This window comes from Dama dama, chromosome 23 (genome assembly GCF_033118175.1).
Source record: "Dama dama isolate Ldn47 chromosome 23, ASM3311817v1, whole genome shotgun sequence".
Classification (NCBI taxonomy): domain Eukaryota; kingdom Metazoa; phylum Chordata; class Mammalia; order Artiodactyla; family Cervidae; genus Dama; species Dama dama.
This window is the reverse complement of record NC_083703.1, coordinates 24,500,573-24,644,751: the sequence shown is the minus strand read 5'-3', so window position 1 is coordinate 24,644,751 and position 144,179 is coordinate 24,500,573. Positions and strand designations below refer to the sequence as shown.

Below are 144,179 nucleotides of genomic sequence, written 5' to 3'. Positions count from 1 at the left end.
TAAGACTCTACACTCCTAGTGTAGAAGGCCCAGGTTCGATCCCTGGTCAGGGAACTAAATCACATGTGCTGCAAGTAATAGTTCCCATGCTGCAACTAAAGATCTCAGATTCCACAACTAAGACCCAGTGCAGCCAAATAAGTAAATACAGGCATATTTTTAAAAATAATAATAAATAAATAAAGCATTACTGAATCTATACCACATTGTAGTCACAGCTTCCTTTGAGTCCCTGTGAGGTATCTTACATTGAAATGAATGTCCAAATATGTATTTGCTTCCCTAGGCCCATAGTGTCAGGGAGCACTTTTGATATCAGTGTACTGGGGACTTTCAGAAGTTTTATATTATAATTTCACTCTATGCAAGGAGTTTTTTGATTTCCTGTGTTTTATTTTGTTAGCAAACTGATGAGTTAGGAATTATCAGCTACTGGCCTTCGGAAATTGGCTTATTTACTGCTCCATAATAAAGTGGCAGTCAGTTTTGTTCTATGGAAGCAGATGACGTAAAAGCAGTTTCAAGGTAGATGAAATTCACATGCTTCTCATTAAATGATTCCTATAAAAGTGCTAGCAAGTAGGCTTCTTCCTAAATAGAAAACTATTATCTTACAGAACATTTTTCTAGTAATACATTAAGCATGATGATATTTGTACATGATAAATATTACAAGAGTTCAGAATTTAGTTCACTTCTTATGAAGAAACAATATCAGAGTAAACCCATGATTTTTTTAAAAGACTTCTTTTAGTAGAGAAGTTTCAAAGAATTCACTGCACAGTTTTTTTGGTTTTTTTTTTTTTTTTTTTTGGTAAATTGTACTGATATATTACCTACATACAGAAAAGTGGACCAATCATAAGTGCACAGCCTGATGAATTTTCACCAAGTGTATAAACCTGTGTAATGAGTAACTTTATCGAGAAGCAGAATGTGACCAGCACCACAGAACCCTGCCCCCCGTGCCCACTACCCTTCCCCACACACCACATAACTATGATCCTGATTTATAAGGCCACAGACTAATTTATCTTTAGAAAATGTTTTTGTATTTTAATATAAACACCTTACTGTTTTGGAAATGGGATCATAGAATATGGATTCTCTTGCACCTGGTTTTTGTCTAACATGAGAGATTCACACATACAGTCGCACGTAATTGTAGTTTGTTCCTGTCATGGCTGTGTGGTATCCCCTTTTATAAGTACGCCACGATTTACTCAGCCATTCTACCAGAGATTGACACTTTGTTTCCAGTTTGAGGCTACTGTGAGTAGTGCTGCCATGAGGATTCTAGTATTTGTATATACCCTTCTATTGGGCTACACAACTAGGAACTGAGTTGTTGGGCCTTAGAGTAGAGAGTATATGTGTGTTTAGCTTTACTAGATACTTTCTGTTTTCCAAAGTGGTTGTACTAGTCTACACTCCCACCAGCAGAGTATGATCATTCCAGTTGTCCCACATCCTCACCAATCCTTGATATTATATGTGTGTGTGTGTGTGTGTACATGTTCAGTCATTCAGTCACGTCCAACTTGCATTTGCAACTCTTTGGACTGTAGTCTGCCAGGCTCCTTTGTCCGTGGGATTTTTCAGGCAAGAACACTGGAGTGGGTGGCCATTTCCCCCTCCAGGGAATCTTCCCAACCCAGAGATTGAACCCACATCTCCTGTGTCTCCTGCACTGCAGGCAGATTCTTTACTCTCTGAGCCATTGGGGAAGCCCATATACCTTTTTCATTTTAGCCATTCTCCCATTGGATGTTTTTTGAAAAAAATAAAGAACCTTTTGAAATATGATATTGAGGAAAGCTAAGTGTGCCATCATACCAGGCCAGGTCTGTCCATCTGCAGAAGGGGTGAGAAAGGGGCTGCAGAGCATGACAGCAGACCCTGTCCCCACACATTCCATGGTGAAGGGAAAAAGAGAAGACAATGAAGCTGGCCCTAATTCTCACCTAGCATGCTCTGATCCCTGGAACAATCCACAGATACTTGCTGAACATCTCCCAGATTGGAGTCTCATCAGAATCCCAGAACCTGCCCTCAAAAAGCCCATGGTAACCTTGATGCTTTGGAAGCATGACTCTGGGCACAGCAAACAGGTCAGGGAGGAACTGAGGTAGGAAGTCCAGACACAGACAAGCAGGTGCTAGAAACAGTGAGGCAAATTTTCTAATAGCCTCATCTATTCAGTTTGCTCCTTTCTAGAAAATGAGTCTCCTTTCTTTGAAAATGAAGACTCCACCTTAGTTTACTTTTGAGATTTGTACTCTGAATGTTAAATACGGAGTTTCAGCTTAAGAGCTCCTAGGGGGTCTTGGACCAGGCCCCCATTTCTGGGTCTGTCAGTCACCTTCATAGTTTTCTCTACATCTTTCTAGGGCACAGCTCCCCAGGAACTTTGAAAGTGAAAGTGAAAGTCGCTCAGTCGTGTCTGACTCTTTGCGACCCCACGGACTTTACAGTCCATGGAATTCTCTAGGCCAGAATACTGGAGTGGGTAGCCTTTCCCTCCTCCAGGGGATCTTCTCAACCTAGGGATTGAACCCAGGTCTCTGGGAACTCTAAATGCTTACAGACTTTTGCCACAAGAGCTCGTTAAACACAGATTCACTTTCATGACACTGCTGGCCATCCTGCATCACACCTCTGAGAACAGTGCTTGGCTCTGGAGTTCAAAACTTCTAGCTGCAAAATCACAACTCCCTGAACCTTAGTTCCTTCATTTGGTTCTGTAAGGATTACATGAGATAACTTGTGTAAAATGTTTAGTATGGCCCCCGCTAGATAATGGCAAGCAACAAATGGTAGATAATATTATTAGCTACTATTTAACATCTCACTTGCTGTATTTATCCAGAGAGAGATAGAAAAAAAGAGACAGAGATTTATTGTAACTAACTGGCTCACGCAATTATAGAGGTTAAAATGTCTGAAGGTGTGCAGTCTGTAAGCTGGATGACCAGGAGAGACCATGGTATAGTTTCAGACTGATTCCAAGTCCAAAGACAGAAGACCAATGTCCCAACTCAAAGACAAGCAAAGAGAGAGAAAGTTCTCTCCACTCCCTCCACCTTTGTGTTTTTTTCAGCCTTCAGTGGAGGATGAGGCCCCCTCATACTGGAAGGGCCATCTATTTACTCAGTCTACTAATTCAAATGCCAATCCCATCCAGAAACACCCTCACAGACATACCCAGAATAATCTTTAACCAAATATCTGGGCACCCCATGGCCAATGAAGTTGACACATAAACTTAATCATCACACTTGTCAAAGCACGCGTCAGTTTGAGTCAAGTGTCTCAACGCTGATGAGGCTGCACTGGTACCACAGATAAAGCCACATCAGGGAAATACTTCTTCTTGGCCAAGGCAAGTCAGGCAGATACACCCATGGGCTGAGGATAGGGGTTCAAGGAGTGATCTGTTGTATTTTTATCTCTGAAAATTCTGTCTTCCAGAACCATCAGGTGTATTGACTTGATCCCAGTGTTCTAGGAATTTTCTTCCATAGTTTGTTAATTTCTCTACTTCTTCTGAAGTAAGACTATAGAGTGAAGACCAAACAGCATCAACCTTTCTGGTTGATTTGTCATTTTCCAAATTTGAACCTCAATTTTTCTCAACCTTGATCCTATTCTTTGATATCATTACTTTTCCCACTTCTTCTTTATATAGTTTAAGTCTCTAGATGTATTCTCAAACACTTTTCTTAAGTGGTTATTGTATAATCATGAACTGAAAATGTTAGTTGCTCAGTCATATCTGGCTCTTTGTAACCCCATGGACTACAGCCCATCAGGCTCCTCTATCCAAGGGATTATCTGGGCAGGAATACTGGAGTGGGTAGCCATGCCCTTCTCCAGGGGATCTTTCCAACCCAGGAATTGAACCCAGGTCTCCTGCATTGCAGGCAGATTCTTTACCATTTAAGCCATAGGGAAGCTCTATTGTATAATTCTACATAGTCCCAAGGGTAAGCTTGGAAAATACGAGCCAAGAAGCCCAGATCCTGGCCTAAGGAGGTTACAGCTGGATGTTGACACTTGGATGACTTGCTGAGATTATCTAACAAACATTTATTAATATGGGGATTCCCTGGTGGCTTAGTCAGTAAAGAATCTACCTGCAATGCGAGAGACCTGGGTTCAATTCCTGGGTTGGGAAGATCCCCTGGAGAAGGGCATGGCTACCCACTCCAGTATTCTTGCCCAGAGAATCCCTTGGATAGAGGAGCCTGGTGGATGGACTGCAGTCCATGGGGTCGCAAAGAGTCAGACACGACTGAGCAACTTTCACTTTTGTTTATTAATATTCACTTGGATTAAGGAACCATGAAGGCCCCAAAGACCTGAAAGACTGCTCTTGAGGGGCTCACAACCTTGAGGAGAAAATAATTAAACAGGGCACAAGGGCAGAAGGGTAAAATTAGGGTAACCAACACTTGTCTCCCCCTACTGGTTACAGGCTGTGTGACCTTGGACAAGCCTTTTATCTTCTCTGAGCCTTACTTTCCCGATTTGCAAGGTGGACACAGTAAAACTCTTCTTTATTGCACACTGGGAGGATTAAATGAAACAACATTGGAAAAGCAACCAAGCACGTTAGATGGCGTAGCAGACACCCAGTAAACTTCCCAATCATACAGCAATACTTGCACACACCTTAAAAATCTCAAGCTATGTTTAAAACTGGGGAATATTTTTGATTAATTTAAAAATTGAACTTTCACACATACCATTGACATGTTAACTAAACACACACTTAATGATAATTATTAGTTCCAAGGACCAAGTGTTGGTAATTTTCAGGGTGAGAGTTACAGAGTGGGCAGGAAAATAGCCTACATTCACAGATTACTTTGAGCAAATCTGACCCCAAAAGTCCACGTTCTGATATGTAATATTTAACTTTCATAAGATATTTATCATATAAAAACACTGAAGACAATATTATGGTGAAGATACAGGTAATAGAATGTTCTAAGTAACCAATATTGTGCAAACTAATTCAATGAATTTTTCTTTCTTTCTTTCAAAAACTGCCCATGTGAGTATTACCACACCTTGTTTATTCACACCGATAAGCACTCTTGGAAACTCATAGAACTTTGGACTTTGTGTAAGTGAACAAACTTTAAAATCTACTTATTGCTAATGCTGTTGGTGATTGTGCTTAGAAACTGTTTTTCCAAATTTGCTTTGCACCTGAGAATTGTCTGCAACTGGCAATAAATACTATTAATAAAACAGACTAAAGTTTAGTAGTTGTAGATTCAACTATCAGTTCAGTTGCTCAGTCATGTCTGACTCTTTGCAACCCCATGGACTGCAGCATGCCAGGCCTCCCTGTCCATCACCAACTCCTGGAGCTTGCTCAAATTCATGTTCATCAAGTCAGTGATGCCATCCAACCATCTCATCCTCTGCCATTCCCTTCTCCTCCTGCCTTCAATCTTTCCCAGCATCAAGGTCTTTTCCAATAACTCAGTTCTTTGCATTAGGTGGCGAAAGTAGTGGAGTTTCAGCTTCAGCATCAGTCCTTCCAATGAATATTCAGGACTGATTTCCTTTAGGATGGACTGGTTGGATCTCCTTGCAGTCCAAGGGACACTCAAGAGTCTTCTCCAACACCACAGTTCAAAAGCATCAATTCTTTGGTGCTCAGCTTTCCTTATACTCTAACTCTCACATCCATACATGACTGCTAGAAAAACCATAGCTTTGACTAGACAGACCTTTGTCGGCAAAATGATATCTTTGCTTTTTAATATGCTGTCTAGATTGGTCATAGCTTTTCTTCCAAGGAGCAAGCGCCTTTTAATTTCATGGCTGCAGTCACCATCTGCAGTGAATTTGGAGCCCAAGAAAATAAAGTCTGTCACTGTTTCCATTGTTTCCCCAGCTATTTGTCATGAAGTGATGGGACGAGATGCCACGATCTTCATTTTTTGAATGTTGAGTTTTAAGCCAGCTTTTTCACCCTCCTCTTTCACTTTCATCAAGAGGCTCTTTAGTTCCTCTTTGCTTCTGCTATAAGGATGGTGTCATCTGCATATCTGAGGTTATTGATATTTCTCCCTGCAATCTTGATTCCAGCTTGTGCATCATCCAGTCTGGCATTTCACATGATGTACTCTGCATATAAGTTAAATAAGCAAGATGACAATATATAGCCTTGATGTACTCCTTTCCCAAATTGAAACCACTCCATTGTTCCATGTCCAGTTCTAACTGTTGCTTCTTGACCTGCATACAGATTTCTCAAAGGGCAGGTAAGGTAGTCTGGTATTCCCATCTCTTTAAGAATTTTCCACAGTTTGTTGTGATCCACACAGTCAAAGGCTTTAGTGTAGTCGATGAAGTAGACTTGGGAGGCTCGGTGTGTGGCATAAATCCTCTTGGAGAAGGTTGCCATTAGCCCCACCACAGAGCCACCACGCAGATGACCCACAAACTGGAGAACAGTTATACCAAGGAAGTTCTCTCACTGTTGCAAAAGTTCTAGGGCCCACCACAGATTCCCCAACCTGGGGATCTGGCAAAGGGACTGAGAACCCCCAGGGAACTTGACTTTGAAGACCAGTGGGATTTGATTACAGAACTTCCACAGGACTGGGGAAATAGACTCTTGGAGGGAAAAAACAAAACCTTGTGTGCACCAGGACCCAGGAGAAAGGAGCAGTGACCCCACAAGCGACTGAGCCAGAGTTGACTGTGAGTGTCCAGGAGTCTCTGGCGGAGGCATAGGTTGACAGTGGCCTGCCACTGAATACAACAGTCCTGGGAGCTGCAGCACGCTGGCATAAGTCCTTTTGGCCTTAGGCCAAACTACAGGGAGGAAACACTGCCCCACCCATCAACAGAAAACTGGATTAAAGATTACTGAGCATGGCCTCACCCATCAGAGCAAGACCCAGATTCCCCCACAGCCAGTCCATCCCAGCAGGAAGCTTCCATAAGCCTCTTTTCCTTATCCATCAGAGGGCAGACAGAATGAAAACCACAATCACAGAAAGCTAAACAAACTACATCTAATTCACATGATCACATGTGATCTAACTCAATGAAACTATGAGCCATGCCATGTAGGGCCACCCAAGATAGACGGTCATGGTGGAGAGTTCTGACGAAACATGGCCCACTGGAGAAGGGAATGCAAACCATTTCAGCATTCTTGTCTTGAGAACCCCATGAACGGTATGAAAAGGCAAAAAGATTCAACTATACATATGGAAAAAACAGATGTGTTCCTAAAAATTGACTAAGAAAGTGAATTTTTAAAGGGAATCCTCCTACACAGTTGGTGGGAATGTAAATTGGTACAGCCACTATGGAAAACAGTTTGGAGGTTCCTCAGAAAACTAAAAATAGAATTACCAGATGATCCGGCAATCCTATTCCTGGGCATATATTCAGACAAAACTATAATCAAAAAAGATACATGTACCACTCTGTTCATAGCAGCACTATTCATAATAGCCAAGACAAGGAAACACCCTAAACGTCCATCAACAGGTGCATGGATAAAGAAGATGTGGTACATACGTGATGGAATACTACTCAGTCATAAAAAAGAATGAAATAATGCCACTTGTAGCAACACCTAGAGATTACCTAAGTGAAGAAAGTCAGAAAGAGAGAGACAAACACCATACAATATCACTTGTATGTGGAATCTAAAATACCACACAAATGAACTTATCTACAAAACAGACTCACAGACATTGAGACTTGTGGTTGCTAAGGACGAGGGGATGTGGAAGAGTGATAGACTGGGAGTTTGGGGATTAGTAGATGCAAACCATTATATATAGAATGGATAAACAAGGTCTTGTGTATAGCACAGGGAACTATATTCATTATTCTGTGATAAACCATAATGAAAAAGAATATGAAAAAGAATGTATATACGTATGTACATTATGTACATACATATGTACATACATACACATGTATGTATGTAAATCACTTTGCTGTACAGCATAAATTAACATAACATTGTAAATCAACTATACTTGAATAAAATAAATTTTAGAGAAAAGAAAGTGAATTTCTAAATATAAGCCCCCTATTTCCTAATTGGCTTTACTTATTTTTTTTTAATAAATATGTTCCTTTGGAAAATATTCTAGCACAAACACATAACAAAACATACATGCATACATTAAACAAAATTTTTTTCACATTGAGGTGAGGAGTAATTATTTCAGTTCTGTTGTTTAAAATAGTTACTGTACAGACTTCCCTGGTGGTCCCATGGCTAAGACTCCACACTCCCAATGCAGGCGGCCCATGTTCAATCCCTAGTTAGGGAACTAGGTTCCATATGCTGCAACTAAAAGAACCTGCATGCCACAACAAAGACTGAAGATCCTGCATGCTGCAACCATGACCTGTTTGCAGCCAAACAAATATATTTTTAAAAATAATTATTGTACTGCAAAGTGTAAATGCAAAACATTCAAGCTTTTAAAAAAGACTTTTTGTTGCTTTTAAACACTGCTAACAATTCCAGATATACATAAAAATATCTAGAGGGTGATTCTTTCTGTGCCCAGCTATCACTCAACCTCAACAACCATCAACCCCATGGCCAAACCTACCTCATTTACACTGTCATCCACTTCCTCCCTCCTATATTATTTTGAAGCAAATTCCAGACATATACTTTCACTTATAAATATTTCAGGACTCACCTCTTAAAAATAATGACTACTTTCTTTTCAAAGTAAACATAACATAATTATCACATCTAAAATGATTAACAATAAGGCCTTAAAGTCATCAAATGTCCTATGTTCAAATTTCCAAGGTCTCATACATGTCATAATCTAAAATTTTTTAAAAATCAAGATCCAAGTCAAGTCCAACTTTGCAATTGTTTGATGGGTCTTCTAAGTCTCTTAAATACTGGTCCTCCTCCAACTCTCTTTCTCCCCCTTGCAATTTATTTTCCAAGAAACTAGGATGTTTGTCCTAACGGGTTTCCTCTCTCAGGATTTTGCTGATATTTCCTGGGGTGGCAGGAAAAGAAATTTTCTTCTCTATTTTCTGTAAATTAGTAGTTGGAAGCTTGATCCACATGTGTGATTTTTAAAAAGTTTTCTTTGGCTTTCCTCTTTTATTCATTTAAGTTTTACTGAATATCTACTATGTGTCTGTTACTGATGGTTGCTATGGAAACAAAGATGCCTCAGGAACTTAGATGAGTGAAGAAAATGTATGCAAACAGAATTATAATCAATATGTTCCGTGTTTAAAAAAAATTGTAAAAGCTGCTAAGAGAATGTCAGAAGGAAGCAACTGGCTCGCTCAAGAGAGGCTTCTTAAGGTGGTGACTTTTGAACTAGGTTTTGAAAGATAAGTAGGAGTTTTCCATATGAGAACATAGAGAGAAATGAAGGGAAGGCAATTTCCAATCCAAGATAGCAGCACATCTGAAAGCAGAAAATTATATAAGGAAATAAACACAGCTCAGAGATCTATCTGCTAAGGTAGGACTGCTAACAGCAGAGTTCCTGACCTGGATGAAATACCTTGAACTACCTCTCCCCTATTTCTGCTCCAGGAAAATTAGTCTCTAGAGGAGTCTTTTACAGAATTGGTCATCGCAGCCAAGGAGAGCAGGAGCAGAACATGGAAAAGATTCCAAAAGCAGCAGGAGAGAGAGTTCAGGAGATCTGAGCACTTGTGACAAAGCTTGGGCAGCACCCAGCTGGCCTGTGCCTGGGACCTTTGACGTGCTGAGACTGGCACAATATTTTGCACGTGTATTCAGAGGCAGCCTTTAGTGAGATGGACAGGAAAGTACAGTTTATTCTGGTCCCCTCGGCACATTCCTCTCATCTCCTCTCATCTTGCTCCTATCTGCCCTGGCTCCCAATAAGGGCATAATCTGATTCTGCAATATGAGAAGATGCCTGCAAGAGAAAGAGGACTGGAGGGAAATGTGGGGGAAGGAAAATGAGAGAAGCAGAAAGCTAGGGCAGCCCCCTAGGTACAATGCTCCTGGTTTCTCCCAGGCTGTCCCTCTGAGACTGTGTCAACACCACTCCAATCACTAAACTAACAACATAACCTCCACCCCCGAGTGCTGGACCGTTGTCACTTATTTCTAACATGTCATGATCATTTACTCCTTTGGTCATGCTGGTCCCTCTGCTACGATGCTCCCATCTCTCCCTTCTCCAACTGGCAAACTCCTACTCATCCTTCAAGGCCAGCTCACTGGCCCTCATCCCTGGATGACCTGCCCTCATCACTGTGCTCTCACACCACATGCACACACCTTGGCTCCTACTTCTGCCACTCTGTTATGACCATCTGTTCATGTCCTCTGTTTCTCCTCCGTTTGACTTTTCCAAAATAGAACTGTGTTCCATTCATGTTTAAGCCTTAGGGCCTGGAGTGCTGGCACATAAAGATATTCAGTGAACACTTACAATGTGACTACCTGAAAGGATTAACTAGAGAAGCTTGGTCTGCATCTTTTGTATCACTCCACCTTTCCCCACCCACCACCACCCCCTGGCCCAGTTATAAGAGGGCACTGTAGATGGTGGTCTAAATATAATACCCTATATGGCTATTGTGGCATTGAACCCTGAAACTAAGGCCCCAGCCCAACAACCCTCATTAACTGGACCAGGTGCTAATCCCTAAACAGTGGATTTCAGTTCCCTGCCTCCCAGCCCTCAGAATTCAAATAAGCTAGTCATATCCTGTCATGGAAATCAGAGGGTACTTCGCCCTTTTGATATTACAAAAAAAGCCTGCTCCCCACCCTATGCACAACTCCTGGTTGTTTATTCCATCCCCGGTGCAACCTTTATGTGGCCCCGTGTGTGGGGTCCTCCTCCCCTTGGCTATGAGTGTAGATGACCAATAAACTGCTGTCAATCTCATCTGCCCAGAGTCAGGAGTTGTGTGTCTGGCCATCCCTGTAATTCTAGGGAGAGAATCTCTCTCACCAATGGCATTAAATAGGAGGTGATTAAAACAACCATTGATTCCAGAGGAATAGCGGTGATGGAGGGGAGTGGGAGCCAGGTTGGCAGGCATGTAGAAAACTCAGCAGTCTTGGTTCATCTTCCTCATGAGTTTCCTGTCATGCTGGGTTCCTGAGCTCTTAAGGTAGTACTGAAGATCTGTACACCATTCCCAGTGCTATAGAAAAATTCCTTACCAAAATGTGCATAGTAGTAGTAGTAGTGTTAGCCACTCAGTTTTCCACCTCTGGACTGTAGCCCACCAGGTTCCTCTGTCCATGGGATTCTCCAGGCAAGGATAAAGGAGTTGGTTGCCATGCCCTCCACCAGCGGATCTTCCCGACCCAGGGCCTGAACCCACATCTCTTACGTCTCCTGGGTTGGCAGGCAGGTTCTTTACCACTAGCACTGCTGCTGCTGCTGCTGCTAAGTCGCTTCAGTCGTGTCCGACTCTGTGTGACCCCACAGACGGCAGCCCACCAGGCTCCCCCATCCCTGGGATTCTCCAGGCAAGAACACTAGCACTACCTAGGAAAAAATGTGTGTGGACCTGGGTAAAAGTTTATGAATAACACTACATGTTGGGTAATCCAGATATTTCAAAAGATGGCAGCCATGGAGTGAAAGTATAACTTTTAAAAAGGTCTTTAGCTGGGAATGTCTGTCTGGCTTAGACCAAGCTAAGTTTTGTGAGATTGCAGGGTTAGACTCCAGGAGAGCTCGGGGCTGATTTCCTTGTATCCCATACTGCTCTGCCTTCTTTAACCCAAATTAACCCAAGGGGAATCCATTCAGGAGCAGAGCACTGCCCAGCTGGGGTAATCCAAACAAGAGTAGATTTCTTTGGCTTGAATTATTTCCATAAATGCATCACTTCCCACCGGCATTAGTGTTAGGCCAGTGGAGTTATACTGCAACTGGCCTTCAAGTTTGTGAAAGAACAGGCTCCTCCCAAACAGCAGCTTTGAGACAGAAACCACAAGTTCAAGATGCAAATCAGCATCCCCTCACTTAATAAGATGCTTACTATATAATAATTATTATTATACAAGTAACAGAAAAATGGGGAAATAACAACAACCTAAAACTAAAATGAAGAAAATTCTAAGCTTCAGGAATCTATCAGAGTGATGTTCTCTCTTTAAAAAGGTTTCTTTGCTGAATTACTCATGTTTAGTGCTACGGTAACTAATTTCAAAAGTGACTTAGTGTTAGCAAAAAGCTCAGATACCCTTTGCAGTTCAAGTCTGTAATTCTCTGGGTATTGCTCAAGATCAGCATGGTGTTACTCTCTGATGTATCAGCCACAAATAATTTCAACCCAAAGTGTTCTGTTGTCTCTTGTAGATAATTTTTAAAAGGTTCTTTGGCATCCAGAGGAGTTGGATACATCTGATAAATGTCTGAGACACTTTGGATGAGGTTTGAAATCATTTTTTTCTGAGTAAGGATAGTATATTAAAGGTAGAGACTGAGCTGTATTCATTTTTTCAAATTCCCTACATATGTCCTAACATTTGCATGTTACTATGAGTGGAAATACTATTTTTCACTATTTCAACCTTATCTTACTCTATGGAGCACTTCATGAAAGCTAGCAATAACTCTTATGAGCCTGAAAGGTGGATTTATTAATTTTAGTAAAACCTAAGTGAATAATACTGCTTCTGTAGTTCCACAGCCCTCTTTACTCTTTCCCACCAGCACCCTTGTAGGAAACTCAGAGACAGCACTGTAGACAAAAGCGGCTGTGGCGTAGCTCCTCTTATTTTTTTCCACACAGTGTTCAAATCTATGTATAAATATTGCCCCATTAACCTTTATTTCAGGCACTGACTTAACAGAGGAGTTACAGGAACTTGTCTACAGTCCCTCAGAACTAGAAACAGAGACAGAAATCTGAGCACTGGAGATCCCTGGAAAATTCTAGAATGCAAAGGGACACTGACAGCTCTCATAGTCCATCCTTCACTCCCAGACATGCTTACATCTAAGTGAGTCAGTGAGACCCAGGTTTGAGGCATCCTTTTCCCCAGTCTTCTCAGAGGAAGCCTGTGGTCAGAAGCCTGGATTGCAATCCTGGTTTTATCACTAACAGAGTATCCTTTGGCAGAAAGGATACAGAAAGTTCTTCTTTCTGGGCCTCACTTTCTTTGTCTGTAAAGACACAGGATCAGATGATCTTCAAAGGTTCAGATCTAAGCTTTTATGTACAGCAGATTATTTCTGAAGGTGGTTCCACAGTTCCTCCTACATCCTACTTTTTTTTGGATATACCCCATAGTTATAATAAATGTATACATTTTGACAAATGCTCCCTGTGTATACTGTTGTTCTAGTCACTAAGTCATGTCCGACTCTTTTGTGACCCCATGGACTATAGCCCACCAGGCTCCTCTGTCCATGGAATTCTCCAGGCAGGAATACTAGAGTGGGATGCCATTTTCTTCTCCATGGAATCTTCCTGACCCAGGGATCGAACCCATGTCTCCTGCATTGGCAGGTGGATTCTTTAACACTGAGCCACCTGGGAAGCCCATATACCACCACAATCAAGGTACAGAATATTTCTATTATCCCCCAAAGTTTGCTCATACTTTTTGGCAATGATATGCTTTTTTCCACCCCCAGATGAGTTTACCTTTTCCAGAAATTCACATAAATAGAATCACACATAATATACTCTTTTGTATCTGGCTTCTTTCTAAAAACAGAACCATATCCCCTTTGCAATGTGCCTGTACCATTCTCCCATCAAGAGTGAAATCTAGGGCTTACCTGGGGGTTCAGTGGTAAGGAATCCACCTGCTAATGCAGAAGATATGAGCTCAGTCCTCAGTTTGGGGGGATCCCATATGCTGCAGGGCAAGTAAGCCTGAGGGTAACAACTACTGAGCCTGTGCTCTAGAGCCTACAAGCCACAACTACTGAAGCCTCAATGCCCTAGAGCCTGTGCTCTGCAACAAGAGAAGTCACCGCAACGAGAAGCCCGAGCACTGCAATTAGAGAGCAGCCCCCGCTTTCCATAACTAGAGAAACACTGGAGCAGTGACGAACACCTAGCACAGCCAAAAATAAATAAAATTATTTTTACAAAAAGAGTGAAATCTATTTTCCAATCCTTTGACTCCATGCTGGCCCTTGGACTTGCTTTGATCAGCAGAATACAGGGAAACTGGTGGTACGTAATCCCTTTTACTCCGTGGAAGACAGCCACCATCTAAAAAATGCTAGACAACTGAATGATGTGTGACCACATGGAAAGAGAGCGAGGGAACACTTGGAGGAGAACAAAGGTGCCTCACCCAGCTGACAGCACCAAGGCCCGGAAGTGGATGAGGTCACTCTGGGTCATCCAGCTGAGGCACGACATGGAACAGAGAAGAGGCATCCTTAGTTCGCCCTGCCTGAATTCCTAACCCAAAGAACTGTGAGAAAATAAAACAGTCTCTGTTTAAGCCTCAAAATTTGGAGGTGGCTTGTAACAGCAGTAGTTAACTGAAAAGGTGAGTCTTTTGCCTGTTTTCTTTTAAAGTCCAACGGGATTTCTTTCAGGCCAAGACTATTAGCTAACTATATAAGTGTTTTACCTTAAATCTCTTCTACTCTCTTATTCCCTTTTCTTTCTTTTTTCTTTTTAACTGTTGTATATTTGGCATGCAACATTATATTAGTTTCAAGTGTTAATTGATTCTCTATTTGTATATATTATAGAATGATTATATTCTATAGAATCTATATATTATAGATTCTATATCTATATTCTATATATTGTAGAATGATCACCACAGTAAGTCTAGTTAACATCCATCACCACACAGTTACAGAATTTTTTTCTTTTGATGAGAATGTCTAAGACTTACTCTTTAGCATCTAATAAATACACAATACAGTACTATTAACTATAGTCACCATGCTGTACCTTACATCCCCTGACAAATTATTTTATAACTGGAAGTTTGTACCTTCGATCCCCTTAACCCATTTCTCACAAGCCCCATCCTTCACCTCTCACAACCATCAGTTTGTTCTCTCCATGAGCTTGGTTTTTGTTTGTTTCTTTGTTTTTTAAAAATTCCAAATATAAGTGAAATCATATGGTATTTGTCTTTCTAACTCATTTCACTTAATATATTGCCCTCAAGGTCCATCCATGTTGTGGTCTTACTCCCTTTTCAGATTGTTCTTCCCTAAGGAATCATAAATTGCATCTAACCACACATTAACCCTGTTACTTACAAGGACTTGAAAAATGTAGGGTGTTTTTCTTAGATTTCACTTCTACAGGATTAAAAAAAAGTTCAAATTCTTTCCCTCTTCCCTTCAGATCCAGTGGTCTGTAATTTGAATTATAGTATATTCTACAGAAAAGGAGGCAGAGTTTGGGAGTCAACAGCTCTCACTTCAGACCTAATGAGCTGTATGGTTCTGGGCAAGTTTGAAAGCTTCCTGCACCTGATTTTCTACACAAAAAGTAGAAAATCTCATGTGCTGCTAGGGAAAAGATAAACTGCAAAAACATATGGAAAAGTTATTCAAGAGAAAAAGTACCTTTCATTTCCATAACTCTGACAGGTCTTCTTGCAATCTTATTTGTATGCCCTCCATGGGTCAAGTTCTCTGTCACAGGGTTCAACATGCAAGATACATTCACCCATCACCTGGAAGACAAGATAAACACTATTTCTGCCTTAGAGCTTTTTGTTGGGAGATGTGAGCAATATGTGCGTATTAATATTTTACTTTGCTACTCTCCATAAATATTCTATGGTGGGCTACTATGACCCATTATGGTCAGGGAAAATCTAGTGAAGGGAACATTCTCACAGAAAGGTGAAAGCTGCAGTTTACACGAAGAGATGCATTGGCTTGTGGGATGCTTAACCATAGGGCTTAAGACTTTTAAAAGCCACCTTTAGCAGTAAAAGAATTATGGGAGTCCTATCTCCCTAAACACAAGTCTAAATCAAGAATCAAACTAGCCATAAAATAAAGGTTCAGTTCAGTCACTCAGTCGTGTCCGACTCTTTGCGACGCCATGAACTGCAGCACGCCAGGCCTCCCTGTCTATCACCAACTCCCAGAGCCTACCCAAATTCATGTCCATTGAGTCGGTGATGCCATCCAACCATCTCATCCTCTGTCGTCCCCTTCTCCTCCTGCCCTCAATCTTTCCCAGCATCAGAGTCTTTTCCAATGAGTCAGCTCTTTGAATCAGGTGGCCAAAGTATTGGAGTTTCAGCTTTAACATCAGTCCTTCCAATGAACACCCAGGACTGATCTCCTTTAGGATGGACTGGTTGGATCTCCTTGCAGTCCAAGGGACTCTCAAGAGTCTTCTCCAACACCAACACCACAGTTCAAAAGCATCAATTCTTTGGCGCTCAGCTTCCTTTATAGTCCAACTCTCACATCCATTCATGACTACTGGAAAAACCACAGCCTTGACTAGACAGACCTTTGTTGGCAAAGGTAAGGAAGCTCAAAATGTTTCTGATTTGCACCATGAAAGTTACTGAGAAGCTTTGTTTGAAATATGAATCTTTCTGGGTTCCCCGCCCCCCCACTCACCCCTCTCATTTTTTTCTTGGTGTCCATTTATCCTGGTGTACTAGGACAGTGGTTCCCAAAGTGTAATCCTAAACCAGCAGCAGCACTGTCCTCTGAGAACTTGTCAGAAATGCTAATTCTCTGGCCCCACCCCTAATTTACTGAATCAGAACCTCTGATTGCTAGAACCTAGCAATCTGTGTTTTAACAAGCCCTTTCAGGCAATTCTGAAGCACTGAAGTTTGAGAATCATTACCCTAAACAGATACTTGAGCTGCCCACTGCACTGTTTCTCAAACTACCTTTTGTTAGAATCTCCTGAGAGCTTTACAAAAATATCAATGCTGGAACTCTAAATCCACAGATTCCAAGGTCACTGGTCAGGGGTAGGCCCATGAAATCAGTATTTTTTTAAAAGTCTCCCGGGTGATTCTAATATGCCAACCAGGGTTGAAAATGACTAGCATGTTGGGTAATTCAGCTCTAACCCCTAGGTTTGAGCAATTGGGAGTTGGCATTAGGGCTGGAGGAGGGGAAGTAAGGGAGGACAGAGAGGCTGTCTGCTTCCTCAGTTCAGGCTGAAGGGAATTAGCAGGAATATAGGGATTGTTCAAAAGAATGTGTAAGCAAGTTTGAAACGTAACATGTTTAAATGGGAAAAGGGGAGTACTGTAGTTAAGGCATAATCTTCAGGGAACATTTGGGCCAGTGAGCAATTTTGGACTGAATGAAAGGGAAAAAAACTTAAGAGAAAAATGATGAAAAAGACTAGTTAGTACAACTAAGAAAATTCCTTCTGCTACTGTGTTGTGCACTAGAACTTTGTTGTACATTTCTCTTCCTAATCTCTAAGCCAACATTCAGTTTACTCTTTTTTTAAAAATCGGGAAAAGGAACACCTCTATTTTGAAAATTTTAATATTGGTACAGTGGCACAGCAGTAAAGAATATGCCTGCCAATGCAAGAGGCAGGAGATACAGGAATACAGGTTTGATCCCTGGGTCAGGAAGATCCCCTAGAACAACAACTCACTCCAGTATTCTTGCCCATGGACAGAGGAGCCTAGTGGGCTACAGTCCAAAGAGTCAGACATGACTGAACACACACGCATCCTATTCTCCACATAATATTTTATTGTGTTTTATTGTAAGATTGGTATGGTTAGGCAAAGTCTGGGTGAAGGAAACATTCTCATGGAAGGGTGAAAGCTGACTGAACAGTAATTATCTTCACTTATACAATAGCGAAATGAAGGAAACAGCAAAATCATTTTTTCATTTTTAAACTTGAAAAATTATAGCCATAAAACAAACATTTTAGAAATGGATTCTTTTTGGTTAAAAGCTGTGTTTTTAAAAGGACTTGATTTTTTTAAATGGACTTCATCATGTATTTTTGTATGTTCATATTTTGGATGAAGTGAGGGGCAGAACTAAGAAATGTTTTGAAAAAAGTGGTAAAGTAGATGGTAGATGAAAGGTGAAAATAAGAAAAAAATAGTGAAAAGATGGAAGGGGTCTGGAAGTAGAACAATATAAAATAGGAATTTTTTTTTCACTGCTTTATCTGCAATACCTAGAACAAGGAATATCAATATAGTATACTTGTTGAATGAATGATCTTACATGATACCTCCAGTTCTGCATACCAGGATGAGACAATTACTGGTTGGTTGAGAAATTAATATATGAAATCTTAAACTTATTTTTTGTGAAGGACTTTTCAACCTCTGACAGGTATTATAAACTTTCCTGGCCAAGGTGTGGCCGTTTCCGAACCAAAAGTTTCAAAGAAATGGAGGTTGAGACAAGGGTAATTCTTTAGAGAAGCTGGCTGTTCACTCTCAAAGCACCCCACTTTCACTTCCTTCAAAATTAGTCCATCGTTTATGAATAAGCATCCCCTGGGGCCATTTATGAAAGGGCTTTCAGGTAGCAGAATTTAGCAAACTAATTTTCATGTGAAACAGTCCCTAGATGTGTCTCCAACATGATACATGATACAGAGGGTCCAGCACAGAAAAATATCTGTGTGGCGCATTGGTGTCCGTCTTGTGTTCTCAATGTCCCAAAGACCCTTATCTTGCTCATCAGACAGGCCGCCTAAACCGCCAGATGGAGTTAAGCATGTGTTTGAGGGGGCACATAGGACTACTGAAAAAGGGTTTCAATTTTCTTCAAAGATTTTTAGTGGGTTCACCTCAGAGACTTAATCCCTAGAGTGAAGTGGAGAGCAGCACCCTAGATGTAAAGCTCATTCTTTTCACTATTCTCTTTTGCAAAATGTGGTTATCACTATCTCTTGGCCATTCCTTACCAATCACTGCTCTGAAATGAAAAGAGCGGGTTTGAGATCAACTTTCCCATGTCACACGGCTTTCAGTTTTGTGCTTCTCTCACGATTCCTTTAAAGAATTTGCCATGTGTTTTTCATTCACTGAGTCAGTAAATATTTACGAAGCCCCCAGTACTTCACTAGGCTGTGCTACGCTCCAGGCAACCACAGTGACCAAACAAGCCCCTGCTCACGCAGGGTTAGATCAAGTGGGGGAAGAGAAGTCAAACAATAAATATATAAAATATACAACATCTAGCAGGTGGTAAGAAATGCCACGAAGGGAAACAGGAGATCAGCAATGCTCTCAAAATACACCCTCCTCCCCCCTTCTGTCACCGAGGCCGTAGTGTAACCAAACAACAGACGCCTCCTCGGCGAACTGGAAGCCCCTTTCTGAGGTTTGGCAGCCTCTACCTTCTCTGGTCGGGCAGTTTCTCTGGATATCCACTAAGAAGTCGTAGAATAATGGGATCCCCAAACAACTTTAAACCCCCTCCTCATGCCTGCGTCTCGGGCATCAGCGTGGACTCAGCAAAAGAAATTTCAGGACTGAGTCTGTGTGAGCCTCGCCCACCTCCACGGTTTTCCAATTCAATTCTTTCTGAGGGAGGAAAAGATGTGCTAAGCGTCCGAAGAGAACTCGGCCCCTCAAATTTCAGATTCGCTAAAAGAGATAGAGGGTAGCCCTCTAACGACTCAGACGCCAAGACTCCAATTAGAATGAAAACGTCAGGAGAGGAAAAGCAGATTTTCCCGGGTTTAAATGACACGGAAAACATCGCCAGCGGAGCACACAGAGAGCGGCCCGGTGGCCATTCAGGAAGAGCCGCTTCGCCACAGCTCTTCTCCCGCAGACAAAGGCTCCTCGTCAGTCCCTCCGCAGCCGCGAAGCACCAAGTTCGGCAGAAGAAAAATAGAGCCGCTGCTTCCCGTCAGGCAGCCAGACAATAGCTGCGACCAGGCCGCGCCTAGCCGGAGGGCACAGTACCGGCATCTATGTTTCCACCGGGTCCTTCAAATCAGGGCTCCGCGGACTACCGTAGAGAGGCAGCCGCGGAGGAGGTGAAAACGACTTGGCACCACTCTTCTCGCTAGTTCCTCTGCAGCGGCTACGCCGCCGCAGCCAATTGCACGCTCCCCTCACCGCCGACTGGGGTCCTCGGGCCCCGCGGGAAGTAGCGCCGACCGCGCGGAGGGAAACGGCGCGCGGTGAAACGCCCGGTAACGTGACGCATCCGCGGAAACGCGGCTCCTCCGCGCCCTGGCGCACTGCCCGTCCGCGGCCCCGCCCCTACTCATGGCCAGAGCAGGCAGCCGCGGAGGCGGCGGCCCGGGTGTGGTAGGATGGCGTACCCTCCATGGCTCCAGCCTTGCGGGCGGCCCGGCAAGGCCTCCGTCCCGGGGCGTTTGTCTGACCCGCGGCTGTACACGACCAGACCCACTGTTCCCCTCTCCAGCCGCAGGTGCCGCAGATCGGGCTCCCGACCTGGGCGAGCGTGATAATCAGACTAGCCGGTGTCGGCCCCGCGCCCCCTCCCCAAGCTCCCCAGCCGGGCGCTCCTAGCCTCGGGTCACTCTGCTGTAAAGAAGGGTAGTTGTGAGGGTTCCAAACGGGCGAATGCAGGTAAAGTGCCCGACGTTTAGCACACAGAGGAAGTTCTCCAAAACAGCGAAGCGTAAAAATGCACCCAGTTAACAATACGGGAAGCAACAAGGATGGATTAAAAAAAAAAAAATTGCTTGGTACAGGTGGGCGTAGAGGGTAAACCCAAAAGACCTTAGTCTGTCCGATTGCGTTTATCTGAAATTCTAGAAGAAGCAAAACTGGCGAGGAAAGCCGTTGCCTGGGGAGGGATGAAAGAGGCGAGAGGATGGGAGGCAGGGGAGCAGAAGGGAACTTTGGGGGCGATGGCACGATTCCACGCCTTGATAGGACTGGGTGTTACAGGACGTGTGCAGTTGCCAAAATCCAAGGCTTTGTAGTCTTCAAATGGGTGGATTTTTTTATATTCAAATTGGGCTTCCCTAGTAGCTCAACTGGTAAAGAATCCACCTGCGATTCAGGAGACCCCGGTTCGATTTGGGGTCGGGAAGATGCCCTGGAAGAAGGATAGGCTACCAACTCCAGTATTCTTGGGCTTCCCTAGTGGCTCAGATGGTAAAGAATCCGATTCAAATTACACCTCAAAAAATCTTGGCAGGGGAAGAGTTAAAGCAGTGAGTAAGCGTAGTGAGGAACAGGAGACAGTTTGATGGGAAATAATTACATTTACACAATCCTAGAGCTAACTGTGCGATCTCTGAATGGAGTGGCTCCTCCCCTGCTAAGAATCATGACCACCAGCACTAGGAATAGCTCAGGTCCCAGAAGGATGCGCTGTGCCAGACCCAGCTTGTGCACCTCCCCGGTTTGCTCAGTTGCACCCCCTCTCTCATCTTAGCCTCTAGCTCAGTGCAGAGGGGCCCAGGCTCCTCCCACTAGTCCCAGACTCGGGTGGAAAACACAGAGGTTCAGCCTATTCTTGTCTCTGGCAATGGCCTGGAGGGTCAGGGACACACCCAGAAAAGAGGGCCGAGAGCAAGAAATAAGGACCTCTCCTTTTTGCTCCGTAGGCAGCAGGTCCCAGTGTGGCTGTCTAGAAGCTGTCCTTGGGAAATGACTGAGCAGTCCACCTGTACTTTCTCCTCAAGTTGTTTTCAGCTTAGTGAAACATTGCTTTGCATTGCCTTTCCCCTCACCCTTGCTGCCCTGGGGTCGTACCTCCTAATAAAATCTTAGCACTTAAACTTGGCTTGAGGCTCTGCTTTCTAGATAATCCTTTAGCATCCTTTGGGCTTTCAGTCTGTACTTTACTGAAATTTTCACAACCAACATTAGGATTATTTTTGGCTCTGACGCACTCTTCTGTTAGCCCTGAACTGCTTCTTTACAAGGCAATCAGTTGAAACCAATACTAAATACATAAATTTATGCATACTTGCTTCTGTGTTAGTAGAGATTAAAATTTTTTTCCCCCACTTACTAGTTCCTAGTGGTGTTTTCTCTCAAGAGTAAATTCCTAGAGCACAGGCACTTGTATGTTTTAAACATTTGGAAGCTTAAAAAACTTGAGATGCAAATAAGTGCAAAACGAAAAAACTGCTTTTCAATCATGATCATAAAGCTGTCAGTTGGGAAGGGTGGTCTAATTATATGTTTTTCAGTTCATTCATAAAACTATGTTCTATCTTTCCTAAAACCTAATTATTAGGGAAGGATATATGTTAAACCCATTTACAGCAACGTCTTCTGGTCCAGAATGCTGTGCAAGACAGTTTTTTTCTTTGCACTACTTTAAATATGGAAGATTTGAGTAAGTTTGTATTTTTAATGATAACAGCCACTGGCTTTGTGGCCTCCTGTTAACTGTAGGTTTGTCGGCCCTTTCTCTTCCCTCCCACTTGGCTTGCTAATCATCTGTAACTTGAGCAACAGTAATTTGAGATGAGACTGGCCAGGGTCATATGTTAAATGGGACATTTCCACTTTCTTGACCACAAAATCCTCCCTTTCCTGGCCACTTAAACACTATTACATAATTCTACAAACTTGTGGATCTGATGATGATCTACATACGTTGGCAAAGGTCACACCTGCAAATCTACCTTTCTATCAGCAAATTTTTTTTTTTACTAAAGACATTTTTATTGTGTATAATCTGGTGTTTGATAGCATGTAAAAATTATTTTTAAAAACATGTTCTCTCTTATCTGCATCATTGATTTTTGCAGGGAAAACTTTGTCATCCTATCAAATGAACAGTTTTTCATCTTTGCCTTTGAAAAATGTTTTATCTAGGGTTAATTTCAATCACAAGCAATCATGAAGCCAGGCTGTGTTCAAATTGTATTTAAATACATTTTCACATAAAGAAAAAGCATTTTAAAATATCTTGACTTATAGACATGTGATATTAGAGGACAACCCATTAAGCAAATATGAGACTTTCTCTTTAACTCCTAGACCTTGATTCTTTCCAAATATATGAAGGTAGAAAACATTTTAGGAAATGTATAGGTTTTATAGATCTTGGCCCTCTCAGAATAGGTCACTTTAAGCTTGCTGCAATTGTCACTAAACATTTTTAGAATTCTTTAGCGTTCTATAAGAAACTGAGTCACATTCTTTTAAATGACATCATCAGGAATAGCAAATCTTTCTCTTTTGAAAGTATATTAATTTTTAGAAATACCCCACAGTCATTTGAAATCAGACCAAGTTTAGGAACATTGATTAGCAGTAGAACAATGAATGTGAAAGAATACAAATAAGTGAAGTAATACTTTTTTAAAAATTAAACTCTGAGAAAAGAATCAAGGAAAGATTGAAGTAGAAATCAATGAATGAGAAAATAAGCCACAATTATTGATCAATTCCAAAAGTAAATCTTTGGAAAAAATAGGAAGAAAGTAGAGAAATATCTGGCAACTCTAATTAAAAAAAGAAAATATAAATAAAATTATAAAGAGGAAAGGAGACAATAGATACAGAGAAGTTTGAGGTTTTTTTAAAAAAATTATCTGAGAATGCTATGTATATAGTTAGCTATATTCCAATACTTTTTTTTTTTCAAGGAAAAATATATGTCACCCAAATTTTATCAATAAGTTAGAAAAACTAAGTAGATAAAAACCAGAGAAGAAGTCAGAAAAGGCTCATCTTAGAGATTTTATAAGCAAATTCTTGCAAATTTTGAAAGACATATAATTCCCTTTCTGACTATATAAATATATAAAAATATAATTCACTTTATGAAGCAAATATAACTATAAAACCTATCAAGAGTACAAAAAGAATAGTCAAAGATATAAACTCACATAAGAAATCAAATGCCATAATTCCCCCCAGAAATATCAGCAAGTTATTTTCAATGAAACAAGTAATTTTTAATAAGATCAGGAAGATTTTATCTGAGAAATGCCATAATATTTTAATAATAGAAAAATATTTGAAATAACAAATCATACATTTAGGCCATATAAGACAAAACCTTATCTCAATAGATGATAAAAATCTAACACCTACACCTCATTAAAACAGCTAAATTTTTAAAAATCTCTTAGTAAATATTAAACCAATAGCCAACATCATATCTTTAATAAGGCTTTATAAAAATAATGGGGCTTCTCAGGTGGCTCAGTGGTAAAGAATCCGCCTGCCAATGCAGGAGACGCAGGTTCAATCCCTGGGTTTGGAAGATCCCCTGGAGAAGGAATGGCAACCAACTCCAGTATTCTTGCCTGGAATATTTCATGGACAGAGGAACCTGGCAGACTGTTCCATGGGGTAGCAAAAGAGTCAGGCACAACTTAGTGACTAAACAACATAAAAATAATAATGCTAATGGTAGGACAGTCACAGTCAAACTGTAAGGAAGAGGAGAAACTGTATAGTAATTCCTCAACCTCCCACCATCATTCCTTGTTCTCCTTCTCAGACATAACCTCCATTAACTCTTTCTTACATATCTTTCCAGAATTTTCCCACGCACATAAAAGCATATGACTAAGACTTCCCTGCTGGTCCAGTGGTTAAGCCTCCGAGCTTTCAATACAGGGGAAGCGAGTTTAAGTTAGGGAACCAAGATCCCACATGCTGCACAGGATAGCCAAAAAAAAATTTTTTTAAGTATGTGACTACTGCCTTTTGAAAAGGGAATCATACTATACAGATTATTCAGCACTTGGTTTTTTCATTGTATACGGTATCTTGGACATCCTCCCATATCAGCACATAGATGTACAACATTTTTTTGTAGTTTATTATTTGAATATACATGAATTATAGAACAGTTTACATATATGAATGTGCTATTATTTTTCATTCACCTATTGAGAAATATCTTCTAGTTTTCTGCGATGCTATACAGTCACATTAGCATCCTTGCCTATCTTTGCCTATTGGTACTGGTATACTAGGATTAATGCCTAGCAATGTAATTGCTGGATCCATTTCTGAATAGATATTTCCAAATTAGCATCTAAAAAGTCTGGATTAATTTATAATCTTAAATGTTTGCCAAAATACTGATAATTGTTGAAGCTAGGTAATGGGCAATGAGAGTTCTTTTTACTATTCAATCTTGTTTTGGGTGTATTTTTAAATTTCCATATCCAGTGATATGACAGGAGAGGCATTCTCATTAAAATCAGGTATAAAGATGCTCACTATCAACTCTATCCTTTAAAATTATGCTGAAATAATTCTGACAAGAAACAGAAATAACAGGTAAAATATTGAAGGCAGAAGAAAATTTACCTTTATTTGCAGATGTTTTGCCTAGAAAACTCAAGAGACATGATTAAAAAGCTATTTAAAATGATTATTAAAAACCAGTAACCTTTCCAGATCCAGTAATAACCTGTTGGGAAATATATATTTTTAAAAGATTCTATTAACATATAAATAATATTGGCAACACCTGGAAGGGATTGATGCAAAGAAAGAAAGAAAAAAACATGAAAGCAAAAGGTTTAAATAGATTGAGAAATCTCACATGCTTCTAGATAAATGTATCCATTCCTTTATTTGTGACTTTAACCAAATTCCAGTAAGATTATTTTTTAATGAAAAAAAATTGCTGTTTGTAAGAAAAAACAGAATCACAGCCAGAATACTTTTGAAAAGAAATAATAATAATAGGAGATTCACTGTACCAGATGTTAATGCAAATTATAAAGCCAAAGCAATTAGTGATTTTGAATGACAGAGAAAAGCTTGACAAATAGATGAATGTTTCAGAAAAAGTCCTGAAAGAAAATTTAGTATGTCCATAAATGAAGCATCACCAATAAGGACACAGATTATTCAAAACTGGCCAATAATTTAGTCCATTAGATGCTCACTTCATACAATTTACTGAAATACATCCTAAGTGGATTAAAGAGGCAAACATGAAATATTAAAAGAAAATATAAATGAGTCCCTTAAATAAGGAATTTTGAGTGGGAAAAAATGCAAAATAATGGAAGATACATAGATGTATCTGCATAAACATTTAGAACATCTGTATGTCAAAAATGAGAAGGACATTTTTGGATGAGATGGTTAGATAGTATCGCTGACTAAATGGACATGAATTTGAGCAAACTCCGGGAGACAGTGGAGGACAGAGGAGCCTGGTGTGCTGCAGCCTGTGGGGTCCATGGGGTCACAGAGAGTCAGGCATGACTTAGTGACTGAACAACATGTCAAAAATAACAATAAATAAAAAGTTGAGAAGTAGAAAGATATTTGTCATAAATATAAAATGATAGAGTTTGTATTTGCACCACGGTTCTTAAAAGCCTTTTCAAAGAAGAAATCCCAACACCTTTGGGACAAAAACAGCATCCTTGTATTATGGGTTATGTCTTATAAATTCAGAGGAAACCACTTTGAAGAAGAGAGTTCATTTGGAAGAATCATTTGTCCCATTTTTAGAATGCAAGGTTTTGCTTTTGATATGTTCTGATTTGTTTCCACCTTACTTCGTATGTACAAAGTGATGATATTTGGATTACATGATTTTTTTTTGCAGTTTCTTTTTCAAAAGCAAACCCTAGAATACTGTGCTTCCCTGTCTCCTCCTAAGGGGTTCACTTGACTTCTCTCATTGCAAACCTAGGGGCAGATACTCTTACTATCTCCATTTTCCAGGTTAGGAAAGATGTATCTCTATGGCTTTAAGTACATAAAGGCAGCAAACTGAAGTATCAACATAAACATGTCATCAGAGGAGAAGCTACGCCTAGTGAACACAATTTAGAGAAAGAGAGGCCTGTCAATCCACAAAGGTGTGTGCTCAGCCAGGATTCTTACATCCTGCCCCATCTTTAGCTCCCAGACCACACCCAAGGGATACAGCCCAGCTTTCGGCAGTGCCTGAATGAGGACAGGTCCCAGAGGCCCCACTGAAGAGGGAAGGCTGGGAGGAAGTTCACAGATGTCTGCACTTGCTAACACCTGCTGGGGGCTCAAAACATTGCTAACACCTGCTGGGGGCTCAACATGGACTGTTTTGAGCATGTACTCACTTCATAATACGCATGAATTGTCTCATGTAACCATCAGTAAACAACCCCAGGACTTACGTACTTTTATGATTTCCATTTTCCACTTAGGAAACTTAGGCACAGAAAAGGTAAGCAGCTTGCTAAAGCTCACACAGCAAGGGAGTGGTTGAAACTGTATCTCAGTCAGGCAGGTGGGGCAGCCCAAGCCCCTTGGCCACAAGTAACCATGTATAAAGCCCTTGTATTCACAGGAGCACATCTGACTCTCACAACATGGTAAGAAGGTCAGGAAAGATTCTCCCTGATTTACACTAAGGAAGTGGGAAGCCAGAAATGGGTTACTGGAGTTAAGTCACCTTTTCCTTTTTTTTTTTTTTAAATGATCTGAAAAAAGCTGACAGCAGAGCATGGATGGACATGTGATAAGGAATGACTGGAGGGGAAACAAGACTTACAAAGCTTGGATAAGAGAAAGAAGTGCCCTGAACTTTAAACAGATGAAACACAAGCTGCATGGAGGGCAAGGGAGCTAGGGGACAGGTAAGGGGAGGTTACCCTGAGCACTGGAAGAATGAAAATTGTTCTAGCTCAGGAGCCATCAGGACTGTAGTGATGCTGGACGATCAACGGTCAAAGAAATCACGCCCACAAGCATTCTCATCATGTTGAACTCGTTTACCTTCCTGAAACACTAGCTCCTGGTCCATGTCACTATTTGTCCAAGAATCCTGTTATTAATTTATGTCTCTGTTTATTTACCTGGGCTTTGTTAGTTTAGACAGCAAGGCTAGGAGTTATGTCCAAACAACCAACAAGAAGCTCCAGGCAGAATATGATTTTCACATAGTTTTAAAATACAATCATGGTGATAATGTTTATACAAGTACTTTCAGAATTTGCTCTCATAGAGCTAAAATTGTATTAATTAACCTCTGAACCTGTTGCTTATTTTTCAATCACCTTAAAAATTCCCCAGTGTCGTGAATACAAGGGAACTTCACGAGACACCCATGTTCTGATAAACTTATATCTACAAAAATGATCCATGTTAAATGCACTGGAATTCTATTTTAAAGTAGGAAAATAAATAATTATTTTGCTGTATGACTGCTGCCCACTCATGTATCTGATTTTGTTCAAGTCTCAAATGATAAGTATCAGAAAATATATATTCTATACTCATTTCAAAATTTTCCTAAAATCAATGTGCATCATCAACTGCAAAGAGAATTCCTTTACCTCTGTAAATTACAGCATTGACCTCAAGTTGTATGTACTGTTATATCAGTGTTGTAAGATTTATCATAAGAATATTGCCTAAGTATAAACATTTTCATCAATAAAGTTCTATCTAAATCCTCTCTCAAAAGTGAGTAAATTTCATGTAGTAAGTCCTTCCTAGCTTCCCTTTTCTGCTCCAAACCCACATTCTTTCCTTCTATAATTCTTGGCTATCAAAATCCTTCAGTGACCTGTAGCCACCAAACAGGTTTCCAGGATTTGATCTCAAATAGTTTTAAAAAAAAAGGGGGGGGGGATTGTGCAGACTGAAATATTTGGCTATGCCTCAGGGGAAAAAAATAAAAAGCACTCTTAATCCATGGCTCGACAACACTGTTCTGATTTTTCTTTTTTTTTTTTTTCCTGGTGCTGGCATGAATGAAATATAGGATGATTCATCCAATGAGAATTTAAATGCTGATAGAAAACTGGACATAAATTCCAGGTGAGTTGAAGGAGAAAGAGATCAGGGACTTGTGGGGAAAATGCAAGCTGAGAATGAAAGGAGAGATTCTATGAATACAGAAAAACAAACATAGCCAGGTTTGAACTCTAATATTTAAAGCCTGCTAAAGGCCAGTGACAGATGACACCAGGATGAGAGAAGAGCGGAGGGTGAGAAGTTTCTAGGCTGACTGTTAAATAGATGTAGCTCGCTGATGAGTGTGCCCATGTGGGATTTTACTCAGACATCTGTTTAGTGAAGTGTATACTAAATAGTGATCAAATACAGAGATCAAATTATGTGGGGAGGAGAGTGGAGATGACATTCACGACTCAGAAAGGAGAGCTATCGGCTAGGAGAAAATCAATCCCGGCTTTACGTATCACCAACAGAGAAGCAATTATTTTAGATGTGGAGCTAGTTAGCATCATAGGTCATGAATTTAATTAAATAACCTTCAGAAAACAGAACAAACCACAGTATTTAACTGTCAGTAAGACATGCTGCAAATTAATGGTCCAAATTCCTCCTCTTCTCTCCTTACAGTTGTCAGTGACAAAACAAGGTAAAAGAAACTAATAGTTGATGTGACAACATGGATGGACTTGGAGAGAATTATGCTACATGAACTAAGTCAGACAAAGACAAATACTGCATGATCTCACTTGTATCTGGAATATAAAAAATATAGAAATGAATATAATAAAACAGAAACAGACACAGATACAGTGGTTACCAGTGGGAAGAGGGAAAAGGGGAAGGGCAAATTAGGGGTAGGGAATTAAGAGGCACAAATTACTATGTATAAAAGGATACATTAAACAGCACAGGGAATATAGCCAGTAATTTATAGTAACTTTAAATGGAGTATAATCTATAGAATTATTGAATCACTGTGTTGTACACCTGAAGCTATTATAACATTACAAACAAACTATACAATTAAAAAAAATAATTAAAGCCAGTTTGATCCTAAAAAAAAGTCCAAAAGCCTTAACCAATGGGTAAATGCAATAGTTACAATTAAGACGGTCATTTGATCCTTTTAAACTCTGAAATAGAAAAGCTACAAATCTGTTTTTTCTACACAGTGAATTTTGTAGCAAAATAAAACAGTATACACAAACCTCACCACTTGCTAGCACCTAACTTAATCAAAGTTAGATGACTGGAAAACACAACAAATCTTTCATGCTTTCAAGGTCAGTTTCTAAATTTGACATCTTAGACTCGAGTTGGCCTTACCCAGGAATTTAAGGTCAGGGTTTATGAATTTAAGGAAAGGGTTGGAGATCTGAAAACACAACAGAAAAATCCTTCATTCTTTCAAGGTTAGTTTCTAAACTTGACATCTTGAATTGGAGATGGCCTTACTCAGAAATTTAAGGTCAGGGTTTATGTTAAGCAGGACCTCAAATCAAGTTTAGAAACAAGAAAATCTTTAATCCTGTATTTAAGGGGATAGTTTGAGAGGAAAGGTTAGAAAAACAGATCAACCTCCTGTTGTAAATATGAGGTTGTCATTTGTTTTACATACTGCATGAAACGTGCCTGTTTGGTGGTCAGTGTCTTCTATCTATTTTACTCCCCGTGTCTGGGCAAATGTGTTTATATTAGAAAACTCCGTGAGGGCAGGAAATTTAGCTTTTCTTTATCATAAATCATCTGGTATAAACTCTACTTATCTAAGAGTGTGGGGCCTGGTGTGCCCAATTGCTGGCCAAAAAGTATATTCATTGACTGTCAAGATTGTCCCTAAATCACATATTGGTTTGTACAGAATGGAATAGTTGACAAAATTGTTTTATGCATCAACGCAAGCTATTGTCATAAGCATCTTATGAGTCAGCTGAACAAGTATTATCAGTCTTACTAACTGACAGACATGACTAGAACCCAAATGTTAATCTCCTTTCAGGCATCACTGATACCTATGCACCTATTTCTGCAACAGGTGACTAAATGAATAAAGTTCAATCAATAGTAAGATTCACCCAATCTGTTCCCGAAGTCCTAAAAATAAATTGCTGTTAATCTAAGTTAAATGAGATATCCTAATGACAGTCGAATTTCAAATAAACTTCAGGGGCCAGGGAGGGGAAATAGTAAGACAGGGTTTGCTCAGGCCAGTGGATTGGAATTGACCAAATTCAAACCAGGGGTGAAAATAACAAAGAATAGAGGACAAATGCTATTTTTCCTCTAGTATAAATAGAAAAAAAAATTTTTTTTAATCTCTTAATAGACTTTTCAAAGAATAAAGAAAGCTTCATTTTGCTTTAAGCCAAGAAACATTTCATAGCATACATTTTCCAAATTGCATATGATTACCTTGAAACACCCATTCAAACTCTATTAAATGTTTTATTTTCCTTAGTTTAAAACTATTTGGTAAGTATGAAATGATGTAAGAAGTGAAATTTCTCAAACAAAAAATATAATAGCAAGAAATACATAATGAGAAATTCACCATTCCCATCCCCCCATAACATTTGCCAGACTGATACAAGGCAAAAAGAAATGGGATTATCTTGGGTTTGATAAAATTTTAAAAGATACAACAAAGCTATATATTATTAGAAAATGATGACAGAGATTAGTCTAGAAAATATAAAAAATAAATGGATGGGTTTCTTTTGAGAGGGGGGAAGAAAGGAGTCCAATAGGAAACCTGAAGGCTAACCTGATTGGAAACTATGTCCAAGGGGCTCTCTGGTTATCATTTACTTCCTCTTCAGGCCTCCTGGGTAGATCACTGTCAGGAATGTCCCTTTAAAAAAAAAAAAAAAAAAAACACACATGCCAACTAACCAAGACTCCTGAATCATGTATTCCCCAAGGTTAGTAACACCACATAGGAAAAATAAAAAGGACAATACTAATGCTTTTTTTATTTAAAATTTTATAACAACTCCCTCTTAGCTTCCTTTCAGCTCCATTTGTGAAAATGCATGTAAAGTCTGAGTATCTTTTTCACAATTTTCCTTAAATCCCTGAAAATGTGACTTTTGAAACTTGGAAATGTGAAACTAGGACAAGGGAACACTGAGGACCCATTTTACTTGCTTGCTTCAATAGCAGGCCTAGACTAAGAAGAAACCTTTCAATGAAAATGAGAGGGATTAAAAAAAAAAAAAAGAAAATGAGAGGGATGTCTGCAATAGTACAATGCTTAATATTGACTTCTACACTATCCAGCCCCAGGAAAGGTAAGGAACAGTTCAGGGAAGAGTAAGATGAGAGGTAGAAAACTTAGGAGGAAGAGGAAACTTCCTAAATTCTTAGGAAAACCTGCCAGGTTACCCGTAGAGTTCATGTGTTCAGATAATGCATTTGTGTAACCAGCGTCAGCTTCTTTCAAATGCCTTGACTTTGTCCCTGTGTCCTCTTGCAACTACTTCCCTTGGGTATCCTTAGACTTCCCAAGGCCAGCCTTCCTTGCCTGTGCCTATGAGGAACTGACAAATTAATTAAGAGCTTCTGAACACTATCTTCCGTCTATATCTAGTTAGAAGTGTGAGCATGTGTGATCTTTAATGGAACAATAACAAATTTGTGAAGACCCTTTATTGTCTTTTTTAAATTTGCCTTTCCATCAGATCCTATGCAAAGGATCATGACTAGTTCCTTCATACATTCAAACCACTAGATTTTAAAGTGTTATATAAATTTAGAAAATATTACCCAAAAGTATTTCACAATGACTAAATTAGTATGTATTTAGTTCAAATACTTAGAAAGAACTTTAATAAATATCATTCACAAATACTCTGCTGTCAATTCGAGCATAAAAATGTAACTTTGCTCAGTTAGTAAGTGGTTGATAGCTGTCCACTCTCTGCAGAAGTGTTTCTGAATATCCAGGGGAATAATACCTGAAAAAGAAAATTTTCTATTAGATCTTTGTGAAAAGATTTGGCACAGTACGCACAAAAGATTCAATGTAAGATATTTATCTGAAATAATTCTTTGAATGAAATCTCTAATACACCAACCAATTATACTGCAGGAATGCTTTCTGTATGAGGTTAGAAACAATCAAGGAAGAGAACACCAGCTCACAAGACTGTACCAGAAACACAGCAAAATATTTAAGGAGTATCAATGCAATGGCAAAGAAAGGGTATTTTCAAAGGAGCCAAAGTATTGGAGCTTCAGCATCAGTCCTTCCAATGAATATTCAGATTGATTTCCTTAAGACTGACTGGTTTCATCTCCTTGCAATCCAAGGGACTCTCAAAAGTCTTCGCTAATACCACAGTTCAAAAGCATCAATTCTTCAGTGCTCAGTTTTCTTTATGGTCCAACCCTCACATCCATACATGACTACTGGGAAAACCATAGCTTTGACTAGACAGACCTTTGTTCACAAAGTGATGTCTCTGCTTTTTAATATGCTGTATAGGTTGGTCATAGTTTTTCTTTCAAGGAGCAAATGTCTTTTAATTTCATGGCTGCAGTCACCATCTGCAGTGATTTTGGAGCCCAAGAAAATAAAGTCTGTCACTGTTTCCATTGTTTCCCCAGCTATTTGCCATGAAGTGATGGGACCAGATGCCATGATCTTCATTTTTTGAATGTTGAGTTTTAAGCCAGCTTTTTCATTCTCCTCTTTCACTTTCTTCAAAGGCTCTTTAGTTCCTCTTCACTTTCTGCTCTAAGGGTGCTGTCATCTGCATATCTGAGATTATTGATATTTCTCCCAGCAGTCTTGATTCCAGCTTGTGCTTCATCCAGCCTGGCATTTCACATGATGTACTCTGCATGTAAGTTAATAAGCAGGGTGACAATGTACACCCTTGATGTACTCCTTTCCCAATTTGGAATCAGTCCGTTGTTCTATGTCTGGTTCTAACTGTTGCTTCTTGACCTGCACACAGATTTCTCAGGAGGCACATGGATCACAGTCTTGTCTAACTCAATGAAACTATAAGCCATGCCGTGTAGGGTCACCCAAGATAGATGGGTCGTGGTGGAGAGTTCTGACAAAACATGGTCTACTAGAGAAGGGAATGGCAAAGCACTTCACTATTCTTGTCTTGAGAACCCCATGAATAGTATGAAAAAGCAAAAAGATATGACACTGAAAAAGATGAACTCCCCAGGTCAGTAGGTACCCAATATGCTACTGGAGAAGAGTGGTGAAATAACTCCAGAAAGAAGAGACGGGGCCAAAGCGAAAACAACATCCAGTTGTGGATGTGACTGGTGGTGGAAGTAAAGTTCAATGCTGTAAGAAACAATACTGCATCAGAACTGGAAAGTTAGGTCCATGAATCAAGGTAAATTGAAAAGTGGTCAAACAGGAGATGGCTGTTTTAGGAAACAATGAACTAAAATGGACCAGAATGGGTGAATTTAATTCAGATGACCCTTATGTCTACTACTGCGGGCAAGAAACCCTTAAATGAAATGGAGTAGCCCTCATAGTCAACAAAAGAGTCCAAAATGCAGTACTTGGGTGCAATCTCCAAAATGACAGAATGATCTCTGTTCCTTTCCAAAGCAAACCATTCAATATAACAGTACTACAAGTCTATGCTCCAACCACTAATGCCAAGAAGCTGAAGTTGAACAATTCTATGATGACCTACAAGACCTTCTAGAACTAACACCAAAAAAGATGTCCTTTTCATCACAGGAAACTGGAAGACAAAAGTAATAGGTCAAGAAATACTTGGAGTAACAGGCAAGTTTGGCCTTGGAGTACAAAATGAAGCAGGGTAAAGGCTAATGGAGTTTTGCCAAGAGAACATGCTGGTCATACGAAACACCCTCTTCCAACAACACAAGAGATGACTCTACCCATGAATAACACAAGATGGTCAATACCAAAATCAGACTGATTATATTCTTTGCAGCCAAAGATGAAGAAGCTCTATACAGTCAGCAAAAACAAGACCAGGAGCTGACTGTGGCTCAGATCATAAACTCCTTACTGCCAAATTCAGACTTAAATTGAAGAAAGTAGGGAAAACCACTAGACCCTTCAGGTATGACCTAAATCAAATCCCTTATGACTATACAGTGGAAGTGACAAATAGATTCAAGGGATTAGATCTGATAGACAGAGTGCCTGAAGAACTATGTACAGAGGTTTGTGACACTGTACAGGAGGTGGTGATCAAAAGCATCCCCAAGAAAAAGAAATGCAAAAAGACAAAATGGTTGTCTGAGGAGGGCTTACAAATAGCTGAGAAAAGAAGAGAAGCTAAAGGCAAAGGAGAAAAGGAAAGACATAACCATCTGAATGCAGAGTTCCAAAGAATAGCAAGGAGAGATAAAAAAGCCTTCCTCAGTGATCAATGCAAAGAAATAGAGGAAAACAACAGAATGGGAAAGACTAGAGATCTCTTCAAAAAAACTAGAGATACCAAGGGAACATTTCATGCAAAGGTGGGCTAAATAAAGGACAGAAACAGTATGGACCTAATAGAAGCAGAAGATAATTAAGAAGAGGTGACAAGAATACACAGAAGAACTATATAAAAAAGATCTTAATGACCCAGATAATCACGATGGTGTGATCACTCACCTGGAGCCAGACATCCTGGAATGTGAAATCAAGTGAGGGCCTTAAGAAGCATCACTACAAACAAAGCTAGTGGAGGTGATGGAATTCCAGTTGAGCTATTTCAAATCCTAAAAGATGACATTGTGAAAGTGCTGCACTCAGTATGCCAGCAAATTTGGAAAACTCAGCAGTGGCCACAGGACTGGAAAAGGTCAGTTTTCATTCCAATCCCAAAGAAAAGCAATGTCAAAGAATGTTCAAACTACCGCACAACTGCACTCATCTCACATGCCAGCAAAGTAATGCTCAAAATTCTCCAAGCTAGACTTCAACGGTACATGAATCGAGAACTTCCAGATGTTCAAGCTGGATTTAGAAAAGGCAGAGGGACCAGAGATCAAATTGCCAGCATCTGTTGGATCATTGAAAAAGAGAATTCCAGAAAAACATCTACTTCTGCTTTATTGACTATGCCAAAGTCTTTGACTGTGTGGATCACAATAAATATATGATACAATAAATGGATTAAAAAAACTAGCAAGTGTAATTTAAAATTTTCTAAAACACTTGGAATAATTAAAACTCCTAAGGTGTTTTCTCCAGATAAAACCTAACATTCAAGACTTACTTTATCCTTTGTTAATTATCTTTATCTCTCCTCAGGTGCTTGACTTAAAAACTCATAACTTATATTACATTAGTTTCTTCCACAATTTGTCAAGTTACTGTGGATAAAAGAGCTGTGTTTTCTCAATAGTGTGCTTACAAGCAGTCACAGATAAACATGTGCATACATGCATACATAAAGAGATACATTAAAGAATATTTCTGCACCAAAGGCTTGTGTGATTGCTCACTCAGCTGTGTCTGACTCTTTGCAACCCCATGGACTGTAGCCTGCCAGGCTCCTCTGTCCATGGGATTATCTCAGCAAGAATATGGGATTGGGCTGCCATTTCCTTCTCCATGGGATCTTCCCAACCCAGGAATTGAACCCACATCTCTTGTATTTCCTGCATTGGCAGGTAGACTCTTTATCCAAGTGTATCCTAGCCACTTGGGAAGTCCCAAAAGGCCTCCTACCCTTGAGAAAAATTGCCCTTAGACAGTGAGTCTCTTCAAAGTATTCCTAGACCAAGGAAGTTACAGCTGTCTCTCCATTAGTTAGTCACAAATTTTAAAGCAGGCCCCACCTTCCTAGGTCTTATAAATGCATTAGACACAAGGTAAATACTTTTTATAGAAATGGTAAAGAGTGAGTAGATTTAGAAAAACCAAAACTTTAAAAATCATGCTGTTTCACATGGTAGCCACTAGCTACAGGTGGCTCTCGAGCCCTAGAAATATGACTGAGGAACTGACTTTTATATTAAATTTTAATTGAAAATATTAATATCTACAAGCAATAAATGCTGGAGAGGGTGTGGAGAAAAGGGAACCCTCTTACACTGTTGGTGGGAATGCAAACTAGCACAGCCACTATGGAGAGCAGTGTGGAGATTTCTTAAAAAACTGGAAATAGAACTGCCATATGACCCAGCAATACCACTCTTGGGCATACACACTGAGGAAACCAGATCTGAAAGAGACATGTGCACCCCAATGTTCATCGCAGCACTATTTATAATAGCCAGGACATGGAAGCAACCTAGATGCCCATCAGCAGACGAATGGATAAGGAAGCTGTGGTACATATACACCATGGAATATTACTTGGCCATTAAAAAGAATTCATTTGAATCAGTTCTAATGAGATGGATGAAACTGGCGCCCATTATACAGAGTGAAGTAGGCCAGAAAGATAAAGATCATTACAGCATACTAACACATATATATGGAATTTAGAAAGATGGTAATGATAACCCTATATGCAAAACAGAAAAAGAGACACAGATGTACAGAACAGACTTTTGGACCCTGTGGGAGAAGGCGAGGGTGGGATGTTTCGAGAGAACAGCATGTATATTATCTATGGTGAAACAGACCACCGCCCCAGGTGGGATGCATGAGACAGGTGCTCGGGCCTGGTGCACTGGGAGGACCCAGGGGAATCGGGTGGTGGGGGAGGTGGGAGGGGGGATCGGGATGGGGAATACGTGTAACTCCATGGCTGATTCATGTCAATGTATGACAAAACCCACTGCAATGTTGCGAAGTAATTAGCCTCCAACTAATAAAAATAATTGAAAAAAAAAGAAAATATTAATAACTGTATTTAACTCAGTTATTGGAAAAAATTTAAGTGTGTTTGGAACAACTTGCATATCTACTTTTTCAACTGTAAACTTTATGTAATCTAAATATAGAGCATGTATTTCCAATGAAATTTAATATCTAAATTGAGATGTATTGGAAATGACAAAATGCCCACCAGATTTCCAGAACTTAGTATAAAAAATGTTAAATAGCTCATTAATAATTTTTATATTGATTACTAAATGCTGAAGATTGTGTGGAGAAAATGGAATACTCCTACACTGTTGGTGGGAATGTAATTGGTACAGTCACTATGGAAAACTGTATAGAGGTTCCCTAAAAAACTAAAAATAGAACTACCTTGTGACCTAGGGATCCCACTCCTGGGTATATACCCTGAGAATACCATAATTCAAAAGACACATGCATCCCAGTGTTCACTGCAGCACTATTTACAACAGCCAGGACATGGAAGCAACCTAGATGTCCATCAACAGATGAATGGATAAAGAAGATGTGGTACCCATAAATAATGGAATATTACTCAGCCATAAAAAGGAATGAAATTGGGTCATCTGTCATCATGTGATGAACCTAGAGTCTGTCATATGGAGTGAAGTAAGTCAGAGAGAAAAAAACAAATATTAACACATATATATGGAATCTAGAAAAATGGTACTGATGACCCTATTTGCAGGGCAGGAATGGAGATGCAGACTTAGAGAACAGGCTTGTGGACACCGTGGGAGAAGACAAGGGTGGGATGAATGGAGAGCGTAGCGCTGACTCCTGTATGTAAAACAGATAGTCAGTGGGAAGTTGTTATACAGTACGGGGAGCTCAACTCGGGGCTTTGTTATGACCTGGAGGGGTGAGGGGGGGGCTCAGAAGGAGGGACTACATGTATACATACAGCTGATTCACTTTGTTGTATAGCAAAACTAACACAGTATTGTAAAGCAATTATATGCCAATTGTAAAATTAAATTAAAAAAATTATCTTGAAGACAGCTTCCTGCTACATTACTATGAAGAATCTGCATTTCATAAAGATCATTTTTCTCAGATACAGATAGTAACTTTCTTTTTGCCATTCAACATCTCTGTCTATTCTTTTACTGATGCAGTTGATTTACAATGTTGTGCCAAGCTCTGCTATACAGCCAAGTGACTCAGTTATACACATATAGACATTCTTCTTTTTATATTCTTTTCCATTATGGTTTATCAAAGGATATTGAATATACTTCCCTACCCTATACAGTAGGACCTTGTTGTTTAAACATCCTATATAATAGTTTATGTCTGCTAATTCCACCTCCCAGTCTTTCCTCACTCTTGGCAACCCAAGTCTGTACTCTATGTATGTGAGTCTATTCCTGATTTATAGATAGATTCATTTGTGACATATTTTAGATTCCACAAATAGTGATATCATATAGTATTTGTCTTTCTGAATTATTTCACTTATTATGATAATCTCTAGCTGCATCCATGTTGCTGCAAATGGCAATATTTCAATCTGTTTTATGGCTGAGTAGAAAAACATCTACTTCTGCTTTATTGGCTATGCCAAAGCCTTTCACTGTGTGGATCACAACAAACTGTGGAAAATTCTTCAACAGATGGGAATACCAGACCAGCTTACTTGCCTCCTGAGAAATCTGTATGTAGGTCAAGAAGCAACAGTTAGAACCAGACATAGAAGAACGGACTGGTTCAAATTGGGAAAGGAGTACGTCAAGGCTGTACATTGTCACCTTGCTTATTTAATTTACATGCAGAATACATCATGTGAAATGCCAGGCTGGATGAAGCACAAGCTGGAATCAAGACTGCTGGGAGAAATATCAATAATCTCAGATATGCAGATGACAGCACCCTTAGAGCAGAAAGTGAAGAGGAACTAAATAGCCTCTTGATGAAAGTGAAAGAGGAGAGTGAAAAAGCTGGCTTAAAACTCAACATTCAAAAAATGAAGATCATGGCAACCGGTCCCATCACTTCATGGCAAATAGCTGGGGAAACAATGGAAACAGTGGTAGACTTTATATTCTTGGGCTCCAAAATCACTGCAGATGGTGACTGCAGCCATGAAATTAAAAGACATTTGCTCCTTGAAAGAAAAGCTATGACCAACTTATACAGCATATTAAAAAGCAGAGACATCACTTTGTGAACAAAGGTCTGTCTAGTCAAAGCTATGGTTTTCCCAGTAGTCATGTACGGATGTGAGGGTTGGACCATAAAGAAAACTGAGCGCTGAAGAATTGATGCTTTTGAACTGTGGTGCTGGAGAAGACACTTGAGAGTCCCTTGGACTGCAAGGAGATAAAACCAGTCAATCCTAAGGAAATCAATCCTGAATATTCACTGGAAGGACTGATGTTGAAGTTGAAACTCCAATACTTTGGCCAACTGATGCAAAGAACTGACTCATTGGAAAAGACCCTGATGCTGGGAAAGATTGAAGGAAGGAGGAGAAGGGGACGACAGAGAATGGTTGGATGGCATCACCAACTCGACGGACATGAGTTTGAGCAAGCTCTGGAAATTGGTGATGGACAGGGAGGCCTGGCATCCTGCAGTCCATGGGGTCGCAAGGAGTAGGACATGACTGAGCGACTGAACTGAACAGAGTATTCCATCAACATTTCCTTTCTATCTGTAATAGCAGTAATTTGTAATAATAGTCTCATTAATATGAATGTGAGCTTAAGGCAGAGAAACAATATGCAGGGAACTATGAAAATCAAACACTTTCTATTAACAGTTGATAATTTACTTTGAACTCTGTATTTGGGTACTCTTTAGTAAAGCATACATTAAATTAGTACAGAAAATGTCTCAAATGACATTTCAGTTTCATTTGGAAAAGTATGTGTCAATCAGAGCATCATTTAATTTGAAGGAAAAGAGACCGAGGGAGAAGCAGGAGTATATGTTGGTCTTCTGTGCTATTTCAAAGTCCACATTTTCGCACGGTGGATATAAAAATCTCAATTTGAGAATAGAAAAACAGAATAACACTGACCTTCCCAAAGTCCATTTTTCCTACCTTACTATTTCTTCTGGGTAACAGTTGTTAATGCTGTTGATATATTCTTGAAGGAGAGATCCAGGTTCTGCTTTTATCTCTTGCACCTTTTTAAGTCCACCACTTGTTACAAAAAGTCGTCGAGCTTTGCTATCATGTGGCAGCACCTTGAAAAGTGAAGCACATAAAAGTGTCAGCTTTTCTTTTCCAAGGTGGATTTTTACTCTTGAAAAGCAATAATATATGAGGAAATGAAAAAGGGAATTTATGTCTAATATACCTGGAACATAATGAGCCTAAATTTGCAAATGATTCTAAGAAAAATGCAGCCTTTTGGGAAATGTATCAACTTGGTATGCTGTGGAGATGCAATAAAGGCAATGAACAGAAGCAAAGGTAACAGAGATCCAACCATATAGGTATGATATAAAACAGTGGCCGTCCTTCACTTACAGCCATTCAAGTTCTCTCCAAAGTTAAAGGCAAACTCCTTAACAAGGCGCAGAGGGTCTTCTGTGACTCAGGTCCTAAATAACTCTCCGAGGTCCTTCCATATCAACCTCTACACTAAATTTTGTTTCAATAACCTCAAAGGGTGCGTCTGAACCATTTTTTGCTTTGCCTATGCTGCTTCCTCTTCTCCGAAATCCCTTCTGCTCTCCACACACTTCTCCCATTACTTGGGAGTAACTTCCTTTAAGAAACTTTCTCTGGGACACCCCTACTCTCTTTCCCAGGCTGAGCTGGGTACATTTCTTCTCTCAAAGCATTCTGTTAGACCCCTTTCAGTGCACTTGCCACATAATAGTTTAACTATTAGGGACTTCCCTGGTGGTCCAGGGGTTATTAAGACTCCGCACTTCCACTGCAGAGGGCACAGCGTTCCATCCCTGACCAGGAAACTAAGATCCCAGAAGCTATTAAAAAATAAAATTTTTTAAAGTTTATCATGAAGTCTAGCACACTGAAGTGTTTTCTGATTGTTTCATCCAGTCCCCCAGCTCAATTATAAAGTTCCTTGAAAAAGAACTTGGTCTTACTATTTTTCGTCTATCCCTTAATGCTTAACGTGTAGGCATTTAACAAAACTAAAACTACAAAGGGATCTTGCTATTAGAATGATAATACACATCAACTAGACAATAAAAGATGACACTAAGTGTGCATGTTTCTAAAAAGTGGAAATGCCTATAGGCTTTAAATATTTTGTTTGGCCTGGAGAGTTTTTATTACCTCCTATCTTTTAAATTAATATCTTTTTATCTTCTGCCTTGCTTTCCTCTCTCTTTTCTAGTGCTCTGGATCCTTAGATTAAGAAAAGGTAAAATTCTACCTGAAGCATATATTCCTAAAGGCACATAAGAGTATGTGGTATTGTGTTTATTTTCTCTTAGCTAACTTCCACAAATCCACTGACTTACTTTAAAAGTGACTTATTTTGAACTCAGTTCAGGCTAGTGTTCATTTTCACATTAAGTTCAATAAAACTAGAATATCTCACTCCTGGTAGCCTGAAAGATTAGAGTATGAAATGAAACTTTCAGAAATAATGTCAGCTACACACAAGAGATGATGACAGTCTATAGATGATCCACTTGTCCCCTTACACTTTCCTTCCTCTTAGCTGATCAAATTAGCTGGTTGCTTTCTTACTTAGCATCCAGAAAACAAAGGTTGATTATTTTTTCTTTTTTAATTCTTTTTTTTTTTTAATGTATTCATTTGACTGCACCAGGGCTTAGTTGCAACACGTGGGATCTTCGATATGTCATACGGGATCTAATTCCCCAACCACGGATTAAACCTGGGCCCCCTGCACTGGGAGCAGAGTCTTAGCCACTGGACCACCAGGGAAGTCCCCTTATTATTTTCTTAGAAGGAGGAAGACAGAGCACAGGTGTTTAACACGCAGAGCTGTATCCTGAGGGGGCTTCAGCAATGTAAAACCTCCTGCCATCCAGTGACTATGGTGCTTAAGGGGTAGCAAGGTGTTGGAGATCACAGAAATGCGTCAAAGACAGTATGATCTTTCAGAGGAATACCTAAAACTAGATCTACTCAGCTGTAGGGCCTAGCTTAAACATTTTAACAACATACAGTTTTTGTTTATTATTTGTAGAAATATAGTACACAACAGTAGTACCTCCTTTATATAGCCTTATAACTGACGCTTCAAGTGAATTTGGCCCCCATTCATTTTTATTAGTTTTTTAAAGTCAGCCTTTAGCACTTTTATGTTTTATTTCTCAAAAACAACTTTTTGGGGGTTTGTGGGGGTTTTTTGTTTTTGTTTTTTTTTTGAGTGCCTGGGATTAGGCTAAACTCTATACATATAACAACTCATTAATCTTTACAATGACCCTATAAAATAGGTTCTCTTATTAGCCCCCATCTATGGGTAATTATACTAAGGTTTAGAGAGGTCAAGACATCGTTAAAGGTATTGCTGCTAGTAGAAACCCAGGCAACCCAGCTCCAGAGCCTGAGCTCACAGCCACACTGAGATACTAATTTCAAAGACCCTATTTTCTTAAATCCAGCCTGAACACAACCTGACCACCTCTTGATGACTTAGGCCCCCTCCTGGCCATGCACAGCGGTGGGAACACACACACTCTCTCGGCCTCAGCCGTCAGTAGCCAGTTCCTCTGGCCGAACCCCTTCCAGTGGCTTGACCTTTCCACCTTACTATCTTGAGTCTGCAGTGAGCTAAGAAACATGACAGCCATGCTGGTTAAAGAGTGGTCACCAAATAAGCCAATACATTCCAAATGTTTGTCTGGAAGCATCTCTGGTAAGTGCATAGATTTCGCAAAAAATACTGTGGGGATCTTTGCAGTTGTTCCCAGCTGAGTGAGACTAACAGACACCAGGAAAACTACCAAAGGGTTATGAGGTTTTCACATGTTGACTCTCTTACTCTCCAAGAACAGAAAAAAGACAGTACAGAGGCTGTGAGGAAGCATGATGAAGAAGGAAGTGTGAATTATTTATGTGCGAATTTTATTAACATGTGAATTTCATTAACCTATATTACCCTCCCTGACAATATGATCAGTAAAATCAAACAGTAAAACCCTGCCCCAATCTTACAGAAGAAAACATTGACCCAACAGAAAAATGCAAGTTAGTACCTTGTTTTAATTCTCTTTCCCCACTTCCAGGCTAAAAGAGCATGTCTTACCTTACTGAACTGTCCAACCACGTGCTTCAGAATATTGGGAGGAGCATCATACAGAAATGGTTCAAGAGCTGGTAAATAGGTGCATTTTTGTAAGATATTCTTTATGGCTTTTTTACTCTATTGAAATACAAAGCAAAATACATACCAAAGTAAGTAGTCAATGAAAGCTTGACAAAAAGTCATGTCTTGTGTTCTGGAGTTTGAAAATGAAATGAAGAGCTTTATGATGAACTTAACAGCTGTTGGTGACAAAGTCTACTAATGTGCTAGTGGAGATCACATTCACTGTACCAGACAGCCATACCCCAATCCTAACAGTTCCAAGTTGGTGACAGACTGTCAAGTTATTAATCAAGAACTCTAATGACAGTAGGAATCCACTGAACTTTACTATCCTTCATCAAGAAATATACTTGACTTTTGACCATAAACTTCTACATCAGGATGTATATCGTTAATAATAATCAGTTGTATTATCCAGCATGAAACAAATATTAGTATATTAGTTAAGATTTTTGTTTATTTGTCAATATCTGGGCTTAAGATTATTTAACAACACTATTGAGATATAATTTACATACCATAAATTCACTCATTTTAAGTGCATGGTTCAATGAATTTTTAGTAAATTTACAGAGTTGTGCAACCATCACCACAATCTAATTTTAGAACTTTTCTTCATCATCCCCAAAACCCCATGCCCATTTATAGTTATTCCATATTCCCTCCTCTACTTACCCCTACCAACCCCAGACAATTACTAATCCTCTTCCTGTCTCTATATTTTGCTCTTCTGGACCATCCATATAAATGAAATCATAATATGTTAACTTTTGGATCTGGCCTCATTTGCTAAGCATAATGTTTCTGAGGTTCATCCACAATATGGCACATATCAGTGCTTCACTCCTTTCATTGTCAAACAGTATTCCATTACAGGGATTTATCACATTTTGTTTATCCATTCACCAGTTGATGGGCATTTGGGTTAATTCCACTTTGGGCTAATGTGAACAATGCTGCTATGAAGATTCACATGCAAATATTTTCACTTGGGAAAATACTGAAGAGTAGAGTTATTGAGTGATAATGGTAAATTTATGTTTAATATTTTGAGAAACTACCAAACTATTTTTCAACATGACTGCAACATTTTATATTCTCACCAGTAGGGTGTAAGAAGGTTCAATTCTCCATAAGATGATCAACACTTGATATTTTCTGTCTTATTAATTACAGCCATTCTTGTAAGTGTGAAGTAATATCTCATTATGGTTTTGATTCGTGTTTCACTAGTGACTAATGATGTTGAATATCTTTCTATGTGCTGACTGGTCATTTGTCAGTGAAATGTCTATTCATTTTTGCCCATTGTTTAGTGAGGTTATGTATCTTCTTATTGAGTTGTAAGAGCTCTTTATATATTTTGAATACAAGTCCTTGCTTGAATATATGATTTGTTAGTAATTTTTCAGTCTGTGGCTTGTCTTTTCATTTTTTCAGTAATGTCTTCTGAGGCATACAAGTTTTTCATTTTGATGACATCCAATTTATCAGTGTTTTCTTTTATTACTTGTGCTTTAAGTGTCATTTCTAAGAAATCAGTGCCTATTCCATGGCTAAAAAGACTTACTCCTATGTTTTCTTCTAAGAGTTTTCTAATCTTAATTCTTACATCTAGATCTATCAGTATTATCCATTTTTAGTTAATTCTAGTGTACAGTATGAGATAAGGATCCAAATTAATATTTTTGTCTGAAGATATAATAACTGTCCTAGTACCATTTGCTGAAAAACTATCTTTTAATATTAAATTGCCTTGGCACCTTTGTGAAAAATCAGTTGATGATAAAAGGGTCCATTTCAGACTTTTATCCGATTACTACATTGATATATACATATATAGTCTTTCTGTAAGCATCTTGCTTGTGTAGCTTCATAGGAAGTTTTGAAATTGGACAGTGTAAGTCTTTCTTTTTCAAGATTGTTTTGGCAAGTTCAAGTCCTTTGCATTTCTATATGAATCTCAGGATCAGCTTCTCAAGTTTTTTGAGGAAAAAAGACAACTGGGATTTTGACAGGGATTGTATTGAACATGTAGATCATTTTTAACAATATTGAATTGCCATTTTAACAATATCAAACCTTCTGATTTGTGAACATGGAATGTCTCTTCATTTATTCAGATCTTCTTTAATTTTTTTCAGCAATGTTTTATAGTTTTCAGTGTACAAGTCTTATACTTCTTTTGTTAAATTTATCCCTAAATATTTTATTCTTTTGATGCTATTATAAATGAAACTATTTTCTTAATTTCATATTTGAGTTACTCACTACTAGAATATGGAAACACAGTTGGTTTTTACATATTCACCTTCTACCGAGTGATTTTGTTGAACTCTTATTAGTTCTAGTATTTGTGAATGTGTTTGTGTGTATTCCTTAGGATTTTCTACATACAAGATCATGTTATATGTTGGGTTTAAAATGTCCAAGCCTTTAGAAAATATGACTTGTATTTGGTGACTTATTGCCGTGAGTGAAATAAAATTGTTTCTATGATTTTATTCTGTGAATTGTACAGAAATTACGTGGGGTCAACAAATCCTTTACCTAGGTTAGAAAATCAAGAAATGTGTTACTTCAAAATAATGAATAAGAAAATATGAATTTTGCTAAATGTCACAGCATTTAGTAGTTAGTGTTTATCTTTAGACATATATAATATTACATGACAATGCTAGGGAAGGAATCATGGACTATCTATGTAGGGCAACTTGGGTTTGAGCCTGGTTTTCCTATAAACTAGCACAGCATCTACAATTCTAATTCATTAATTTTTCTGTCATTTCTAAAAACTGACTCTAGCCACACTGATCAAAGCTCTTGTAGAAACCACAATAAGTGATTAGCAATACTACCCTTTTTTCCTATTAACAACACACATAAGAATAGTAATTAGCAAAACAAAATTGTCAATTGTAGACAAACACTTGATGCCACTTTGTTTTTCACAGAAAATGAAAGGAGTAACAAAAAATTATTCATTGTTGCTTTCATTGTTGAAAATGAATGATCTTTCCTGAAAACTGTTTAAAATGAAAAATGCTTCTTTATTCAAAAGTTAATTTTATTCTGAAAGTATTCTGACCAAAGAGCTATAGTTATTTAAATGAGGGGGTTACACAGGAGTAAATCTTCATGACTCTGTGCTAGGAAAAGTCTTCTCACATATAGCTCCAAAAGCACAGGAGCAAAAAAAAAAGATAAACTGAATCTCATTAAAATTTTTTAAAGACTTGTTGTAAACAATACCATCAATAAAACGATAAGACAACCCACAGAATAGGAAAAAAGATTTGTAAGTCATACATTTGATAAAGGCTTGTTTCCAGAAGATGTAAAGAATCCTTAGATTTTCAATAATAAAAACATAAACAGCCCAATTTAAAAATGGGCCAAAGGTCTGATTAGACATTTCTCCAAAGAAGATATACAAATGGCCAATAAGCACAAGAAAAAAAATTTCAGCATCTTTAGCCATCAGGGAAATGCAAATCAAAACCACAATGAGATATGAATTCACACCCACTAAGATGGCTACAATTAAAAACAAAGACAGTAACGAGTGATGGCAATGATGTTGAAAATTAGAACCTTCATACATTGCTGGTGGGAATCAAAATGGTACAACTACATTGGAAAACAGCTTGGCAGTTCCTCAAAATGTTAAAAAAGAGTTATCATATGACCTTGCAAGTCCGTTCCCCGGTATATACCCAAGAGAAATGAAAACAAACATCGACACAAAAACTTGTACAGTAATGTTCACAGTGGCATTGTTCATAATGGTCAAGGAGCAGAAACAACTCAAGGTCCAAGCAGTGAATAGAAAAGCAAAATGGGGTATATCAATACGATGGAAAATTATTTGGTAATTAAAAGGAACAAAATATTGATATATGCTACAACGTGGATGAACCCTGAGACTTATGCTTAGTGTAAGAAGCCAAGCACAAAAGGCCACATATATTGTATGGTTCTGTTTAAATGAAATGCCCAGAAGAGGCAAATCCTCAAAGACAGATAGTAAAATAATGGTTGCCTGGGGCTAGACAGGGAGGACATGGAGTGACAGCTAATGGGAAAATAAAATGTTCTAAAATTAGACTATGGTGATGGTAGCACCTGTTTAGAATCTTCACTAAACCATTGAATTATATAGTTTAAAATGGGTAAATTATATGGAATACAAGTTATATCTCAATAAAGATGCTAAAAACAAAGGGGAACAAGCAAGACAATAAGAATGTAATATTTAAATAATTATGTTAGAAATAGTCATAACTATTTGAATAGTTTTATAACCATTCAAATGCCAAACTAATTCCATCTAATACCTCTGAATCTAAACAAATGAAAATGCAACTGCCTGAATATTTTCAAAATATATGTAGGTAAGATGATTATATAAAAAGATAGGGTTTTTTTTTTTTTCAGTTTTCATAAGGCATTTGGAATTACATAGGTACAGGCAGATAGTAAGACCATGTGAAAATGTGCAAGAAATTCCAAGGGGCTGCTCCTGGGCTCTCCTGGCTCAGAACCAATTAGAGAATGCTTACAGAAGCTTACAGGTCTTGGGGACAAAAGTAACTTCAACATGGCCTTGTAATTTGAAAGCTGCTACAGAATAACAAATGAGAAACACCATTAGACAGTTCCTAAAGTTCTTGGATACTTTTCCCTTTTGAGATAGTGTCAAATCAAAGGATTTGGGCTTTTACTCTAAGGCCTTTAAAACAACTGATAGACTCCAAGAGACCTTGGAGAAGGAAAAAAAAAAGGAATGATTAAGTACCTACAATAAGAAAATATTTGGATGGATTTAAAGCCTTGGAAAGACTGATGACAGGATAATGATTGATAAATCACTTTTAATTTAATACCCACTGTATTTCCTGAAAGTAAATATTGTATCACACAAAGGTAGAAGGAACCATCTATTAGTAAACCTTAATGTTTTAACAATAACCACCTTTGTTAAACTAATACACAATAAAAATTATCTGACTTCGAAAAGTAATCAACCGTTTTTACTCTGATGATATTTATACAATATAGCATCATAACATTCATTAAAAATCAAGTTATATAAACTTGGTAGCATGTAAATAGTATATAGTGCTCCCTAAGAGACTATTTGCAAGGGTTTCTCAAACTATAATTGCTATCTACTCTGCTATTAATTATTCATGCTGTAGCTGATGTGTTCTTTTATTTCCCTGGATCACTAGAGGTAAGGGTGGGGAGGACAAGAAGTGAGGAGGAGGGAGAAGGAAAGAGGAGGAAGTAGGGGAGGGGGACGGAGGAAGAAAGACAATGATGATGGTGGGTTAAAGAAATTTGAGGCAAAAAGAGAATGACAGACGTAGGTTAAAATTACACTTACGTAAATCATCTGTATTTAAACAACTCAAAACTGGAAATGCAGTTGTGGTTTCTCACCAGAAAGTCAAAGAATCACAGAATTGTTACACAGGAAAAGACCTTAGCACATTATCAATTTTACCATCTACCATGCTTTGCCAAGGAATAGACTCAACATTGGAGACAAGTATTTGAAATCTATTAAATCATTGCTTTGATCTAGAAAAGTCTTATAAAAATGGAAAAAGTGTTAATCTTAGAAATCAACTTCCCTCAATGAGTCTGTAGAGAAAAAAAACATGTAAACAATCAAATCAATATAAATTCACTTTTATAAAATTTATAAATCAAATAAATGACTCACTCGATAGCTTTCAGAGTCCCTCAAACTGTGCAGTTCAAATAGATTTCCTGTCCCATTATACTATCTAAAGTTGTTGTAAAATGTGTTTTCCTATTTGTTACTTTATTGTTTTCCTTCAAATTTAAGAGTAATTTAACTTACTGTTCATTTTATTTTGAATTATTGTCTTTTCTATGTATTTCCCTCAACCCAAGTTAATTCTGAGAGCTGCTTCCAAGAAGTTACACCTTTTCCTAATAGGGAGTATGCTGGGAAACATTTTTCTTTCTTTGAAATTCTAAAATTATTTTTAAAACCCATCCTACTTTATATTCATGTTTAATGAACCGTTTTAGTAGTCAGTAACATTTTTTTCAGATATCCTCATTTTTTTTAATACAAGATTTTAAAATGTTTAATTTGGGAAATCGTATGGTCATTTTCCTTTCAAGGAACAAATATAAGACATAATTAAAAGGTTTCAGACTTGGAGTTAGGAGAGGTCACTCGTCACTCATGCTTCAGGAATGCCTTTGGAGACGCATTCCTTTTAAATTTTTTTAGGCTCAATTTTTAATTTAAAATGGACTAAAGTTCTCTCTGGCCAATTTCACCTCCAAAGTCCTATTATTCAATTCCTATTCCATAAGAAAAGTCAATAGAAATGTAGATGGAAACAATCAGACATTTGTTTTACAAACAACTTTGTACCCATAGAGAACTTCCTTTAGAGTTTATCATTGATTTTGAGAGACAAGGGTAATTCGTTTTCAAAGAGTCACCCCAATTCTTCTGATAAACTTATATCTTGACTCAGAAAAATGATATTGTTGGACTTCCCTGGTGGTCCAGTCAGTGATTAAGAAACGGCCCTGCAATGCAGGAGACACAGGTTCCATCCCTGGTCCAGAAAGATAACATACATCTTGGAACAACTAAGCCCATGTACCACAACTAGTGAGCCCATCAGTTGCAAATGCTGAAGCCCAAGTGCCTAGAGCCCACGCACCGCAATTAGAGTAGCCTCCGCTCGCAGAAACTAAAGAAAGTCTGAGAGCAGCAGCAAGGACCAGCACAGACAAAAATCAATCAATCAGCCTTACAAAAAAAAAATACTACTGTCCACAATAAAAGTTAAAACATTTTAAATTACATATTATGAGTTAAAAATCTAACAAATCGTCATTAAAACAATGAAGAATTAAGCACTTACTTTCACTTGAAGATCCTCAGAACTTTCGGTTGACATGTACAAAGAGAGCAGGACAGGCAGAGTGTTTGTGACAGCGACGGCCCGTGCGTGCTCAGGAGTGTGTCTCCCAATGTGTCCCAAGGCCCAGGCGGCGGCAGCCTTAATGTGGTCTTCTGGTTCTTCTGACAAGCAGAGTGACAACTGGGGTACACCCTGCAGTGTGGGATCAAAAGAGCAAGAGTTACGAATCCAGAGCAGGATTAAAGGTCTTCCATGTCTCTCAGACATTAGAAGCAATCATTTCGGTCTTGATCCTTTTTTTCCTTTAAACAGTTCAATAAATGAGCACTTCACAGGGGCCGTCATTTTTCAAGTCAATAAAACGACTAGAACTAATTTACCTTAATTATCTGTAACAATCCAACTAAACTAAATATCTCTACTAGCGTTTGCTCCCCAAACAGAGGCATTTAACCAAAGAACAGATGCCACAGGCTAGTATTTAGGCCAAGCCAGATACCACTGTGACAAATTAAAAATGCATAGGAGTTTAAAACCATTTGCTTCCCTTCTAAACTAAAATAGTTAACTTAGAATCTTTTTAAAAATTGACTTTTCACCAAGAGATCCAAAAGCAAAACACCTACTACAGACCCAAAATCAAATGAATAATATGAGCAAGAATCCTATTTAAGTAAATTTTAGGTGAAATATATTCACTAAAATCTTTCCTGAAATAGTAAATTTCCATTACTTTTGGTCAACATTTACACAATAGTTTTGCCCAATTTAATCTGACTGAATGTCAAGTAGGGATGAGTACTTTTACTACACAGATGGCATGTGCTTTTATTTTGTACTTCAAACTTCAATTGTAGCTAAATAAAACAAAATTAACTAAAGGGCCTCAAATGCATCACAGCTTATATACCCAAAGAAGAGTCAAATAACCAAAGCAAATTATAATTCATTCTGTATGGGCATAACTCTAACTTGAGACTACACTAAATTATCTAATACTGACACTAAATTATCACCTTAAATTCAGTACCACAAAAGCCACTATCATATGGTCATCCTCCCACAAGCAAAGGCCAAATGATCATATATAATTTTTTTTCCTTCACCTTTAAATTTTTTTTTAAAATTTTTTGGCCACACCACTCAGCACGTGGGATCTTAGTCCCCCAACTAGGGATCAAATCCAAGTCCCCATGCATTGGAAGCAAAGAGTGTTAAACACTGGAGCATCATGGAAGTCCCTAAATTTGGCTTTTAAAACCAATTTCCAGAAGAGATCTGCCATATTACTTCTTTGACTTCTTTCTTACAACTAAAAATGTATGTCAGCCCATACAAAAAAAAAAAAAAGGTCAGAATCTTTTCTATCTTCAGAATGAGGCAACTTTCCAGAAAGTCCATACATCCGAGACATACCAAGAATGAAGAAGCAGGAGGAAAAGAAGACAGTCCCCAAAATGCTGACTTACTAGCCATGACTGTTATGAACAGCAAATGAGGCAAGAAGCGTGAAAGTGCTTTGAACGTTAGAAAGTATTATTTAGACAGGAGGTATTGTCAATCCTGACAGTACTACACAGAACCAGAAAGAATGACGCAGTGCTGTGTGATCGGCCTCAAACTGCTGCTGCCCCCACCTTGATCTTCAATTAAATGAAAGACAACCAGGTGTGAGAGGCCAGCAGCCCCAGACCAAAGAGAGGGAGCACCTCCTGGACAGTCTGGGGAAGAAACACAGGAAGCAAAAGCAATCGCGGCTTCTTTCCTTGTCCCTCCTATGTGTGGACTTTCTGACAATCCACACAAGAACCGAGAATCAAGAATTCCAATAATATCCCCACCGTGACCCTTCAGAAAGCAAGCAGCATTACTGCCCTAGTCACTATCAGAGTCTTTGGTAATAGAAGAACAAAAGGAAAGGCTCAGGATAAAAAGGGAGTGAAGTAAAGTATTATCAAGGAATAGGTAGAAAATAAAGATCTGAGGCTCCTTTTTATTCTGAGGATTAGCAAAGGATAAAAAAAAATCCACACTTCTGTTTAACATAGAGCAGTGGGTTTTCAAGACTGATAAGAAACCTGCACCCTAGAGGGTTACCAGAGACACTGGGAGCACACAGCCTTTGAAGCATGCTTCAGGAGATCAATATTTACTCATTCAACAAATATTTTTTGAGCACCTACTACGAGCCAGGGTTACTCAATCTGGTAGGTTAATACCAAGTTGTAAACTGAGATAAGGCCAAATCCCTTGAGCAAGTAAACAGAAACACTGCTATCCGACATGTGCCCATGCACTCTGAATTGCCCACATCTAAGAAGAGAAATTAGCTCCTGGAAGCTAAAGGAGAGACAGCCATCCGTACAAGATGATACAAATGACCACTGGGTATGTTAGTTGTCTTTAATCAAAGTATGCTTTACATATTTGTAAAGCCAATCTTTCAAGATACAAAATACACATTTACTTAGATACAGATAATACTAACACTCAGAGGTGCTGACATTTTATTAATATTAAACACTGAGTAAAACTTCAAACTTCCTGCCAAGTCAACCTTATTTTAAACATTGCTCTGGCAAACTTACTAGTAAGCCTGGAAAAAAAGCTGGTAATTCTTTGTCTCTGATCAGTTATATTGTACACTCTGTGGGAGAGTATTAATCTGTGGTCTGTCTTAGAGGATCTCGCTGCAAGAATCAGGGGAAAAGGAAGCAAGGGCAAACCTTGGAAATGATGACCGCCATTGCCAGGTTCTCAGAATGAGCTGCCACATAGCCGAGCAGCATGATGCCTGGAAGCCTTATGTTCCCTTTGCAGGACCCGATGCAGTCGATCACGGCAGCAACTCCCCCAGCGTTCACTATCAGCTGAGAAAGCTAAGAGAAAAGAGGGAGAGTTACATCATCATGGCCCTAAAGTATGAGATGATCTTTATTATTATTTTTTAAATATTTTATAGAGGATATTTTGGTTTTATTATTAGCAGTATTAGTTGACTGTGCTGGGTCTTCACCGCAGCAAGCAGGCCCCACAGCATGTGGGATCTCAGTTTCCCCACCAGGGACCGAACCCATGTCCCCTGTATTGCAAGACGGATTCTCAATCACTGGACCACGAGGGAAGTCCAGTGTAAGATGACCTTTAAATATTATGTTAGCATTGCCAAATTGTAAAATTTCAGACCTAAAAAATGGTGGTTCAGTGGTAAAGAATGCACCTGCCAAGGCAGAGGACTCAGGTTCGATCCCTGGGTCAGGAAAATCCCCTGGAAAAGGAAATGGCAACCCACTCCAGTATTTTTGCCTGGGAAATCCCATGGACAGAGGATCCTGGCAGGCTACAGTCCATGGGGTCGCAAAAGAGTTGGACACAACTTAGGGACTGAACAACAAAATCTGAAATATCATTCATTTCAAAATATCATTCAAAAGTATTATATTTATCAAAGAAATAGACAAGGGTAACAATCCTGCTATTTCTAATTACAGAATATGTTCACTGTGAGCCTCTCTGCTGTTCAATTTTTCTTACATGACTTTCATCTTTATCGTAATAGATGTCAAAGTTCCTCACATAAACACTAAACCTAGGGCTAGTTCATAACTAGCTAACTGCTGAAACCGCTCCCCCTCCACACCCAGCACAATGCGTGAGTATGAAGCAGATTAATCACTCAATACTGAAAGATGAGGTCAAACTTGAAATATTCTAGCCTCATTATCCGTCCTTTGCTAGCAATGGTCACTAGCTGTTGGCACTCCAATCTTGAAAACTCTCAACCAGATAAAGATGTTGGGTGAAATAAAGAATAAATACTGAAGAGTTTGGTGAAATGAAAGTGATTCATGAAAATACGCACAGAAAAAGACACAACTTCAGAATCTACCCAAGTTCGCTTCGTCTCTATTCTTTTCCCACCTACGAACCCAGAGCAGGAACCACTGTGTATGAGCGGCTGAGCAGGGAGTTGGTGATCTCTCCCAATCTGGAGGGGCGCTCTCTCTCACTACACCCAGATGACCTAGAGTGACAGGACAACAAAGGTCCACAGTCCCGACAACTTAGAAATGGAAAGCAGAAAATGATTAATGACTAAAAACTGAGATTTCAGACTCAAACTCCATTGCTACAACCCAGAGGTTCTCAAGTGGGGGCACTTTTGTCCCCTTGGAGACAGTTGGTAATACCTGGGGACATTTCTGATTGTCACAACTTAGGGGAGGGGTCCCATGAGTATCTAGTGGGCAGAGGCCAGAGATGCTGCTGAACATTCACCCTACAGTATAGACAGCCCCCCACAACAAGGATCATCTCGTCCAAAACGTCAACTGTGCTAAGGGTGAGAAACTCTCAGAACATGTGACACCACCCAGGGCCCTGTCAACAACCGATGTTCTGCTTAATAACTAAAACTAACGGCGTGTGGTTGCATTTTGAAGCTGACTTCTTTTCCCCGTGTTTTACCTCGGGCGTATGTTTTGCAATCTCTCTGATTAAAGTACAAGCGTTTTTCTTCACGTATTCATCTTTGTCCTTCAGACAGGTAAGTACAACTGGAAAAATCTCTGCTTCGACCACCATTTCTGCCAGATCCACAGAATGTTTCGCAATCTGACTGAGAGCTGAAAGGACCTGACGCTATTCAACAAAAAACAAATGCAAATGTTACACAGAGTCCACTGTGGAGTTCAGATGTAATTTAAACAGCTTTGTACACATTCAAATTTCTTTGTAAAGAGCAAGAAATAATCACAAATCCAACATAAACTAAGAGTCTTGAAGTATTCACCTTCTACTCTTATACCTAAATACTCAATTTCTTAAATTTCCTAATTTCCAAGTTGAACATCTTAGTTCACACGATTGACTATTTAAATATTTACTTATTGAGGCTGGTCAAAGAATATGCCCTTTGGATGAATATTATTTCTTAATTATGTACTACTTAAATCATTAGTTTATGATAAGTACAATAATGTAATACAGACATGATCAAGCAGAACTTTGGGCATGTTGCTGTTATCGTTTTAGAGAATTTTACATTGTCTAATTAACACTGACAATCTTAAAATCTTATAAAACATAACTATTATAATATAGAGGTATAATTGGTGACTATTAACTGAAAATTAAATTTTAGAAAGCTCAAAAGAAGACTAATATGGCCATTTTCATAGAAAATGTAAATATAATAGTGGGCTAGAAAACCTTTAGGTCCCTTCTAACCCTGAGGTTTAATCGTGACATGATTCCTTACTTTAATTATTAATTCTGATGTTACTTCTAGTTTTCAGCATTGCACGTACTTTTCCCCAGTCACATCGTGATTGTCTAATCCTTACAGCATAGTTTCCACATACGAAAGGACCCAAATACATAATATACTCAGACCTGTTTTGCATGATAATTTACTAATTATCTAAAAATGTATACTATCCATCTGCACACGTTTCCATTTTCTTAGATTATCGGAATCTTGGTTCGTTTGTTTCTCAACTTTATTTTTAAAATACCTTCAGTTTAGCATCAGGGTTCAGGATCATCTGGGCTAAGTGAGCAATCACTCCTGCATCCACCACTGTCTGTGCTAACTCTGGAGAATGCTTCGCAATATCACTGAGGGCTGAAACAGCAATCCTTTTCAAAGCAATTTCTGGCTCCTGGATACAGAGCACTAAAAGAGGAACAGCTCCCGCATCCACCACAGCTTGTGACAGCTCTGTGGGTCCAAGAAAAGTAATTAAGTGAGTATGGGTGACTGACCCTTGTACAAGCCACTTTTCACCCTGACAGATACAGCAAAGGGAAAAGGGGGGGGGGGGTGTACTTCACTGTCTCAACATCTGCATTTCAAATCAGCCTTCCTGGTTTCATGAACCATGTGGGCCAATCACGAGCTGAAAAGAATACAGGTCAATAGATGGACCTCCATTTACATGAACACATTTGAGGTAGATTAGGCTGAAATGGCTTGTTATTCTTTTTTTTTTTTTTTTTAAGAGAGTAAGCAGATGTCAGCTGTTTAAGCTCTGACAATTCTGCACTTCTCAATAGGCAAGCATTTTATGCATGGTTTACAATAACAGAGAAAATTAAAGTACCAAAAATTTACCAACCACACTAATTAGGCAGTATTTTGTGCTATTTACATGAGTAAACATTAACATGAATCTCGTGCCAATAATGTCGATTTTTTAATTCCTTTCACATTATTGTACTTTTTAAAAGATTTTTTGAAACTTTGTACACAAAAGATGCATTTTTGTTGTACATACAAAAATATTTTCAAAAATGAGAACTACAACCAAACAACAGGATTTAATATATACAAATGTTAACATTAGAGAAATTAATCATAAACATTTTATATGTCAGAAATAATATCTTTTGAATATACATGTTGATTTACTTGTGCCTCCAAGAATAACAGCTATAAAAAATAACACAGCTTTTAAATTACAGAGAATGTGAGGCAAACAGGCAGAACCATATATGTGTAAAAAATGTCTTTTCAGAAGCATAAAATATACTACATAGTTACAGATTCTACTCTCGTGTTCATGGTCTCTCTTACTGAATCACATACACCCATTTCTACAATCTCTTCCTTTCAAATTATGTTCTCATTTTCTCAGATGTGTAGCAGCTTGACAATTTATATCTTTTTTGTTATTTTTAAAAAAATTTTTTATCAGAGTATAGTTGCTTTACAACGTTGCATTAGTCTCTGTTGTACAAAGTGAGTGAGTTATACATATATATGCCCTCTTTTTTTAGATTTCTTTCCCATTTAGGTCACCACACAGCAAAATGTAAATTGGTACAGCCACTATGGAGAACAGTATGGAGAAGCCTCAAAAAACTAAAAACAGAACTATCAGATGACCCAGCAATTCCACTCCTGGATGATTTATGTCAATAGCCAAATTATCAATTCAGCATATCACTTAGTCTTTAAACAAGAGTCTTTCATTTTTCAAACAATCGGTAATATCACATTTTCTAAAAGGAAATAATGTTAGAAAATGAAGGTTAGTGTCCAACACTTGTTTTCCTTCAATTATTATAATTATTTGAGAAGTCCCATATTGTATAAATGATTCATTCATTCTTTCATTAAACAAGTATTAATGGAAGGTTATTATGTGCCAGACTCATTCAACGCTGGTGCAAATGATACACTTCTACAAATTAACATTACACTGATGAGCAAATATGTTTCAATTAAAAAATCCAGTGTGAAATATGAAATACAATGGGAAGCTAATATGTAATCTCAAGAACCAGAAGCAGATAAGAGGAATATGTTTTTTAAAAAAAGGTGGGGAGGGGACTCTTTTGGTGGTCCAGTGGTTAAGACTCTGCTTTTACTACAGGGAGCGTGAGTTCAATCCCTGTTCAGGGAAATAAGATCCTATATGCTGCACAGTATGGCCAAAAAGTAAAAATAAAAAATAATTTTTAGTTAAAAAAAAAGATAACAGCAGCAACTGACTATTAAATATCCACCTCAAATCAATAGAAGACATTCCTCAGAAACCTCTCTGAGATTCTACTGCCATTCCCTGAAGACCAACAATATAGCAGGTAAAGCAGGGGATCACTCTTTCTTCCCAAGGGAAAAGGGAAGAAAACATAAGCATGTGATATCATGTAATTTCCAGTTATAATTTTTATATTCTATTTTAATAATTAGCATGTTAATTTAATTCAATCCAAATTATACAGGTGTGGTATGGTTGCTGCTGTTGCTCAGTTGCTCCATTGTGTCCAACTCTATGTGACCCCATGGACTGCAGCACGCCAGACCTCCCTGTTGTATGGTAACATCAACTTTCTATAGTCATATTCAAGAGTGACTGGAATCTATATATCCAGGTGACCCTTGAACAACACTGGATTTGATCTATATGGGACCATGTGTAGGCAGACTTTTTCAATGATAAACTCTGTGGTACTGCACCATCAGTGGTTGACTGGATTCAGAATCTCAGATATGCAAGAAGTGATAATATGAGGGCTGACTATAAATTATACTCGGATTTTCCACTCTGGGGAGGATCAGCACCTCTAACTCCCACATTGTTCAAGGTCAACTCTACTGGGCTAAATATTTTATTTTGAGAAAGCATAAGGATTACTTCATCTATGTATGTATTTTCACTTTTACACACCGTTTCTAAGAGTAAAGAATATGCAGTGAACAATTAAAAGTACTATTAATAAAGACAAAGTTCTTTAAAACAGTATTATGGTTGTAACTCCCATACATTTTATTCTTTCCTTGAATAACTGAGTACCATTATCCTCCTTTCCCTGAACTCTGTTATGAAAGAAAACCCAGTTTTTCTGGCTTGTTACCCATTCCCATCTAAAGCTGCTTTCCATTTCTTTCTGGAATAGTGATGCTAAATGAGGGGAAAGATGGGGAAAGCACCAAAGAAAGGCTTGCCTGAAGGGAATGAAGCTTCCAGGGACCTGGATGGGGCCTAGCAATCAATGATGTACTTCGGTTTCATATACTTTACCTCTCCAGTTTACATGTTCCTTCAAAACCTGGCTCTGCTCTTAGATAGCACACACTGTTATTAATAAACAATATTGTTCAACCACCTTCATACATATACTGGGTACAAGACATATATACAGGTAAAAGTACATATACACATTACAATATAATAGGCCTAAATAACACAAGCCATACTACTGGGTTGGCCAAAAGGTTCATTCAGGTTTTTCTATAAGATATTATGGTTCTATAAGATATTAGGTTATGGAAAAACCCAAATGAACCTTTTGGCCAATCCAATATATTACACAAACTACAGGCTAACTATTTCATCCTGCCTCTACCGCTCTTTTCTCCTGCGGTGTATCTTTCTTCTCTTCCATACCATCGCTTCCTCTGGTATTTCTGTACCAGTCGCAGTTGGCTTCTTGTCAGTCAGGGCATGGGCTTGTGAACCAATCCTGGCAAATGGGACCTGGGTAGAAGTCAGCTGGAAGCATCTGTGAGAGATTTTCCTCTGTAATAAACAGAGATACACAGGAGGAAACACCACCTCATCTGTGCTGGACATGGGCACATCTGCCTGCAAATGACATCTGGGAACTCCTACATCCATCTTGCAACTGTAATAGGAGAAATCGCCAATATGCTGAGGATGGCTGAGTACAAAAATAAGAAACATCTGGGTCCCCCGTGACACTGTTCAGCTGCACAACCAACCTTGGAATGGCCCTGACTCTGAATTTTGTGTCATGTGAAATGAAAAACATCCTCAGGCTTAAGCCACCTGCGGTTGATAGTCTGACTTACAGCCCCAGCCACACTGATATGATTCTGTCCTCTCTCAGGCTTGGTGTATGCACATATTTTGCTCTCTTTTCTGGTCATTTAGTGTTCATTACATGCTTACTGTGTGCCAGAAACTGGGTTAGTTAGATCTTGGGGAAGGCAAATAGAATAAAACATTGTTCTGTTCTGGTAGACTCTGCTAAAGGTGAGTGTGTGAACAGACCACAGTGCAGAGCGGGGCTGGGAGTCAAGTGCGTGGAGTGTTTGGGGAAATGTACACAGGGTGCAATTTCAGGCAGTGCTTCCCATTTTCCTTCCATCTCCCCTTTTCTTCTTCCCTATAGTTTTCTACTCTTAAAAAAAAAAAAAAGGCAGGAATAACCAAAACTCTTACAAAAATCTGATATACTTAAAAGTTAATACCCATAGAGGACTTCCCTGGTGGTCCAGTGGCTAAGACTCTGCTCCCAACACAGGGGCCCAGGTTCAATCCCTGGTCAGGGAACTCAATCCCACAAGCTATAACTAAAAGATCCCGCTTGCAGCAACTAAGACTCAATGCAACCAAATAAATAAATACATTTTTTTAAAGTTACTCTCCATAGGAGAAATCTCACAGAATTCATTTTAACTCTAATTTGGAAATGAGTGTGGGTTGTTTAATTAATTATTACACTTTGGAAATCAAAGATTGATATGTACAGACATTCATAAAAGTTTTGACCAGGGAAAAATACAAGCCAAGAAATATATCTTCAGTGTGGGAAAATATCTTAACCTCCTTGTAAATTTTAAATGAATCTTCAAAAAGTGAATTTTTAACAACTATATCTTCTTTTATGCAAGAACATGTGACATAATCATACACTGTCAGGTAATCAGCAAGATTAGAAGTAGTTATGCCCCCCCCAAAAAAATCAGAGAAAAAAGGTTTTATGTTATACCAACACATTAATAGGATTTAAATGGGGTTTATGGCACTATTGGTGATACATTTTCTTCTCTATTTGCCAAATTTTCTTCAACATAATTATTTTTAAAAAATAAAAGAAACATGAACATGTCTTTGACTAAACACATAGCTATTGCTGGGGCTAACTATACTAACATTACTATCATAAAGGAAAAATAATATAAATACTTTAGCTTACGTCTCAATATGGAAGAAATTTTCTTATTTTTAAAAATGGTGGGAATGTATATCCTTTAAAGAAATTCAGAAAGAATGCATAATTATTCTTTGAAAAATTACAAATATATTCTAGAAATACTATTCACTTTTTCACACTTTCCTTCTTGTCTTAATTCATCCCTTTGTTACAGTTAAAATATTACATTTTTTCAATGCTAAGTGTTATTCATTTTTAACAATTTTTTAGGCTTCAAAGTGTTAGTGGAAATAAATATCCAGGTGCTATCCAATAGCACCTTCCTTATTCATAAATAATAATTAAAGCCATTGATTGCATGCATGTAGACAACTGATATACAGTCCTCAAATCTGATGGTCAGCTATTTTCAGCCAAGGAATAACTAGTTCTCTTCGGCCTCCTGAACACCTCATTGCTGAGTGAAGGAAATGAGGCAGCCATCTCTATGGAGCTGTGACAAGCTCAGTATGACTTTAGATTTAATTTTTTAAACAAAAAGAGGCACAGATAAAAGGGGGGACATTTAAGATCAACAATATTCATAAAATTACTAGTATCTAAAGCTGGATGAATCAAATATCATAAATTACTTTATGTGGACTAGACAGGAAGAACACAAACAGCAAAGTCCATCAGTGTATAACAGGCATAGCTGTAACAGGTGAAACCAGGTGCACCAGGCAAAAATCATTTTGCTTTAATAGCGCTCATCATGGCCTCAGGGCTTCTCTGGTGGCTCAGTGGTAAAGGATTCGCCTGCCAAGGCAGGAGCTGCAGGAGATGCAGCTTCAATCCTTGGGTTGGGAAGATCCTCTGGAGAAGGAAATGGCAACCCACTCCAGTATTCTTGCCTGGGAAAACCCATGGACAGGAGGAGTCTGGTAGGCTAGAGTCCATGAGATCACAAAAGAGTTGGACACAACTAAACAACCACCATGGCCTTAACCCCTCTTAATTGTTACAGCTCATGGTTTGGTTAGATCAGCAGTGGTAAAGACAGGACCCAGGCAAGTAATTAAAATAAGTGAAGCCAGAGGAAAAATAACTGAGTGCGGAGCATGGTAAACTGGAAAAACATATGCACCAGATACAAGGAGCACCAACTACTGTTTCTTCAGCCCAGCACTGCCGCATGGGAATGCAGGCCTACCACTGTCAGATCCTTGGATTTTTCCAGAGAAGCCAGACATCTGATTGCCTTGTTTTTAAGTTTTGGAAACTTTAAAAAACAAAACAATAAACACTGTGTAAGACAACATGCATGCATGCATGCTAAGTCACTTCAGTCGGGTCTGACTCTTTTGTGATCTCCATGGTCTGTAGCCCGCCAGGCTCCTCTATCCACGGGATTCTCCAGGCAAGAATACTAGAGTGGGTTGTTGTGCCCTGTCCCAGGAGATCGTCCCAACCCAGAGATCGAACCCACTTCTCTTATGTCTCCTGAATTGGCAGATGGGTTCTTTACCACTAGTGCCACCTGGGAAGCCCCCTTAAGACAACATAGTGCAGGCCAAATAAAATATGTTCATCATTTTACAATCCTAGGCTTAAATCTTAAACCTTCTGAAATGAGCTGTGGGGACTTTCTGGATGTGAAAAAGGTGTAGTTCTCTCTACTTTTGATTCTTGACGACATGTTGTGGAGTCATAAAGGAAGAACCACTATTGTGGTTATATAAGAAAATTCAGAGGTGAATTCCAAGAAACTGACAAAAACCTAAAAACTGGCCTGCAAAAAAAGGATTAATCTAAACATATACTGATACTCAGCTAATTTTCCTGCTCACAATGGCAATGTAGGAGGGAAGAATTTGAGCAAAACTAAGTGATCCATCATGAGAACTCACAAAAAGTACTCAAAATGAAGAGGTTCTCCAAAAAGAAAAAAGAAAGGAAAAAATATGTATATATGTATTTTTGTATATATATTACAGCCACTAGGGAGAACAGTGTGGAGATTTCTTAAAAAACTGGAAATAGAACTGCCACATGACCCAGCAATCCCACTCCTGGGCATACACACTGAGGAAACCAGATCTGAAAGAGACACGTGCACCCCAGTGTTCATCGCAGCACTGTTTATAATAGCCAGGACATGGAAGCAACCTAGATGCCCATCAGCAGATGAATGGATAAGGAAGCTGTGGTACATATACACCATGGAATATTACTCAGCCATTAAAAAGAACTCATTTGAATCAGTTCTAATGAGATGGATGAAACTGGAGCCCATTATACAGAGTGAAGCAAGCCAGAAAGATAAAGAACATTACAGCATACTAACACATATATATGGAATTTAGAAAGATGGTAACGATTACCCTATATGCAAAACAGAAAAAGAGACACAGAAGTACAGAACAGACTTTTGGACCCTGTGGGAGAAGGTGAGGGTGGGATGTTTCGAGAGAACAGCATCGAAACATGTATACTATCTGTGGTGAAACAGATCACCAGCCCAGGTTGGATGCATGAGACAAGTGCTCGGGCCTGGTGCACTGGGAAGACCCAGAGGGATCAGGTGGAGAGGGAGGTGGGAGGGGGGATCGGGATGGGGAATACATGTAAATCCATGGCTGATTCATGTCAATGTATGGCAAAAACCACTACAATACTGTAAAGTAATTAGCCTCCAACTAATAAAAATAAATGAATAAAATTAAATTAAATTAAAAAATATATATATATATTCAAAATTATATAGTAATTAGGCAACTCAAACACCTCAGAGACTCTAATTTCTTTTAACTTTATTGCTATATATTTTTCCAAACACTGCTTGCAACTCACTGTTTTTAAACCTGACAAAATGTTACGTTTTTCAGTATTTGCTTCATTAAAAATAAAATTATGAATCATTATTTTTTTGCATTTAGTTTGCCCTATTTATTGGTTTAAAGATAGGCTGGTTTTGCATCTGGCTGTAAAACACATAACTGTATTACTTCAAAACCTTTTTGAATAAAGCAGGTTAAAAAAAGATTTAAGATTTGGCTACAACTTATGACGTTAATCTTACATTATATTATCAAGCCATTTGACCAAGTTTTTCATGATTTGGTGAAATCACAGTCAAAACAAATACAGAGCTGCAATCACCAAAGTTGCTTATAAGCTGACCATTGGTGGCTCAGACAGTAAAGAAAGACTGCAATGCAGGAGCCCTGGGTTCAACCCCTGGGTTGGGAAGATCCCTGGAGGGGGGCATGGCAACCCACTCCAGTATTCTTGACTGGAGAATCCCCATGGACAGAGGAACCTGATGGGCTACAATCCACAGCGTCACAGAGAGTCAGACATGACTGAGCGACTAAGCACAGCACAGCATACTCAAGTTTGACTTTAGAAATGTCACTTCCAAAGTAAAAGAGTTTGTCTAGTTTTTGGTCTAACCCACTGTTTACAATGGGTTGTTACCTACTGCTATGTAACATCACACCAAACTCAGCTGCTTAAAACAGGAAACATGTATAGTCTTATTGTTTCTATAGGTCATGAATCTGGGAGCGGCTCAGCTGGAGGTTCCGGCTGTGACCTCTCACGAGGTTGCAATCATTAGCTAGGGCTGCAGGTATCGCAGGCTTGACTGGGTCTGTATCTTTTCCCAGCACAGCCACGGGAATGTTGGAAGAAGGCATCAGTTCCTCTCTGTTTCTGGGTCTTTCCATAGGCTGCTCACCGATGAGGCTTCCCCCAGAGTAAGAGACCCATAGGAGAGAACCCAAGACAAAAGCTGTAGTCTTTCATAATCTAACCTCAGAAGGGACATACCATCACTTCTGCTATATATCATTGGTGCAACGTGGAAGCAGATTACACAGGGCTGTGAATAGGAGGAGGCAGACTTGGGAGCCAGCTAGCAAGAAACCTTTATTCTACACCAATACATCTGAGAGAGGCAACATTCTCCTGTAGTTAACAGTGTAGTTAACCGTTAACTAGAGCTATAATTCTGAGTTGAGAAGTTGACATCTCCAATTGCAGGTGGGAGTGTGAAAAAGTGGAAGGAATTTGCATATCATTATGAAAAAAATCTAATCTATGATTTTTATTTATCCCCTACCCTCACAAAGGCCGTTTTTCCTACTCATCATTTCCATACCATTTCTCTCCACCCAATCTTCAGAACCATCCATCTAACCCTTACACATGGGTTGAGTGTTTGAGAGATTAAAGGTTAACATACATACATACATACATACATAAATACATACATATGCTTTGAAGGTTAAATAATCCTAGCTCCTTTAAAAAGTCAAGTGAGTCAAATAAGCCATTGATCTGGAGTTAATCGGGCCTCAATAAGAAATTACAATCAGCTGGAAAGATGGCACATTTATACAAGGCTCAAGCATAAAAAAACAGCTTCAAAATACGGAAAGGAAAAGTCAAGAAGTGGAGATGAGAGAAAGAGAAGGTGGGAAAATAAAAAGACTTTGGTATGGCCTTGGAAGATAATAAGTAGCATAAGATATAAAGCAATTTTTAAAACCCCAATTTTAGTGACTTTCATACTTATAACTACTCAACAGCTGAGACTAGGCTGAATGGAAGAAGGCAGAACTACAGAGAGGGTCTGGAGGGCTCTTGGGATGAAACAATAAATTACTTGGAATCAGTTTTACAAAATATACTTTTTGCATCTAGAAATGTTTCCATTCATTTCCACTTGCTTTAGGGACTTCCCTGGCAATCCAGGTTAAGTTTAAGACTCCGTGTTTCCAACATAGGGGATGTGTATTCAATAACTAGTCAGGGAACTAAAATTCCACATGCCATGTGGCACAGCCAAAAAAACCCAAAGAAAAAATACATTTCCTCTTGCTTTATATAATATTGCAACCATAATTGTAGTTTCACAATAGCTACAATCTGCAAAACCAAAACAATCTTAAGTGGATTTTAAGATGTTTAAAAACATTTTATTAAACTTTGAACCTTCAAACTTCATTGGCATTTGTTATTTGCTTCAGGCCTCTAGGAGCTCAGGCTAACAGAGGAGGCTAAACAGTAAAGGGTCAGCTGTGCCCTAGTGGAATTCTCTATGAGAACACAAGAAGGAGAGAGGAAACAGAAACAAAATACTGGATGGTTAGAAAGTATACAGGATGTTTTCATACAAGGGCTCCCTGGTCAGCAGTTCTTGGTGTGACTCCTTCTGAGTGGTTCCTTGAAGTTACCCTTGGGCCTCCACTGTCCACTTTTATTCCCGAGGATGAGCTGGCCCAACAGTGTTAATAATTGCATAATATCCCACTGGGCACATATGCTATAGTTTACTTAACCACACCCCCACCCCGACTCAGGACACTTAATTGTTTTGTGGGGTTGGGGTTTTGCACTATTAAGTACAGTGCTTTAAGATTATGTATAAGTTAACCATTGCTACATACCAACTGACCCAAACTTGGCAACTTAAAGCGTTGGTTCCTCTCTCACACTTTCTGTGGGTCAAAAATCCACGAGCCATCCAGCTGGGTGGTTCAGGCCTGGAATTTCTCGGGAAACTGCTGCTACGCTGTCTGTGGGGGCCGCCGGCATCTCTGAAGGCACAGTTGGGGTAGGATCTGCTTCCAAGCTCGCTCATGTCATTCTAGAAAGCTCCATTTCTTGCTGGCTGTCAAAGACCTCACAGCACAGGCCTTTCCATGGGCTACCTGAGGGTCCTCAGGTCATAGCAGTGGCTTCCCTCCAAGCAAGTGATGAGAGACTTCCAAAACAGAATCCTTGTAAAGTCTTGTAAAGCTGGTCACCCATGCTCAGAAATGGCAGACCATTGTTTCTGCTGCAGTCTAGTGGTAACACAGATCAATCCTGGGGTGAGGTGGGAGGGACTGGATGAGGGTGAGAATGCCAGGACATGGGATATCTGAGGGGCATCTTGGAGTCTGGCTACCATGGGTCCTATATTCAAACATACATATTCCACACGTTAGACAAACATACACATTCATATGTATGTGCATGCATGTGTATATTTACTTAAGACAGAGGCTCTGAGGAGAAGAATGGTGGCTTTTTAAAATTAATTTATTTAATTGGAGGATAATTACTATACAATATTGTGATGGTTTTTGCCATACATAACATGAGCATGAGCCACAGGTATACATGTGTCCCCCCAATCTTGAACGCCCCCTCCCACCTCCCTTCCCACCCTATCCCTCTAGGTTGTCCCAGAGCATAGGCTTTAGCTGCCCTGCTTCAGAGGTTCTTGATATTTTTAGATTAAACCACAAGAAACTGCTGTTTTTGTTAAGTCAAGACCAATCAAATACAGGTAATTTCATACAGGTCAAGGTAATAACCACTGCAATACTGTTTTCCAAAGGGGATTATCAATATGGGGCCTCACTGACAATGTGCAAGTCTGATAGTTTAGCCACTTATAAAGTATATTTCAGCCCTTACATTAGTAAGTGGTTGCTTGAAGTTGACTCATCATTTACTTCTCCCCAAATAGTACGGTTAGTTCCATATTCCTTAACTTAACTACATGTCACCATTCAGCTATACTGATTCACAAGCATGAATATTAAGTGACTTTTTGAGGCCATAGCATCATCACTTCATCGCCTTTAAACGAAAAAACCCAGAGACAGCACAGGCATTCTAAGTCAGTACTGTCTGACGGGAACACGAGCCACATACTTAATTTAAGATTTTTTAGTAGCCACTTACACTTAAAAAGTAAAAAGCAATAGGTGAGATTAATTTTAAAAATGGAATAGAGACGCCGATGTAGTGAACAGATTTGTGGACATGGGCAGGGGTGGGGGACGGAGAAGGTGGGACTCACTGAGAGGGCAGCGTTGACACATAAACACGACCATGTGTTAAACAGACAGCCAGTGGGAAGCTGCTCTATAGCACAGGAAGCTCAGCTCGCTGTCTGTGATGGCCCAGAGGGGTAGGATGGGGGTGATGGGAGGGAGACGCAAGAGGCAGGGGATATATGCATTGTTTCTGTTGTATAGTTGCTAAGTCCTAGTCCACTCTTTGCGACCCCATGGAGTGTAGCCGACCAGGCTCCCCTGTCCATGGGATTTCCCAGGCAAGAATACCAGAGTGGGTTGATATTTCCCTTTCCAGGGGATCTTCCTGACCCAGGGATCAAATCTGCATCTCCTGCACTGGCAGGCAGAATCTTTACCACTGAGACACCTGGGAAGCCTGGATATAAGTATACTTACAGCTGAATCACACTGTTGTACAGCAGAAACTAATAAAACATTGTAAAGCAGTTATCCTCTAATTTAAAAATAAAAATAAACTTTTAAAATAATCACATTGTTTAACACAATATATCCAAAATGCTATAATTTAAACATGTAATTAATATTTAAAAGTTTTAATGAGATACTTTACACTCCTTTCTTCACATCAAGTCTTGGATATCCAGTGTATATTTTGCACTTACAACATGTCTCAATTTAGCTGCTAAATTTTTATTGGAAATGCTCTATCCACAGTATTTAAGATTCCAAAAAGTTTACAGTTGAAAAAGTAGATTCACATATGAACGCTGTTCCAGTCATGCCTAAAATTTTCCTAATTATCAGGAACTTGTTGTTCATCCATTCCATATACGTTAGCTCACATCTGCTAACCCCAAATTCCCACTCCATCCCGTTCCCAACCTTCTCCCTCTTAGCAACCATAAGTCTGTTCTCCACGTCCCTGAATCTATTTCTATTCCACAGATAGGTGAATTTATCTATTTTATAGACAGGTGTTTTGCCTATGATCTCTCCTAAGAGTTTCATTTGTGTCATATTTTAGATTCCACATATAAGTGATATCCTGTGGTATTTGTCTTTCTTTTTCTAACTTACTTCACTTAATAATCTCTAGGTCCATCCACATTATTGCAAGTGGCATTATTTCATTCATTTTGATGGCTGAGTAGTATTCCATTATATACATGTACTACATCTTCTTTATCAATTCATCTGTCAATGGACATTTGTTTCCATGTCTTGGCTGTTGTGAATAAGGCTGCTATGAATGGAGGGGTACATGTATCATTTTGAATTAGAGTTCTGTCTGGATATATGTCCAGGAAGGGAATTGCTGGATCATTCAGCAACTCTATTTTTAGCTTTCTGAGGAACTTCCATACTGTTTTCCATAGTGGCTATACCAACTTACATTCACACCAACAGTATAGGAGGGTTCCCTCTTCTCCATACCCTCTCAAGCATTTTGTTATTTGTGACTTTTTGATAATCACCATTCTGACTGATGTGAGATAGTACCTCATGGTCAATTTGACTTGCATTTCTCTAAAAACTAGTAATATTGAGCATCTTTTTTATGTGCCTATTAGACATTTGTATTTCTTCTCTGGAGAAAGAAGACATTGAGGTCTTCTGCCCATGTTTTGATTCGTTGTTTTTTGTTGTTGTTGTTGAGTTGTAGTTGTATGAGCTGTTTTATGTTTTGGAAATTAAGCCCTTCTGAGTCACACTGTTTGCAAATATTTTCTTCCATTCTATACGTTGTCTTTTAATTTGGTCTGTGGTTTCCTTTGCTGTGCGAAAGCTTCTAAGTTTGACTAGGTCCCATTTGTATGTTTTTGCTTTTACTTCTATTGCCTTGGGAGACTGAGTGAAGAACACACTGGTGCAATTTATATCAGAGCATGTTTGCCTATGATCTCTTCTGGGAGTTTCATGGTGTCATGCCTTAATGTTTGTCTTTAAGCCACTTGGAGTTTATTTTTGTGTATGGTGAGAGGGTATATTCTAACTTCACTGATTTACATGTGGCTGTCCAACTTTCCTAACACCACTTGCTGAAGAGACTTTTTCCCATTGTATATTCTTGCCTCCTTTGTCAAAGATTAATTGATTGTAGGTGTGTGTGTTTATCCCTATCAATGTCACTTTTTCTTTTTATATCTATGTCCAGCAGAGTTCAGGGGTTATCTGGATATAACAAAGTTTTTAAAAACAAAGTAAAGATTCCCCTTTCTACCAGAGTACAAAAACATAACTCACAATTTGTCTTTCACTTGATCCAAAGTAGAATCACCCAATATATTATTCATATTCTTAATACTGTACCTTCTCGTTCGATATTTGGTCAGCTCTCTGGATGACCTCTACGCTCACTGTATCAATTCTTCCATCTTAGATTATAAAGTCTTAGAGGTAAGATGTTAGCCAACTTATTTTACCTTGTACAGTAACAAAAGACATGGTAACATACACATAAGTGCCTCAAATACTTCTTGATAATTACAATGATGATGATGATGGAGATAAAGAAATTGCTTGCTAGCCTTATATACAAAGTTGTAGTTCTCAGTGACTTGGGAATCTGAGAGTACAGAGTTATATTTTATTGTTCCATATTCTGAATTCCAAAAAAAATTGCAAAGATAGCTTAGAAGATTTTATTAATCAAAAGTCTGTACTTTAAAAATCACAAGAAATAAAAATACAGAAAAATTCACATATAGTTTTTTACCAGCATACAAACTAACCCTATAAAGGACTAACCAATTAGGTAACCACTGAGTAAAAGTTACAATTAAAAATGTTATTTTAGGGCTGCCCTGGTGGCTCAGTGGTGAAGTATTCACTTGCCAAAGCAGGAGACACGGGTTCAATCCCTGGTACAGGAAGATCCCACATGCCTCCAAGCAACTAAGCTTGTGCATCACAACTATTGAGCCTGTGCTCTGGAGTCTAGGAGCTGCAACTGCTGAAGCTTGTGCTCCACAACAAGAGCAACCACCACAATGAGACACCCCCCACTGCAGCTAGAGAATAGCTCCTGTTCTCCACAACTAGGGAAAAGCCCATGCTACAATAAAGACCCAGCATAGCCAAAAATAAAACAAATAATAAATAAATAAATTTATTTTTTAAAATGTTACTTTAACATGTTTGGTGTCTATGTCCAAAGAACATAGAAGAGACATTTATTTTTACTTTTATCTTTTTTTACCAACACCTAAATAAGGAGAAAAGTACTGGTAGAAACAAATGTTAGGATCAAAATTGGTATAATATATAATACATATAATCTCATTTACATCATTTTTCTCTATGCTTATGTGTTCCTCAACCCCTCCAAGATAAAATAAGTTATAAAAATGTGACACAGAAACCAACTTTTTATCTACAGGTATCACTAAAGTCTTTATGGCTTTTAACACAGAATTACTATCCTCTTGTCCCCTTCTCCCTCTCCTTCCTTACTCTAAGACCTACAGTACGGAGTTCTTAATTACCTCAGATATTTGTCACTAACAGGTAGATTTTTTTAAAATTAAGTACTGCATGCTAAGCCTGTTCCACATGATGTAGACTACTGCTATTTATATATGGCTGGCATGAGTGGCACAGGAAGAATATATGCAAAAATTCTGGTTTTTAAAATTATTTTCTCTTTTTATCATTTCATTATTCTAAATGACACAGAAAAGAATCAAGCTAGCCAGCTCTGTCTGGATTCCTCCCTTACGTTATCTACTTGGTGAACAAGACACGGTCTACCCGCTGTTTCTGTGGAATCCTAATCAGCTGAGCCCGCTAAGCACTGCTCATGTGGGGCTGCAGCAGTCCCCTCTCCTGATCACCACCAAGCAGGGAGGGAAGTCTCTCATTTGATTTAGGTCCTAAGGAGATAAATCAGGTCCCTGGGAGACAGCATAGTCACACATGTGGAACCAGTCATCGAGAATTAAGAACAGAAGTATCTGGCGAGACTTGCAGATACTGCAAGGAGCTTAAGAAGAAGAGTGATGAGCTTTCATACACTTGCCTTTCTCACATTATAAAAAGGAAGAATCTCTGAAGGCTTCTGAGTAATGGTCAAACAACTCTGCCATAAACTGCCGTCTGACCAGAATAAATCCTTTAACCTCTCTATTTCAGTTTCCTCATCTGTAATAGGGTGATTGTGTTAATAATTAAAATGTTTTAGGACACTTAATCCAACCTATTCCACTTTGCCAGGACTGAGAACTTGCCAAGGTTTACTCAGAGACAGCAAAGGTTTATAGGAAACAAAGTTTACAAGAGACAGTGTCTTTAGCTAAAGCTCCTAAACAAACACTTAAATTTTATTTCTTTTTAGCCCAAACATGGAAGAGCATTCCTCCAAAACACCTACGAGGCTCCTCCCTCCTCAGACTGCCCCAGGCCACTGCTCCCACCTCAGTCCCCCAGTGCTGTGACGGCTGCCACACACTCCACCCAGGTCGCTGGCAACCCTTCTCCACTTCCGCGTCACCCACAGGCGCAAGGCTCGAGGTGCCAGGCAGAGTGGGCAGGGAGGGCCTGGGCCCTCCCAGTGGGAGCACTAAGGCCGCAGAGCCCACCGTTCCTCTGGCCTCACCCCTTGTAGCTCCAGAAGCAAGACTAGTCCTTGAAAATAATGAAAGATTGGACACTAGTTAGGTAAATACACAACCAGAATGATTCTGCTGAGAGGGAGACTGTAGCGGGATAGGAAGAGCAACAAGCAGTCTGAGCCTTCCTCAAGAAACCCAAAACAGAAAGAGGTAGTTTATTCATCTTCAAAGAGGTGTGTATTATCAACTGTGTTCAGTAACTGGTGACTCTATCGTGGAAATTTAATGAGACGATTTGCCTAGAGTTAAAAACAACACTACGACCACCATTTCTGATGGTTAGCCTCCAATTTCCTTTGGTTAGCTGTACAATGCCTTAAAATCTATATGTACAAGTATCTTTTAGAAATTGTATTTTTCAAATAAGGAAACATCAGATGATGCCCACTGACTTTACTCTTCTAGTAATTGTGTGTTTACTTTTGTTTGCTACACGCAAAACGTTTTCCTTCTATTGCCCTTAAAGGTCATTTCTTTTGTATCTCCTTTAAGGTTTACATTTCTTAAACTACCTAATCAAACAATTTACCACTAATTCCCAGAAGAAAACGCTGAATGAATCCCTTCCATCTCAATATATTCCATTTTTAGGAGATCATCAAGAAAGAAATCAGGTCATTTGAAGGTAAATCTTCTCTTTTCACTGATATTCAGGATGTGAATTATGACTTACTGCTTCCTAGATAACAATTCCCTTTCCTTCTGAGAAATCTATTCAGTAATCCCTTCTGGGAGCTTCTGGGTCCCAAGCCCCTAATGACTGTGAAATATTGAAATTACACTGGGAATTCCATGTGGGAGCCAGATTATAGCAAGAAATTGGAATGGAATCCCTTAGACAGAGCCTATTTATAAACTATAATCATTTAGCCTCAGATTCAACAAAAGGGAGATATGGAAAGGTTATCTATGGGCACCCGCCTGACAGTATCTGCACGGTTGTCCTCAAAGTTCTTTTGCATTACCCTTTAAAATACTCATGTTATAATCTGTAAAGTCCTCTGACATTTAAAAAAAAATGACTAAATATACTCATGTAGTTTCCCCATGATAACCAGTTTCTAATTTAAAAACCTGCCTTAGTTTTCTCAATCAACATGTGTTAAGCAATAGTCCTAAGGTGAACCTACTTGGAAAACCAAAATTCAGATATTAAGGAAATAATTTTATTGTACCAATTCTGAATCATTCTAAGCATGACAATAGTTTTCTTTCTTGATTTATTTTTACATCATTTTATTGTCTCCAACAGTGTCATCATTTAAAAACAAAATTAAACATAATATGGGACAGCCACTTCCTGTTTCTGTTTTTAATTTCTTCTTCAATACTCTTTCAAGAAGTATGCAGTGAAACTGTATGGTACAGGGTTGACATTTGGCTTTGGAGTCAGACAGATTTAGATTCCAATTTTGGCTCAACCATTAACGCAACTTCAGGCATCCTCTACATTCCACTCTCTTCCTCTGTTTAACAGGGAGAGTAATACCTGCCCTAGTTGTATCTGCAGCCAAAATGAGATAATACCCTGATGCATACTGCACAGAGCCAGGCACATAGTAGTTACTCAATAAATAGTCATTTTACACATGCATGCACATTGAAAAATCTAGAAAATGAATTTAAAATATTCTTCATTCTATAACCCTAGTAACACAAACATGTACTCGCTTGTAACTTAAATCCACATAAGATTTTATTTTTATATCATTATGGCTCAGTTGGTAAAGAATCTGTCTGCAATGCGGGAGACCTGGGTTCAATTCCTGGGGTAGGAAGATCCCCTGGAGAAGGGAAAGGCTAGCCACTCCCGTATCCTGGCCTGGAGAATTCCATTGACTGTATAGTTCATGGGGTCGCAAAGAGTGGGACACAACTGAGTGACTTTCACACACACACATAATTGTAATATATAATTTTCTAATTTTTCACATTACAATCACTTTTTCATGTTATCATGCAGGATTCATAACTATTGAATGAGATTCCATTAAGTAAACTTCTATAATTTAACCCCTAAATTTCTACCAAATATTTGAGGGGTTTTCATGTTACAAATAACACTACAGTAACATTTGCATAAATGCAGCTTCTTCATTCTGTGGGATTCTATCCTTAGGATGAATTCTCAAAGCAGGCTTTCTACAGTAACCATAAACTCTTTTATGGCTTAGATTTGCATGGTTTTCTACAAGTTCATACAATTTCTAGTGCCTTCGTCAACAGAAACATCATCATGCCTTCTCAAATCTTCAGTTTTAATAATATTAAATGTATTGAATATTTACCACGTACTGGCCTATCTCATCAATCTCACAACAAATGTGGAAGTAGTACAACCTTTCTTACAGATGAGGAAGTTAAGTTTCAGACAGTTTAAAAGCCATGTCCAAGGTCACACAGCAACTAAAGACTGGAACTTAGACTCAAACTCAGATTCTAGCTAAGGCCATAGTGCTCTTAACCACTTGGTTTTTTTTCTGCTTTACTTCCACTGATGTTTTATTATGCAGTTCTTTGATTACTAGCAAAGTTTTCACTTTTACATGTTTCAAACTGTTATTCTTTTACTGTGTTATTTGCATATTATTTAGCAACTTCTGTAAAGTGGTGGGAGCAATTTTGTTCACTGTATATTTTTTACCAATCAAGTGTATCGGCACAACCTTCACACAAGAGGCCCAGGTCCCTTGTTGATGGCCTTACTGAACTCAATTCATAAGAAAAGGTATTCCTTCTCTTTCTCCTTCTTCCTGCCAATTTTGGGCTGAATACAAATATATTCTAGAAAGCTACCATGCCCACATCTTTTCAACATTATTCACTCATACAACATGGCTCTTGGTTACCTTGGAACACCCTACCATAAGTGAGAGTGAAGACCCAATGTCCCCTGGGGAGTAACAAGCTCTAATAATTTTGTAACAGAACCAATTTACCAAGGTCTTTGAATCAATCAATATCTCATTCTCCCTATGTCCCCCTGCTTCCCACTCTGTCTTCAAATGTCTCTTTTGCTAACTAAGATAAAGACTGACATGTACAGGGTTTTTTTTGTTTGTTTGTTTTTTTATGAATTTGTGATTTAAACAATTTGGCCTTCATTCAAAATCTATCTCCCATAACGTATAGACACATCATTAAGACCTCATATCTATGGTTTACTAGTAAGCAAAACCAGGTTTACCTTATTAATGTAAACTTTAATAATCCTATTTTATAATAAGGGCCATTACCTGCATTATGTCTTGCAATATAGCCAAGTGCCCAGGCTGCAGCCTCTTTGACTCCAGGGTCAAAATCTTCCAAGCAAATCACCAGTGTGTCCAGTGCTCCACAATCAACTATTGCCTGAGCTAGTTGGGGAGAATGTTTACCAACCGCTCGTAACACAAAGGCAGCTGCTTTCTTGTAAAAACGCTACAAGGATAAACAGACAAAACTCAGTGTGAATCAAGCTAAAAGTTAAAACTGACCAAAACAAACATAAAAAATGACACTGATATTAAAAAAAAAAAAAAAGCTCAGCAGTTTTTAAATACAAAAGATGAAAAACATCCTGCAAAGTCATTTTGATTTTTTGAGCTTCCCCATTGCTTTTGTTCAGTAACTGAACTGAAACGGTGTACATCTTTAATTTCATTTCAAATGTTTTACTCTGAAACATGCATTTGGAAACTGCATAAAATAAAATGTAAGCATTCTATTTCCTACAGATTCATAAAATAATGGGAGTTTATGTTTGTGCATTACAGTGAAAGGTATTGTTTGTCCTGTGGGAACTCCTAGATTGTTAGCACGTGCAACTAAACTGTCACCTGACAAATTCATTTCCTTTACTTGCCCTCAGTCTCTAAGCATGACCTCAACTAACCTTTCCGGTGTCCCGTGTTATCCTGAAATAACAACTATGCTCTGAGGTGTACTTAGCAATCATCAGATAAAGTTTCTATTTCTTCACAGTGTAAACGAAAAAAGCAACTAGGTGACTACCACAACTGTTTTGAAAGCATTCTATTTACATAGGCTAAAATATTAAAAATCAATAAATATGAGAGAGAAAATACAAAAGGTATATTTTAACAGATTATATCTTAAAAATTAGGATATGTTGAAAAGATAAGGAATATACTGTTAGTAATGTTTTTATTTGATATATTTCTTTAGTTTCTTAAGTGTCAACATATATAGACATTAAAATATTTATTATAAAAAAATAAAAAATTTGTTATAAAGTCTAATTTTACAAGTCCATAACCAAATACCTACTAAATCATTACAAAAATTAGAATAGAGTTTTAACGTAGCTTTCCATAGATTATTTTCTCATGATTGTGGAAAAATAATAGTGATACATTTCTTGTCATTACCGTAAGCTGATTTGAATGTATATTGCAGAATTTTCAAATTCACACTTTACTGAACACCAACAGTTAGTATTAACTACAGTGCCTAGAATTCACACTTTCCTGTTTCACTCCCCCTTCCTCTTAAGTTCTGCTTCTCCATATCCGTAACTCTCTTCTCTCCTGGAATGCCTCACCAAAAGAACTGCCAGAAAAGAAAAGAAGAGAAAGAAGAAAGGATGGAAGGGAGGAACAAAAGAAAACCTGGAAGGAAAAGGGAGGGAAAACCAAACCAGAGGACTTCATATGCCCAAAGAAGAGATTAAATCTCATGTGAGAAATGGGTTAAAGGCCTGGAAGGGGAGGGAGACAGAAGCCTGTGAAGATGCTTCCCATTCTCACTTTCTCCTCACATGTGCCCTGTTGCTTTAACTAATGGGCACTCATTCACACTTAGAAAACCTTAGAGAACCTTCTATGTGAGATATCAAACACAGACCTTGCCCTCAGAGAAGGAGCTAAGAGTCCAAGCATTTGATGATAGAAAGAACACTTACAAGAAAAATACAATTTTTGTAACTCCTCCTAGAGATAAAAGTCATTAACAATTCACTCTCCAATTTTTAAAAAAAGAAAAAAAAAAAGCACATTTTAAAGCAATTAGAATTTTATTTCATTTTGTAAAAAAAAAAAAAAAAAAAACGGCTCTTTTAAAGTGTACAATTCAGTGACATTTAGTGCATTCAGTGTTGTGCAACCATACCTATCGAGTTTCAGAATATTTTCATTACTCCAACAAGAAATCCCCTACATTAAGTAGCCACTTCTCACTCCCCTCTTCCCCCAGCTCCTGGCAATCATTAATCTGTGTCCATCTCTATGAATTTGCATTTTCTGGATACTTCATATAAATGGAATCATACAATATGTAGCCTTGTTTGGCTTCTTCCTCTTAATATAACTTTTTCAAGGTTCATCCATGTTGTAGAATGTACCAGTACTTCACCCCTTTTTATGACTGATAATACTCCATTGTATGGATATATAACATTTACTTTATCTAGTCATTCTTTTGGCTATTGCAAATAATGCTGCTATGAACATTTGTGTTCAAGTTTTGCTTGAACACCTGTTTTCAATTTCTTTGAAAATATAACCAGGAGTAGAACTGCTGGGTCATATAGTAATTATGTTTAACTTACTGAGGAACTGCCAAATTGTTTTCCATAGCAGCTGTGCCACTGTACACAACTTCTCCACATCTTCAATAACACTTGCTGTTTTCCTTTTTTTTCTTTCATTTGTTATGGCCATCCTGGTAGGTACAATGCTGGCCTTTCACAGTTTTGATTTTCATCTCCTAGTGACTAATGCCATTGAGTACTTTTTCATCTTGGCTCTTAGTACATTTTCTTTGGATAAATGTCTGTGGGAGTCTTTTGCCCATTTTTTAATTGAATTGTCTGTCCTCTGGTTATACATGTGTAAGAAAGATAATTTAATCTTAAAGACATGTCAAGAAAGATATATCCCTAGGTTATGATAAATCAGTAGGATGGAACAAACAGGCAAAGACCCTACCTAAAGGAAGATCCTTAACTATTGTTAGGAACATAAAGGGAACCAGACAGGATGGGAAAAAAAATGGAAGCATTCTTAGATGACCCTTAGAAGGCCTGACATGCTTGCATACTTGGCAAAAAATGCTTTGTCAAACCTTCCCTTACATGCATTCTCCTTGCTTTCAAATGCTTCTCTTCCCCCTTGCTTCAAAGCTCTCTCTTCCATTGCCCATTAACTAGATTCAGACGGTAAAGAATCTGCCTGCAATCCAGGAGACCTGGTTTCGATCCCTGGGTCGGGAAGACCCCCAAGAGGAGGAAATGGCAACCCACTCCAGTATTCTTGCCTAGAGAATCCCATGGACAGAGAAGCCTGGCAGGCTATAGTCCATGAGGTCACAAAGAGTTGGACTGAGTCAATAACACAACACTACTGTATGTAACTTATTTGCCCAGGGTGCCATACATCTTTCAAAGACTGATCCTATAACTTGAATAAGGCCATATATAGAAGCACTGCCGTGTGTATAATTCCATTAAAAACTTTAATATGTTTTCTCCTATACCAACAGTAATGCAGAAAAGCTATTAGCCTCAAAGTAAAATACCTTAAAGGTATTATTATGTGTAGTTCAAAGAATTGAAGGTTGTATTAATATCCTAATAATTCTATGCCTGCACACTTGCAATTGTACCCAAACTATCAATTTTTTTAAAATCCAAAACAAAAATCATATAACTTTGGTTTTAAAAAATTCTTACATTCTGTTCTGCTAGTGAATAAACAAGCTGTGGAAGAATGTCACCCTTCACGACTGCTTCTGCCAGGTCATCATTATAATTAGCCAGTCTCCCCAGAGCCAAGGCAGCAGTCTGCTGAATTGTTGGGACCACATCCAGAAGAAGAGGCCTCAGCAAAGCCATTACGCCTAAGTTACAAGAAATAAGAAATCAGCAAATTTTAAATTAAAAAGCAAACATACCATTCAGCATAGATGCAGATAGGAAAATGCAAAGGGAAATATCATTAAAAACAAACAAACAAAAACCATCCACTAAAAACTAATACAATATTAAGCAGCAGCCAACTGGACAAGGCATAGAATAATATAACCTGCAATTATCAAAGCAGCAGCCTAGCAAGGAACTAAGAACGGCTTTGGAGAACCAGAGTTTAAATCCCTGATTTGGCAAACTCTAGCTGTGTGATGTCACGAGGAATGCAGAGAGAAGCTGTAATGCACACAGTAGAAAGCCCACCTAGCAGGGTTATGGGGGTGGGGGTGGGAGGGAAGGTACTGAGGAGCTGTGCTCCCCCACCTTAACCCCACATGCCCCCACCCCCCCAACAGCCTTTGCAAACCCTATCTCTTTCAGGGCTCAGTTCACTTCTTTCCTCTCAAGTCTTCTGGTGGTTTTTTCTCTCTGATCCCAACCGACTTAGCGTCTATTACAGAAATTTTATGAGGATCTATTTCAGGGCCAGGTGAGTTAGAAGGGCCATTGGACTAGGGCTTCCCATTCATAAAGGGCTGTAAATTCAGATTTCTGACACTGTCTCTGAATAAATAAATTCTTTAAGATAAGGAAGTATGTCATATTACTAGCTCTCATTAATATTCATTCTAGGGTTGAATACATAGTAGGAATACCATGATCACAGCACAATAATAAAAGTAGCTTATATATTATTTTGTGTTTAAAAACTTCTTTTCTATATCAATTTACTGAATTCTCATAACAAATCTATGAAGTAGGTCCTATTATCATATCTGTTTTACAGATGTGGACATGAAGGCTGAGAAAAATTATGGAAATTACACAGCTAAAATGCAGGAGCAAGGTTAGAAATTCAGACATTCTTTATTCATACTTACTAAATAATACGTAAAACTGGATGGAAATAATACGGAAAATTGAGGAGGTGGGGTAAACTATTTCATTTGGATCATTTTACTCAATATTCCAACTCTACATTAACTCTGCTGTGCTATGTGCTCAGTCGTGTCCAACTCTTTGTGACCCCATGGACTGTAGACCTCCAGGTTCCTCGGTCCATGGAATTTTCCAGGCAAGAATACCAGAATGGGTTGCCATTTCCTACTCCAGGGGATCTTCTTTAGAATGGGCAGGCAGATTCTTTACCACTGTGCCATCTTGGAAGCAACCCCTTGATAAAGGTGTTTTAGTATAATACTACCAAAAAAGGTGATGACAGAGTTCAAACTAGAACAAAGTGCCCCTTGACTTTTAAATGTAATTTACAGTGGGCTGTTCAACTTGCATGTTATGACATCTTTTGTTAAAAAATACCCCTGTGACTTATAAAAGCAGATACATATTACCAATATTCTTTTGTAATGTTATATCCAGAAACACGTGAAATAGAAATAAAAGGAAAACACAACATTTAGAATTAGACCAAAATAAGATAAACAGTACTATCAAATAACATAAACAGAGGATAAGGATGCTTATCATAGAAACATTTAATGAAAAAACCTGTGGCTTTTCTCAGTTCCCAGTTTTCTTCAGTGATCCTTTTTCTGTCTAATTTGACTTGGTTAGATCCTTTTACAGAAGGTTACTATTGCAAGTTTGCATCCTGCTCAGGCTGGTTAACTTTGCAGGCACACAGCCCCCCTTTCTCAGGCCTAGGCCACAGCTCACGTTAAACAATTCAGCACATCCATGTGCATAAGCGTTGCTTACATTATTCTCTACACTTTCTATAGAGATAATTTCTGAAGTATCTCACAACAAACAGTTCAATGTGCAAAATAAGGTATTAGAATGACTACCAAATATTTACATGGTTCCTTTTAGAAAGCTGGATCTAAAACCAACCATTTGTTGATCTCTTCTTTGTGGTTGCTTATTACTTGATTTAAGTTTTTTAATAGTGGTAAAATATACATAACATTTTAAGCATTTTCTGGTGTACAAATCAGTGGCATGAAACATATTTATAATGGTGTGTAATCATCACCAGTATCTAGGAACCGTTAAACCACTTTCCACTACACTGAGGCTACATCACTTTAAACTCCCACTAGCAAAGTACAAGCGTTTAAATTTCTCCCCATCCTCACCAATGCTTGCATTTTATTTTTTTTAGAATAACCCAACCTAGTAGGTATGAAGTGGTATCTCCTTGTGGATTCATTTTTATTTCCCTCTCACTAATGATGGTGAATGTATTTATTGAACATTTGTGCATCTTCTTTGTTGAAATGCCTATTTAAGTCCTTTGCCCATTTTTTAATTGAGTTGGGGTTTTTTGTTGTTTTGTTCTTGAGTATAACTTGATTTTTTTATAATGAACATGTACCATTTTAAGTAAAACAGGTCAATACTCTAAAAAAGAAAAGCTAAATTTCTTAAGATATATTTAAAGTTTCATAATAAATACATTAATGAGACAAAAATATAAAATGAAAATATGCTTAGAATAGTTTTAAAAGAATCATAAACTTGTTTTATGTTATTTTTTCCTGATGATTCTGGTATTCCCTTTTTTCCTAACTTGATAGAACTGTCTTTTGAAATATAAATAGAAAATTAATCCATACTGAGTTATTAACCTAAAATTTTTAATTAAATCTCAAAAACTCTGAAAGTTCTATTATAAAGTTCTATTAGAACTTTCATAAAAAGTATTGGGAGAAATTATAGAATAGCCTCAATCAACCTTTCCCTTATTTCCTTTTAATACAACATATACCTATCACTTGAATTTTGTAGGCCAATTGCATATATAAGCCAGAGGAAAAAAGGTCAAACATTTCTAAAGACAAAATTTTATTCTCATATTATATGTGTATAATTTATATATCGAACTTTATCAAAATTTTATCAAATTCATGTTATGAATTTGAAGAATGAATTCATCTATCTGAGTTTACACTTCTTACGCTTCCCAGGTCGCTCAGCTGGGAAAGAATCCGTCTGCAATGCATGAGATCCCGGTTCAATCCCTGGATTGGGAAGATCCCCTGGAGGAGGGCATGGCAACCCACTCCTGTATTCTTGCCTGGAGAATCCCCATGGACAGAGAAGCCTGGTGGGCTACAGTCCATGGGGTCACAAAGAGTTGGACACGACTGAGTGACTAAGCACAATAAGCACAATTACATTATTATTTATTATTAGCTACTATATTTAGCTAGCATACCACAAGTCTCCCAGTGCTGGCTATCTTCAGTTTCCCGTTTTAGCAATAAGATGTTCTACCCCCCAAAATATATTTCACTTGTCCACATATTCAAAGGAATTTTGCTGATTTATATATTTTCTCCTCCCTTTTTCTACTTCATTTGGCCCAGCAAAAATCAGGTCAATAAAATGACACACAATTCCTTTCGCTTCTACTCCTATATTCAGTATCAAAGTTAGGCTTTCATACAGATGCTCTGTCATATGCCCTTGTTCAGACAATGAGAATTTTGAAAAATTTGTAAAAGCTAAAGTTTCCATTTAAAATATCTGAATAAGGTCATTTTTACTAGAGAAAATATTGCCCCAAATTTCTAGTCTTTGAATTGCCTCTTAGTGCTTCATAGTCTTCAGTTCCCAGGAACATGTTTTTATCTCCTACACAGGCTAAGCATGTTTTGTTACTTTAATTTCAGGTTTGTCCTAAAAATACAGATAATGCTGCAAGAGGAACTGAGGAAAGAAGGAAGGGAGGGGAGGGGAGGAGGAAGGAGAGGAGCATATATAACATAAAAAAAATTTCCTTACCTGTCTGTCCATTAGGAATCCATGGTGATTGATCCTTGGTGAGTGAATGCATGAAAATATAGAGTCCATAGGTTACAGCAGTCTGAATAACTGCTATAATATCTAATAAGACAAGGTCCTCAGTGAGCAGCTAATGAACTCACTGGGGTCTCCACTGAAGGAACCAACAAGTACTACCTAATATTGTATCTAATAGTAAAAGTAATTCACATATTATACTCTGATATCTATAAGACAGTTTTGTCTTCCCTATATAAATTCATTAAATGGTGTGAAAATGTTTATGAAATTTAACCCATAGGCTAAATCTTTACAATCTTCCCCACCCCCAACTTTATAGCTTTGAGTTTCTTTTCTGTGTTTGTTGTTTCAGTGCCATACTGGAGGCACTGCTTCTATTAATAATATTTACATTGTTATCTAGTTTTACAAAAATAAAAACCTCATGGATCCTGCCCACAATTATTCATTCAAAAAATAGATCAAGGCTTACCAAGTGGCAAGAAATAGGGACCTCACACATGAGTAAAGGCAGCTCGTGCTCTCAAAAAAGTATTGGAAGAAATTATAGAATAGCCTCAATCAACCTTTCCCTTAATTCCTTTTAATAAAACATAGGCCTATCACTTGAATTTTGCAGGCCAATTGCATATATAAGCCAGGGGGGAAAAGGTCAAACATTTATAAAGACAAAAAAATAACTCAGTCTCAGATTACATGTGTATAATTTCTATACATATTACTTCAATTTGAGGTGCTTTATAAAGATATTTAACATCTCAACTTTTTTCTACTGAAAGCAAGTCTCTGCAAATCAGGCCTCTGGGTTCACTGAAGTCACAGTAAAGATTTCTGGCTGCCCTGGTGACTTCTCTTCTTTGTTTTCTCTTTTTTAAATTGTAGTAAGATACACCTAACATTAAATTGACCATTTTAACCACTTTAAGTGCACAATTCAGTGATATTAAGTACAGTTATAATGTTGTACCACCATCACCTCTATCATTTCCAGAACCTACTCATCATTCCTAACAGATACTGTATACCAATTAAACCATAACTCCCCATATCCACCACTCTCAGCCTGCAGTAGTTTCTACTCTATTTTCTGTATCCATGAATTTGCCTATTTTAGATACTTCATATAAATGGAATCATACAATATTGTCCTTTTTTGTCTGGCTTCTTTCACTTAGCAAAATATTTTTAAGGTTTGTCCATATTGTAGCACATATCAAAATTTCATTACTTTTTAAGATAGAATAATAGTGGTAAAGAATCTGCCTGCCAAAAACAAAAGAACAGAAAAAAAAAAAATCTGCCTGCGTCATCAACGCAGGTTCCATCTCTGGATTAGGAAGATCCCCGAGAGAAGGAAATGGCAACCCACTCCAATATTCAGTTCAGTTCAGTCACTCAGTCGTGTCCGACTCTTTGCGACCCTATGAATCACAGCACTCCAGGCCTCCCTGTCCATCACCAACTCCTGAAGTTTACTCAAACCCATGTCCATCGAGTCAGTGATGCCATCCAGCCATCTCATCCTCTGTCGTCCCCTTCTCCTCCTGCCCCCAACCCCTCCCAGCATCAGGGTCTTTTCCAATGAGTCGACTCTATGCATGAGGTGGCCAAAGTATTGGAGTTTCAGCTTCAGCATCAGTCCTTCCAATGAACACCCAGGACTGATCTCCTTTAGGATGGACTGGTTGGATCTCCTTGCAGTCCAAGGGACTCTCAAGAGTAATTCTTCTGCGCTCAGCTTTCTTCACTGTCCAACTCTCGCATCCATACATGACCACTGGAAAAACCATAGCCTTGACTAGACAGACCTTTGTTGGCAAAGTAATGTCTCTGCTTTTTAATATGCTATCTAGGTTGGTCATAACTTTCCTTCTGAGGAGTAAGCGTCTTTTAATTTCATGGCTGCAATCACCACCTGCAGTGATTTTGGAGCCCAAAAAAATAAAGTCTGACACTGCTTCCACTGTTTCCCCATCTATTTGCCATGAAGTGATGGGACCAGATGCCATGATCTTAGTTTTCTGAATGTTGAGCTTTAAAAGCCAACTTTTTCACTCTCCTCTTTCACTTTCATCAAGAGGCTTTTTAGTTCCTCTTCACTTTCTGCCATAAGGGTGGTGTTATCTGCATATCTGAGGTTATTATTGCCTTGGAAATCCCATGGATAGAAGGAGCCTGGTGGGCTACAGTCCATGGAGTTGCAAAAGAGTCAGAAACAACTTAGTGACTAAACAACAACAATATTCCATTGTATGTACATGCATTTTGTTTGTCTATTCATGTGTTAATGAACATTTGGGTTGTTTCCACCTTCAGGTTTGTGAATAACGCTGCTGTAAACATTGATGTGCAGGTATCCATCTGAGTCCCTGCTTTCAATTCTTCTGAGCAAATGATGAAGCTGTTGTTTTCTCTTTTACAGATATACCTACTACACCCATCTGCCTGGAGAAGACTGGAATGTCGGGATAAGGCTAGTACAGAGAAAAGAGAAGACATTGCTAAAAGAACTGCCTGCTCCAAGAGGTTTCATGGGTAATTTCTGAAAAGGAAACTTTTGAAAGGCAATCAGTTCAAAAATCTATCTTCATATGTATACCTGTGGCTGATTCTTGTCAATGTATGGTAAAAACCACCACAATATTGTAAAGTAATTAAAATAAATAAATTAATTTAAAAAAATCTATCTTCAGATGAAATTTTTGGTTTTACTCATACTCTGCCTACATTGTTTTGAGATAGTTCACTCTAAAAGATATGGATACAAAGATAATAATTAAGAGTGATGGAGTGGAGGGGGGGCTGGGTGTTTTGTTTTTTTTTTAAATCAGAAACATAGTTTAGGTAATAGTTGCTACAACTGAACTCTGAGCATAAAACTTGAGTTTCGGGGCAGCAAAAGTAAAAAGAGAATCATTCTGTGAAATAAAAGGAAGCAGGAACAATTTTTTTCCCTGAAATCATAGGCCTAGCTTGAAACATAATATTTAAACAAATAGCAAAAGATCGATTGTATAAAAGAGTATCACTTGGGGACTTCCCTGGTGGTCTAGTCTGTCAAGATTTCACCTTCCAGTGCAGATCATGGAGGGTCGATCCCTGGCTTGGAAGCTAAGATCCCACCTGCCTCGGGGCCAAAAAACATAAAACAGAAACAATATTGTAATAAATTCAATAAAGACTTTAAAAATGGTCCATATCAAAAAAACTTTTAAAATAATATAATTTTATATTTAAAAAGTAACAGCAAAATGCACAACGTCTTCAATGATAGATTTTAAAAGTCATGGGAAAGTCTAAGTAGCTATTTTTAAACAAGCCTTCAAAAAAAGAAGAGGGAATATTATTAGACTAAATCTACAAAGACAGTTCCATGGAAAACTAATGTAATCTAGCATTCGTACACAATTAAATAGTGATTCTAACTCGACAGTGAGTGGACAGAGATCATTTCCTTTGGAGACATAGGCACACATACTCAAGCATAAATATCACTAGTTTTCACCTCAATTTTTAACAGAACTTGATTAAAAAATAAATTCTAAACGGAGCCGCACTTATAAGACCAGGGTGTATGGCAAAACCAATATTTCACTTTGAAAATTAGGTAAGTCTGACTTGTGTTCAGATGGGTCAACTACAAAGCAAGGGCAATTTTTTTCTCAAGGTATGGCCCTGGATTTCTCCTAGGACCAGTACATCTACTTAACAGAAATCCCAAAGTTTTGCTCCCTGTGAATGTGGAAGAAAAGTCCTTCACACAAAGTATGATTAAATAAAGAACAAAAGGAAGTGCTAAGTATTCGCTCACATCAATCAACCAACAAATATCAAGAGCCTCCTTCTTCACTGAGCTTTACTTCACATGTTCTCAAAAAGCCCAGGAGGGCAGGCGGTCAGTCAGAGGGCAGCTGGCCTCTCTGGGCAAGGTCTCCCAGGCACTCTTCGTGGCGGGGGTCAGTCCAACAACTCTGTCAAATACTCTCTCTTGGTTCTCAACTTCCAGGGGATTAGACACTTTCTCTGGGTGATTTGAAAGAGCCTCTGGTTTGATAAGGCTTTCCTTAGAAGTTAAGAGGAAGCCAAAAGGTCTTCTAGAACTCTGAGGCCAGTTTAAGTGCTAAACACAACTTCCATTTCCTCAAATCTCCGGGTATTTATCAATCAAAGTTAGTCTTCAGCATGTAGGCCTTCACTCAAGGTCCCACAGTGGTCCTCGAGGAGACCTCAAAAGCCATTACACACAATTACTGAACAGTCACTGGTACCCAAAGGCCTGAACAGATGACGTATCTTAAAAGTTAACCCTAAGTGGGAATTCCCTGGGGGTCCAGTGGTTAGGCCTCCACACAGTCACTGCCGACGACAGGGGTTCAGTCTCTGGTCTGGGAATTAAGCTCCCACAAGCCACGTGGCTCGGCCAAAAAAAAAAAGTTAACACTGAGGTTTATTCGAAACTCCTAGAACATCTATGAATGGTTTCCTGATACCTCAGGTAACACAGGAAGAGCACAAAGTCAGCTAGCAATAGGGAAACAGGTCCTAGTCCCAGTTCGGCCACTAACTCACTTAGAGATGAGGGCAATTATCCAGACTTCTTTGAGATTTAACCACAGTGAAGATGATACCTACTCTACTCACCTGAGCTGTTGTAAGAATCTAATCTAAGAGATATGAAAACACTTAGAAAAATAATTACTCCTTCCTTCATCCTCTTTAAACTTGTTGAACATCTGCTCTATGATAAGCTAAGCATTATGTTAAGCATAGAACTTAACAGTTAGTAGAGAAAGCAGAAATTAAACTATTACAATTGTGATGACTATGAAAGAGAAAAGTTAGAATCAGGGAAACATAAGAGACAACTCACTGGAAGGGCTCGAGGAAGGTCTCCCTGAGGAATCAACATCTAAATAGAGCTATAAAGAATGAGTAGGAATTAACTGGGCAAAAAAGTGTAGGAAAAGGTTCTAGTCAGAGGAGCAAAGGCCTTGAAAAAACACTCAAATGTAAAGTGTTTTTAGAAAACACTGAGATAACTTTTCAAAGCCATTTAATCTGTGACATTAAAATTTAACCCACACAATTTGCCATTTTAAGAACCTACTCTTTCAGGCTCATGTACTGCTTGGATTTTTTTTTTATTTTTTCAGTCATCCAGCTTTTCCTAGGAAAACAATGAAATTCTAGTCCTGGTTGTATTATTTTCTACTTATGTACCAATGCTTAGATATCAAAACAGGAAATGTCCACATAGGAACAATGATTTGGGACAAACAATAAAACTCTGAAAAATCTTGTTTATAGGACATACTAGGTGCATACAAATTCAGAATTTTTATAGTTCCCTGGAATATTTTCCACTTAAGTATATGTAAAAAGAAAAAATTAAAAACCTCTATCACTATCCTTAAAAAAAAAACAACTCTATCTCTATCCTTAAAAAAGAAAAACACTCCCTCTATCATTAATAAAAAGTGCTGTAATTATCATACATTCAGAACTATAAGGCTCCTTTTATATTGGAAAAACATCAAATTTAAAGAGCATAACTCATTAAGTTTTGTTTTTTGGTTTTTTTTTTTCATTAAGTTTTTTGAAATTGCTTTACTAATTATTTTTTCGGTTCTAAAATCCTTTAGAAAAGTAGTTTTTGTAGGAGACTCATGCTTCATGTATCTACCAGGATGTGTTTTCAATACATCATAAATGCCAGCTACAGGCTTTTCCTTCTCATAGAAACCGAAGTGCTAGATCATTAATCTGAAGATTTTCACCCTGTGCCAGACACATGTAATTTAAAATTTTATGTCAATATGCGTTACTTATTATCTTGAATTATGAACCAAATAAATTGCCTCAATTTGTAAATTCGTTTCATACAGGTGCATATTTAAAGTGTTAGGCAAACTTTTCTATTCCTACTCTTTTGAAAATATGCATAACTTTTGATTTGCCATGTTTACCATTTGGGTATAGGTTATAAGCAAAATATTACAAAGTATTATTTTAAACTTTACCCTTACTTTTCTTATATAAATAGCTGCTTCAGAAGAAGTTTATTTAATGTAGCTACGCAGTTTAAAAATCAAGTTCTTGGGGCTTTTATTAGCTTATTTTAAAAGACCTTCTAAACAACCAAAGAGTGGCCTGGCACTCCAGTATACCATAAAACATCTTTCTTACATTTTATAATTAAACAACCACTTCCAAATGCTGAAATTCTACAATTGGTACAAGTTACTATGTATTATCTCTATCACTGCAGTCAAGTGTTACTAATTATTCAAAGAGGGAAAGTATTCAAATTCATTTTTAAATACCTGTAAGATTTAAGGGCTCAGACATATAGGGTTTGAAAGTGCATAATGAGATTTTATAACAAACTTTTTAATGTTTTCATGTATGTTCTTTTGATTTAGAAAGAACAAAATCTCAAAGAGGAAAAAAATCCAGGTTACAGACACACTGTACACAGTTTTTATAGTAAGTCAAACCTATTTTTGTCCAAATACTCTGAAGAAGGTATCTTGCAACACTGTGTTTTAAAATTACTTTGGACATAATTAATAGAGCAAATTCTCTCACTGACACATCAAAAACACAATGAAAAAGATCAGAGATTTTTAAATGAAATAAAACTTCATCGATAATTTTCACCTTTAAGGTTCCTTTCATAGTCAGTGGATTTAAAAATTCTTAACAAGATATTAATTTATCATGATGTCTATATGGAAACTTCTTTTCACATTATTTTGGACCCCCGATACATGTTTATTTAAACAGTTTATTAAGGGAGAAAAGTGAGAAAACAAAACTCTCCCAGGTATAAAGACTGTATATCAAAGTCAGGAATAAAATGTACTAGTATCTTATGTAACCAAAATGAATTCATTTGACTGGAAAAAAATTGATCAAAATATGTAATTTATGTACACATATTGTGGCTCATTCAGACGCATCTTAAATCCATAGTGATTTTTGAAAAGGAAACCACTTAAATGCTTAAATGACTAATAAGAGCAGTTTTCATAACAAAGCTTACAGGGTTTTTTTATATTAAAAGGATAAATCTATTGGAATCTTCATTATCTGTCTCTATTTAAAGTTATTAAAGGGGTGCTTAAGTTGAATTTAGATAACATGAAGTATGTGAAAATAAGTTCCTCAGGGGAAAGAAAAATCTTACCATTCCATCCTGGACATCCTAGACACTCCTAGAAATACTGTTTAGCCAACTGTCTGGAGATCTCAAGGTCCAGTCAAGTTGACATAAAATTAACCATCACAGGCTCTCACCAAGTGGAGATCATTTCAAACTGTTAAGCTATATTACTTTTGTATTCCATTCTTTTCTAAGTCAGACTGTAAGTGCAATAGGTGGCTATTTAAGAATGTCATATCTAAGTTACTTATACTTTGGTGATGACTTAGCCTGTTTGTATTGATTAAATTCCATAATATATTCTATAGTGTATACTTGTGGGAAGAGATAATCTGTCACTCTTACATTAAACATGATATTCTGCATCTTAGTAGTTATCTGTACAATTCATATTTCAGCTATCAAATTTCTAAAATAATGTCAATCATTTTCCCTTTTTAAGAAATTACATTTTTGTTTAGCTGTATACATACTGTCCAAAAAATCAAATATTTGTAAATAGCAAAAGTAGGACTGGAAGGAAAAAAAATTCCCTCAAAAAAGTGTGTTCAAAAAATGTAACATGCTCTAATAAAGTTAACATAGTCAGTGTATATGAAACACTGTATGTCCAGCACTGTGCTGGATACTTTGAGGGATATACGTGCGTGCACACAAGCACACATATACACATGCAGAAGAAAGGAAATGAATCCACGTGAAACAACTGTAGAACGAAAGATTATCAGCTTTGAAAATTTCAAAACGGAGAAGGGATGACTGGGTGCCCAAAGTTAGGGAAAAGAGGGAGGTAAGAGATCCTGTGGTGATAATCTCTGACTATAATGGTGATGGATACACACAGTATAAAATTATATAGACCTAAACACACACAAACACACACTAGTACAAGGAAAACTAGGGAAAACTAAAAAAAAAAAAAAAAAAAAAACCCAAAACCTGATGGATTGTTATCAATGCCAATATCCTGGATCACACTACAGTTTTGAGGCAACTGAGTTCTCTGTATTATTTCTTACCACTGCATGTGAATGTACACTTACTTCAAAATTAATAGCTTTTTAAAGTGATTATAAAATACACTTTCCCTATTCTAACTACACTCCTCCACGCCCCCCCCCCAATAAAAGCATGCAATGAATAAGCACCAGAATTCCTCCCACTGACAATAGAAATTGCCACCTAGTGTAGTACTAATTCCCCTCAAAGAAACTCAGAGTAAACAGTGTGTCTAAAATTCTTGCCCTGGAAATATGTTCTTACTTCTCTTCTAATTCCATGTTAATTTAAATGAGTTTTAAAGATCATAACCCATAAATTGAAGGTTTCTCATGACACAGCAGCAATAAAATGCTACCTTCAGGTGGTGGTGGAATCATCCTTAATCAGACACAGAGGATGGAGAGAGAGAGAGAAGGGACCACCATTATGTGAAAAGGTAAGGAGAAAATCACACACATAGCACACACATTCTTCCTCTGCCTGTAGAATCTACATAAGTTCGGATCAAGACGTGGAATACGAGCATCACTAAAGATTTCTCAAAGCTAGGTCTCTGCCTACTTGGAATCTCTTGGGAAAATATTCAAGCATATCTTTCTTTACTCTTTCACCAACACAAGGCGAGAAATAACGTTATCAACCGCTCTGGAATTCCTTTGGTGTGAGAAAGTCAAGTCGAAGGTGATCAAAGGCAGGGCATCCGGGAAAATGGGGCTGATTAGGGTAGATTCACGTTCACATAAAGTGACTTCCAGGCAATTCGTACGGTCTTGACTTTCAAATCTGACATTTGCCTAGTTGAGATAAAGATGGAAATAGGAATGCTTGGCCCCTCTCATACCCATCCGGAAACTTGACCCGCAAAGATCCGCAAAAGAGACCGAACACTTCTACCGCCTCCGCGGTGGACTGGAGGAACTTAGAGACGCCATCGTCCGTCCCCGCCCTGCAGCTAGCTCCCAGCCAGCGGGGGAGCGGGGAGATGGGGACTTGAGGCGAGGCCAGGGGACACTGGGCGACGAAGGGACTGGAGATATAAGGTGAGGGGCGAGGCTGAGAGGAGGGCCTGGGGCAACTAGGAATGGAGGTTTGGGGAGAGGACGGGGCTGCAAGGGAGGCAAGACCCGGGTGAGGAGCGACGCGGATGCAGGCTGAGGGCTCACCCGCGTTCTGCAGCGTCTCGATGTTTTGGGGTCTGGTCGCCAGCTCCGCCACCATCTGGACGAACTGGGTCCGGGCTTTCTGGTACTGCTCGAACACTGCGGGGAGAGGCATAGGCTGGAGGGCGCCTCGCGCGGCCCTCGGGCTCCGCCGTCCTCCCTCCCCCGTCGGGGCGCCCGGGCCTACCTTGCAGCACCTGCCTTTGACTCATGGCGCCCGCGTCTCTGCGCCCGTCACCGGCTCGTGAGTGCCGGACTCGACAGCGCCGAGCCTGCGAGTCTACGGAGCAGGCAACCGCGGCTACAGCTCTGCCTCCGACGGCAGCGGCTCTCTCTGTGTACCCTCGTCTCCCGGGCAACCGACCGGAACCGGAACGCGGCCGTCTCGCGGCAACCGCAGTCCCCAGCGTGACGTCACGGCGCGGTGCCTGGGCGCCCTGCGCGGCCGGCGGTCGCAGGTGGGGAACTCCGGCTGCACGGCTCCCTGGACGCGCGGAGCTCGCCCGGCCGTCGCGGGAGCCGTGCGCCGTCGAGGGTCACACCTTGTGGGCACAGGCGTCCGCCAGGAGGTCAGAGAACTTCACAAACCGAACCCAAACTTGACTGCAGCGGGGCGAGAGGGAGCCCCATGCGCCAAGGGAACTCGATCCTAGTGCGGCGAGACAAGCACACTGCCGCGATGGCGTCGCCTGGGCTTCGACAGTCGAGAGAAATCTCACATATGACGCTGTGTTATCTGATAAATACATTACTGTCAGTGCTGCCTTCAAGTCAAATATTTTCCCCTTTAGTCCAGCTTTTATATACTGGGCATTTCAGGTTTGAGGATTCTTAGAGGGTCAGGATACCTAGGTTCATACACCTAATTATAATGTATTGAAAGCATTTAATTAGCAGTCCTAAAGATTCAATGAGAAAAGCAGACAAGGAAACAATATAAACGTCCTATCTTCCATGACTTTTCCAAATTACGACCAATTTTGCTGCTTCCTCATTTTTATGAGATTTTAAAAAACATTTTGTCTTTTAAATGTAGACTTCATTTGTTGCTGAAGGACATTTCCAAAAGAAAAGGAGAGAGACTCTTTACCTGGAAAGTCTTGATTCAAACTATCATAATCAGACTTCTCTAGCTGACATAACTTTCTTACCCAGTTTCGTTTAACAAAAGTTAGGTAGTCTATCACTGGTTTCTAGTAGGTCTGAAAACTATACCAAATGTTTCAATGACAGGTGTCAACTTTAAATGTTCCTCCATCAGAAACTACAATTTCGCCAGATGTCAAGGGGATAGTCACAGCTGCTGCTGAGTAGTGCCAAGACAGGAAACCTCTTGATGTCTCTTCTTTAATAGAAGGAAACATGCAAATTTAGCTGGTTCTCATATTTGGGATAGGTCCTATATAATAATCTTTGAAATCTCACTCTGACTTGAGCTCTCTGATGAAGTCTTGGTATTTTCTGAAGCCCCAAGTAGTTGTGGAATGGACCAGCAATCAGAAGAAGAATAATAAGTATGTTCATTGGGATCCCTGCTACCCCCAGAACAGGTGCATGTCTTTTGCTTCGAAGTTCTGAAGCCAGTAATACCCACAATCCCTTTACTTAACCCTAAGACATAAAGTCTAACAGTGATTCCCATATTTCCCTAAGGAAACAGGTGTTTTAAAATTAAAGTTTTGGTGTGTACTAATTTAGAGATGGGAGGGGGACAGATTGGACAAATAATTAAAATAGCAAATAAACCTTCATTGTAATTTTATTTTCAGTTCCTTGTTGCATTATGAAAAAAAAAATCCCCTTAAAACTAAAAGGTTCTATGTTTGGTTTCAGTCCTTTAACAATTCGAACTTCTAAGCGACTACAGCTGCCATTTTTAGTCATTGTTTTTAACTGTGTATTTTCCACTTTAAAAGCGTTGAGATAAGAGCCCAATAGTGGGGGGGGGGGGGAAAGTCTAAACCTGTAAACATGACAGTCTATTTGTGGAACACTTCAAAGTTTGAAAACTTAAGTTAAATGGAGTATAAATTATTTTAACTATAGATTCTGAGTATTTGTCATTAACAGTGTCTGTGGTTTAAACTGTATTGTTCTTGATAAAACACAATATAGAATTCTTACTTTATATCTGAAATTGGACAAACTAAAGAAACTAGATCTTTGCTCTTTATTCTACTTTCTTTTTAGAAGTCTTTAAAATTAAATGGAAAAATGTAACATAGATTAATCATAAAACAGAAAAGAATTGTTAGTAATTCAAATGTAAGATATGGCAAAAGTGGAAGATTACTTTTATTGACAGAAGTATAATTTCTGACCCACTTTTGAACTTACTAACTTTAAAATAAAATACCATTCTGTTTTACAATGTTAATTGTATGCCCCAAGATGACATACACACCTCTAACAGTTAAGTAGTGAGAAAGAAAACTATTCAAAGGGATATTTCGATTTTAAAAAAAGAAAAGGTGCTATTAAGATTACTCTTCTAGTACCTGGTGACTTTAAATACAGATCTACAATGTACTTGACACAGTAAGCTATACATTTGATTGAGAATGAAACATATTATCTGAATTAACTTGCAAAAATGTTTCCATGAAAGATTTGTGTGGAAAACTTTGGCCCCTTTTGTATAAAGCTAATCACATGTAATTTCAAAATCATTTTTGCATCTAATTTCTCTTTTTATGAAAATGAGATTCAAAAAAGACAACATTCTAAAGCCAGTTTAAAAATCCTGCTGTTTCTCTTTAAAAATCTGCTTTGGGAATTCAGAAAAACCCATTATCATGGGAATATATTCTACACATGCCTAGAAGAAATTTTACTAATTTTAACAGACATGTTCTTTTTTCAGTTTCTAGATGAATTTTTAAAGTTAAAGCTTTGTATGTGCTAATTAGATGTTAATTTGATATAATATCCACATTTTGTAAACTGCTTCTAGATAAATCAAGTGTATATATATATTTCTCTCCCAAGCCCAAAACATTAAATATCAGTGTCTACCACACACTACAAATAACAGAATGTACCTGTCTTCTAGAACATGAAATCTAGTGGGAGATAAAGACATCTGAAGAAAGTTTAATTCATTAAACAAGCATATACTGCAGCCTGCCCCGTTTTAAGGACTATAATTGCACTCAGTGCTGTAAGTGCTTTGGGAACAAAGAAGAGGGATTTAGGGTGACATAGGGGAAAAGGTAAGAATATCTAAAATATCACTTTAATAAAAGGTGTCTTGTTTTTAAGAAAAATTAGCTGGCTTTTACCTAGACATGAAATCGCCTTTCCTCCCCCCCCACCCCAGAAATTAAAAACACAATGGCAGTACTTAATATGCATTCATTTGGCAACTGCATGTAATTTTTCAAGTTATAAGAATACAACAATCATTTTGCCACGTAAAACCTAAAATTAATAACTCCATATATACATACTTGAATGAAAAATAAAGGTATTACATACCCCATAACCAAGTTAGTTTTCTCAAAATATTACCTGTAATGATGAAACATATGACATCTTAAATGTTGCTCTGCTCCTCTTTTGAGAAAAAACCTCAGGAGTTTACGTTTGGGTTTCAGGAGACCAACCATTTGTGCCATCAAGTTGGTCAGCAAAGCAGAAGAGCCTCGGACACTTCCATCCAAGATGGGAAGATTAACATTTCTATGCAGGTGTTGTGTTTATGTCTTGTTTCCTATCATTTGCTTTTCAAGCCTTTTAAAGGCAACTCCTTATATTTTAAACTTTAAAGTTTTCACGTTTCTTTGTATTAAGGCCAATAAAATGTTTAAATATTTGACAGATTTTGCTGGCCCCAAAGTTCTAAAGATATGCCTGTAATGGCTTCCTTTTCCAGTAATTCAATGGATGCTGAGATTGAACTCAGCTTTTCCACTACCAAAGTAAACCATCATTAGGGGGAAATTCTACACACGAATAAGTTCACCTCCAAAATCACCATATAGCAAGCACAAAGTGATGAAATTGATGACGCTAACATTTGAAATACAGCGTAACACTTTCAAAGGCAATGAGACACCGCACAAAAGACAAATTATTGCTGCTATATGTGTGTGTATGTTACGTGAACATCTTCTTTTAAAGACTTACGTGGGTTTTCCTTTAAGACTGTACCCAAGCCCGGCACCACGAGATACCCTCTAGGCGCCTTGCCTTAGATGTCTGTCAGACACTCCTTCTCAGCACTCCTCAGAGCCCCCCCCCCCCCCCTTTAAAATCTTGGTGTTGTTAGACTCATCTCAAGCAAGGTCGGTACTATTCCTTTTCCATCTTTTTATTAGTACAGGACGCCAGAGACAAAAGATAGAAGATGCCACAAAGGGGAAAAAAAAAAAACACAAAAGCCCTGGAGCCTCACCAAGCCCGCGTCTGGGCCAAGACCCATGAGACGCGGTCACGCATCCCTCAGGTGCGGTCCTGTCAGGCCCGCCGCACTGGGAAGGTTCTGGACCGACGCCGCAAGGCTGGGCGCTGGCGGGTGTCCGCGCGCAATGGGCGCGGGATGCCCGGCTCGACGGCGCTGGCCCTGGCAGGCGACTGCGTTCAATGTGGACAGTGGGTGACGGGGCCCCAGGGGAAGGAATGACGACGATGCTCCACAGATGTCCTCGGCTTTTCCTTTAGGCCAAAGTTTCTCAAACTCCCAACGGGCATCTCCGCGGACTCCGCGCGATTCTAAGCCGGGGAGGGGGCGCATGAATCGGTTGGGGTCAGGCCGTTGTCTGAATCAGAAACCCGCGAGGCCCCTGCCGTGGGTTGCTGGGATGGGCCGAAAAGGGGGTGTGGGGGCGGCAGGGCCGGGAGAACCGTTGCGTGGAAAGGGCGGGGGCGCGCGGCCCGAGGGCTCGAGTGCGGAAGCGCCGCGCAGGCTCCGCACCCGCGGCGCCCCTCCCGCGGGGTCTGCGGGGGTGAGCTAGCGGGCAGGTCCCCGTTCCGACTGACTCGTGGCCCCGCGGGCCGCCGGCCTGGGGAGGGATCAGGAGGGAGAAGGGCCGTAGATGCCGCCGCCGGCGTCTGCTGGGGGCGGGTTGAAAGATGAAGAAGGCCCGAGTCCTTTCGCTTTGCTTCCCCCAGCCAGGCCTCCAGCAAGCACCGCAGCGCTGCGCGGGCTCTCGCGGAGAGGTCCCAGCGCGAGCCTCCCCACGGCGCGGCTGACCCGTGGGCCCCGGAGTGGTGCGGCCAACTCGCAGGGGCTAGCCCGGTGTAGGCAGAGGCTGGAACCCCGGGAGCAGAAGCCCCGCAGCGCTGCGCAGCCAGAAAAGCTAGCGGCGGCTGCTCAGGTCGGCCCTGCTTCCCCTGACTTTCTCCTGCCGGGACTTAAAAAAGAGAGCCCGGTTGGCTGGAGAGGGGGGATCCGACTCTCTTTGCCCCGAGTGGAGTGTGGGAATCCTACACCGCCTTAGATCGGCCAGCTTCCTAGACCCCGCGGTGCGGGCCGGATCCCGAAGGCGGGGTGAAGAGCCCAAAGCTTACTTTAAAAAAAAAAAAAAAAAGGCGTCTTACTGCGCATGTGCAAGTCTTTAAAAAATTTTTTTGACGTCATTTTGCTACATCAAATCCCAAGCCAAAATTTCTTGCTCATTGATTACACAGAAAAATAACTGTATGCTCTGATTCCTAGGAAATAGTGCAAAAGTACAAAGAGAAGATGTTTAAGGTTTCTGATTTCACAAAAATAGCCCAGGCTGTGTATCCACCCGGTCCTTCGGTTCCCCCCACAGATTATCAGAGCCGAGAGGTAGCTCCGCTAAAATGTAGGCTAGACTTGGAAGTCTCAGTGGCACAGCTTCCCATTCTTTAAGTGGAAATACTTGCGCTATGATTTGCATCCTCCTTAGTCCAAGCAAGCTATGCAACTTCTGTCATCTTTTTTAAAAATATACATTTCAGAGGAAACACCTTGAATATGGCTAAAGCTGTATTACTTTACCTCCTATTTCAGTGTTACCTCATATTTATTTTTTAAAGCGAAGAATAAAGGTTCTTATATGGACATAAGAAAAAATTAATGACTACCTATATGAAGAAAATGCTAATGCCTTTCCCCTTAGTAAGACAGGAAATGAATTGTAAAGAAACACTTTTTATTCAAGAAGTGATTCCCCCCCCCCCCGTGAAATAATAATTGCCTATCATTTTGATTTTAAGTGAAGGGTGAAGGTCTTGGAAGTTTACAAAGTTTGTAATGTCGGTGTATTTATGGTCAAATTCCAAAGAATCAAATTTACTAAGACACTTTTGCCTTAGAGAATGCTTTGCAATACTAAGAACACCAAATGGAGACAAATTAAGATAGAGACTTTTTGTAGCACAACTGGATAAAAAAACACTGATTTTTAAAAATGTGATGCTTATGCATTTGCTTTAGCTGTATGGCAAACATTTAACAGTGATACCAATTAAGATATCAGTTTTCTTTCTTGGAAAGGGTATTCTCAGAACCCATTGCAGATTATCATAATATAATAGAATTGGTTGCACTAAGGTCTGTCTTTAAGTTTAGAGAGCCTATACAAATTGTGTGCATTAAAGTTCTTGAAAAAGCATTTCCTTGAGCCTATTTTAAAGGTTGCCTGTATTATTCTGTGGTAAACTTACTTTATTCTAATGAATTTCCTTAGACGTCTTCTCCAAAGTGATCATTTTAATTGGTGACTAACTTGAGGAGCGTGATTATTTGATAAGAGGGAGTGGGGTCCCTTGGATCTGGTAGCCTCTTTCTCACTAGAAAGTGATGGGATAGTTTAAAGAGAACCCAAATGAAAATATTTTAAGATAGCTGTCATGAGGCATATTTACAAAGAAACAGCTGGAAAACACATTTTCCCAAGCTTACTCTAACTTCTTCAGTTACACTAGAAAACAAACTGTAATAAATCATGTTCAAAGGGAAAGCACTCTCCTGAGTTAATTACTGATAACATTAATTTTCTGATTCAGGAACAGCTAGATGTTTTCTAAACATCACTCAATTTCCCCAGCACCATTTATACTTAAGTATTTTGGATGAGTGTTTATTGAACTTAGGAGTTTTGTTCAGAAGGCTGAAAAGGAGTCAAAAATTGCATGGTAGGATTCTATAGAAATGTAACCAGTTCCAATAAAAAGTCCTCTGTGCAGAAGTACATTATGGAAATGACGTGGTTGTCAGACCTAATTGCTTGGCTTTTGAGTCCTCAGAAGAAATTCTACAGCCTTAGGGGGTGTAGACTCAAAAGCAGCAGCATTTCTGGTTTCAGTTTAAATAAAACAATGAAATCCATCATTATTCAAGTCAATAGCGATAATTCACATGAATATGAATGCACTTTGATCTTATCCTTCAATTCTTTGAAAGACACAGTCATAATGAAAAAGGGAGATAATCTCTTTAACTTGGTCCAAAGCAAGTTGTTGGAGCTTTTCTTTCTTGAAAGACCTAGAAAGGAACTTTTCACTAAAGCCTTGCTTTCCTATTTTTCAGGTGGTGGTGGGGGTGTTTGGGCAAGCAACAGGTCATCATGTTGCCTCTAGGAATCAAGTAGTGTTAACTTTCTTCTTTGAAGTAAACTGTCTGATATCATGAACTTGACATTTTCTGAAGCTTAAAGGTGAACCTCTGATAACATACCTAAGAAGCATTTTAGGAGACACATTGATTTGAGTTTACCATCAGGTATGATTAAGACATATTAACTATTTTCAGTACATTTTAAAGATTAAGTTAAACAGGCTATTTCACTGTGCATTGTCTTAGTAGATTTGCAGTATCCAATACTAGCCCCTTAAAGAGTTCCTGATGAACTGTGAAGACAGTTAATGCCATGCCTGTCCCGTAAGAAAGTCACTTTAAAATATCCTCTTATGCCTATTTAACCAATTTCCAGACACCTTTGGTGGGAAAATAGCAAAGTTGCAAGTTCTTGTCATTCTTAGAATTCTGGAAACATCTGTCAGATATTTTTTAATACAATCACCACATTTGAAATATAATTAGGTAAAAAAATATGCATGAGTGAGGATATCTGATTAGTACCACTAGCTTGGAAAATGTTCACCTTTTCATTGAGTCCATGAAAGATACCCAAGCTTTATAGTAGCTGTTAGTAAGTTTTATTTCTCATAAGGGTTGTTGAACTTCAGGAATCCTCTGGAAATTCAGTAAATATTTGTTGAGTTATGTTAAAAGGACCCTGGAGCATACAGAGATAAATAGGATAGGTGCTTGTCCTCAAGGAGCTTTAAACTTAATTTCAGCACATCTGTGACTTACATTAAATGTCAATCTAGGAAGAACACTCCACTAACTTAATGGCTTTTTAAAACTGGGACATTTGGTAAAAGCGATGAAATTTGGCAATGCACCTATTTCCTGGGTTATCCTACTAGCTTAATCAAGAGATTGTGTTGGATACTCTGAAGATTTTTCTTCAATAAAAACCTCTTTAAAACATTAACAAGAGTTCTTTAAAAAGTTAAATCAATGTCCTAGAGCCACAGATATTAGAAAAGGCAGAAAGATTCCTAAGGGGTTAATGTCAGTTATTTTCTTTAGGCATCAGACCACTCAGTCCTCATTACCAAGGGCTGGTGTGGTTCATCAAATGAAATGAAGGAGGAAAAAAGTGCTCCATCCACTTCTGTAAAGGTATCTGGAGGTAATGTTTGAAAGTTATATTATGAATTTCATGCAAAATATTCTGGTAGACAAAGAAGAGAGAAGACGGTACGGTTTGCCTGTGGCTCTAACCCAGAGGAAAGCCACCGCTACCAAGACCAGACACAACCCAAAGCTCTTTGTGTCGGCGTTACTAAAAAGGGAGTGGGCGTCTTGTCTCGACTTCTTTCTTTACCACTATCCTTACTGCTGATGTCGAGAAAGGCTTCTTAATGGACTGGCCACTGACAAAGAATTTCGGCTCAAGTTGGAGACAAGGGCACCTGGGGCTGGGACGAAGCCGAGCGCAAGGATCCTGGGGGCTCAGGTGCCGGCTCAGCACCGCGCTGCAGTGTGCTCCGAGCCTATTTGTCTATTGTCTGCCGTGGGGGCAGGGCCGAGCCGGGGGAGCTTGCTTTCGAGCGGAGTTGAGGGTCCTGGTGGATGAGGACCCCGGGGAGGGGGCGAGAGATGTCAGCGAGGGCAACCCCCAGGGTTCTGAATGCTAGACACCGAGATGTACGAGGCGGCGGCGGCTGTACCGGCGGCTGCAGCCTTGGCTGCAAATCGCCGTCGTGTGGTTGCTACTGGCAACCGAGCCTCTGCCGAGCGCGCAGCCCCGCAGCCCCTGGAAGGAAGGTGGCGAGGGGAAGCGGCGGCGCCGCGGCCGTGCCGGCTCCGCAGCCCGCCGGGGTCGGGTTCTCGCCCGCGACCCGCGATCCCTTCGGGCTGTGACGCTCGTAGGGCTGCCCCAAAGAGCTCTCGGGTCGGAGGTGTCGCTGCCTCGGGAGCGTCAAATCACTAGTGTCCTCCGCGAATGCAACATGGCAGCCCTGGCTCGAAGACTGGGGGCTCTTCCAGTCCGCCGGGGTAGGCAGGGGCCGCGGACTTCCCAGCGCGCCCGCCGCCTCCTTTCCGGGCTCGGAGTCCGCACTGCCGGCGCCCCCCGCCTCCGAGCTGGGCCCAGCCAAGGACAACCGCGCGCGGACTCGCCTCGCGCTCGCCCCTCGGCCCTTTGTTCTCCACTCGATAAGCACCTCGCGTTTCGGGGGCTTTTCATGGAGATCCTCGAAGACAGGGTGACCCAGGGTGACGCCTGCCGACGTCCTGAGACTCCGGAGAGGTGTTTATCTCCCCTGTGTCTCCGGAGGGCGCCGGGCCGAGCTGTAATCACGAGTCCGGGAGGCTAACCCTACACTTAGGGAGGAGCAGCCTCTCGTCGGGTGCGTCCCTTCCCGCCAGGCCTGGCCCGCCTCTCTCTTCCTTGCTTCCAAGAGGTGTGAGGCGGAGAGCCCAGGGCTGGGATGCGGTCCCTGCAAAAAAAGACAATGCCCATCACCGCCCGCCAAGGAAATGAGATTCTCCTCGGGGGAGAAAGCTTCGGGCTCGCAATCTCGGGGAAAACGGGGAGGAAAACACTCGTTAGTCCTACGCTAGGCGCCACCCCTCATCATACTAGCCCTTGGGCGTTCGTGGAGGCCAGTGGAGCCCCGAGGAAAGGTCCCCGCCCCGGGTCGAGGCGGAGCGGAGCCGCCGCGCCCTCCACCCGGGGTCGGGGAGGGAAGGGGATCCCTGGAGACTGGCTGGGGGTGGGGGGGCGGGTGGGCACGGGAAATTTGCATCTTTAAGAACTGCGGTTCCGAAACGACCGTGCCACGTAGACCAGCCAGTTGTGAAGTTCAGCACAACGTGCTACAGAAATACCGAAATCCGCCACCAAATGGCGGCCCCTGCAGTCTGCGCCGATAAAGAGGACTCTCCAGTGTCGCCCATTTTAGGCCGCTTTCACTTCTCTGCAGTTACCCCTACCCCTCTCCCCAAGCCGTCCCTCTCGCTCCCGGTTTTTGGGCGCACGTGGGAGTCCTGGGCCAGAAAAGCGTTTCTGCCCCCGGGGAATCAGGCAGGCGCGGACTCTGCAGGAAACCACTGCGTCCTGGTGGCTGTCAGAGGCGACGTCCCAACCTCCGACCGCCCGATCCTCTGCCCCGCCGGGGTTTCAAGTCCGCCGGACCTTCCAGTTTTGTCCTGGCCGGAGACCTAGGCGTCGCCTTTGGGTCCCAAAGTGTGGTCCTTCGCCCAGATCTTGAGATTCCTGTAGCGCGGCCACTCACTTCCTCGACACTATCACCTGGTCAAGTTTCCTTCCCAGAGTATTAGAGCCCGTTCCACCTATTAGACAAGTTCAACCTGTTAAGAGGGTTAAGGACTCTCTCCCATCGGCCTTTCCAGTCCACGAAGCTCAGCCTTTAGGAACCCCCAGGATGGCAGTTTTATATTAATAATTTGGCTTACAATTTTCCCCCAACAAAACCCCGAACTCCAAGGACACCTTGTTACTGAAGGGGCAAGAGGATAGGGATTGAAGCAGCCACAGGGAGGAGGGCAAAGCGAGACAATGATCTGGAATGGCCCCCGTAAGGATGCGCTTCTGAGGGCTTTGCACGCGAAGCCGCCGCCTCCCGGGGACATAGGACAGGGGGCCAGTTGCCGCGCCTCGGTGTCCCGCCCGGTGGAAAAGCTTCGGCCGGACGGGGGCCGCCTTGTGAGGTCGCACGCACCCGGCTGTCGCCGCGGCTCGCCAAGGCGTCCGGACTTGGAGAAACGACTTCGTTTCCCCTCCTCCCCAGCCTGCTAGCGCCTGAGAATCTAGCTTTCAAAATTGGCGGGAGCTGAGTCCGCGGAGCTGAGAGCGGCGCGAGGCGAGCGGCGCACGCGCAAAATGGCCTCCCGGTGCCCCGCGGCCTGGGCTCGCGAGCCGGGCCGGGCCGAACCCCACGGCGCGATCCCAGGCAGAGGGCTGGGCTGCAGCTCTTTGCAGTCCTCGGAATGCTGCTAGTTAAAAAATAAAGCGGGGAGAAGGGTCGTTTCCTCTTTAACCCGTCCTTTCGGTGAATGCTCCCTAATTGGGAAGGCAGGTCATTTACCGGGAAAGGAAGGTCATTTTCTCCAGGCGGGTGTCCTATGCCCTTTCCACCCGATACCTGAACAGAAGAAGCCTTTTTCTTTCCTTTTCTTTCTTTTTTAAAGCAGTTGCTCTTTCCAGCCTAATTACCCTTGCCCCCGCTTTATGTTCCAAGCCGCGCCGTGCGCTCCTGTCTTCGGCTTTCTTTGAATATTTCCACTCTTGGGGGCACTTAGACCTAAGACTAGAGCCCCTAGATCGACATCGCTGACTCCAGTCGCCTCTTTATCCTTCTCTGTAATTTTCTCATTCCGCCCATCCCAATTTTCTACGCGTCTCGGGAGTACCCTGGTCCGCAGCCTTCCGAGGGTCAGTTGGGTTCCAGCTAACTTAGAAGGACAGGGTTGGAGAGCGCCGAATCCGCACCGAATTTGAAATCAGGTTCACTTTGAAGTTTGGAGTTTATGACGACCTAACAGCAAGAAGTAACTTTTTTAAAACATTGAAATGTAGGTGAGTCTGAGGGAACATCATTTGCTATTTTGGGGAAGTCCCTTCTAATAGCCTCTGGAAAGGATATTTTAAGACCAGAGTTAGAAGAATGGAAGTAATTTAACTCGTTCATTGGAAGTTTTATTGAGTGCTTACTATTCCTCTAGAGGGTTAAATGAGACTTCGCGTGAGTTTTCCACATGCTCTGGAACTTCTTGAGAAAACTCCCAACGATCCTGGAATAGCCTTTCCAGTGATAAATGACTTTTGATGTCGTCGACTTGATGAAGACATAAAGTTGGTGGTGAAGTCTTCATGTGAGACCTCTAGAAATTGCACACTCAGAAAAAGAAACTGGTGCAAATAAAGGAAATCCGTTTCAAGAACCAAAAGAAGAAAAAAACGTTAAAAAAAAAATTAACTGCGGAAACAGGAAACACTCGACTGTGTAAACATTTTCGGAGACTTTCATAATCAAAACTGGGCGATCTTGAGATTTTTAAGGCGATGGAAAGGCGTCGCGAGGTATTTTCCACGTCTAATCTACTGGGAGGTTCTATTATGTGATACTTTCTCTTCCTTGTAAAGGACCCATCTATCTGAATTCTGTGGTCCCAGCTTATCTTGGATGAATCAGGATTTTTTTTTTTAAAGCAACCTTAGAAATAAGCACCTGTTGTACTGTTCATTTTACACTTGAAGAAACATCCTCAAGAAATGATTTCATCTAACCCAAGAGCCTTACCTTGGAGCTGCGTTCTGTGCTCTTTACACCTTACAAGTCTTAAAGGTATATACTTTTTTTTTTTTTTCTCTTAGTGGCCCTTTAAAATGTTATTTCATCAAGACCTTTTCTTTTGGATAACACGCGAGTAAAATTGTATGAAGGAAAAAAATCATTGTATTTCAAAATAACATGGATCCTCCATTCCATGGAACACTAAATCAGAATTTCCAACTGTCATCCCAGGGCAATGGAATACCCAGAAGAAAAAGATGTATTTTTAAAACTTTTGAAGTATAAAGAGAAGTGGACAAAAATACTTCCTTCACCTCAGGATTCTAAAGGAGACTATATTCAATGTGTAGATTGTTTCTAAAATTAAAATCCCATCTCCTCTAAAAGTTAATTAACATAAGCTATTTTTAAAGAACCAAACATTTTCATTTCTCCTTGGCCAGTGCAAGTAGGATTTCACATGGGTTCTTTTTACGTTCCTATTAATTTTTCATACCAAAACTTGATAGGCCTATACAGTGAGTGTACCAAAAGACCACAAGTGAACTGCAACTCTAATATTGGGAAAAGAATAGGAGGAAAGGATGAAGGAAAAGCCCTAATAGCTTACTCTGCCGGTTGCATTGTACCTCCAGAGGTCCTAACATTTGCACATACGAATATGGAAACGAAGCACTATGGTTGGTAGGTGAAGTCAACTGAAGGGCAACTTTTTTTTTTCAACTCAGAGCAATTAACGGCCGGCAATTTTAAAAGCAAGAAAGTACTTGTAAAGGGGTATGCATGTGTAAAGCAAGATAGATCACTATTTACACAACAGGAGCCAGCCTCATTCTTTTTTTGCATTTAAGCTAAAATCTGTGAAATCAATTTAGGTGTTTTCTGTGGAGTATTTTTAGCTCTAACTTTGTGGTATAGAATCCCAGAATACTTTTCTGAAGCAACAGCCGACTTTTCATGTTTCCTGCATTGACTACTAAGAGCTACAAAGTTAGCAGCTATGGGTTTTTGTAAGGTTGAAATTTTAAGTGGCATTTTAGCAAAAGTTTTAAAGCCTAATTGTCAAGCCTGATGGCTGGTTATCGAAAATAAAAAACATTGTAATCTTTCTTCTGTTTTATTTAAAGACAAATTTTAGCTGAAATAGCCTTTAAAGCTTAAACAATTTTCACATTGACTGGGGGAAAATTCCTCTTTCAAACAAAATAAATGGACATGGTTTCAAGCATGAGAAAATAGTGTTAGGTGAGCTATAAATGCACTATCTGATATTTTACTAAGTAAATTAAAAAATAAATCCATAAAAAGTTGAGAGGTAAAGTCTTTGAGCTCTGTGTTGGTCCTAAGACTTGGTTTTGTGTTAAGTCAAATGACAGTCCACTAGCACTTGAAGTTTTTAGCCTTTGAAAATACTTTTTTCATTTTTTATATACATGGTCATATCCAAAGTAAAAACATCACTTGAAACTTTCATTAACTTTTCTTGTCTTAGATAACATCATGAAATACTTGAGAAGAAAAGCCTAGAAAAATAAGTTAAATTCACCAAAATTGGCAAACATGAGTAACTTTTACTTCAAAGATTATAAAGTAAATAAACAGATACATCTTTCCATTGGGCTTTCAAGCAATTATACAACAAAGCATGTACTCTCAGCAACATCACTAAGACAGCAATGGATGTTCTTTAGCCTTTACCTGGTGTAATCCACAACAGGGTTTCCAAAACTTCTGCACATTGTGCTTTTCATATCAAATTTTTATTAAAGTCTTAGCTATTTTCTAAATGAATATCCTTTTTATTGGATTTTTTCCAATTACAAATGAAATTTAAATTTACATCTATAATTAGAAACAACACTTACAATGGGACTGTACAAATTTAGGTCAAAATAAAAATATATGTATTTTGTGGTTTCATAAAACTTTACTGTATCTTTAAAGAACGCAGAAGTAACAGCAATATATGTAAAAGTAATGATTTAATGACTATAAGCAAGACAGAGCAATAGAATTGTGCTTCTTTTGCAGACGGGGGACAATGAAATGTTTAGCTACAATTTTCCCATACAAACATGAAACAATATTCATAAACACCCTCACAAATAACTGATGGGTGATGAACACACACCAAGTTCGACCAAAGCAAAACACAAACTGAAAATTTGGGGGTGGGGGGGATATTCATATTTTAAATTCAACATGCTCACTCTATTTAAAAACTAATACCTGTAGAAGCTCACAATAAATTGCTTCTATTTCCTGACGTTACAGAGAGGGTATATTCCACTGTTTATAATTGTAAAAGCAGTTCTTAAATTTGAGATTTCCACTATGCCACATATTAAAATAATTTTAGATAAAAATTTTCTTTCTCCAGCAATCTGGCTTATTTCAAAATTGGTCTTAGAATTACAGTGATCAATATGCATTTTAAAAACACATTAATTACCATCGTAAGCAACAGGAAATGATAACAGCATTTCCAAATGCCTTAGTGAAAAGTTTTCCTTTAATGCAGCGATTTTAAAAGTAAAAAGTATTACTAGAGAAAAATCCATATGACAATAATGCCAATTGCTTCCAATGGAACAGAAGTTAGAATTAGATATCCACGTTAAAAATATTCTATGCTGATAAGGCTCAAACATAGGTATCTGCAAAGGTCGAACCAGTTGGGAGAATTTTAACAACCATCTCTGAATGCATGAAACACAATATTTTCTTTATAGTATTTATAAATATATCATACAATACTGTTTCCTGTTATGTCATATACCAATATGGCATTGTACAACAAGCATAATGCCATCTGATTCTTACAAAAGCGAATCATTTAAACAAGTCAGTAAAATAAACGGTAGTACCCGCTTTTAGGCATACAGATTGTAAAACTGAAGTTACTTTCCTTTGATCGGTTTTGCGTAGCAACAGAGAAGTAAAAAATCGAACAGGAATCAAAATGGCTAAATATGCGAGAAATTGTTATTCACAGTGACATGGCTACATAGAATGCATTATTCTATGCATATTCTTTCCATTTGTTGAATTTCAAGATAAAAAGCACTTGTTTTCTACAGGTTCACAAAACAGCATAATAACAAGAACAATCAAGGAGGATGTAATGGAGGTTTCGTTAGTTGAGATTAACAAACTACGGCCCAATGTTTATATCCACTGCAGATTTTCAAATCCAAACAATGGTGACAGAAACCATTTCACATCGGTCCTAACACAGAAAAACATCTTGCCTGCTTTCTCTGAAACTAATTCTTTCGAGAAATGATCTTTCTTTTCCATTAACGTCCATATGAATATCACATCTAGTCCATCTTTTATAGTCAAATTTAACTTCACTACAAAAGAAAGCAAATTGGACGATAGTCACATGTATTAGCATCTATAAAGCTGTAATGGCATGAAGATATCTATATAAATCAAGGGTTTAAAATTTTTTTTCCCTCAACAGTCTCAGGTATCAACCAGATGAAGTTGCTGACGACCCATTTACTGATGATTTTCGAGGTCTATTGGCAAAGGAAGATTGGTGGTTACCGCTGGGGCTGCTGCTGGTTCCATTCATAGTACTGGAAATGTGAGGAAACTGAGGATGAGGAGACTGGACTGGAGTGCTGGGACTGGGCAAACAGGAAGAGGTGGAGGGGATACCTCCTGCTGGGCTGTTGGCCTTGTCACTCCCAGAGTCACTTTCCAGTTCTCCAGTGTTTGTCAGTCCATCTCTCTGATGACTGATCTTCATTCTTTTACAAGTAGGTCGAACTCTGTATTTCAAAGGAAGTGGGCCATTCTACAAAGTTAAGAGGGGGGGGGAAGAATCAGTCTTAGATCTTTAAGTATAGCTTACCAAAATAATCTATGAGCATCAGGTATGCTTACTTACCCTTCTCCAGGTATAAATGTAGGCAATATCCATTAGTGTATAGTAATCTTTTAAAGGTTCCTCTTCATACATGACATCAATCTGTTGATAAACAACACTTCAATTATTAAGCATCTCAAAGAATTATGGTGAATATACATTTTTCTGATCATCTAAATATAATCCAAAAATGATGAAAAAAAAACAAAAACGCTTTTAAAAAAACACTTTTTCCAAACATTTGGACAAAACAAGAATCCTTCTTGGAACTTCAAATGAGGAAAAACTTCTTGAAATCATTAAGGGGTTTGCTTTCATAGCATAAAACAGGATCCATACCAAACATTTAAAGAGCTATTTTCAAATAAAGTACCAAATTAAAAAAAAAAAAATGTTGCTTTTTGGGGTTTAGAATGCAAAAAGAAAAAGGTCACTGAATTTTCTAAAAAAGCATTTACATCAAATGCATGAAAACCATAAAGTAGATACCTGGAAAGTATTAGGTATGTCCATTTTACTTCTGAGAAACTTTCTTAGGTGCATTACAGTCATTGCTGCTGGGCATCGTAAATATCTTTTATCATTCACCTAAAAGCATAATTAAGAAAAGTTAATTTTTTTTAACTCCTAACTTTAAGATTTTTTTTTGTCAGTTAGATAGATGTCTGAGTATGATAAAAGGTACTAACACCAAAGCTGAGATTCGACTGTTCTCAACTATACTTTGAATGTGCTATTATTATAAATACTAGATGAACAGACTCCTTCAGTATTATCAAAGCATTAAATATTACTGAAAATATTTTGTAAGAATAGTAATCATATAGAAATTCCATCTATTAACTATCAGATATAGATCAACTCTAAAACATCAAATATGATGATTTTCTTCTATTCGGTAGCATCATCTGACCCTAGGATATTCGAAAGGGCAACATTCACTCTCATAAAGTCGAGAATCTAAACAATGTGTTTTTGTCCATGGAACATACCTCCTCCTTAGATTTCTCTTTATCCTTGTTTATTTTCCGATCCAATCTAAAAAACAAATAATTTATTAAGCAAACAATGTATCTAATAAATATATTAGCATAAAACATATTTCCTAAAGAATTTACCTGTTCTGGTCAAAGAATTCAATGGATAAACTTATTATCTCATCATCAGTTATAATTCTCTTATCTTCATCAGCAACTTCTCCTCTATCTTCGTTAGAGCCATTGGCAGCTATAAAGACATTTTAAAATTCAATTTTTAATAATTAAACATTCAAATGAAATACTGCATACATAGAAGCATGGAACTGTACTTTAAACTTAGTTTTAATGAATTACTGAATAAGTTCTCCCTCCAAATAAAATATCTTTTCCATTCCAAAGAGTTTACCATCAGCTGAAGGATGAGCGGCATAAAAATCCCTTCTTCTCTTCATTTCATCTAAAGAGAATAAAAAGACAAATATTTGGTATAGCAGGTAAAACCGGTAAATACCTTTAAAATGTTTATTTTTAAGCAAGTTACTCACTTTTGAAAAGCCCTGGAACTAATTTGTATACAATATCTTGAAGAGTTTTATCTGACCTGAGAGAATAAATTAGAAATTAAGTTTTCAATATAGCAAAACCTATAATGTTCATACATTGCAACACATTCTTTGTTTTCTTTGTGTTATAGTATTTAACTTGATTGTGACACTGTCTATAACTACATCAACATAATTATGGGGATAAAAGTTCTTTAGGTGGTAGCACTGTCTTAAATTGGTAAAATATTTCATTTTATATTCACTAAAAATTCTTCACATTTCACTAAGAGAAGTGTGCTTTTCAAATGACCAAACTAGCTAATATGAAAGAGAACAAAGAAGAGAGAATGGAAGCAGATTAAACACATTCACTCTTGCCTGTCACAAGGTCAGTAAGGCAATGCAAAAATGGAAAAAGAATTCGATTTCTAAAATATGGTTAAAAAAACTTAAAATCTGTTTAGTCATCATTAAAATGGCCAAGAAATGAAGGGGGCTACCCTCTACAAAACATGCATATCAGATGGGGACCAAAGGGTGAATTTTGTGTGAAGAAATAAAGTCAACAATTTATTGAATATTTATGTATAGATTTATAATTTATTAATTTCTACAATTCCAATAAAAATTACAAACAATGACTTTTAAACATTTTCTTACCTTATATTCAGTAGTGGTCTGGTTTTGTGAACTTGGACATCACAGATAGGACAATACTTGCTGGTCTCCAGGTAACGCACAATACACGTTTTACAGACTAGAAGTAAAAACACAAATTTTTTACAGTTCAGAAATTAGATGCTAAACAATAAAATCAGTGTCAGAAACAGAGAACTAGTAGTAACAAAGTGGTAACTGCCAAAAGGTATTTACAATTAAACTCAGTTGATAGACTGAGAATACTTACACAATATTTTATTATATACATTAACAAAAAAGTCATTAAATACAAGAGAAGAAAACAACTTCTTTGCTTTGCACCAACATTCTTAAGGACAGACAGAATTGTTAGTTTTCAAATTTCAGGACAAGATGTTAAATATCTACGACACAAAAAGGTCTAAAACTTGGTACTCACAGGAATGTAGACATTCTATTATGGTTGTGGCATCAATGAAGTACCCTCCACAAAGCACACACATTAGGTGGGGATTTAGCTCAGTGATCTTGATTCTGGTTGTTCGATGCATTTCTGCTTGATAAAAGATCCTAAAAGACAAAGTAATACTGGCTATAATTCACAGAAAGAGAATCGAGAATATCTCCAACTCCCAGGAACCATACGCTCTGAAATGTTGGAGGAGTTCATAAAATGCATTTTTAACACTGTACAGCAGGATTGTCCCAATGTCTTCTACATGAGGAATTCACCGATCAGACCTCGATCAATTCTACTGAAAAGGTGGAAAAGAATCCAAAAAAAGTAGTATCTGGTCCCTCAGGTCATTCCAGGAGTGAGAAGAAAAGGTCTGAGGTGGGGGCTGGGAGCTGAGAGTATTCGGGTCGTTTTCTTCCATTTGTCCTCCAGCCCAGCAGCCCCACGGCTGCTGCAGACGCCACACACTCCCCGCAGATATTTACTAACCGCGAGGGGTTGTTCCAGGACTCCAAATTTATCGTAAAACTTCCTTATGGCTCTGCGATCGAAAATCCAGGCGCATGCCCCTGCTTCCCAGGGGTTCCGGTTGTTTTAGGCGGTTCCAGCCACCAGAACCTGGCACGTTTTGACGTGATACAAAGGGAAAGCAAATTCTGCTCTATCTGCATCCCTGGCATTTCCGGAGCTGGGTGCTTGGGCCGCAGGAGAAGCACCTCGAGTCGGCCTCGGGCTGGGGCCTGAGCGCGCGGACGCCCGGGGGCCGGGATGCGAGGGGCGGATCCGGCGGCGCCCGGGGCTCCGTCTCGCTCCGGATTCGGAACTTGCCTCTGTCGGGGTTTCCATAGCAACTTACACTTACACTTGGCATCCGGCCACCGCTGCAACTCCGCGCGCGGAGCCGGGCCGAGCCCGGAGCTTCGGCTGGCGTGCGGGGCTGCCGGGCGGCGGCGGCGGCGGGCACGGGGGAGGGGCCCGGCACGGCGCGGGGGCGGGGCCGGCGCGGGGGCGGGGTGGGGTGCGGGCGCGCGGCGCGGGGGTGGGGCGGCCCCACGAGGCCCCTTGACGCTGGGGACCAGGATCCCGAACGGGGCAACTGGGTAGGCAGCCCGGGGGACCCTGGAGCGTGAAGTGGTAAAGGAAAATGCAAGCCGCACTCTCGGCCATTTCGGACACTCTTGGGGGCCTCTTTCCATGTGGACTCGGCGCGAAGAGCTTCTTTCAGACCTTGACTCGTACTCTCCAGTTAGCAATCACTAGGTCAAAATTTTCACGAAGGGATCTTTTGAGAATTGCCAACTGTGCACTTAGCCCGAAACCATCAGGGCTCAAATTGCAGAGATGTTTATTGAAATGAACCTCTTTAATGCTTTCTTCTCTAGTAGGAAGTTCTTCCGCAGATTAGATGAGCGATACAAAGTTTTGGAAAGGCTGAAAACTGAAATCTGTTTTACCGCAGAGGAGGCGAGTACAAAGCCTTGTGTTTTACCTGAACTATGCTGGATGGAGACAAGAAAAACTACTTGAATCGACGATAGTGACAATAAGTTAAAGAACCATGTGACCAGCCCATTCCCAACGCTAAATCAACACCTTGTCAGCCCTGAGCATCCATAGCAGAGAAAAACAAATGTCATTTTCTCAGCCTAACCTCCAAGCAAACCTCCACACAATGAAATGACATTCCCAACAGATATCATATATTATAGAAAAGTCACGGGGAGGGGAGTGGCGGGGGGAACTGTCAGCAACAATACACCAGTGGACAATAAGGGAAGTCAATTACTTCGTGCAGCATGCTCGAAAAATGCATTTCCTACTCCCACTGCATTCATTTCAGAATCTGATATAAGACCAAGCTTCCAGATTTCTCTGAAGCACATTCTCAAAGCTGCCTTGAATAGAAATCTAGGAACTGGTGAAACTTGAAGATGCTTCTGAGGTTTTAATTCTCAGGGAATTTCAATGCAGAAGAGGGAAATACTAATCAACACAGTTCAATGGCTGAAACTAAAAGCTTTGGAGTACTAAGGGGGGGGGGGGGGGAATGGTAAAAACAAAACAAAGCCTCTTTTATGAAAAGTGACCACAGTGGCAAAGAGTGACTTCAACCAGAAAACCTCATGTGTGACTCCTCAGTTATCTTTGGAAGGTTTGTTTAGAGGAATATTGTCAACATATTGTTACTATATATCTAAGTGGGGTTACAGAGGAGTTGTGGGTGGAGCAGTGTCCCTAAAGAGTAGCAATATTTAATTCTATTGTACTTGGTGATTAAAGACAAGCCTCTGGGTTCTGAAAGAAAATTCTCCTTGTGAAACAGCAGGACCTTTCCTAGACTGATAGTTAGCAAGGTGATACTTCTGTCTCCATGTGAAAGCACATCATGCTAATGCCAGGGGATCCTGAAGTTCAGGAAGGGGCATTAATAAAAACAGCTGCCTTAATTTCTCCTGTATATAAAACTAACACCAAACACAAACATTAAGAGAGAAAACAATCAGATTTAAGTCTCACGTACTTGACCAAAACCCTTTCAAATTCATCTTAAGTCTTAATTCACACAACTCCTTCACTTCAATTCAGAAGAATTTGGCCACAACCCTATAACCATTCATAGTGCTAGTAAGTATCACTTTGTTACTTGTGTAAGAATCAGTTCTTTATCTTTTTATACCACTTGAAAGCACTGGCAGCCTAATAAAGACTTCCAAAACATCTGACATGTTTGATAAGAGTTTCAGAAACAATCTCTTGCACCTTAGAAAGGAAAACCTTCTAGGTTCCACCACAGAAACTGCCAGTTAAGAAAGCAAAAAGGCACCAAATGTACTATGGAAAAATACTCAATAGTTAAAGCTTGTCATTATAACATACTTAGTTGGGGCAGTCAGTTTAGTTGGAGGCCTAACACCAGTCATGTCAAAATGAAGGAAAACAGAAGCAAGTTCTTATGTTAACAATCAGCTTGACTATTGCAGTCTAAGAAATGCAAATGAACTCCATAACCCCAGTTGGGGCTCCCAGCCCAATACAAGTATGGGTAAAGTTGGGGTTAACTTGACTCCTAGGGAGAATTTCACCTTTTAGGGGCACTGAATGCACATCCAAGAACTTAATGGTAGAGCATTAATGGACTTAAGTGCAACTAAATGCTCAATTTTCTTACAGAAGTGTGTGTATGCATGTGTATACACACACATGCATACACATTGGCTTAATGGCTTTAAAGATACTATTACTAGGCGTAAGTTTATACAGGTAGGTTATTTCAAACACCTCTGCACTTTGGTGCAGATGCATGGAAATGAACTTAATTATTTAAAGATTTATAAATTTGCTCATAAAATCAACCTCAAAGGAATTCTACTTAAAGTAAAACTCAAATGTTAATATAGTCTTAAGTTAGCATATGCTGTTAACAATTGGCATCCTTAAGTTTCTAGACTGTAGTGTGGCTTATGTTTCCAGAACATGGAGGTTAAGGTTCCTATAAAACATAAGTTGAATTACACATAACATTCTAGGCATCACCAACCTACATTTGGATTTGAATAAATATGCCCAGGATTTTGCCTACTTTCTGGGAAGGGGTTAATACATGCTTCTATTTCAGATACTGAACCGTGACCACTAAGCCCACTAAATCCTTTTATTGCAATTGGGAATGATCAAAGTCTCTATACTTGTTTACTTCCAATTATTAACTGTAAATCTCTGGGAAAAAGATCGTGCTACATGGCTGTCAAACCCAAAAGACTGCATAAACATATGCCTTCAACTTTTTAGTGCTCCTTTCTCCAAAGCATCTCTTCACCACACGACCTATGCTGACATTTAGTAAAACCTATAAAACGTTGTAGACTTAAGTCATGGTTCTAAGTGCATCCCATACTAGAGGTGGAAAAAAGAAAAACAACAAAAAACAAAACTGTATTCTCTGAGACGGAGAAAAAAGAAAAAGAGGAAAAAGAGAGGAAACCTCTTCCAAGACTAACGTCCACTCACCATCATCACTCCAAAAAAAGCTCCAAATTTGAAATGCCCACTTCCCATTGAGCACCTCCCAAATAATATTTGAAGAACTTATCCGATACTCTCAACAAATAACACCTTGAAAACTTTACCATTTTAAACACAAACGCAGGAGACCTTGGAAACAACTGGGAACCGCCATCTTACAAGCCATCTAAATTCACCCAAGTGTCCCTCCAACTTAAGTTAATAACATTTTTGTTCGGGCTCCTTTCAGCCTAACATCCACCTTGGCGGGATCGCGGCCCCCCAAGCAACCCGTCCCTATAAAATGGGGGCGTTCTCTGACTGTTTAAACCCCTCCAAAGCCCTTTCTTCGGGATAGGAGGGAAGCCACTTGACCCAAGCAGCTCCCGATTTCAGGCACCCGTCCCCGTTTCATCAAAATCTACCTCTCAACAAAGGGCGCCGTGGCCGGGAGAGCCGCAGAGGCTGCAAATAGAAGTATTCTTCTCGGGGGCCATGTGCGTCGCGAGGGTGTAGAGGGGCGCTCGGGGGAGAAAGGAACTAAAACGTGGGGCCGCGCGCGGCGCGTCCGGGCTGGAGCGGGCGGCGGCTGGAGCGGCGCCGAGGCCGGCTGGCGGCGGCGGCGCGGCGCGGGCTGCGGGTCGGTCCCGGCGCCGCGGGAGTCGGCGGGCGGCGGCGGGCGCGCGCTCGCGGGCGCGGGCGGCGCGCGGGGCCGGGCGGCGCGCGGGGCCGGCGGGCGGCGGCGGGCGGCGGCGCGGGGCTCGGCGCCCACGCTGTCAGCGCCCTCCCGGCCGGCGCGGGCGAGGCGCGGTGGGGGGGGGCCGTTCCCGGTCCACCCGCGGCCGGCCTGAGTCCCGCGCGGCCCCCGCCGCCCCCAGGCCCCGTCCCGGAGGCGCCTCGCCTCCTACGTACCCGGAAAAAGCAGCCGGCGAGAGGCGATCGAAGCGGGCGGAAAAGACAATGAAAGTTAAAAGTCGTTCAGCAGAAAATGAATGTGAGCCAAGCGGCCATCTTGAAGCGAGCTGCAGACGCCGCTGTCAATGGGCAACGAGCGCAGCCGAGAGGAGCGGCGGCCGCCGCGCTCGGCTCATGCTGCCTCCCGAGCCCGGCCTCCTCCTCCTCCTCCTCCGCCTCGGCCTCCTCCTCCTCCGCGGCCTCCTCCTCCTCCTCCTCGGCCTCCAACGCCTCCTCCTCCTGGGCCTCCTCCTCCTCCTCCTCGGCCGCCGCCGCCGCCGCCTCCTCCCGCTCCGCACTCGGGGGAGGGAGCGCGCGGAGGGGGCGCGATCAGTATTATTCTGCGGGGCTGGGAGGTGTTTCTAATCCGGATCGGGGCTCCCTCGCCAACATCCCCATTGTCTCGCCCCGATCTCTGCCTTTAATACTACGATTATTATTTCATAGTTGCCGTTGGGGGGAGGAGGGCGGGTGGGGGGCGCCGTGTGTGTGCGTGCGGAGAGGCGGGGGGAGGGGAGGAAGGCTGAGGACGGGGGAGGGGAGGGTGGAAAAAAAAATGCACCGCTGAAGGCAGAGTGGAAACTGACACCGGCTCCAAAATGGCTCAGAGTCCGCCCGCCCCCTCCCCCCGCCGCCCCCCCACCGGGTCACGTGCTCCCCTCATTCCTTAAGGGCGGCCTGGGAATTAGTGTCGGTGTAGTCGGGCCCGCGGCCGCCCCCTCCCCTCGGAGCAGCGCGACCCGGCCCCCTCCTCCTCTTCGCTCGGCGCGGCGGCGGCGCTGGCGCGGCTGCGGAGACATTTCTCCACAGCGCCACACGCGCCACCCTGCTCACGGCGCGGGCATCGCTCCGGCCCCGCACGCAGCTCAGCCCACCCCCAACCCCCGTTATTTCTTTCTTTCCGCCGTCCGTCTCCGCCCGCGGCACACACGTCTGCGAGGAGACCGCCGGCCGACACCCCCCGCTCGGCCCCACGGGCTGCGGCCCAGACTCCGGCGCCACGGCGCGGAACCTGCGCCCGAGTTGGGTTCGCGGAAACAACAGCGCCCGCCCCAGTCTTCCCGCGGCCGCGCCGGCCCCCTTTCCCGCCCGCCAGTGGCCGAGGCGGGGCGCGCGCGGACAGCCGCTCGCTCCGGGCAGGGGCTCCGCGCGGGGCCGGCCCTCCCGGGCCTCGGGAGCTCCGCGGGCGAGGGTCGGGCTGCGGGCGAGCCCTCGGGCGCAGTTAACGGAATGGACGGGCTCCCGCCGCTGGGCGACCGCGCCCGCTCCCGCTCCCCACGTCCCGAAGCTGGGGTCTTCAAGCAACCCCGGAGATCGCATCCTTTCCAGAGTGTTTAACTTTAATCCTGAGGAGAGGAGATCGTTAAAAGTTAACGCCAATCGTGTCTATGTCTTCAAAGTAATAATTAACAAACTCAAATCCAGACAAACTCTCACCACTCTTTTGTGGGAACAACTTATTTATTCAGAATGTAATACTGTCTACTTCCTTTTGGAAGACGTGGAAAAGATCAAATGGGATCAAGTGTACGGATAATACTAAAGATTCAAATACTTAGGCAGAAATTCCCTCTTAACCCTTCCAGAGGTGTAAAAAAATAAAGTGTCAAAACTTATGAGTGACAGAAATCCAAAAGAAAAAAATCTGTTCTGAAAAGGAAGACATCCACCTCGCAGAAATGATGGTTCAGCGGACGGCAAGACGTTCCTGGTCTTCCTCTAGATCCTGTCAGATCGTTAACTTTCCCAAGTTACAACTGAGTTGCTCTTTCCAGGCTTTTCGAAGCATCTTTAAGTTTTCCTACTAAGTCCTGAAAGATGTATACCATGGCTCGTTTTTAGGATAAAACGCAAGAGAGAAGTATCCAAGCTTGAGAAAGATGCAAGAAAAAAGTCGGGAGACACTTTCTAAACAATTTTAAACTCAAGATTTTAAACCTTTGACAAACCACTATCAAAGTAAAGGTTTCCTCTAAAATGTCTCATCTTCAAAATGCTTGCCCTCAGATGTGAAATATAGTTTCTAACTGAATCTTCTGAACACTCAAGGTTTACCAAAATTAAATTTCTCAAGTTATCTAACAAGGATAATGCTGTATTCACATCTTTTGAAAGTTTAAAGTTCAATTAATGGTTACATTAAAACAACTCTGCAGGAGATTCCTTTGGAAAAAATCAATTTCATCAAAATTTCAAGTGATGTCCTTCATTTTTTTAAGTGCTAAGAAATAAATTCGTTGTCATGTCCATTAATCAATGTAATTTTGAATTTCCCCAGTGTCTTACACAGACAATATGAACAGTTTCAGAATTTTTGTAACTTGCCCCTTTATAAAAAGTCATTTAAAACCACTGTTTAAAAATCATGTTTTCAAAGTTTCTGAAAGCAAAGAGAACATTTTTCAAAGCCAAGCTTTCTTTTCCTTTGTCCTACTGGCTCAAACACATCACTAATAGAATTTACACTCAACACTACAAGTTTATTTTAATTGAAGGGAACAGCAAACCAGACCAGTTCTCTATTAGTTAACATCTTAATTTCAAAAGCCTATTTTAAAATATTTCTTTTGAAGCCCCCTTCCCAATAATTCTTTAACCAACCTTCATTATCTACTGACAGATGGTTAATTTTCTTTTGAACTTTCCATGGGCATAATTCGCAATTAAAAATCTGTAAGAAGATAGGCATATTCACAGATCCTAATACTGTACCTGTAATTGTTCCATGCTGCAACTAAAACTAATCTCTGGGTGGGATCGGGAGTCAGTGTTCTAGGGAAGAAAAAAATGCTGTTTATTTAAATCAAGGAAATTGAAAATTTCATTATACATTTAATTTTTAGACAGGGCTTCTGTATAAATACCTCTACATTTAAGGTCACCAAATATGCAGGTCTGTACATCTTATCAAGTTGATTGGTCTAAAACAACATAACACAGAGATTTCAGTCTTTAGCTCTTTTTTTTTTTTAATTCCCTAAATTGCCCTAGAGAACATTTGTTAAACTTTACCTTTATCTGATATTCCAAACGCCAAGAAACATCAGTTATATGAGGGAGAGATCTGCCTATACTGAAAGATATAATGACAGTTTTGTACATAGTAGCTACAGAAAAACTTTCAGTATTTGTCCTTTATCAACAATGGTGTCTACCACCTCCTGCACCACACACACACACAATTTTAATCCATTCTGAAATTAAAATACTGTTAAACTTTATTTCAAGTTCTGAATAGTAAAAGAGCATTTTAAAAATTACCTCAATAAACTTTATGTTTAAAAACATTAGCTTAACTTCAATTGTTTCACTTGCCCTTTGGCCCCTTTTCTTTTGGTCTAGATCCCCGTTTTTTTGTTCTGTTTTGTTTCACACCAGCACTCTCCATTCATACCTGCAAGTGAAAAGTGGCTCAGCTTGACACCTTATACAGTACCTACCTTCCCAGTAGGATTTCTAGGGAATTCCTATTATTCTGGTAAGAAAAAAAGAAAAAGAAAACATGTCTTTGCAAACAGAGTAGAAGAAAAATAGTAATTCTTAAGTTTTAAAAATTTAAGTAACCTGATATTCTGTCCAAAACAATTCTATTCTCTCGCTGTCAAATTTACAGTCTTCTAGATAAGTGCTAAAAAAAAAAAAAGCCAAAGTTTAGTCTCCATTTTAAAAACTGAAATTTGAATCATAAAGGCACTATTTTAAAACAAATGGATATTTAAATAAATCCTGTACCTTAGAGTTGATTTGTCAGCTCTTTGCTTTCCAGCCTCCAGTATGTAAGTTGCAGCTGCTGCATGACAATGTTTTAAAACCACTGGGTCGATATGTTTCAAGTCTGGGTGATCTACAATAAAAGTAATTGCCAGTGATGCCTGTGATAATAAATTCTTTATAGTCCTGTTTCTAAAAAGGTATTTTCATTTGGTGAAGAACTCTCTTTAACAAGATAATAAGAATTATTCAACTATAAGGACTAGAAATTTTAAGTAAATGAGATGAGCAATATGGTCAATGGCAAAACAATGAAGAGCACACATCAATAATCATGCTGTTACCTGGTCAAATTACCTTCTTTTTATTTTACCTTAATATTTAAAAAAAAAAAAAGTCCTATTGTAAAATATACAGTGGTCACTTTAAAGCTGGACGGAGGAATATAAGATAAATATTTTACATGGTGTAAATTTAAGAATGAATAAACTTTCCTTCTAAAGACTAATTTTAGGGTAGGTAACTGGCTCCACGGACTTTAATACATGGAGGTGGAGGAGAAGGAAAGAGTTCAAAATATTTTCAAATTTCGACAGTCTTTTTTTTTTTTTTTTGGAGATTAACCCAGGTGGTGGTTACTATTTTCGTTTAAAGAACTTCCACTTTCATACATTTTGTACACATGTTTAGCTCGTGAAACTATAGGGGAAAAAAACACAAAAATTTGAATTGTTGAGATATTTATAATTAAGAAAATCATTTAAAAGCGATCTATCTTAATATATGCCTCCATCCATACTGACATCGCACTCCGCAGTGACCGGACCACTTAAAACAGACTTGCTTCCTGATAACTGATGCGGAACAAAACATTATACACCACATTTTAAGAGTCTGAGCGTGAAAACTGTGCAAAACATGTTGAACTAGAGTGTTGGAATGATCAGAGGAACTTGAGGTATTCTCTAAGCTGGAAAATGTCAACACTATTTGACCGAGTAATTACTCTGGAAGCAGACCCTTTAAAACCTTCGCCAGCCTAGTACTGAAAGCTTGAATCGCAGGGAGCTGCCCTGATGAAGTCCAAGTGTCAGTCTGCCCCAGACCAGGGTGAAAACCTTAGATGTTTAGGCCACAAACAAGACTTGAGCACCGGCTTTACAAAAGAACAAAGAGCCTGAGAGGGAAAATCAGACCAGGAAAGTGTAGCTGGCGGTGTGCAGGTGCCAACTGAGGAGAGAACAGTGATCTGGGTCCGCTGTGGGTTCTGGCAGAACCACATCCCCACACTCCGTCCGGAGCGAAGGGCAAAGCCCGAAGACTTCCTCTTCCCGGGGCTTTCCCCTTCTCGCTCGGTCTCGCTCCTCTTCTCCGAGCGCCCCTCCACCCAGGCCGATCCAGCTCAGAGCCGAGCGGCTTACCTAACACAGCCTCGTCCGCCTGGGCGTCCAGCAGACTCTGGAAAGCCGCCCGGAGGAGAAGCGTGAAGGTGTTGGAGTCGAAGGAGCCAGGATCGGCCAGCATCTGGAAGCCTTTCTGCACATACTCCGAGAGCTCCATTGTGAGCGCGCCGTGACCTTCGACACGCGCACCACGTGACACGCGCCGCGCGCTCAGCTGATGCGGCCGCGCGCGCACGCGGCTGGGGCGGCGGCGGCGGCGGCGGCGGTGGCGCGGGCTGCGGGCCTCCCCGCCCGGGGCCTCCCCGGCGGCCTCCCCGCCCGCGTCCCGGCCCGCGTCCCCGGCCGCCCGCCAGCCGCCGCCGCCGCTTCCGTCTCGCCCTTCCTTCTGCGCCAGCCGCCGCCGCCGCCGCGCCTTAGTGCGAGGGGCGGCCCGGGCGCTTTGTGGACGCGCTCGGCGCTCACCTAGGACTGTCACCGGCTCCTCCGCGGCCCACGGGAGCGCTCCCGAAAGACCCCGCGGGTGTCGGTGACGGTGTCGGGATCCCGGCCCCCACCGGCCCCGAAAACTACTCCTTCCCCGTGCCCCGCTCAGCGCGAAAGCTGCGGGAAGCTCCAATCTAAGGCAACTGGTTGGTTTTTGGTTTTGAGCTTTTTTGTTTTTTAACTCAACTGCTTAACCCCCTAGCACTGCCCTTATGTGAATGAGACTGTAGACCTCTAATTATAATTCTTGCTTATTTCTCCTTTTTCATTGTCATTTCTGGAATACGGCAGTTGATTCCTTTCTACGTGGGGGTGTGTGTAAACATGTATACATTCATTCAGTGCGCGCATGTAAGTTCTGTATTTCGACAACTGAGAGAATAATACCTTATTTACGAACACATTGGACAAAATGATAAAAAAAAATAGTTAGATGCAGCTGCAAATAAACACCTTTCCAAAAGAAACTGGTACAAATTTTGTGCTACTGTGCTCACATCTATGGGTCCTGTTTTAATTAGTCAAGCAGTCCCCAAATATTTATATCAGATAGTTATCTTAGTACAATACAGTTAAGAATGACAAAATCTTTATTAGAAGGGAATGCCCATAATTTTGAAGCTTCAAATATTGTATAAAGTAACTTCCCCCTTTATAGTTATACGAAGTTGAAGAACAAGAATGATTCTTTAAAAAAAGAAAAAAGCACAACAAAGTAGGTTATGAGTTTTTTTTATCAAAAGAATTTAAAATTCTTTCGGGTGGAGAGGAGGGATAAGGAAGGAGGAAGATGTTTTAGTCTTCAGGAGGCATAATTTGAAACAGACTTAGCATGAAACACTTTTAAAGGCATAATTTAGGTGCTTATTTGAAAAACAAGTTCCTAATGAATACAGTCAACATTAACCTTGCATCAATGGATAAAAAGCACCTGATTTCACAACAACAGAACGCAAATAGAATAATTTAGCATCAGTAAAGATTGAGTAACTATCAGTTCTCCTTTGAAAGCATTGAAAGGCATGTGAACAAGCTTTCCACTTTGGTCAGCCTATAGGAACAGTGAAGAATTTAAAAGTCTCCCTTGAGTCTTTATGATACAAACACCTATTAATCATGTTCATTTTTCCTTCCCATCTCTCTTTTCTTTCTAAACTCCCTGTTTCTCATCAGTAGTAAAATGTCAGTTGAAAAATGTCAAGATATCTGATTTGCATAAGGAATATTTTACAGGGCAGAGTTGTGTAAAAGTTAAACAGCATTAACAACACCCAATCTCATTATGTTTGTTACATATATATTTTATAACCTTGCATAACATTGATTGTTAATACTCTAAAAGAATTTGAGTTGATAACTGTAATCGTAATTTGGTGTCAAAAAAGAAGGCAGTAATGCTGAGCATAGATTTTTTTTAAATGCTATTTTAAAAGAGGAAAGTAAGTACAATTAAATGTGAGTTTCTGACCATAAGTTAGGAAATTCACAAGAATTGTTTCTGTAATAACTGTCATGTTACTCTCCTGTATATATGTAAGTCCTTTCTTTTACAAGGCATTTGTCCTCTTCTGCCTATATGTATTTCTGTGTTAGGCCTAAGTGATGGGTCCATTTCCAGTTCACACCAAAACTTGCACCGTAATGTTTTCTGATACTAGAAAAACTGAATTTTTCTCCTATAGCTACATTTATTTCAACTCCCTTTGAAGGAGGCACAGGATTACGTATTTGTTTGTAGGTCATACATGTGTATCTTTAACAAGGAAGCCATTGAAATACATTTAAGTATAATCATTAAAAGGCATGATTATGTAGATGTAGGCTCTCTTCCTTGTGGCAATAAGATCAGTATATTCTATATTATTAGAAAAACTATATATGAACACGTTCTGAAATTGGGGGGGGGGACTATTTAAAATTTTTACTTTGATCACTGAAAATGGCATTGGAGCTTTCACTAGACTTAAAAAAATTCTTCAGCCTTAAAGCCAATAGATTAAATTTGCCCTGAAAGAGTGTTTTAAAATAACAATTATATTCAGCTGAAAATTGCAAAATAAATGTTCAAAGATCGTGTTAATAATGTATTTTTCCTTTTACACAGCAAATATTAAGATAGACAATGCTGATAAATTTGGGTTTCTTTTTGAGGCTCTACAAATTATTCAAAGAATTAGAAAGTATCATTTTAAATAATGTTTTAGAATGTCTTAAAATACATTATATCCTTTGTGCTGGTTAGTTAACTTGTTTTTTTTAGAAGGCAATTTAATATTAGCCTCTGTACCATGGGTACAATTTAAATATGCTGGGGCATTTGTAGGATCTGTGTGGTCAGCTTTTCCCAGAGGCCTCCTTGGTACATTTGTTAGTTGCAGAAAACAATTTCTAGTATTTAATTTTTAGTTTGTGTAAATACTTTAGCTTTTGTGCAGAGAAAACTTAAGTAAAGTATTCCTTTAGACAAAAGAGTTCCTAGAACATCCACAGGGAGAAAAAAAAGCCAATATACTTAAATGCTCATGCATCCAAAGGTTTTATTGGCATACATACTGTGTTCTAATGGGGTTCTGTTTTATCCCTACTCATGGAATATCTGCTCATTTTCCAGAAAGAAGGGTGTTAAAAATGCTTAAATATTATACAAACACAAGAAGGCATCTTCTGTCTCTATTCCCTCATATGGATTATTTGATGGTTAGTGATCTTAAAGCCTTGAGAGAAATATTAATAAAAACAATTTATTATTTTAAAATTATTTTAGCCACAAATGGACATTTGGAAGGAGTGATTAATTGAGATGCAAATAGTATATAAAAGTGTAAGTCAAAATTATTTCAGTCAAGTTTCTAAAATCTACACACATTCTTTTTATTAAATATCTTAACTTGGCAAGGTGTAGATTGGGTCTTGGAATTTAAATGATCAAGTTTTTGCACATTTATGACAGCAGAGTTCAGTGATTTCAAATTTAGTCTTGTGGCACATGTCAAAAGACCACATCGAGCATTCAGAGGGGACAAGAAAGCTTTAATTTTCAAATTAAATATTTAATCCAGTGTCTAAGAATTTATAAATGATCATTGCTACAATAATTAATATAGGCAAATACAACCTTTTCCTTCCCTTACATCATATAGCCTGTCCTATATTTGAAGATTGGAGCATAAACTCAAATTCCTTTCAATAGAGTTTGTGCCTTAGTGTGTGAGGGCAAGTGAAATGCTAGTCACATTAAAGAAATTGGAACCATAGGAATGAAAATCAGTGCTACAGCATTCTCTAAAATGCTTATAAAATTCATGCTTATGTTTTTGTACAAATGTTTTGAGTTTTTTCCCCAAAACTGTAATTCAAAACATTTAAACTAGTTAGTACAATTTCTATTTAATAATTTCATCATTTAGTGGTATTTTTAAATTTTCACTTTTCAGATAGTTGCTTCAGGAAAATATCAAACTTTAAAATGTGATATAACAGTAATCAAAATTAAATATTTCAAATCTAAATTGTAATAGGTTAAATGATCATACTACTAAGAAACTGAGTTTCTTAAGTAGATTAGTATCAAAGTATTTCTTTTGAAATTAAGAAATTATGATTTTGTTAAACTTTGCAAATAGGAAAGTCTGTAGTCAAGATATTGTTTAAAAAGGAAAATAGTCATGAATTTATAACGTAAAATTTAGAACTTATTGAGTGTCCTGCCTTGATTTTGTTAGCTTCTTGAGTCAGAATGAGATAATTCTATAATATTAAAGGAATGTACATAATCAAATGATAATTCTTAATGTTAAATCTTTGTATCTTAACAGTCTATAAGTTTCAAAGGATTTTCTGCATATTGGAAAAATCGTGTCTACTTTCCAGGGCTTCTGTTAGGAAGTTTAATCCCTTATTTTGAAGCCAAGCAAGTAAAGTCACATGGGAATATCTGAGTCTCACTGACTAAAATCATGAAATCTTCAGCTAGGAAGAAATGGGGAATGAGTTTTTAAAAGGAAATGAAAATTTTAAAATGCTGTTTGGCAACAGATGCAGACAAAATTTAATTTAAAGGTAAGGAAATAAGAAACAAGGAAGGCAATTATAGTTCACAGTATAATTCATGAGAAAAGAGCAGGATGAATTATGTGTCTTAGAATTTCTCTACCCAGACAGATCAAAACTATTTACTTTTAAATTCAGTAAGTGATTGAAATGATGACAAAGTATCTTTTTGTGTGGGTTATAATAACCAAGTTTACTCCTTGTCACATAATTTATATTTACTTCACCAGTGAAGTTATATAAAAATTAGAAGCTGGCCAATCATCCAATAAACTCTGTCAAATAGTTTAGATAATAAACAATTTCCCCCTCAATAGCAGGTTGGTTTTATTCCCAACTTCAGTGATAAAGATCACCACTTTGATTTCCTACTTCATTGATCTGGTATCAGCCAGAATGACCCATGGGTTAGCTAGAGTTGAATGAAAGTGAAGCATGGGCATGTTGAAACAAGTTTACTTTGATGAATATGTCTGATTAATTCTTCCATATACATACAGACTGTCCTTTAAATTGTTAGTATACTTTTAAAGAGAGAGGGAGAAAGAGATTGAATATTTCTTAAAAGAAGGAAGGGAAGAAGAAAGGAAAAGAGGGAGGGAGGAAATTTTTCCCCTTGAAGAGAAGAAATGTCACAAAAAACTTCTTTACTTTTTTTTTCTCTGACACAGTACATTATAGCAAGATTCTCTTAGCTCCACTGAATTCAACTAAGTCTCACAGTCATGTTCAAAATAGAACAAAAGATCTGTCATGTCCAGAACCTAACTAGTTTTAAGATGGCTTATACTTACTCTAGAACAACAGAAAATATCTAACAGATTCCCTTCCTTTCTGGTCCTGCTTTTGGAATCTCTACTCTAACACTGTATTTTCTAAGACCTCAGAAACTAAAGTTTTGACCAGATCAATGAATTCCAACAACAACAGAAAAGGAACAAATGGGCCTACTCAAAGGAATATTATTGTATAAAGCCAGTATTTTTTAAAAGTTCGTATTTTGAGATCATGCTTTTTATATATTAAAATTTGAAATTTAAGTAATACATAAAAATTATACTTATTTTGTTTGAAGGAGTATAATTTTAAAAAAAGGAAACAAAAAATAAAAGAAGTATTTTGTAGACTATACTCAGGTAACAATCATCTGTAGTGCTTATAAAATGAAAGATCTGACCGTCTTTTATCAAATGACTTATTTCAGAAGTTATGTGTATAATATAAGAATGTGTGATCTGAATTAAATACATTGCAGACACAAGAACAAAATAAGCTTTAAACTCATTTAAAGTAACCACTTAAACCAAAATAATATGTTAAGAGAGATTACTTCGTAAAAAAAAGTCTTGGGTGAAAGAGTTTTAATATTTTGAAAGATATATGACATTTTAAATAATACTGGATAAGAAGTTAACATTTTAATTATTTTTTTTGAATGGTATCTTCAAGAGAATACATATTTTTATTTCCCTTGTCAAAATAAAATGTATACTTGAAACAAGTTTATAAGAAGTTCAGTCTAAAAATACTTTTAAAAATTCCTAGAATAATTGTGTTCAATTCTGTCACATTTTTTGCATATATAGAATATTCTGAAATTTTGCTTTATTAATTTATTTTTAATTAAAGTGTAATTGACTTACACTATTCTATCAGCTTCAGGTGTACAGCATAGTGACTTGATATTTTTATACATTATAAAATGATCATCTTGGTAAGTCATTACCATCTGTCCCCATACAAAGTTATTACAATGTTTATTACTGTATTCTCTATAATATATATTACATCCTGATAATTCATTTATTTTATAACTGGAAGTTATACTTCTTAGTCTCTCTCACCTATTTCATTCATCCCCATCCAACCTCTTTGCCTCTGGTAAGAAAATACTTTAAAGAGTTGATACATAACTGATTTTTACACCATAGCAAATGCTCAGAAAGTAATTTTATAGACTGTTGTGAAAACAAGTGCCTATGAAATAGATGAAAATTTCCATTTCTTTCTCCCTAAACATTTGATGCTTAAGGTTAAAACATAACCACAGTTGTCCTAACTCTTTCAAGTGTTATTTTCAAAATTACATTCCTTTGTGTAAGCATTCTAACCTGTGTTTCATGGAAACTTTCCATAAATGGGGAGCAAGATTTATAAAGTCATCTTAATGTCATAAAATATCAAGAAAATAATGAGTGGCAACAGGGTAAAAGGGAGAATTGTATTAATACAGTCAATTCAGTCCATGTTATTAGAAACTTGGATTTGAGTTACCAGTATCTGGGTAATTACTCAACATTTTATTTTGTGCTAAAATAAATAGGACTGGATCATATGGAGCAACGGTGTTCTAAATCAAAATTAATCAGATAATTGGCAAGTTTTATTTGACTTGCAGTGTTCTATAAATTATAGACCAAGAAATGAGGAGAAATTTGGCAAAGAATAATAATGTTAATGGAAATACATGGGCAAATGAGGCCTAAGGAAACTCGGAATTTTCATATGCTTTTCTTAAAATCTGAAGGTGATAGAAGATTTTTAATGAGGCCCAACTACAATATATAGGTGAGTAGTGATGGACAGAGGGTTAAGAAAACTTGTTTTTCTTAAAATAGTAATTGAATTAAAATATTTGTGAATTGAAATAAAGAATATTTTATAAGACCAATGGTATCAATAAGGAGATGCACATTTTGTTTTATAAATTTCTGTATAAAAAACATAGAGAGTGCTCATTCTACAAAGGACTCTTTCTTTAACAGTGTATATGGAAATATTGATTTTACATATGCCAATTATAATAGAAGGAAAACAGTATTTTATTGTGCATGTTATAATTTTGAGGTTTGCCTTAAATTACTTTTATAACAGGGTAGACATTAATAAAAATTTAAAATACAGAGAGTTGCAAGACATTTTAACCAATGATTAATGTGTTTTTAGAAACCTAAAAGCATTTTCAAACTAATACTTTTTAATTCATTTACATTTCATTTTGGTTATTCTGTTTCTAGAAGTTGCTATGATCAATATTCAACTGTTTGTAGAGACTATGACATTCTATGGTGACTAATCTTCAAGGTGAGTCATAATGATAGTCTGTTATAGTAAAATCAAGAGTGACTGTAGGAAAATAGTCATTTTGCAAGCAAACATCCTGTCAAGTAATGGCCAAGGTAGCAAGGAGCCTATGTCATAAAGTAACAGACTTAAACCTTTACTTATGCCTTAATTATCTGTCCATTGATATAAATGGTATAAAGACAAGTTAATTGTGTTTGTCTTAAGCTTTTTATCTTAGCTTCCCTTTATTTTATTAAAGTTTTAGAAAACTGTGTAAACAGAAAACTTAGTTACAATTCCCAAAATGATAAAGGGAAAAAAAAAAACAAAACTTTACATTAAACTGTTAACACAATCTCCTGCATAGCTTTACGTTATGCAAAAAATTTAAGTGATCACTTGATCATTCCAGCTAAATACAATAATCAAAGAGTAGCTAATGCTGCTCTGTGTAATAATAAAGCACCATTCTTTGAATGAAAAGAAAATTGTTACTCTCTTTTTTCTTTCCTTCAGGATGTCTGAATAATTAGATGAATAATATTTTGGAAATGGAAGAGTTTAAATGGCAAATTTAGGATTAGAATTTATCCATGATTTCATATTGAATGTCCATTTTTCAAATAATATACTTGGTTAGGATAATAAGATTTATTGAAAAGGAATATAAAAAAAATCTCTTGTGGAGTACTTATCCAGAGATATATTCTAGATAAATAGGGAGATTTTCATAACTCTGCTTTAAAAGTTTATTTTTATCTTAATTGTAAGGATCACCATAAGGTTATAAAAATAAGTTACAATGCCTTCTTAAAGTATACTGAAGCTCATGAAATTTAAACCTTTACATTTTTTACTTCTTTATTTTTCTACTTTGCTCTCCTTTTATAAAAAGAGTTCTTTTATTAGACAAGTACCTGGTACATAACAGATAGTAAAGAATATTTATTGAATGAATGAAGGCAATATAGACCATGGAGTCAGAGGAAATTGGGTTCATATCCCTCTCCAACCTTCTAGTTCTATGACCTTGGACTTACATTCAAAGTCTCATTTGTCTCAAACGTATAATGGAAGGAATAATGGCATCTCTTTCATATGGCTCTTGAAAAGCGTTCAGAGCCTAAGTATGTGCAAAGCATTCAGTGCCCAGCCTTAGCATGTGTTCCATGCATGCAATTATAACCAAATATTGTAATTCTGAATTTTGTTTTCACTGGCATAGATATTTTTCCATGCAGATTTACAGCTGTAGTGCACATGATATAACCATTTGAGGACCCCAAGCACGTAAGCCCCTACTTAGAAAATTAAATAAAAACCTTCTGGGCTGCCTACCACTTCTTTACAGTGAATCTGACAGAACTCTTTTAATAGCAACAGTCAAAAGATACCCGCAAAGACCTTGATGACAGTAATTATCTTACCCTTCATTTCTTGGCTTCCCAGGAATCTCAGAATCCAGGCCAGCGTCCATTATGGTCAGCCAGCCTCTAAACACCTCCCTCTTAAGAAGGCCTCATGGGGCCTTCCTTCTCTTTCCTCTGGCTCTTACCCTAGTTTTTCTTGATCCATTCATTTCCTTTGTTAGCAACTCATTAGAAAATGTCCAGGAGCAAAGTCAAGACATCCTCATGTTTTCCTCTGGAACGCGTCTCATTTATTTTTATCTTAACTGTAAGGATCACTATAAAGTTATATATGTTACACTGCCTTCTTAAAGTATATTGAAGTTTATAGGATCTAAACCTTGATTGTTGTTACAGCAACTGTCAGGGAGTTACTGTTTCATCATCTGGTTAGAGTAATCCATGACTTGTGGTCCTTTGGCTCTGCTTGGACTATCTTTGCATAAGCCACATGCTTCCTAAGCATTGAGAAGACAAAGTAAATTTAAAACAATAAGAAAAAAAGAACCCTTGCCTACCATGGAGTGGAGGACACACAGTTTGGAATATGGAGGTTTGAGCTCTACAACTCCAAAGTTTGTGTGTGTGTTAGTAGCTCAGTCATCTCCAACTCTTTGTGACACCATTTACTGTAGCCCGTCAGCCTCCTCTGACCTTGGGGATTCTCCAGGCAAGAAGACTGGAGTGGGTTGCCATGCCCTTCTCTAGGCAATATTCCCGAACCAGGGATTGAATCCAGGTCTCAAGCATTGCAGGCAGATTCTTTACCATTTGAGCTACACAGGGCTCCAAGGTATTGAACAATTTAATGAGTTTTAGCAAATGTACACAGTCATGTAACCATACCACACTCAATAAGCAGAGCATTGGCATAGTCCCAACAATTTCCTATCTTCCCTTTTGAAGTCATTATACTTGCCTCACCCCTGATTCCAGGCAACCATTGATTTACTTTGTCTCACTATAGTTTCGTCTTCTCTGGAATGTCTTCCAAATAGAATCTTTCAGTATGCAGTTTCTGTGTTTGGCTTTTCTTACTAAGTATAATATTTTTGGATGCACCTATGTTGAAGTATGTATCAATAGTTCTTTCCTTCTTATTGTCAAATAGTATTCTGTTGTATGGCTATACCACAGTCTGTTTATTCAGTCCACCAACTGGTGGACATTTAGATTGTTTCTCGTTTTCGGAGATTATAAATAAAGCCTCTATAGAGATTTGTGGGCTAATTTTGTATAGACATATGCTTTATTTCTCTCAAATAAATACCAAGGTGTGGGACTTGATGTATGTTTAAGTTTACACTGATTGATTTTTACATTTTTGAAACTAACTTGCATTTATGGTATAAATTCATCAAGACCTGTTTGGTCTTGATGTATTATCCCTTTTATATATTGCTGAGTATGATTTGCTAATATTTGTTGAGGATATTTTGTGTATGTTCATGAGACATACTGGTCTTTAGTTTTCTTTTTTCTAATAGTCTCCTTTTGGTATTAGGGTAATGCTGACTTCCTTCCTCTTTTATTTCCTGGAAGAGTTTGTATAGAATTAGTATTATTTTTTCCATAAATATTTAGTAGAATTCACCAGGGAAGCCATCTGGGCCTCCAGTTGCCTTTGTTTTAAGGCCTTTAGCTTTTCAAAAAAGCTTTTAGCTTTTCAAAGGGATATAATACTATTCAGGTTACCTATTTTTTTGTGTGTGAGAAAATTTCCACTTGTCTGTTCATTTTCTTAATATTGTTCTTCAAAGATCAAAAGATTTGACATTAATTATAGTACTTAATGGACTTCCTTGGTGGCTCAGATGGTAAAGAGTGCCTGAAGTGCAAGAGATCCAGGTTCAATCCCTGGGTTTGGAAGATCCCCTGGAGAAGGGAATGTCTACCCACTCCAGTATTCTTGCCTGGTGAATCCCATGGACAGAGGAGCCTGGCAAGCCATATAGTCGATGGGATCACAAAGAGCTGGGCATGACTGAATGACTAACACTTTCACTTTTTCATAGTACTTAGTACAATAGACAAGAGCAAGCAACTGTAAGTTCTTAATCAGCACAGAACAATGAGACATCGGGAAGCTGAGTAGGATTCAGACAGGATCCAAGAAGGAAACTGGGGTTAAGGAGACTATCTAGCAGATAAGAGTCAGGGAGAGGTAGTGGCAGTGAAAACAAGGAAGAAAGGAGCACTTGAAAGTCACTTTAAAGAAGGAATTGACAGAACTCAGTCATGTATGGAGGTAGGTAAAGATGGAGAGGGACACTCGAAAATGAACCCAAGATTCTATCTGAACGGTCAAGAGTGCAGACAGACATGACTTGATGGAAAGGGTAATCCTTTTAGAGGTTAAGATAATGCTTCATCTAGGGGTATACTGAGTGTGAAGTGAGTTGCTGTGGGAATTGACAGCAAAAATAGTATGAGAAGTAGGACAGTAGAAAAGATTTTTAGATTAGTGAGGTCAGGGATCCTCTGAAGGAATGGAGAATCGGAGAGTGTTGCCGTATACAATATTAGATGCTCAGTTAAATGAGAATTAAAAAAAACACATTTATATGTGTTTATTTGACTGTGCCCAGGTCTTAGTTGTGGCACATGGGACCTTTAGTTGTGGCATGCAAATTCTTATTTTTGGTCAGTTGTGCCATGTGGGTGGGCTTCCCTGGTAGCTCAGCTGGTAAAGAATCCACCTGTAATGCAGGAGATCCTGGTTCAATTCCTGAGTCAGGAAGATCCCCTGGAGAAGGGATAGGCTACCCACTGCAGTCTTCTTGGGCTTCTGTAGTGGCTTAGATGGTAAAGAATCTGCCTGCAATGCGGCAGACCTGGGTTTGATCCCTAGGCTGTGGAATCTAGTTCCCAGATCATGAATGGAAAATGGGCCCCCTGCATTAGGAACATGGAGTCTTAGCCACTAGACCACTATGGAAGTCCCAAATGAGAATTAATAAGGAATGAGTTGGGGTTTTTTTTTTTTTTCTTTTTAAAATATGTTTGCCATACAAAGCCTCACAACAACACTCCCAGGTAAGTACCATTATTTCCTTTTTACAAATAAGGGAACTGAGGCTAAGAGGGTTTTACTTGAGGTAATATAGTATATTGGTTCGATAATATTTTAGCTAAACTGGAATTATTTTCCTCAAAATTTCTATACTTGTATTTGTTGTTTAGTCACTAAGTCATGTCCGACTCTTTCCAGACCACATGGACTGTAGCCCTCGGGACTCCTCTGTCCATGGAATTCTCCAGGCAATACTGGAATGGGTTGCCATTTCCTTCTCCAGAGGATCTTCCGGACCTAGGTATCGAACCTGCACCTCCTGCATTGGCAAATGGATTCTTTACCACTGAGATACCTGGGAAGTTCTGCACTTGTGTGGTTCCTGTCTAAAGTTGGCTCTGGAGAAATCTGTATAAGATTTGAAGTGAAGTGGCAGCCATCACCCTCAAAGCAGGCTGTCACCGATGTCCTTGTTGGCTCATCTTTTCGTTTTGAGGCTCAGCAGCTCCCTCAATGCCACCAGTCTTCTCCTTTAAATGCTCTTGATCCCGGGCAAGATTAGGTGCAGCAAGAGACACGGTGTGAAGGCAATACGCTGTGTTACCATAGTCAGTTGTGCCTGCCTCCCACCACTTGGCATTCAGCTTTCCTTCCTGACTGCCTGCCTTGCCACTCTGCAGGCAGATGACTTTGGGGCCACCGGCCGAGGAGTCGGGTTTCAAGAGAGCCCTTCATCAGCTTCCATTCTTGTTCCAAGGTCAGCAATTTTATCTGATCCTCCAACTATCCCCCTCCTTCACAGACCTTTGCTATCACATCTTCACCACCACCCCATTTGTGTAATATCTACTCCCTGTAATGAACCCCTTAGTCTGTATCAGTCCTAAGTGGTCCTGCCTCCCCAGCTGAATGATTAACCAGTTAGGTAACCATTGAAAGCAAGTTGCTGAGGAGCTTCTCAAGCCCAGGTCTGTCTGACTCCTTCTTCTCACGTTGAAAAGAGCAATTAAGATTTTTATTTGGATGATACTCATTATAAAGCTCGGTTTATTGTTATAGATGGCATAACTGGTTAATTGTTACCATGTTGAAATCAGGTTTCCCAGCAATTTGAACATGTTTTATGTTTCCTAACATTTTTGTTGTTGTTGTTAACATTTTATTTTATTTTATTTTTACTTGTCATGTTTGGCCACACCCCAACACGTGTAGGACCTTAGTTCCCTGCCAGGGATTGAACCTGGGCCACCTGCAGTGGCAGCACAGAGTCCTAACCACTGGACCACCAGGAAAGTCCCCTAACATTTCATTTGAATTACAGCTGTTGTGTATATGTCACCTCTAGTATTGAATGATAAAGGTCTTCAAGGACCACATAAAACTTTCTCCTTATTTTTCAGCAGTTATTTTATGAGTAGCAGGTACTCAATAAATGCTTGTGACTTTTAATAGAGTAACTAAATTCCTCAAAAATAGGCACACTTGTACCATGTCAAAATATAAACATGCATTTAGGGACACTGGGTGTATGCTATAAGATGTGCAAGAGATGTTGCCACTAAATCAGGACATATAAAAAGATGAACAGTTTTGAACAGGAATTGAACTACTGTTCAAAGCATTGGAATGTTCTTGTTACAAGCTGAGGCTTAGCTTCAGAATGGAAGACAGAGTCCTGCCCTCCCTTTGACATTGTAGTCTCATTGTAGAGAATTTTGTTGTGTGCTACTGCAAAGATACTGTCCTGTTATAGCTCTCTGGGAAAAATATGTTTTGTTAAATTTCTCTGCTGTTTACAAGTAATGGTTATAAACATGACATGCTTTTCGGTGTAATTTGTATTAACATTTCTCCATCAGTTAAATTTTAGACAATCAAATTCTAGACAACAAAATAATAAATCAAGCCTCAACTTGTGGTGTTTGCCAATTTCCATGGTGTAAATACTCCCATGATGGTTGATGTCCGAGCTTCCAGTGTGATGTCACTGAACATGAAATCAGGGAGAAATGTGCTATAGATGTAAGAGAGTATATTACTTTGTTTTATAGATAATTTATTTAATTGTGAGTTTATATTATATAATTTAATATTCAACATTACATTTAATGACTGGCTTACAAAATTCCTGAGACTTTGGCGATTACCTTTTACAAGCAGGGAAGCCTGGCTCCAGCGCACTCCTCCTTGGTGGCCACTCAGCCAGGAAGCAGCATGCTCCACAGAAGCTAGCCCTGCACGCAGAAAAGCTAATGGCACACAGCACAGCTGGGCACAGATCCGGTCACTGGGTGGGCACAGGAGGGTCCTGCTGGAACTAGTGCTCATTCTTGGTTCAGGAAACAGCCCCCAGCTGGCATCTGTCACCAGAGCACCACACCCCTTGTGTCTTTTGTGTTGCTGATTCCCAGGACTTTGAACTGGTAGATGCATCTGACTGACAGCTCTCGCCTAGTTCAGTTCAGGTCAGTCGCTCAGTCATGCCCAGCTCTGTGACCTCATGGACTGCAGCACTAAGCTCTCACTTAGGTGGGGAAAAAAAGAAGCGTCTCTCATTGTCATGTCTCATAAAGTGAGGGGTTCTAGAAATATGGAGAAAGAGTCCAGATATTTGGTGACAAAAATGAGTAACAAGCATCTGCTCAGTTCTGTATTTCACCTGGTTGGCTGTGGGAAAATTGGTTGCTGGTTTGCTGTATCCCATGAGAAAGCACAGCAGTCTATCAAGAACATGTGTCATTATTCCACCATTCCATAAGGCCAGCTACTTCTGAGTGATGCATAAGTGAATTCCAAGGGTACCAGCTCAGTGTCTTGGGCTTTACTGGTGGCTCAGACAGTAAAGAATCCACCTGCAATGCAGGAGACCTGAGTTCAATCACTGGGTCAGAAAGATCCTCTGGAGAAAGGAACGGCAACCCATTCCAGAATTCTTGCCTAGGAAATTTCCCATAAGGTCAGTTATTTCTGGGTGATGCATAAGTGAATTCCAAAGATATCAGCTCACTGTAATACTTCTCTTAAGTTTTTGTTTGAATTAAAGTTTTGATAATATGCTGTCTTTTGCAAACATGTATCAGCTTCACTGACTATACAGGTGACTTAAGTGATGATGTGAAAAGAATCCTGTCCTTGCATCCGATAGGTTTGTTATGATGATCTTTATCTCTGTGACCCCTCAGGTATGGGGCTTGCTTTTTGTTGACTTGTTGGTATAGGGGGATACCCAGGAATTGCTCCAAGGGGTCTGATTGTAGCCCTTCCTACTGTCATAGCTCTTCCTCTTACTGTGACAAGGAGTCATTCTTTCAGTTTTTTACTTCGTCTATTCCTTATGCTCTTAGGAACAAATGAGTGAAGTCAGAGTCCTACTGGGCCTACAGAGATGAACACAGATCAAAACATTATTTCTCATTTTTATTTATTCAGTAACTACATTGTAGGTGTCTGTCCTATAAACGACATCGTTCTGGCTTCTTGGGACACAGCAAGGAACAAAACAGACAAAAATCCCTGTCTTCTTGGAGCTTATGTTCTAAAAGAAGGTAACAATAAATTAACTAACTAAATAATATAGAACCTTAGAAGGCAATAAATTCTATGGAGCAAAACATCAGTCAAGGAAAGCAGATAGGGAGTTCTAGATGGGGAGGTGTTTGTACTTTTAAATAGGATGCTCAGAGAAGGCTATATTTCTGCTAAGATTAAAGGCAGCAAGGGAATAATCTCTATCCTGTAAACCAGTTTCATTCAGGAATGAATTAGTTCTCAGCCAGTTTCCAATAATCCCCCCAAACATCTAGGTATTTGCCTCTTCAATGTACTCTTCTCCTGAACAATGACCTTCAGGTACTACTGGGGAAAATCAGAAGGAAGATTCACAGTACCTGTGTGCCTTGTTGTGATAGGATTATCCTCCACAGGTCCCCCTCCCCCTTCAGTGCAGGCGCTCGGGGTCACTGAACCAACTCAGGTTCAGAAATCAGGTGAACGGCTCTGAACCCCCAATGCCAAGGCTCAGAGCAACTGCCATTCACCAGTCTCATTAGTTGTTGGTTATTTCATCAATTAGTCCTTTAAGGGGCTGACCATCAATTTTGGTTCAAGGGACTGAATGCTGAAATAGCTGCTAACAAAGATTCTTTTTACCACTCCCAGTCTACTGCCACACACACCTTGCCTGGTGACACTGCTGTGGGACCTTGGAACGCCCATTGCAAGTTCACTGGGGACTGAACCATTTCAACTAACACATCCCCAGGCTACACTGAACAGCCAGGACAATGTCCATGTGCTTGTTCTTCAGTGCTGGTACCCCCTTCACCAAGGAGTGTCTCTGGACCCTGTAAGCTTACACAGTTGGGAGTTGGGGGAGCAGCCTCTCCCTGATGGATCCACTCCAACATTTTATCTCTCTGCTTTTTGTATTGTTTCTTTGACATTATATCAAGGAATTTCTGGCATCTCAACTTTATTCAGCCAGGTTTCAGTCAACCAACTGGGCAAAGCATTAGACCCAATCCTAGCTGCTGGCATTAGCACACCCGATAAATTCAGTCTGACCTAAAATTCTATCCCTTAGTCTTAGCCTAACATCTTCAGAATCAGTTTCCAAAGTTTACAAATATAAATTAGCATAACTTTACAATTCTTCTGATATGTAGTCATTATCTCTCTTACTGGATTTTGTTATTATCACATATCTCCTCCAAGGCATGCTAGGGTATATATAATACATATTATTATATACTATATGTATTCTATATACTAATATATGCATTTCATATGCTACATATGTAGTTACTTATGTATATATTTAGACTCTTCCCTTGTGGCACAGGGTAAAGAATACACCTGCCAATGTGTATATATATGTGTATATAATATGTTTATGTAACTACATATAGTTACATAGGTATAAATGTGTGTAGTTATTAATATATATGTAGCTGTACATAGTTGTGTATATATATATATATACACACATACACACATTACCACATGTATATGTAACTATATATCTAGATAGAGAGATAGGAGACAGACAGTGATGGGTGGTGGAGGTAAGGTATGAGGAAAATATTTCTCACCAGGTCAAGTCTTTATGGAGTTTTCTAGCAAGGCAAGCAGAATCTTATCTGCTGTAATTAGCAAGGGAAACTCCATCAGGTTGGAGTTTCAGTATATACTGAGTCTAATCCTCCCATGTATTCATACTCCAGTCCTCAAGTCCTACACTTGCTTATTCAGAGCCTTAACTTGAACATGAGCAATCTGGTGAGGCTGGTACTTCACCTGGTATTGAAATTAGATAACTCACAATATCTAAGTGGATGTTCGATTTTCAGTAATCTCAGCATTTATTTTGAGGTCTATCAGCCCTGCTACACAATATATAAGAGATTCTTTAAGAATAATCATAGAAAGTCCCAGTTTGAGTCCTTGATAAAGTCCATTTTCTTTCTTTAAGTTCTCCCATACCATTGGAAGCCCCAGTTCTACCCTGCAGTCTTTGAATTCATCATATCTTTGAATTCTTCAACATCCCATGCTGTATTTTGGGGAAAAGCCTTTGATTTCTCAGTGCCTCATATGAAATATAATAGCACTTCATGTCAGGTGGCCATAGTTAATTGCACTATGTATTACCAAAGTTCCATCCTTCAAAACTGCTTGGTTGTTTACTCCATTCAGCCCCAACCTGGTCAGGCCAGGTTCTCAATCACTCTAGTTTTTCTGTCCCCTACCCCCAGAGCACTGCTGAAACACCAACAAATTCATACATGTCTATCTTTGTGTTAGTCACTCAGTCGTGTCCTACTCTCTGGGACTCCATGGACTGTAGCCTGCCAGGCTCCTCTGTCCGTGGAATTCTCCAGGCAGGAATACTGGAGTATGTAGCAATTCCCTTCCCCAGGGGATCTTCCCGGCCCAGGGATTCAACCTGGGTCTCCCTCATTGCAGGCAGATTCTTTACTGTCTGGACCAATAAGACTCTGTTTATGTCATGGCTTTTCTGTTATAACTTTGCACATGCAGACATGTTGCAAGAAATTGAATCACAAGGATAAATAATTTTATATCATTTCTATTTTTGATTTGTGGTGGTTAAGAGCACTGGCTTTGGCTACTAGATCTGTAGTACACTTGTATGACCTTGGTTAAAGTACTCAGCCTCTTTAAGACTCGGTTTCTTCATCTGTAAAAATAGGGATAATATTTTATCTCATTGTTGGGTGATGTTGTCATGAGAATTAAAATCTATATGAAATTCTCAGTGGCACATTTTAAACTCTGAATTTCTGTTCCTTAAGTGAATCTCATGAGGATTTGGAAAGCACTCAGTTTCATCCAGAAGACGTTTACAAATGATCAGAAAATGCCTCAGTCTAATCTTACCCATTATCAACAACACATGATTAACAAGCAACACACAAGCAGCACCAGTGCTATGGGGAGTGTCAGTGTGGGACTCGGAGGTCCACTAGAATGCTCCTTACGTGGAGGTACTGTGTCTTGGTTACCACTGTATCTCCACATACCACCACACCGCCCAGAGGGCATGGCCGGAATCAGGCACCTAACAAATATTCATTGATAAACAATGTTTCTTTTGATCTTCTCCCCAAATTCTAGATTGTCCCCTTTTTATTTTCAGCTTCCAAAGCCCTATAAACAGCACACTCCCAATCAAAATCCCAGTAAGTTTTCCCTTTTTGCTTTGTAGATATTGTGAAACTGATTCTAAAATTAATACGGAGAGGTAAAGGGTGCTGACTACCCAAGGCGATCTTAAAGAACAAGGTTGGAGGACTTTCACTGTCAGATCCTAAGACTTATATTACAAAACTTATAGTAATTAGGAAAATGTATTAGGTATTCCTGCATAGACAGACAAACCACCACACAGAACAGGATAAAGAATCCAGAAAAAGACCCATGCATATATGGTTATCTAATTTATGACCAAAGTAGCACTTCAGGCCAGTAGGGAAAAGATTGGTGCTGGATTGTTGGATATATAAGTGGGAAAAAATCTTAACCCTTGCTTCACACCTTACACAAAAATTAAGTTCCAGGTAGATTGCTTGTTAAAGGGGAAACTACAGAGCTTTCAGAAGAAAGCATAGGAGAAATATTCATGGCATTGGAGTAGGCAAAGATGGCTTAATCACAATACAAATAGGGCTAACCAAAAAATAAGAAATGACAAATAGAACTATATTAAAATTAAGAATTTTGTTCATCAAAAGAGACCCTTAAGAGAATGAGAAGGCAAACTATAGAGTGGGAGAAGATAAAACAATACACATATTGACAAAGGACTCATCCAGAATATGTAAATACTTCTACAAATTGAGAAAAGGACAAGATACCAATAGGAAAATGGACAAAAACCTTGAACAGGCTTTCACAAAAGATGATGTAAAAATGGCCAATAAGCTTATGAAAAGATGTTCAACTTCTTTAGACAATAAGGAAGTGCAAATTAAAATCAATTGATGCTACCAAACATTTAAAGAAATAATACCAATTATTTTCAAATTCTTCTGAAAAAGAGGAAACATTTCATAATAAGAAAGTATTGATACTAAAACCAGACAAAAATACTGCAAAGAAAACTACAGACCAATATTCCTTATAAACATTGATTAAAAAAATCATTAACAAAATCAAATCTAGCAGCATATTTAAAGGATTATATACTATGACATCGTGAGGAATATCCCAGAAATGCAAAGGTGGTTCAACATAAGAAAATGAATCAACAAAACATACCACATCAATAAGATGAAGGTGAAACATTACATGATCATCTCAGTTGATGCAGAAAAGGCATTGGACAAAATCTAAAACCCTATTCCCAAAAAAGCTAGGAAGAGAAGGGAACTTCCTCAAATGATAAAGGGCATTTGTGAAGAACCCACTGCTCCCATCATATTCAATGGTGAATTTCCCTGTAAGATCAGTAACACTGTGAGGATGCCTGTTTTAATCACTACTATGCAACAATGTGCTGGAAGTTCTAGTCAGAGCAGTTACACAAGAAAAAGAAATAAATGGCATCCCAATTGGAAAGGAAGAAGTAAAACCATCTCTGTTCACAAGACATGATCTTGTTTTTTTTTTTTGACATGATTTTTTAAAAAAATTTTTTACATGATCTTATATATAAAAACATTTCAAAAGACTGTACCAAAAAGAAAAAAAATACTAGAGATAATAAATTTCAGAAAAGTTTTAGAAGTGTGAGATCAACATACACACATACATACACACACACAAACAGTTGTGTTCCTGTACATCAGCAATAAATATATGGACAAGGAAATTAAGAAAACAATTTCATTCTCAAGAGTGTCCAAAAGAATGAAGTATTTGGGATAAACATAACAAAGGAGGTGAAAGACTTGTATACTGAAAACTATAGAACATTGCTTAAAGAAGTTGTAAATAAATGGAAAGACATCCTATATTCATTGAACAGAAGACAATATTGTTAAGATGGCAGCAGTACCCAAAGTGGTCTACAGATTCAATGCAATCTCTACCAACATTCCAATGATAATTTTTACAGAAATGGGAAAATTGATTCTCAAACACATATGGAATTGTGAGGAGCTATTAAAAGGCAAGAAATATTTTTAGAAGAACAAAGTTGAAGAACTCACATACCCCAATTTCAAAACTTACTGTAAAGCTACAATAAACAAAACAGTGTGGTACTGATATAAGAATAGACATGTAGACCAATGTAATAGAATTAAGAAATAAACCTGTACATCTGTGTATATAATTTTTAAGAAGGGTGCTAAGAACACTCAGTGAAACTTGCTCATGTCATGTCCAACTCTTTGTGACCCCATGGACTGTAGCCCTCCAGGCTCATCTGTCCATGGAATTCTCCAAGCAAGAATACTGGAGTGGGTAGTCAATCCCTTCTCCAGGGGATCTTCCTGACCCAGGGATTGGACCCAGGTCTTCTGCATTGCAGGCGGTCTCTTTACTGTCTGGGCCACCAAACCATATCCAGTCAGTGGGAAAAGGACACTCTCTTCAGCAAATGGTGTTGGCATAACTGATCCACATACAAGGAAATAAAGCTCAATCCCTACTACACACCATATGTAAAAATTAATTTAAGATGGGTCAATAATATAAATATAGAGTTAAGATCATAAAACTCTTAGAAGATGGTGGTAAATCTTTATGGCCTTAGATTTGCAATGGATTCTTAGATATGACACAAAAATACAAGCAACAAAAGGAAAAAAAAATGGACTTCATCAAAACTAAAAGCTTTTGTGCTAATGTCCAAAGACACTATCAAGAAAGCGAAATGATAACCTATAGAATTGGATAAAATATTCACAAATAATATATTTTATAAAAGCCTAGTATCCAGAATATATAAAGAATTCTTACAATTCAACAACAAAAAGACAAAAAATCCAATTAAAATATGGGCAAAGACCTTGAATCTCTGCAAAGAAGGTATATAAATGGCCAAGGAGCACATGAGAAGTTGCTCAACAACATTTGTCTTTAGGGAAATGTAAATCAAACCTACAACGAGGTACCACTTTATACCCACTAGGATGGCTATGGCCATCCAGAAAATAAACATTATTTTTTTCTGCTGTGGATGTAGAAAAACTGGAGCCCTAGTACATTGCTGGTGGAAATCTGAAATGGAAACAGTTTGGCAATTCTCTAATAAGCTAAAAAGAATTGCCATGTAACACAGAAATTCCACTCCTAGGAATTATATATTCCTAACCAAAAGAATTGAAAAGAGGCATTTGGAACTTCCCTGATGGTCTAGCGGTTGTCTCCACACTCCCAATGCAAGGGGTCTGGGTTCAATCCCTGGTTAGGCAACTAGATCCCTCATACCGAAACTAAAAGCCCACATGCCTCAACAAAAATCCCAGGTGCCACAACTAAGACCCAGTTCAGCCAAACAAATTTTAAAAAATAAATATATTTTTTAAAAAGGAAGACTATTCAACCAAATATGTGTACATACATATTCATTGCACCACTATTCACAATTTGGGAAATAACCCAAATGTTCTTCAATGGATGCATGGATAAACAAATTGTGATCTATGTATACAATGGAATATTATTCCACTGTAGAAAAATGAAGTCCCGATCCAATGTGAATGAACTTTGAAAACATGCCAAGTGAAAGCAGCCAGAAGCAAAAGGGCATATATGGTATGATTCCATTTCTATGAAGTATTCAGAATATGTAAATCCAGAGACAGGATGCACATTGGTGGTGACCATGGACAGGTGGAGAGTAATCAGGGAAGAGGGAGTGAATATTTAATGGGTGAAGAATTTTTTGGGGGGAAAATGACATATGTTAGAGCTAGATAGATACAGT

The 144,179-nt window shown here is 39.2% G+C and overlaps 3 protein-coding genes, 1 long non-coding RNA gene and 1 other non-coding gene across 11 annotated transcripts in view; 2 read left to right on the top strand and 3 right to left on the bottom strand.

Moving 5' to 3' along the window:
• The window catches only part of TRNAR-CCU (transfer RNA arginine (anticodon CCU)), a 73-nt gene extending 19 nt beyond the window's left edge, over positions 1-54 (top strand). Inside the window, exon 1 of the tRNA in view lies at positions 1-54. This exon is cut by the window's left edge and continues 19 nt beyond it. This is a non-coding gene — a tRNA (tRNA-Arg).
• A 32,399-nt stretch (positions 55-32,453) lies between these two features.
• Positions 32,454-92,704, bottom strand: SPAG6 (sperm associated antigen 6). Of its 3 annotated transcripts, none has more exons than XM_061125727.1 (11): positions 92,572-92,704; positions 92,388-92,483; positions 79,056-79,222; positions 75,622-75,805; positions 56,082-56,287; positions 55,033-55,206; positions 53,292-53,444; positions 50,566-50,757; positions 43,580-43,696; positions 40,417-40,562; positions 32,454-32,523 (listed from the first exon to the last, which is right to left on the bottom strand). In XM_061125727.1, exons 1-11 carry the CDS (start codon positions 92,594-92,596, stop codon positions 32,454-32,456), a joined length of 1,530 nt encoding a protein of 509 aa, XP_060981710.1. In that variant the 5' UTR covers positions 92,597-92,704. The 3 variants fall into 3 exon arrangements, with proteins under 3 accessions (XP_060981710.1, XP_060981712.1, XP_060981711.1); XM_061125728.1 differs by having other exon boundaries at positions 32,457-32,523; positions 40,393-40,562; XM_061125729.1 differs by lacking the exons at positions 92,388-92,483; positions 92,572-92,704 and adding an exon at positions 83,037-83,088.
• Positions 92,705-106,742: 14,038 nt separating this feature from the next.
• Positions 106,743-116,807, bottom strand: BMI1 (BMI1 proto-oncogene, polycomb ring finger). 4 transcript variants are annotated; one of them, XM_061126182.1, is made up of 10 exons: positions 116,607-116,807; positions 111,675-111,805; positions 111,257-111,353; positions 110,597-110,652; positions 110,458-110,508; positions 110,190-110,298; positions 110,064-110,109; positions 109,561-109,659; positions 109,093-109,173; positions 106,743-108,999 (listed from the first exon to the last, which is right to left on the bottom strand). In XM_061126182.1, the coding sequence occupies exons 2-10, from the start codon at positions 111,784-111,786 to the stop codon at positions 108,670-108,672; spliced, it is 981 nt and encodes a 326-aa protein (XP_060982165.1). In that variant the 5' UTR covers positions 111,787-111,805; positions 116,607-116,807; the 3' UTR covers positions 106,743-108,669. The 4 variants fall into 4 exon arrangements, with proteins under 4 accessions (XP_060982165.1, XP_060982166.1, XP_060982168.1 ...); XM_061126183.1 differs by lacking the exon at positions 116,607-116,807 and adding an exon at positions 116,120-116,223; XM_061126185.1 differs by lacking the exon at positions 116,607-116,807 and adding an exon at positions 112,555-112,633.
• A 1,272-nt stretch (positions 116,808-118,079) lies between these two features.
• On the bottom strand, positions 118,080-121,972 carry COMMD3 (COMM domain containing 3). 2 transcript variants are annotated; one of them, XM_061126187.1, is made up of 8 exons: positions 121,781-121,972; positions 120,381-120,492; positions 120,213-120,276; positions 120,089-120,123; positions 119,661-119,721; positions 119,513-119,569; positions 119,361-119,420; positions 118,080-119,028 (listed from the first exon to the last, which is right to left on the bottom strand). In XM_061126187.1, the coding sequence occupies exons 1-8, from the start codon at positions 121,917-121,919 to the stop codon at positions 119,020-119,022; spliced, it is 537 nt and encodes a 178-aa protein (XP_060982170.1). In that variant the 5' UTR covers positions 121,920-121,972; the 3' UTR covers positions 118,080-119,019. The 2 variants fall into 2 exon arrangements, with proteins under 2 accessions (XP_060982170.1, XP_060982169.1); XM_061126186.1 differs by having other exon boundaries at positions 118,080-118,459; positions 121,781-121,971.
• A 143-nt stretch (positions 121,973-122,115) lies between these two features.
• On the top strand, positions 122,116-135,700 carry LOC133044654 (uncharacterized). Its single transcript, XR_009690017.1, has 3 exons — positions 122,116-122,391; positions 129,313-129,379; positions 133,982-135,700. It is a non-coding gene; the product is annotated as an uncharacterized LOC133044654 (long non-coding RNA).
• Positions 135,701-144,179: the final 8,479 nt, after the last annotated feature.

Coding starts and splice junctions, on each gene's coding strand:
- SPAG6 (XM_061125727.1), bottom strand. CDS start 92,596: ATGAGTCAAAGGCAGGTGCTGCAAG. Junction 50,758..53,291: donor TGGCGGTCATCATTTCCAAG/GTTTGCCCTTGC, acceptor CCCACACTGCAG/GGTGTACCCCAGTTGTCACT. Junction 40,563..43,579: donor TGGTTGGACAGTTCAGTAAG/GTAAGACATGCT, acceptor TCACTTTTCAAG/GTGCTGCCACATGATAGCAA.
- BMI1 (XM_061126182.1), bottom strand. CDS start 111,786: ATGCATCGAACAACCAGAATCAAGATCACTGAGCTAAATCCCCACCTA. Junction 110,653..111,256: donor AGACCACTACTGAATATAAG/GTAAGAAAATGT, acceptor TTATTCTCTCAG/GTCAGATAAAACTCTTCAAG. Junction 109,174..109,560: donor ACATACCTAATACTTTCCAG/GTATCTACTTTA, acceptor GTTTATCAACAG/ATTGATGTCATGTATGAAGA.
- COMMD3 (XM_061126186.1), bottom strand. CDS start 121,919: ATGGAGCTCTCGGAGTATGTGCAGAAAGGCTTCCAGATGCTGGCCGAT. Junction 120,277..120,380: donor GCTGACAAATCAACTCTAAG/GTACAGGATTTA, acceptor TTTTTTTTTTAG/CACTTATCTAGAAGACTGTA. Junction 119,722..120,088: donor CTAGAAATCCTACTGGGAAG/GTAGGTACTGTA, acceptor TATATCTTTCAG/TATAGGCAGATCTCTCCCTC.